We start from the raw sequence: 105526 nt of genomic DNA, 5'->3' as shown, positions 1-105526 counted from the left end.
GAAATACCATTAGCCATGATAACCACGAAAAAATCAATTCATGGTTTTCCTTTTTTTCTTCTTCGTGAGTATACCCTTCGGGCCGCAAGAGCTCCGCTAATACCTTCACGTGCGCGTAAAAGCAAGGAAATAAGGATTTAAAATTGCCAACAAAGCCAGATAACAAGTACATGGAACAAGTACATTTGGAAAATCAGAACATGTCCAGCAAGGATAAGCGTCTGCTACAAGTTGGTGTTGATGAGTTTGTTTAGAGGTTCTCTCAGTAATTTTGTTCCAAATCGTCCCTCTTGCAGGGGGTTGCAAGGTTTGCAGAGGGCGTCTGCAGACCACTCCAGAATTTTCCTTGGATTTTTCTTATTTCACGTCGTTTTTCGGTAAGTTCTTTTGAATATCGTATACTTCTGGCGACGCGATAAATCCTTTACCTTCTGTCGTGAAAGAGTTTTGCTCTCTATGATAGAGATGGGTTCGACACATTTGGGCGCGCTTCATGCACCTTTCAGCTGCCACCTGAATCTTTCAAACATTTAACGCTGTCATTGAACTTATTAACGGAGAAATGTCAAAAAAATTTGCTGCACCTTCATGTAATATCTCAAACACGAGACAGCTGTTTCATCGGGATATCCAAACACCGAGAAGAGAGTTGAAAATACGACGCGCCGCGGAGTATTTTTGACGAAATTCGGTGTTTGGATAACCGATGAAACACAGTCTCGAGTGTTCGACATATTTTCTCAATCGAAAGAAAAACGTAAGAGTAACCGGATAAGTAAAATCGTAAAAATCTATGCTAATTAAGACCGCGTATCCAAATCTCCTTCACGGTTGTGATTTTCTGTATTAACTTGATGAATTATCACCGAATTTGAGAAGTTCTACCCAACAACTCGCAGATTGCACGCGAAGATCATCCACATGTAGAGCTCTTTACTTTTCTTTCCCTCGCGGCAAGGCATACCGTTGGTTTTCCTTTTCTCCATATTTTATTGAGCCCTCCTCATCCTTGCACCCACTTTTATCCAGTTTCTAAACATTCACCCGAGCATCCTGCCCCAGAGAGTACCTCGTTCCCAGTCAGCACTTTCCCCTCGTTGAACCCCCGGACACTATGCCTAAACATGTACCCATCGCATATCTATTCCGACATACACTGTTCAAAGTGTGCACTTTGTTTAAAAAGTAGAGTTTCCGTCATCCTGTCAAGATTTTTAACATACTTCTAAAGTTTGTGAGGCCAAGTTAAGAGCCATCTCAAGTTTTCAAAAACAAGGGGCCCCCCTCCCACAATTTCTTTTTCAAAACCGTGAAAGTTACTCCCTAATAGTTTTATCACAGGGTGCATTCCTTTGGGGTGATCTGGATCAGGATCAGTGATCCAGATCACTCGGATCATAGTTCATCAAAGCAAACGATGAATCCATGATCAGAGTGGATTCATCGGTTTCTTTGATGCACCATGATCCGAGTGAACTTGAATCACTTATCCCGATCCAGATCACCCCAAAGGAATGTACCCACAGTTACATGACATTTCTGCCTTATGTCTCCTAGAGTCATAAGAACTTCAAACTCAAAGGGTTAGGTTGTTGCTATGGTAACCTTTCGACCCATGATTGTGCATTTGTTTGATGTCATCACTGTAGGATCCACTAAAATTGAGTGGTAGTGGTGATCCATCAAAGCACTGGAAAATGCTGGAAACAGTTGCAAGCTACCTTAATCAAGGTGTTAACTGCTCCTTTGTAACTGACATTTGAAAGCGTTAAGATGCTCCGGATATTTACAAACAAGAGTGTTTTTTTTATTGTGAGCAGTTACAAATCAATATATTCCTTTCTTTTCCCATTTAAATAGCTCACTCGCCAACTCTAAAAAAAAAAAAACAAACAGTAGTTTACTTTCAAGAAGGCAGGGTGAACAGTTTCTTTTCTTTTGTCAAGAAAATAAGAAACAACTATTTAATAGATACACTAAAACTTGTTAGTTTGAAAAAGCTGGTAGAAAACATCAACATCAACATCAAAGAAACCCTCAAATGAAGTGATTTTTCTGCTCTTTACACAACCTCAGCTACTGAGCAGATGTTTGTTATGGTTCAAGGTTACCAACAGAAACAGTTAAACAAATGTATCAGAAAATAGAGGAAGCAGGTCTAGAAATGGGGAATTAATTGGAATACATGGCTTAACACAGTACCTTTCTTGAAAGAAATAAAGTACATCTTGAACACAAGGCAACACTTGAGTACTTGTCAGTTAAGATCTGGGCTTATTTGTTAATTAGTGGAAATAAGGAGGTTGCTTATTGGTTTGAGAAATTAAAAACTTTAGCATTTGAAACTACCTAAATTTAACAAAATCTCAGAAGATTTTTGCTGAAAATAAGCAACAGTCTTGCTAGCTGCAACAGAAGTACCTTATACCCTAATTTTACAAAAATTTGCATCTTCATCTTAAGGTTCATTACTTATATTTACAGAGTATCAATCAACTGTTGCAACTGAACCACTGAAAGTGAAGCTTAAGCATACACTCGACCTCCATGCAAAAGAAAGCAATATGTGATTGCTCAATATCAGGAAAGGGTTATGTTAGTCAAAGCAGATTCTTACAGGGATAGGAAAATACTGGTACTGTAGCAATTAAAAGAGATAACATGGCACTGCCAATCAGTTCTGATAACTCAAATCTACAGGACTCTTTAAATGAAAGGTTGAGGAAGTTAATTTGATGTTATAAATATTTTTTTCAAAAATTCCACAAAAAAAATGGTAGTCTCAAAATGTTAATGATTGACAATTACCTAAGAGTTGCTGCATAAGGCATCGCATACAATGCAATACCCTCAATTCAGTTTTAAGCCTAAATTCAAAATTGTCTGTAATTATTACAAAAAAGCATCCTATAAACAGTTTGAAGAGTTATGTTCGGGCCTCTTGGAACAGGTACAAATTATTTGTAGCTGCAACTGCTATAATGTTCTCTTGAGGATGCCACGCAGTATGGAGTATCTTATGGCTAAAGTCCAAGCATTCTACTGTAATATCATCTTTCTTTCGTTTTCCTGTAACTGCTACACGGCGAGGCTTGAGGATCTGGCGTGGCTTGCTGAACTCTCGAGATGCCTCAAGACAGATATCTTGCTTATCATTTCTGTCAAATATGTGAAAGAAATTATTGTAGGACCCAGTCATTATAGACCTGAAAGAGAAATAAATTCAAAGAAATCAGCTGTTAGATGGAACACTAAAAATTATAAACAAAAATTTATTCCCACATCAAGTTTCAGTATCTTGAAGCACATTGTCCATCTTATCTCAATTGCTGTCAATTGCATGTTTTCTGTGTATGCACACTTTTTCATGTCACCACTATTACTTTCTTATTGCGAAAATCAATCAAAATTGAGGATCTTTGGTCACCTCAATGATGACCAAAGATCCTCTCATGCCACCTCAACTACCTGTCAACAAAGATACTGTTCACCGAGTGGTATTGCCATTTAAAGATCAAACGTCAGCCGATGCAGTGAAAAAACAACTATCTGACCTGAGCAAGAAAATCGGTCACACTCTTCAACCAGTATTCAAGAGTCGCAAAATCTGTGAAGATCTCAAGATGCGTGAACCAAAACCACCTCTAATTAATCAACAATGTGTAGTGTTCAATTACCAATGTGACCTGTGCGATGCAGAGTATGTCGGGTATACCAGCCGGCATTTGCACCAACGTATTGATGAACACAGGTTCTCCGCAATTGGAAAGCATTTAAAGAACGATCACAGCCTTTATAACATCAACGACCTTGCCAATAATTTTTCTGTCCTAAAGAAATGCCACGGAAAACTGGATTGTTTGATTTACGAAATGCTGTTTATTACAAAGAAGAAACCTAGCCTGAACATGCAATCCGATTCCATCCGTGCAAAACTATTTGTTTAAACAAATATGTTAATGAACAATCACACCTCTCACCGCATATATAACACTGTTGAACCGTTATTTTCTTGTCACTTGATAATGATGTCATGATGACATGGAAACATTGTGTAAAATTTCTATTGCTCATTTTTATTTTGAAATGTTTATCGAAATTTAATCGCATTCGCATTATTGTTATTTACTTTTAACACTTTTGTTCACTTCTTTCTCTTTCCCCACCTTTACTTTGAACTTTGCTAACAATATAAGTAAGTAATGTGGGCGTTTCAGAAAAAGAAAGAAAGGAGTGGTCACTGTGCAAATATTTGAGTCCATTCCATAGTTCGGTCACTGATTTTCATGGTACACAATAATATTATTGCTGCAATGACCTGGTCGAGAGTTCGTTTCAGTAAGTTTCAATACCCTGTTATTCTAGCACCCTTGGAAAACTATTTACAAGTACACAAGTAATACAAATTGCCTTTGCAACTTCTTTGTGAAAGTTGTAAAGGAACCAGACAAATCTAGAATTAGTTCCTTGTGTATTCAACAAGTGCTTAACACAAGAAGAAATAAAAAATACATCTTATTGAAAGGCCACCAATATGCCACGAAAATCTGGCCATAAAAATAAGGTGACTGTGCTAACTGACTGACTAAGCATTTGGTCAGACAAATGATAATAGTACTGATCAGTGTCAAACAAAGCAACTAAATTAATATATAACTAATTACATAATTAATTAATACAAAATTAATATGATGGCCACAACTGAAGGGGAACCCTAAGTGACTCTTGATCTCACGTCAAATTCTCCTTTTCTGTACAAGGAAGTGAAAAGCGATTTGCTATGAGAATCTTGCAGTCTATCAGATGTCACTTAGGGTCTTTCTCCATGCACCCCTTCAACTGTAAGGCAATGAACAATATCAACCAAATAGCTTACCCATCATTTCCATTCCAAACACATTCGAACTTGTCAAAGATGCAGTCATTTTCATACAGGGAACATAGCTTGCTTCTAAGATAGTCATGCACATTGTAAACCTCCACTGGCTTGTTTTCCATGTTTAAATCCCACACCTTGACTGTCAAGTAGTCCCGTGTCAACATGTGTCGGCCATTGTGGCTAAATCGCACATCTGATATAGATGAAATAATTTCTGAAAAAAATGATCGGGCACCAGGATCCTCTGGTTCTTCAAACACTGCAAGTAAAAATATAATGTGAACCATGATAACAACAACATAATACCTTAAGTAAAACACTATACAAGATCAACTATGACTTCGGAGCTTGGTTTAAGGGGAGGGGGCAGTCATTGGGAAAGAGTTCTTATATTTTTTCCTGCTCATCATGGTCTTTGTTCTTGCACAAATTACAACTGTAATTTCATTTTATCTCCTCTTCTGATAAAAATAACCTCAAGAATTATCATATAAGTACACTGACACAGGGTCCGAAATTAACTTTTTCAGGCAAGCGCCAACTGGCGACTGAAATTTTTCTTTCAGTCGCCATATGGAAAAATGTGGTCGCCAAAAAGTGTCAATAAAATTTTTCCTTCGCAGCAAAACACAAACCAACATTTTTGGTCGCCAGATGGAAAATTCTGCTCGCCAATATTTCTTTTAAGAATCGGAACGAAGAGAACGCATTTGGGGTCGCAATGATGGCGATTTTTTCGCTAACAATAAGATTAAATACAAACACACTGATTATTTAAACACCTACCACTGAAAACCCACGACGAACGAATCGAAAGCCGGCCATATACGCAGTTTCGTGAGACTGCCAAATGTTTCAAGTCAATTTTATACCTTCTCTTGTCTCTACCTTTTGGAGAAGAAATGTACCCGACTGAAAACTGCCATTTGGTTCTTTGCTCTATGTGCAAAACGATCTTTCCTTTCGCGTTCTGTCAAGACGATCGATGGATCGCCATGTTGAATATCGAAATCTTCCACTAATTTCTTCGCGGATGTTCCGTCTCCACTTTGTAATAAATTACGGAAAGAGTTCAGGACATCAGTCTTTGGACACCACATCACCTGAATAAATATTCCTGGCGAAAGAACGCATGTGGCCTTCTGTGCCCGCAATACGTGTGTTATGGGAAACCGTTGGAAAAACATGGCGACGAAGCTTTGCACTGATTGTAGCTGTGGAACCTTGTGGTAGAGTTATAATAACAGGAAACTCGGTTTTATACTTCGAAAGCAGCGGGAAGGTAAAAAGTAAGTGACCAATTGGCGGGCGGCTTTGAATTTTATTTTAATCGATTTGGCTGAAAATCTAAGTTTGTGTAATTATCGTGGCTTGAAATAGTTAACCGCCCACTGGCGACCAGCTGCGAAATTCTGGTCACCAGTGCAAAATTTTTAGTTGCATTGGCGACCAGGAAAGCGCAATTTCGGACCCTGTGACATCTAAACTCAATAATCAGGCATGCAAAGAAACAGACTCTTTGTAGAGGACACAATGTGACATTATTTTGGTCAGTATTCACTAAACTTCAATGTGAGACTTAAGCAAGAGAGGACTGTTTCTGTGTTGACATAGCCTCATCTAAACACAATGGGGAGTTGGGAGAATTCAAGACAGTTATGCAAAGCCGAGAAACGCTATCTTAAATATCAATTTTTCAACAGTTGATAGATATTGAGGAAATGTCATCTTCCAAGTACAAGAATAGGTTGTTTTTTTTTCTTTTTTTTTTTTTTTTTCGGTTTTTGAAGGTAACCACTGGAAAGTATTTCTTGTCATGAAAGCTTTCTTAGTGGAAAGATGACTTTTCTCGGCTAAACCTAAAATCAGAACTCGTACACATCTTTAGTAACAGACACCTACTACTAGGAAGCCTTAGATGGCACAACAAGGACGGATAATGGATGTCTACTGTAGTGTTAGAACTTACTTTTAGAATGCCTGTCACATAAGGCTGATTGCCTCATGTCACAAAGCCTAACAGTTCCTTTACTGCTACTGTACGCAAATGTACTGCATTCTATAGGGTGGAACTCAGCAGCAGTGATCACTTCTGTTAGTTCCTCCATATTGGCTGGTTTTATATCAACAATATCTGATCACACAGTTAAGCTTAAATCTGCACTAACAATGCAATAAATAAATGCTGAACTTGTGTTTGTTTCTTCTTAGATGTACTTGCGTCATTTTTGTCTGCTCGACTAATACTGACTTCTAGCATTCAATCATAGTGCATGCTACCGAGTCTCAGAAAAACTGTAGTAAGCCATCTTAAGATAGGTTACCAGAAATCCTCACTACATCTTCATGTAATGAGACAAATCATGTGCTTTGAACCTACCATTGATCACACAAGGGAAATGTTCATTAACTTTTATCCTGACATTTGTCTAACAAGTGCCATATTATGAGTTTGAAATTATGTAATGAGAAATATGCTGAAATTAAGGAAAGGTGATATTAAAAGGAGCTTCAAGGGGCGAAGTTATAAGTATTAGCCATGTATTACTCAGCAAGAAATCTTAACTCTGTAAACAAATTTCTTATATATAGATGTCTTTTCTAAAATCATTATTCTGGATAATGCAAAAAGGATACTGTAACTCTGATCATTGATCCCAAGATGCCACAAGTTTATCCTCAAATCATCTGCTGACAAGTATGTTTCGTCATCACTATTTAAGGATATAGAATTGATATGGTATGTGTGTGCATTTGCATACACTCTTCTAGGGCTAGCCTCTACAACTAGTTCAGAGGGTTTAAACACAGGAACACGTAATGTTGTTACATCTTCAGGATTTCTTGGTACCCCTTGGTCATCGCGAAGGTTGAAGTTCGATGGAGCATAGCACCTTTCAGAAATTTTCCATAATTTCACAGTTTTATCTGAAAGAAAGAGAAAATCAAATGATGTCTTTCATAAACAAATAGCACTAAATTGTTACACATGCCATTGAGTATGAAATTACCTTACTAAACAAAAAAAAGAAAAAAGGTTTAAAAAACTGATTAACATAGCTGAATTGTTGCAAAAAATAAGAAAAAAAGATCACATATAACACACATAGATGAACACTTGAAAAATATATCAAAAAAAATTATTGGTAAAAGATGATTATTAAGTATTAAATTGGTCAATGCCGTGTGATCTTGTGTTATGGAATCAAAACTAGTCAGTCAAAAAATGCTGCCTTCTTCAGTATCTGTGCTTGAAGAGACTGAGCCTGAGTCTTAGTTAATTCCAATCAGAATTGCTCTTTTTGTTAGTTGGCAGTTGGCTCCTGCAGGAAGAAATTGATTTCCAACTCTAACTTTGATGACACTACCAAATTGCAATAAGTAACAAAATGTAAACATGACCAAGCACACTGAAAGTGCTGGGAAGAATGACACAGCAATATTGAAATGATAAATGGAAATGACATCATAACATTTGAACCTGAGTGGTAATGAAAAACAACATACAGTGACATGCCACAGTGAAAAGTCAGACTCTTAGTCCGTGGTTTAGCTTTATAAATTAATATGAGCTCTACTAATACCCACAACTCCTTCATGTAGTTCACACTCACAAGCAGACATACAAAAAGCCCAGATGTGAGCCAAAGTGGCATAAGAACAATCACACGAAAAATGAAAATTTTTCTTTTCCACTGTGCTGGTTTTACCGGCATGATACAATCATAAACAAAACTTGCTGTCAGATCCCTGAGATATATTGGACACCCATCGTGCAATGGTGATCATCATGTGTATCTCAAGGATTGTGCTTGCATATATTGCTTCATACTTGCACTAACCAAAAGTGTGAACATCATTACCACTAGTCTCAAGCCATAAGCAAGGAGTATGTGTAAGGCTCCTTGACTCATTCTGTCATCATTCAAAAAGACTCTTGTACAAATGTTTTGCAGGGTAGATGGTTCACAGGTGTTGACAGGTTTCTTGGTACGGTGAAGATACAAATAGTTTAGGTGATAATTCTATTGAAATTCAACACAATTCAATTGTAAACACTGTCAGATCTTGATACAACTAGAAAACATTTACCCCACGTAGTGAAGTCGTAAAGAAAACGATTGTCTGTGCCAAGACACAATATAAGAACCGAAACTACGACAATCGTCACACATACCAAACAGATCTATAAACTTTTGATCGTACATCATTTTATCAAAACGTTCTACGTACCGTGTTTTAAACGGGCATTTTTTAAGGGTTAAGTAAGACAATTAACTAATGAACTCACCATTGGTAGAAAGCAAAAAGTGCGATGCATTTCGTCGCTTTAACCATTTGATCTTATTTATCTTCTCTTCGATTTCCAAACTCTTTAAATAATCGAACTCCGGTTCGTGACTTTGAAAAGTGCTGTAAACGTTGTACTCGCCATAATGTTGAGATCCTTTCGGCTGTAATAAACATCATGCAAATAATCTATTAGATGCCATATTCGTTAGCGTCTCGAGAAATTTCAAGAAATGACCGTTGGTTCCACTCACCGCCTCTTCTTTCTGAAAGATCACAATCCGTCCTCCCTTGTCGCCGGTTGCAAGAAGCTCGCCATCATGGTTAAATTCGACAGTAGAGACTATATCAGCTGAAAATCAGAAAGATGTCAATAAGTATAACCACGTCCTAAGTAAAATGATCCAAAATGAACAAATTTAAGCTTAAAACTAAATCTGTACATGAGAACGGCTTCAATTAGCGTAACCTCTGTTAGCTTATAATTTACGGTAAATTGCCTGAAGACTTAAAGAATTTTAAAATTTTACCTTCAGTGAGGTCCTCATCTAGTGTCCCTTTTACCTGTGAAAAGCACCATTGCACTTCTCCTCCATCTTCTGCAGACAGAAAATATCCCAATGAAAATCTCTCTGGTACTACGATACTATGAGACGGAGAAGAGTTTCGTATTTTCACACTCGCAGATACTTACTTGCCATCGCATTTAATGGCAAAATATATCCAAACAACAATACATAGATATCCTAGAAGTATATTTTTCACTATGAAAACGCTAAATTGAATTATAAGGCCAGGATGGCCCTAGATTGCAACCTCACATAGGTGTTACCGAAGGAAATCCAACATGGATGCCGTTCAAGGTGAACGTGTGACGTCAAAATGAAGAAAATATGTATTCTCCAGATTTGGACATAATTTCCAAATATGGCAGAACAGCTCTTCATGCCGCCAAGCTTCAAATTTCCCACGTTGTGGAGCATTCTAAAAGAACTTTTCTTGTTGTGACTAAGACATCGTTAGCTTCTGCAAAGGAAATTCGATGTCTCGTGAACCCTTCCGCCCAAAATATACCGGCTATGTTTCTCTACAATTCCAATTGATTTTAGTGGCCAGTCCAAATGCGACGCAAAAAAGACAAGAATATAAACAGCAAACAACCCTAATCATACACTGCTTATTTTCTGAGAAATCAGAAAACGAAAAAGGTAAATTTCTATCTCATTTTCATTTCCGAAAATCTCTTGTTAATATCCCAATTTGAAAAATAATAGATACACCAATGCATATTAACCTCGAAAAAAGGAACAACTTATGGACGTCAAAGTTCAACCGCTCGCGTGAAGTGTTTTTCGCGCTGAAATTATTGGATATATAATCACTAACGTGAAATAAACGAAACAAAGAAATCAGAAGACGTCTGCATGTAGGCAATCAGGTATCAAAGATTTACCTTCATTTTCGACGAATGGTTGGGTCAGTGTTCTTTTTTTCGCGAGGGAGAAAAGAACGCCTATTTTGTCAACGTGAAGTTGATTTAAACTAACCGCCTAGAGAGATTTAGCCTTTGATAAGAACAAAGACGACATGTAAATTAGTGTTAACGACAAAAAGTTCTCCCAAAATTAAAAGCATTTTCGGTTACTGAGTAACCACAACCCAAAAATACATTTTAGCGTTCTTATATACAGGATAGAGCTTGTTAATCTTTTAACCTCTTTTAACGATGAATCTAATTTTGTTGTTGACTAGAACAAATCTAGCACTTCTTTTAGTCCTGGATTTCGTCAAAAATGCTCGACTAACGAGAAAAAATGATCCTTTTTTATTTGGTCACTCAATAAGCTGCAAGCAGCGTGTTTCTGTAACACACTGATACATATAACGTACGGAAAATAAAGTGTTCACCTTTTCGCTTTTCATCTTTTTCTTTGTGTTTGGAACCATCTCGCTTGTCGCTGTGACTATGTTTTACACTATGATGATGCCCTATATCTGCAAGAGAACAAACGATTATAGAAAATGACAAATCAATTGAATCGATCGGGAAAAGAAGGGTTTAAAAGAGATTACCGCGGTCGGGGAAAATGGAACGAGGAAAATTCCGAGAGTAACGATGAAAAACGATCTTTCCTATTGTATTTTTTTAAGAAAGAAATTTAAAAATCCCCCGGCTTTCTTTACAATTAAACCTAAGACCTCAACAATTAAAACAGCGAAATAGTAGTATCTTATTATCCATTTTATAAGCGCTGTGGGCCACAATGTTTTACAATTAATTAACGGTGTATGGTATACGAGTTAGTATTAGACCGTAGCGCCGCAAACTTGCACTTTTCTACAACTCTTTTTGTTCTGAAGCCTGTATCAGTATGATCTGCATACATTATGTAGACCTCACTGAGTGTTTTGCATTCGAGCTGATCAAAAATTCTATCATCTCATTAAACAAAGCTGCTCTTTTTCAGATTTACAGTTACACGCTTTGTTTTGTTTTCAATGAACGCAGTTTTGATATTTGAACAGTTTCTCGATTGTACTGGACTAACAATAAAAGAATAAATATTACTTGTGTTTTACTGAAAATGCTCGCTATATGCAATCATGCAAATATACGGTCGTTAACGTATGAGTTCCGAAATCTCCTTTACTGTTTACAGCATACAGTGTACTTGATCAATGTTCCTGATTAATTTAAATGCAGCGGCAAGCGGCTTTGAAATAACGAACAACACACGAGATGAAGGCAATTTGTCTTTTTCATTCCCGGATATTTCAACCTCCCTTGTATTAAATTGTCACCTTTTCCATCGTCGTTCAGGAAAGCAAACACGTGTTGTTTTCTTGACGGAAACGACTATACATTTATAATAGTCTAATGACTAATATTGCGTTGAATTTTTCCTACAACATTACTGTAACAACCTTTTATATGATGTGAATTCCATTCAGTCCATCTTAAGCTATCTTTGTGAATTTCACCATTTTGAAGTTCTCGTAAACTAGGTTATAAAGTTAAAAGGAACGGGCAGAAATAATTCTCTTTTGAATCTGTAAGATCTGTGATACTTTAATGCAAACAAAGGAAGAACTGGGTTTAAGTTGTACAACTTACACAACACTGCCGAGAAGTTGTAAACATTTTATCACTTACTGTCGCTACGCTTCATTAGAAGAATCAAGAAAACAATAAAGTTTGCTGAGTGCTATTCTGTTAATGATTGACATAAAGAATGAATAGCATTATCACCCCGATCTTTGCAATGCATGTTACGACCGTGTCAAATTTCGCACAAACGTGTTTCGCGATGAGTTTCGTTGATTGATTTGATTGAGTTAATCCTGCGTCCTTCCTATGGGTATGTCGTTGAAAAACTTTGTGAATATTTCATTGAAAAAACAAATATTATGTTTTTAGATCCCAAATCTGCTTTTCGCTACTTACGAAACGAAAGACTTTACCGTTTACCCAAGCTTTTAATCAGAACAGTAAACGTGGATAAGTTTACCATCTGCCGATGGTTGTCTATTTCGCAATCACGATTTGCTTCGTATTCCGACTCGATAAAATTTATGGTTCTTCGTTTTACGCAACATTGCGCCTAAACAAACACGCAGTCGCTAAACGCTTGACAAAATTTGGGGGTTTTAATCGAAATGCACAGCTACATGCTGCAATCACTACTGGATATCTTTCTTTACATAATTTATAAATAGCGGCATGGATAAAATCAATGATTTATTTGTTTCGTGATGTATGGCATCATCTGAAGTCTTTCAAGTTGCAGCGTGCAGCCGGATTGTTTAGACTGCCACGTCTCAGGGAAATTCACCACTAATAAAATACAATGTAAAGAAAGCTTGCCGTATTAAAATTAGAGTTTCTGTATAAAATATCTTGTTTTACAAGTACGTTATCCAACGGGTGTTATGATACCAACATGTATGTAAGATTCTTGATCGCGCGTAAGTTTCACGGGTTGTGAATTTTGATCGCATTCTCTACAAGTTCAGCTCCCTTTTAGTTCCTATCTACTGAAAAGAAAATCGTTGTATCGCTTTAATTGGTTCTCCCCATTTATGAGTGTCAAGCGAATTCGACTGTGAATTTATTAGCAGTAACAAAGCGGAGCTCTTGACCTGCTGAAAAGTAAACAACAGTAGCATTGAACACATAATTCACTATAGAACTCAAAAAATGGTGTAAACAAGAAAATGGACTTTGCTCACGGTGAAGTTTATCCTTGAGGACTTGCATGGCTGTTTAGATCATCCTTCCTCCACGGCAAGGCGAATCAATACAGTCAATAAGTTGTTGAACATACATTTGAACTGAGATCAGCTTCCTTTTGGACAAAATGAGCCGGCGGATCGCTTTGGCTGCGAGAGATCTGGGAACTGAGTTGTTCTCAGTCGACAAGAAGAAGTCAATATGGCGGCCGCGCAGGTTGGGCTGTGACCTTTATTACCGTTCCTTTATCTGTTTTGGCCCCGAATATTTGAAAGGAATAACATCCTCCGTTGCAAGAGTTATTTGTGTTATTTCTTGTCCAAACGAATGGTTTATTTATACGTTCTAGGTTCAGAGTGATGATGCTTCGAGACGAAATGTCAAAGTTTTCGTCCAAAGGGATTACTCGCGTGGAACCGCGTGTCGCTTTCAAAACAAGTTCCCACCCGAATTAGAAGGAAAGGTGGGTTTTATCAATTCCTTTTCCGCTATAGCGTTTGTTCGTAACAAAAAATCGTGGCCAAGAGATAGGGTTCCTCTTGGTGCGGTATTTTTTAAACTATTGATCGATCGATCGATCGCGCGCCTTTGCAATAATTTTTACAATCGATCATTCGTTTTGGGATTTTAATGTTAAATCCAGGCCGAGACTACAACTGTTTTGTATCCAAAGCTAATTGAGAACACGTTTTCTCTGTGTTAAGGTCGTTCTCTTGAAACTTTGTAAGGAAAACAAGGTTTAATTTTAAAGCCAATGGTTTATATGTATGAACCTGGCTAGATTACATGTATGTTTACCCACTTATGTAAACAGTGATCTTCTGAAAGAGTCTTTTAAGAAAGAAAAATTGAGGGAGCTTTCCATTAAAACAAAAAAATATGGAAACAGGGACCAATGGAAAGAGAACCATTCAACCGAAAATTCCAGAAAATTCAGGAGGAAAGTCAAATGGGACAGATATTCCCGGAACGAAATTTTCATATACTTTGCAAAGTCATCCTCTTTTCGGGAAACTGGAAAATGCTGTTCAACTTTTCACAGGATATTTTTGGAAATTCAATCTGAATTTTTTTTCTTGTATAGAATGTGCCCTTAGAATAAGAAAAGCTTTCTCTCCTATAATTTATTCTGTTGATTGTTTTCATTTTTAATTGTAACAAAGACAGTGAACATGGAAACACTTGATTACCTTTACATTTGTTAGCTATTAACCCTTTGATTGTCACAAATGAGAGCCTTGCACTATGATGCAAGCATGGTGGAGCGGTTTGGCCAGACCTGAAGTGTGGAAGTGGTAGATGCAAGTCTCATTCTGTCCACTGGTTGGTCAGTAGTTGTTTAATGGCAGAGCTTTGCTCAACCCCTCAGCCATGCTTGCAAATATCCAACTCCTTCTCAGTGACCTTCCATAGAATGGATATAGGTATATTCTGGGAGTGGTGTTTAAAAAATCAAGTTAGGAGAATTCTGTTGTAATCTTGAACCTTGAAACAATATTTTAGGGCAATAATGAACTACAACATTTGCTGTATGATTTTGAAGAATTACAGTAGCACTAACAAGTTCAAAAACCAGTTTAATGTTTGGATCAACACTGCTATGTCAGCTACTAGTTACATGTATAATCATGATGACAACCACCTGAGCATGACAAAAAAACAAGCAAGCAAATTAGTTTGAAATCAAAATCATAACCTTTGGATGAATTTTGTTTAAGTAAACTTCATTACTCTGAACCTGTGACATCCACTAACATAGTTGACTGCAGATTGATTATACATTTTGGTTGAACTCGCAAGCTACTGAAGCATGTAATTTCTAAAGGATCAACTCTGATCTAAGATATGTATTTGTTGTTTAAGCTTGAGCGTAGTCAGTTTGAGCAAACAGTGAACCACATCAATGGAATCTTTGATGAAGCTGAGAGAGTTGGTCCTCGCACATATCTTGAAGGCTGCTTGGGCTGTGTCACAGCTTATCTGATTTTCATGTGTATGCAGACTCAGTATAACAAGGTAAGATCAACATATTTAATTCATTGTTAGTTTTGACCAGTTCCCAGATGGCTTGATAGCTCAGTTGGTAGAGCACTGCACCACTATCACAGAGACCATGGGTTCAAAGATTTCCCTTTCGGGCCTGAGTTTTTTTTTTTCTCAGGCTTAAATTTCACAGCTGCTTAAGTTGTGTTTGTAACTGCAATGATCAATCATGTCTTCATATCTTTCCCTGCAGTTCAAATATATGATCTTTCATATGTTCACTTGTATTCTTAATCATCTACGGTTATATTACAAACTAACAATGTGACCAGCTCCCAGTTGGCTTGATAGCTCAGTTGGTAGAGGACTGCACTGTTATCGCAGAGGCCATGGGTTCGAGTCCCGTTCAGGCCTGAATTTTTTTTCAGGCTTAAATTTCACAACTAAATGATGAATTTACACACTCAGTGAAGTTCATTATATATAAATAATAATTTTACCATAACTGTCTAATTTATCGCACACTGATTGGCTCATTTTTATCATAAATAAGAGTACAGACTGATAAAATTTTAATTTATGCAAGCTTTCAAGTTCAACTTTCAGCTGTCAAACTGTCAACTTTTTAACCAATGAGATTTTATAGACTTTTTTATGTAGCTAATCAAAAAGCGAGAAAAGCTATTGACAATGTTCACACCATTTTGAATAAAATTCACTTATCTTTGTTTACGGCAAGTTTACGGTGTCCTTTCCCCTCATTTATTCCTGGCATTTGACCATTTTGGGGTCTTGTTATTGTAAAAAACAAATAGATATCAGTTTTTTTGTGTCTGTCCTCTTATTGATGATAAATTTTGTCATAACATTGTCAAAGTTCACTGTGAAACCACTTAAGTAAGCTCCAGATGTTTACACTATTTTCTGGCTGCTATATTGGAGGACTAAGGAGGTCCACCAACATGGTGGCTCCATACTAGGCGCTATAATTTTACGCGGAACATTTCGACAAATGTCTCAACTTTGGGACAATGCATACACCCTAAACTTGGAGAACTGTCTTCTTTATTTATCATCTATAATATCACAATTTCTTGACCTTATCCACTAAACAGTTTTTTTATTTTTTGGGGGGTGACAATGAACACACTCTATTGTTCAATTTTTAATTATTCAGTTGTCTGCATTTTGCCTTTATGATTCTCTCTATCCACTTTAGGTAAGTTTGAGAAAAATTATTACAAAAATTAGCCACACGTGAAATACGAATACCAGGTCTTCAAGGTTATGGGTAACAAACGACCCCTCTTCATTATTTAAAATCCTTGTGTTACCTCAGGAAGGGGGCGGGGGTACTTCCTCTAATGGCCTAAAACAGGGCAGGAAAAAAAATCTGAAATCCAGTTGCCCAGTGGGCCAGTACATTTCAGTTTAAAAAATTGACGTCAGTTTTTCACATGTCTGGCCTGATATTGATTATGAATTTCATCATAACATTAACAAAGTAGCTGTCACCGAGTGGTTCCGCAGTCACTTTGACAATGTTATGACGCAATTTATCATCAATAAGAGGACAGACGCATTAAAACTGACGTCAATGTTTTAAGTTTACACTCGGTGAGATGAAACTTCCTTATTTCTAAGTAATGAATTTACTCACTCAGTGAAGTTCATTATTTATAATTAATAAATTTACACTCCATGAGAGGAAACTTCACTATTTGTAAATAATGAATTTACACACGCAGTGAAGTTCATTATTTATAAATAAATAACTATTTTAGAGATGGCCTGATTTATAAATAATTGAAGTTGTTTAGTTTATTGTTTATATATAATAACTCTATTGTAAAAGATTATTTATAAATCAGGATGTACCTAGTATAATTATTTACATATCAACGGACAAGTTCTTGTGTCTTATTTATAACAAATTTTCTGGCATTTTCAATTATCTAGAAAGAGGAAAATGGCATGAATTCGGTCTAAATAATAAATTTACAAATGGCGACCCATATATCCTAGCCTGCGAACGCAGACATATTTCCGGTTGTCACTTGTCTCTGCCGAAAACAACATCTGCAAACCCAAGCCAGGAAATGATTTCTGTGACATAATGACTTTTGTTTCTCTGTGACCAATCAGATTCCATGATAGAATGAAACTCAAGTGCTCCTCGCAACAAATACTTCGCATTAGTTCTGGGGCTACTTGAGCTAAACTGTGATTGGCTTAAAATTCCTATGTGACAGAAATCGTTTCCTGTCTCGGGTTGGCAGATGTAATTTTCGGTGGAGACAAGCGACAGCGGGAAATATGTCTGCGTTCGCAGGCTACATACATGTATATCCCTTCAGGGCTGTCATTAAGAGCTGTAACCCTTAACACCTGTTACAGCTGAGTATGCTTGATTTTCCCTTGATGTTACAAGTGAAATTGCCTGTTGTTGAAAGAATTCACCCACAGAGTACTGGTAACAAGTTTGCTACAGTGTGGAGAACAAGGGTACAGGCAACTCAACATAATGACAGCCCTGTGACCCTTGACCTAATACATTACATACAAAGAATTTTGGAGGTTTAATTTCAGTTGTTTTTTCAGACACTTTTTATCTTATGTCAGACAAAAATTTCGGAGACTCTGTTCAAACATAGCTAAAATAAGTTTCTGCCTACAAAGCACAAACTAGACTGAAGCAGCATCTGTGAAAATTATACTTTTACTGCACCCTCATGGTTTCACAGATTCATGGACAAGAAAATAACACAATTTGTGTCAAGGGATTTAGATGAGAACTGTGAAGTCCTCCCCTTTCCAGTCTCTCAGCACAAATATTCGTGGAAGAAAACTTCCTTCCTTCACTATTAGCAAGTTTTTTCTGCTATTCCAGGTCACCTCCTGACAAAAGTAAAATTCAAGGGTTTAACATCTGAAAGTATTAGTCATGAGGACCCCGAATCCTTCCCTCTAACTGAAAATGTAAATATAAATTTGCTTAAGGCGAAGTCAAAAGACTTCCATTGGCTAATTATTCATTAGAAATATAATGATCAGCATGCAGGCCCAATGGAACAAAGCTATTACAGAAGGCAAAGCAAATTGGGGAAAGATATTTAGATCAGTTCGAAAAGTATTCAAGGAAAACAAGTTAAGAGAATTCCACTTCAAATTCATTCACAGAGTTGTTGTCACAAAGAAGGAACTGTTCCGATTTAACATCAAACCAGATAGCAATTGGGTTTATTATGGGGAATCAGACTCCATAGATCATACCTTTATTGAGTGCCAGTTCACAAAATCTTTTACTCAAGAAGTATTACAATGGTTTAATGTAAATAATAGCTCTAATTTAATTCTAAATGATGAAGATGTTCTCTTTGGCTTTTTCTCTGCATCAAACACACGAACAAAGAAATTGAATTATACTCTTCTCTTCTTGCACTATCATATTTATAAATGTAAGCTCCAAAATAGCTCACCACCACTACAGATCATTGATTTTATCAATAAAATAAAATACAAGTATAAAATCGAAAAGATTAATTAATGTTTTACAATGCAAAGTTCCTCTTCTTCTCCTTATTTCTCTTCCTCTATGTAGATGTTAAATAACAATAACTGAAGGGAAATACTGTAAATTAAAACACTTAGAATATATGTTAAGATTTGCAAAAAAAATAAAAGGTAACTAGTGCTAGTGTTACTGTAATTACCTATGTTGTTGTTGGTATTTTTGTAGTAATATAAGTTACTTACATGTAAAGTATTACGCTTATTTTAGTAGGACAGTTTTAATGAAAGTTATGTGTTTGCAAAAAATTTTTTTGTGTGTGTGTGTGAGCAAAAGTAATAAAAATGTGGAAAAAATAATAATATAAAAAAAACATCAAGGGGTTACAAATCTCAAGCAGTGTCTCATCTAGAGTTTGCTCCATAAAGGAAACTAAGAGCTTACTGTACTGTGAATATTTCAGACACTTAAAATTTCGGACACTTAAAAATTTCAGACAGTTTGAATTTCGGACACCTTTTGTCCGAAATTGAAATCGTCCTAATTTTTTTGCAATTATTATGGTACAATTGTTACTTCGTAACTATTATTTCATGTATGTGTTTAGTAACTATTCTATTCTTCAATATTTAGCCCTAAAAATGACTTTTTCTGCTCTATTGCAGTGTCTAAAAAGGCTAGCAGAATATATAAATGAACAGAACCAGAGTGTCTTTGTTCCAAGGGGACTGATGATTACTAACCCCATGGACAGAGGACTTCGAGTTGTATCCTTTAAGTTGCGTGCACATATAACTATAATGAACATTGCAGTTTTCAAACATATCAAAACATGGATCTCAATATAAAAGTAAAGCTTCAACCATTTTTCAATGAAAGTTTTAAATTAAAAAATTGCCATTTCCCTGGAAAATTTCTCAGTTATCCCTATATATTTCCCTGATGGAAAATGTTTTAAATTTTGAGTTGCTGCTTCTGTTCAAGGGGAAATTGTTACCAAGGTGTTAATCTTATCTTTTTTTGTCTTAGAAGGTTTATGCAGCTCCAAAATGGGACTGGGGAAGGTACTTTGTAATACTGGGCAGGGTTTAGTTTTGTAAACAATTCCTTTAGCTGAATATACATGAGAATTTGAAACTAAGCTTTATCATTATCTTATCCAAAATCCAGAAAAAATTCCCCCATGAATGTTTCAATTTTCAATAATTATTATTTTTGATATGCCATCCATGCCAGGGTTTTGAGTACAAGTACTGTAGAAGGCAGAAACAGGCAGATTTCTGCTGCTTTTTCCTGCTTGAAAATATGAGACTTTGCTTTAATAAGTAGCTGTCTATCAGACTACTGTATATCGTTAGCCAACTTATCAAAAACCCATCAAAAACTTTCTGCCTGCTATACTGTGGTTGTATACTTAATGGCTGGCTGGGAATGGCTTTATTCCACTAAGCAAAGAACTTGCCATCATGTGATTATCTTTTATTAAACCACTGGGTGAAACATAACAGGGTGATTTTTGACGCTGGCAGACTTCTGGTTCATAGTCAAGGATGCCTTGTTTCAGCAGTATATTTTCCTGAAGTTTAGATGTACGTAATTGGTGTTTATTTTCTTAGTAATGTTACAAGGTTTGTTTTGACCTGTTTTATTGTCAGTGGCAATGAATGATGTATATTTTCCTTGACGCATTTCTTCAGATTGAAATTGTGGTGGTTAACCCATTAGATCAGAGGTGACCAATGAAATGTGTCTCCAGTCCTTTGTACATAAACTGATTCAGTGTGGCACTGAATTCTGCTACTCCCAGGGACTACCAAGAGTAGCACAGAATCTGAAATAAGTCTGTTGGTTATATTCCAGCATGCCTGCTATAAAGCTCCTCATAATTAAAATATGTAGTAAGCTTTCTGTTTAAAACATATAGTTAAAAAAAACACTCTCCTTGTCAAGTCATTAATTATATATAAAGAAAATCAAATCAGACAATAATATTTATCCTAATTTGCGATTAAATATTTTGCTTTAATTTTGTTGGCCAAAATAGGTTACATCTGTGACTGTTTTTTCAGATCTTTGATACCCCTTATTCCAATTAGAATTGAAGGGCTAAGTCAAGTTGATAAGCAATATATTTCAAATGGAGAGTAGGTTCCAATTGGAAGCAATGCAGGCAATGAGCTAGTGAATGTGGACAAAATGCGAGTAAAGGGGTAACAATGGCAGCCTCCCACAAGCTGATCCCCCCTCCCCCAGCATCTGTCACACTGATCTCTCAGTGGGGAATAAATATGACAAAGAGAACTTTAATATCTGAACATAGGACCTCCCAGGAACCAAGAGGTGGTGGGTGGGGACAAACTGAGGGCAAAAAAGCAGCAATGCTACTCAAAGAGAAACCACCAGGTCAAATCTACAAGGCCATGATTCAAATGTGCATGTGCAAGGCAATCACCTGCTGGTTGAAAACAAATCTCCTTCCATATAAACTATGATTATTGGAAATCTCATTAAATTTATTCAAACTTTTTCTCCTTTAACTAAGTCTGTTAGTGAAATTCCAATATGGTCACTGTTCTCCTTATGATACGGTGTATATTAATTTACTGATAAAGTGTGGTGTCCAAAATCATCTGTTCTATATAACTTGGTAAGTAAATACAGACTGAAAAAAACTATCAATGGTAAATTTCAAAATTTAGACATTCTTTTGTATTTAGTTCTTGCGGATATAATTTCTGGATCATTTTAGCCATCAGTTGAGGGAGCATCCATTATTTAATTAATTATTTTTCATGGCTTATTCCTTGGATCATCTGGGTTTTAGTTATGAGTTGCACTGTACATATAGAATGCCAAAATATTAATTTTGTATAAGTGTTATTTTGTTTATACAAATTTGATAGAATAGTTAGCGAGTTGTGAAATTTGTATATTACTTTGCTTTTAGGAGAAAGAGAATGTGTAATGCAATAAAATTAAGTCACAGGCATTTTCAGACCCATGGGAGGTGTTATTTATACCATACTAATTGTCAGGGCTTGAAGTGTATTTGTGAATACTTTACAATATTGATACTGGCTTAAATTGTCAAGGAATATTAAATACCGTATTGAATTAGTCAAGGAATGTTGAACATTGGATTAAAACCAGGAATATTAGAGTAAGTCAAATTATTCCCACATTTTGATTGGTTTCCACTTATGGTGCTTTGGAGGACAGACCCACAGATGACATCATGGATTCTCTTTTTTGTTTCTTTACTATATAAAACAAGTAGTCTGTAGATTCCATGTTGCTATGCATCTGTGGTACATTCTTACCACATTTTAACATCATCTGTGATGTATTATTTTAGGCAACATGGAAGATATTTGTCTATTGAATACCTTTGTACATGTAAGTACCACATCAGGCAATAATCATCTTTATTCTGGCCTGAAAATAGAGATTGGTTTCTCATGGAAAATTGGATTGGTATGATGCATAGTATTTAGCTTCAACCCCAAATGATAAGCAGTGTATGTGATTTCACGATCATGCAGTCAAATCTGTATTAAGCAGACATGCTCAGGGAATGCCCCCATATCCACTTAATTATACAGTTTTCAAATTAAGACACTACAACCAAAAATATTTCTGCTAAAAAAAACAAACTCTAAGCTGTCAGTAGTGGAATGCCAAATAACTAAGAGCAACAAGGGTATAAGGAACTGTTTCTTTTTCTGCCATATTGTAGGAGCTTAATGCCTTTGATTAGAAAATACTAGTTACGTTTATTTTCTTTTGATGATTCAACTTTCATGTACTATATGGCATTTAGCAAACGCTACTGATACAAGCTAAGCTGTCAGTGAAGACGTTTTAGAAATTCAGCCCACAAACAGACAGTTGTTCAAGGTTCAAATTTACATGGGCTTGGGATGAAAGGATTGGTATGTTGATCATTGTCAGTAATTCAAGTGGAGAATTATGTAACAGCTGATCATTTTACAAGATTTAGGTCTTTTGCATGCATTGAACGTTGAAGAGTAATAAGAATGAGCCAAACAAAATGTGTAAGAAACATTTAAGATTAATTTTCCATTTGACCATAGTAGTAAATGACCTACTGTTTTTCATCATTGAAGCCGATGTACACATAATTATATGTCAGTAACAAATAAAACCAATTTTGCCAGTGTTACAGGTATTCATTCTGCATTTTGTTATATGGCTAGCTCCGTGAGCGGGCAAGATGAATCAAATCCTGCGCTGTGATTGGCTACCCGAGCGGGCAAGATGGAGCTATCTTGCCCGCTCGGGACTACCCGCCGTGTCCCGCAAGAAAAATTTCCGCGAAAACCATATAATAAATCCTTTATTGACCAAGCTTGTTCGGTCAAGATGGCTGGATATTGGCCTCGTTCTTTTTTTGCGAGTTTATGGACCTCAACTCCGTCTCGGTCCATAAACACGCAAAAAAAGAACTTGGCCAATATCCAGCCATCTTGACCTCACACTTGGTCAATAACCCATACATCTTATCCTTGCGTCCCCAACTTCCCAACTTTATTACCTTCGAAAAGCCTGAAACTCAGGGCAGCCGAATTGTCAAAGAAAAACAATTATTTTCCTTGGTAGTGTCTTAAAATGAATGCTGTCAAGGGTTAAAGTATTATAATCTCTGTTTCATTGTCAAAAAAATTTTGTTGATGTCACATATTTTTACTTAATACGTGACAACTTAAACACGGGGAAGACTCCCATATAGAAAGGACAGCAGTGCTCATTGAAAATTTGAAAAGAACCCCAAGAGGTACCAAGATCCTGTTTTGTGGGTGTGACTTGAAATGTTTTCAGTCTTTCGGCTCAATACCATAAAAGGTACTGCCAAAGCTCCTGCTGTGGACCCTTTGAGACTGAACACCCTAAGAGGTACCAAAATCGCCTTTGTAGCCCCTAAAAGGTACGACTAGCACCCCGTCCTCTCCCCCGTCCTCCTCCAACCAACCCAAGCGGGAAGCTGTGGCATTGTGACGTGCGTCTGGGGACGATAAACATGGCGGAAGTGAATTTGCATTTCTTTCTGGGCTGAAAAGCAGCACACTTGATCTTAGGTCGTTGCAATTGAGTTCACAAGGAAGCTACTTGCAAGGTTAGTTATAGCCTTTTTCTGTCAGTTTTCTTTTAAGACGTGTTTTCTTTCTGCATGAACATGGAGAGTTCTTCATGAAACAAATGTGACGGACGCTCGAGGAAGTCAGATGACCAGACATTTTAACCAACTTGTTATTGTCGTTTTGATAATAGTTTCTACTGTAGGTACACTGATATAAGCTTACAATGTGGCTTAGTAAAATTAGTGGTAATAAATCTTAATTGAGTAAAATAAACAGTTTACATGCAAACTAGCGTTCGCAGATGTTGTTATGATGTTGTTTCTCTTTCTCTTCTCTTCCTCTTTCTCGTCTGTCGTTCTCCTTGAGTTTCCGGCTGAACTGAACGTCTTTTGCTTAACCACCCCCCGCCTTTCACGTTTTTACTTCTGACTCAGAGAACCAATATGCAGTCAGCATTTCACCCTCCGTCTACATAATTTCTTAACTCCAAGTCTAGACCTGCAGTCTACGTTTAAATAGGCCCAGTTCAGACGTCGTGCTTCTGTCGTGCCGAACTAAATTCAGGAATTAAGTTTGACAAAAGCACGGCAGAAGCACGGCGTCTGAATCAAACTTTTGAATTAAGTTCGACAAGCTCTGCAGTGCTACACGACTCTGCCACAGCGGCGATTCAAACATCATGCTTCTGTCGCGCCAAACTAACTTCACAATGTGTTTTGGCGAGATTTCGTTCGCTCGGGGAGTTAGAAGGAGAATTGTTACGAGGCCTCAGTAAACCCTGGATTTGATTCAACTCTGGCACAACGTCTGAATCAGAGTTGATTTCCTGCCGTGCTACTGTCGAACCAAATTGCAATTTAGTTCAGCATGGCAGAAGCATGACATCTAAACTGAGCCTTACACTGACCGTGTATCTTTTTATGTTACCATAATGTGGTAAGTTTTTGACAGTAGATAATTGACAACTCGTCCCAAGGGAGGGTTTCACGGGTCGCAGATGCGCAAGCTACAATGTTAATCATTCAATTTCATTGTTGATAATCAAATCAATCAATCAATCAATCAATGGGAAGCATGCAAATGACTCTAATACGGGAAATTTTCTTGAAAATTTTACAGTCAGTCATTAAAACCTGACAATATAGGTGAGATTTCTCATTAGAAATCCCTTCATGTTCTGACTCCATGCATAATAAGTACATAATTTTTTATTTTCATACCAACAAGATTTATTTGCAGAATCACAGACTATGATTTTATTTTGTAAAAGCATGATGCATCAGATAGCCTTTGAGTTGCTTACACAGCTACATAAAGGCTAGCAAAATTACTGGTGTCCAAATTTTACAGAAGATGTAGACGGATTTAGGCCATTAAAGTGTTGAATTAAGAATTGAACATCAAACTTATGTTATTCAGGCCGAGCTGTTTATTTTGGATCAGACAAACGAGTTTCGTACTCGCATTTGATTGGTCTATAAACTATGGAATTGGTGGGGCTACATCACAGCTAGCTTGCACATGTGTCAGTGTCAAACTGTGAAACTATCCCTTTAATATATGGCAGCCTTTCAAATTCGGAGTTACAAACCCTTGAGTGGAAACCTATATGTATATTACAGCTGTTGTTAAGATTTGAGTCACCCATTGCAGTGGTCTTTACACCATCCTGTAGCAAACTTGTTACTTTGTGGATGAATTGTACCAACAACAGGCAATTTTGCCCATAACATCAAGGCCTCATCAAGGATTAACTCAGCCGTAACAGGTGTTATGGGTTATGGTCCTTAAGGTGGCTCAAAACAGTTTCCAGCACTTAGATTTTGATGGGTTGTTCTAACCACTCTTTATCACTTGATGCTACAATCATGGTATCAAAAAACTGCCCAATCATTGGTGAACACGTTGGTATCATTTTCGTGACACAATAGGTTATCATAGCAACAGTATGACCTCCTAAAACACCCAACACTGCAGTGATGTAGCCATTTTCAGAAAGGTTAATGTAGTCAAAGGGAATGTGACAATGGTAAGGGGGTACATAATTTATAGGTAATTGGTAAGAGGTAGAGTCTGCATATACGAGCCAAGTGGCCAAGTGGCCATCAGAACAGAGCTTGTCCCAAGTTTTTGTCATTGATATTCAGTTAGTTACGCTGATATCTCCAACTTCCCAGTACCCATTTATACAACTGAGTGGAGAGAGGTGAGGATTGAGTGTCTTGCCTAAGAACACAACTTAATGTCACAAATCAGGACTCAAAGTTCCCAGACTGCTCAATCCTGAGTGTAGCACACTAACCGTGAGTTCTGACCATGCCTCTGACTTGTTTTATGGGCAGTCAGGTGGTTTGCTGAGTGCAAACCAAGAGGAAAACAAAAATACCGGTATATATTTCTTTATTCTGCATTAAACCTTCATGAATTGCAAAGAAATAAAAAACTGCCACTACCCATAATATCTCATGCCAAACTGCCAAGTATGCTTTGACACTTCTGCAGGACAACCTTTAATTTGGCAAAACAGCAGAAAATCACACTTTCCCAAGTTCAGAGAGAACCATTTGACTGATCTAATCTTTTACCTTCTTTTTCAAAAACAGACTTGAAAAAAAACTATTGAAATGTACACTGTCAATGTGGAAGAGCAGATATCGCAGGCAAAAGAGCTATTACAAATGTCAGATTTGGGAAAGAAAGAAGAAGCAGTGAGAATATTAATTGACATTTCTAAACAAGGAAACCAGGAGGCCACAACCATTCTGGCTAAATGCCTAGCAGGTGGAGAAGGTGTCACATCAGAGAATGAAGATGAAGTAAAATGGTGTATAGAGACTTCTGAAGAGGAAAAGAGACTTCAACATGCTGTGGAAGAGATTTACCACTCCATGAAGAAAGATGGTGAAGACAAGGTTGCTCTTCAAGATATCAATGAAGCTCTGAAAAAGGCAGAAGGAAAACTTAAGGTGAGATTGAAGAATGTCGCCAGAAGCATAATAATATTTATAGCTTGTATGTGCCTGCATTTGTTCATTCTGCAACCCATGAATCCCAGAGAGGAGGGACTCCTACATGTATATAAAAAGACTGGGGAATTGCCTGTTGTCTCGCTTAGGGGTACAAATCAAGAATTCTGATCTCACTTAGGGTGTTGATGACAAAATGCCACAATTTTTAGATGTCAAAGTGTCTTTTAGGGTGCACTTCAAGCAATAATAATTTTACATGCTGTACGTTATTGCATGTTTCGCATTTCACTTAATTAGGAAAAAGAACAAGATACTGAGGGTGACATTACCAGTTCTTCAGAAACAGAAAAGAAAGACCAACAACAGATGAGACAAGAACTGGACCTTGTGAGCTTGCTGACAAATGCATTGACAGTTGGCAGACAAGATGAGTTCACTCTTGGTGAGCTGAAGGACACAGTTCTGGCATATGCTAAGGGTGACGTTCCAGAAGTTGTTACTGTGCTCAGTAAAGAAGATATGGAAAAATATGAAAAGGCTTCTCCCATAGAGAAGGTACAGTCAAACCCCAATTAAGCAGCCAGTAATTAAACAGCCATCCCCAATAGGCAGCCAGTCATCAAAGTCCTTATGGGGGCTTTTCTATTGTTTTTACCTCTATTAAGTGGCCAACCCCTTTTAAGCAGCCACTATTCATTCCTCCACGGGTGGGCCATTTAATAGGGGTTGAACGAAATATATAGTTATCTGCAAATATTTTTCACAAGTAAGTTGTGGTTTAAATTAATGTATTTAATATTTGTTTTTAGTTTGGTATTTTTTGAACCAGGTGCTTTATTATTTTTCTATGTCCTGTAGTTTATAAAGTTTTAAACCAAAACCAATTTAAACCTCATCACATGCCTTTGTAAATGTTATACATATATTGGATCATACTAAGTACATTTACATGTGGTTCATGACCAGATCAGAATAGAACACTCATGTCTCGATTTTTCCAAAAGTCAACCTTCCTTTGTTTACTGCATATTACTGACATTTATGTTTAGAATTAGTGCGTGTTACAAAAATCTCATTTTTGATTCAATAAATTATCATATGGTGTTCCATCAGTGAGAACTTGTAAGCTTTGTTTGGTTATTTGTAGCTGTCCATGGCCAGTACTGTAGATTAATCTCAGGTTTAGGTGAAGAGGATCCAGTTTGTTTTATGCTTGGGCAGTTTTATTCCAGCTTCCACCATGAACTGTTATGTTATACTCACTTACAGTGGGGCTCTTGCACGCCGGAGGCATGTGAGCAGAGACTCATTGCTTAGAAAATTTGGTAACCCATCAAGTTAAAAATTTTTTGTTTGTCACGTGATTGTCTGCACATACATTCATCCATCTGTACGTCATGTAAATCAATGTGAAATGTCACTCTGCAACAACCAGCTAGTTCCCAAGGCCTAATCATTTCCCTTAGAGATCAGGAGGGGTGGGTTTTACAATGTACATCTTTGATATTGGGCCTCCATGTTATTGGCACCTGTCAAAACAAGGTATCTGCTGGCCAGTATCATGTGACCATATAGTGGGCTCGTGTTTAGAGTGCATCCTGGTCTCATGCTTTTTGGTAGTAGGCCACTGTCCAGGTACAGGTTTTCAACTGGATCGCAGGCTCAAGCCAGGTTAACTTATTGTAACCAGGAGCTCTGCTTTTAGGCTTGGCTAAATCTATGTATTACAATCACTCAACAACATACTTCCAGACTTTTTTTTGGCATTTTATTTCTGGGTAGAGAAAAAGAATTGGAAACTCACTGACCTTTGGGAACATCAATTAGGATTTGTCAAAATTGACATTTCCTGGACTGGTTAAAGATTATACTAGCTTCTACATTATTGCCTTGTTCATTCAAGTAATTAGTTAAACATTGATTTCACTTTAGAGAAATTCAAGACATAGCTTTCAGTGATATGTTTTTGGTTTCATATGATGTTACTAGTCTTTTTACTAATATACCTTTGTCTGAAACCATTGATTTAGCTGTTAATGCAATTTTTGATAGTAACACTGAGTCGGACTTAAAACTAAGCAAATTTCAACTTAAGGAACTTTTCAAATTTGCTACAAGTCACACCCATTTTTTATTCAACGGTTGCTTTTATGATCAAGTAGATGGAGTAGCTATGGGCTCACCTCTAGCCCCTGTATTAGCCAATTTCTTTATGGGTTATTATGAAAAGCTTTGGTTAGATAATTACACCGGTCCTAGAGTACTATACTATTGCAGATATGTAGACGATATTATTTGCTGTTTTAGAAACAGTGAACATGCCAATATGTTTTTTGAATACCTCAGCATGTGCCATCCTAACATCAAGTTCACAATGGAAACAGAGGAAAAAGGTCAATTGCCATTTTCAGATGTATTGTTATCTAAGCAGAGCACTAGTGACAATCAATGTTCTTGTGTCACTTCTGTTTTTCGGAAGAAGACTTACACTGGTTTACTAACTAATTTTTTTTAGCTTTACTCCCTTTAAGTACAAATTAGGTTTAATTAAAACTCTCATAGACAGAGCCTACAAAATTAACAACACTACTCAGGGCTTTCAAAATGACATCAAAAACCTTTCTGTTATTTTGAAACGTAATTTGTTTCCAAGTTGGCTAATTGACAAGTCGGGTAAGGGTTATCTCAAAAAGATCAAAACCACAGAACAGGATGTAGATACTGCAACATCTGACACATCCAAATGCCATTTTTATAAACTACCATATATTGATTTTTATTCTACCTACACAGGGAAGAAAATTTCATCTATTATTAATAAGTATTGCAAGGATTTAATTGTGAAAGTTATATTCTCTCCTTTCAAACTTAGCAGTATGTTTAGTCCTAAAGATTTTATTCCTGAGTCTCTTAAATCATGTGTTGTGTACCAGTTTACGTGTGCGAGCTGTGGAGCTCGTTATATTGGTGAAACCAATAGGCATTTTCACACACATGTTAATGAACATCTTTTTCGGGACAAAAATTCCCATGTTTTTAAACATTTCAATTGTTCTGAGCAATGTCGAGACAATGGTGATGCCTCCAGTTTTAAAATTATTGATTTTGCTAAGACTTTCTCACAACTTAAAATCAAGGAGAGTTTTTATATTGAATGGTTGAATCCAGAACTCAACAAACAAGTTGAGCATGTCAATTTATTGTTACACTGTTAAATGTATCTATTTCAGCTCAGTGATTTTTCACTATTGTTCTTTTCAAAATTTTTATTGGTTAGTTTAAATAAGTTTGCATTTTACGTTAATTTAAATTTATAAAGGCTCATTGTATAGGCTGTTACATATATAATAATGATCTTTCTGTAAACCTTATATATTCATTATGGCTGATGATGATGTTTGAAACATTGAAACATGTTCCGAAACCTGAAAAGTGTTGTTGTGTTTTTAGAAATGATTTCACTTTAATTTTATTTTTTTTCCTTCAATTAGATCATGAAATTTCCACAGCAGTCCCTGGAATCAGCCAAACATTTCATCCTTCTGAGAATTTCAAAGAAAGGGTCAAGCTTTTTGAAATCGTTGATTCCAACATCCCAAATTCAGATGTTGCTCCTTCTGTACATCTACAGCCATATGACTGGAGACTTCCTTTGGTTCCTTGTTCCTTTGGTTATCTTCTACATCTCTTTCCTTTCTCTGGTTGTGTTTTCACTTCAAATGTTTTATGGAAGAGAAGCTTTGAGGCAGCTGAGAAGTGTTTCACAACTCATGAAAAAGTAGGCCTCTGTGTTTACAGTACACTCGACATTAACTTTTATTTGATATGCCATTTTTCTTGGATTGGACGGTGCATTTTTTTTTTATCATGACCTCTAACAAAAATATCATAATTATACCCATCTTCTGCCCTTCATGTTCTGAATCATCTCTTGCTCCCCTAGGCTGGATTTTCAGGCTCCGCTGTTTGGGAAACGAGCTTGTGCTCAAAGACTGGATGCAAGAGAGTGGTGGAAATCAAGCCTATTGCCCCCTCAATTCTCACAATAATTTGACTGAATGTAAACTCACATCAGACTTGATCATGTGGAAACCTCTTGTAAGCCGTACCATTTTTACTCTTTTTGCTTTTGACAGATTTGATCCAAGGCTTGATGGGCAAGAAGCTGAAAGGAAATTCATGTGGAAATCTGCAACTCCTTATGTTTCATTCTTCATTGTTTTGTTGGTGACAGTGGCTGTGTTGCCACTTTGTGATAAACAGTGGATACCATGTTCTGAAATGTCTTTGGTGGCTCTATTTTTCACAGGTAATGTTTTTGTTAATATTCATTTATTACAGCAGAACTTTACTAGTTGAACGGTACTCAACTGGGACATTTGAGACCAAATAAACTCCATTTGACCCTCTCATTCCAAAGAGTGACCTGACAGTAGTGGCTCATAACGTCATACACCGAATGCAAATATGGCGGACCACCTGGTCGGCACCCTGGACTAGTTGCTTGAAAGCGAGGCAAGTGAGGCATCAGTGCTTGGTTTTGACAAGGCACCCCAGAAAGGTCTTGCTTTGTCATCGATCTGGTCAATGTTGGATCTTCTCAGATTTGCCTTTTCAGTGAAAAAAAAGCACACACCCATTTTATATGACACATGATTACCTGCCCCTCTCAAACACCCACACAAATACTCTTTCTTGATGCAAGCCTCTAGTAAGCCTCTAGTAAACCTTCCAGTAAGGTTGGAGTCTTTTTTCATAATTCCATAACCAGCACAGACCCGTTTTGTAAGAGTGGGTGGCTATCCTTCAATTCCACCCCAACCAGGAGGAGTCCAGGGGCTACTCTCTGTTGGCTCTCTCTCTCTCTCGTTTGCCAAATCCAGCTTTGATAGATCTGCCAGTAGCTTGCAGCAGGCACTCAAGCTCTGCCAGCCCATGGTAGAGAACTGGTAATTCATTGTTTCTGTTTTTATTAACACATCTCATGCATGTTGCAGTTTCTTCTTTCAGAGGATTACCTTCAAAATATGATGACTATGCGTTGTACACAATTCTACTCAAACTATTGACCACTGTGTTACGCAGCTTAGAAAATGTACGAGGCTTGGGAATCCTATGCTATTCACTTTTTAGTGGTAGGTGCCTGATGTACAATGTTTGCTTGTCGGTCTTAGCTTGAAATACTTTGATCTTCGTAACTGTCTCCCTTTTGTCCTGCAGTACCCCTCCCCTATGGACTGGAATTAGACATCAGTCTCCCATCCCTTCTTCACGTGCTCATCCTCGTTCTACTAATCATCATGGCCGGCCGTCACTCTTGGCGCGGCATATATAAAGTACTTATCCCTCATTTAGTCTGCTTGCTGTGGTGGCAGTTGTTCACTGAGCTCTTCCACTTCACTTCCTGGAGCAGTCTGCTACGTGCCACGGTGGGGTGGGTCATATTTATCACCATGCTGCCCTTGTTGTTTCTCTTTACCATCGGCCTTGCTCTGGCGTATTTGCTGCAGTGGTTTATAACGCTTGATGTCGCCCTGAAGCTCGCTGTCACAGCTCTCATTGTTGCTGTATCTTCGGCACTATTCTATTACTCCAAGCTGGAAATTCTTCATGGAGAGAAACTGGAGCGAAAAAAGAAGCCGCTCGTGATTGCCGCGGGCCTGGTGGTGTTCTGCCTTTTGGTCCCTATCATTTACGTCAATTTTGTCCCCTCCACATATGGATCCCACAAGCCCCTGTCGTGGGAAGAGTATTATGAAACATGTGGGAGCAAGGCGAGTGAAGGTGATGGTGTAAACATTGCAGCGGTGCAGATAAAGTGCAGTGAATTTTATGGTGAATCGGTCAACTGGACTGGGACTGTAGCTTATGTCAAGTTAACCTCTGTGGAAAATCGTTTTCGACACCTGGTGACATTCCTGCCTGTGTTTCTAAGACCCACTATCAAGTGTCTCCTCGGTGGAGCTGAGGAAAGCAGTCTGACTGGCAGGTGAGTAAGAGACAGGATATCAATGAGCGCCTATCAAATAAATTTGTTGTTTCGGAAGCGTAGTGTCATGGCCACAGACAAGTATGCAATTTCTACAACTACTTTTGATCGTCTTCAGTACCGGTACTTTTGCGGTGCTAGATAGTAATGATGATCTTGAGGAACATGAGGACTTACCAGCAGATGATCTTTTGCTCTCGTATATTGCGCGTCCAAGTGAGAACAAACCGGCTGTAGACAACATGAAATATGGCAGGGACAGCTGGGAAGGGGTACAGTATAGGGAAATCTTTGTAGATATTGAAGTTTAGTTTCCTATTCTTACTCAGATGTGTTCCATGCGCTCTTAAGGCTGTCGCCGTCAAGGTTGTGTTAAGTTTGCACTGTGTTAGCTCAGTTTGTTTTCGGCATTAAAACGTAACTTTTGTTTCCCTGTCTGGACAGCATCAACGGGAAGCAAAACAGAAACTTTATGAATTAAACAAACTGAAAACATTCCCAAATCACTCAGTTACCTAGCGCTGGACACATGTACATGTATGCATAAAAGATCAACTCTTTTTCTCTCCCAGGGTTCCAAAAGAAAGCACTTGGTTGCCAAGACCAAAAGGACCGTGTCACTTGAGAACTTTCGACAGATACACTTTTTCTGTTGGGGTGAACATGGCGGATCCGGCGTCGCAGAACAGCGAAGTGATTCAACTGACTGTTACGCACCGTTTCTACCTCACAATGATTACATTACGAAAGGATACACAGGTTCAAGGACTATTCTTGCATTTCGTACTTATTTTTATCCCGTAAAATGCTAAATTGAAACAGCACTTCCTTTCTATAGCACCTTCAGTAATGGACCTTAATGAGCATGCAATCGAAATTCTTATGTTGCATTTTTCAAAAGCTTAAGGGAACTTTTAGATTGTATGAAAAACGAGATCACCTCTCCTAGTTTTTTCCCATTTTAGTAAACTTATCCAAATAGTGGAGGGGAGGGGGACGGGGGTCAGAAGCCCCCGCTTGCCGTACCTTTATCTCGCGACTCCTGCCCTTGTATGTCCTGCTCCCCTCGCCTGTAAATTAGGAGACTTATCCGCATCCAAGCTATTCAGTTGCGCAATTTAACTTAGAGAGTAGGCCCGTGATTTAGCCCAAGCGCGAATTGTCATTTGCTCAGAAGTCTGTTTTTTGAAAGTATTCTAACGTTTTGCATTTCTCTCACACTTCCCGCCCTCTTAGAACTCCCGCTTCCAGCCCATTCCTGTCCGGCCCCCTATTTTCCCGGCCTCCCGGCCATTGTTCCCCCTTCCACCAAAAAGTACAATCCCCAAACAGCCTGAAATGTCCTTGCCACTTAAAACCGATTGTCCATTTTGCTGACATTGTAGAAAATTATTTTATTTGCCTAAAATAGACCAGAGCAAGTTTCTTCCCCGTGAACACTTAATATACTCCTGTGGGATACTTTCCTGATTCTGCTGTAATCGTGTTATTTCAGATCACATTTCAAGGTCGCCTAGAAAGTGGTCCACCTTACGTTAGCGTCACTGCCAAGAAGCTCTTTATCGATGGTGTTAAGGTCAAATCGCGGATTGGACTTGGTCGTGAAGACATATTTGAAGGATTGCGTGACTCTGGCAGATTCATGGCTCAGTTCTTTATGACTCCTTTGGTCATTGAAAAAGAAGACGAGGAAGATGATTAAAGAGTTACTATGAAACTGAATTCAGAGACGGGAACCTCTTTCCCTTGGCATTTTAACTGAGCTCGTGGTCGTCGCTATTTCGTATGCGGAGATCTCATTTCTTATTTCTCAGATCAACACTGGTGTTGTGGAACCAGTTTCTACTCGGCAGCCATTACTTACAAGTGTCTTCTCACAACCTCTGCAGGCGTAGCTTTTTCCCCAAATATATGGGATTATTGTCGGAACAATTACAATAGTTGTACAAGTAAGTCAGCCGGAGTGTTTTACGCAGAGTTTGAAGACATTAGGTTTTTGAGAACGTTTAAGAAACGGGAAAAGTAATAAAAGAAACCAAGCTCTCGATTACGAATTTAAAAATATTTTTATTATATTAAATTTTGTACTTCACTATTATTTATTGTTGTTTTAGATCAATACGCTCAGATTTCGTAAAACTGCATTGTGTTTAGTATACGGTATCAATTTCACCCAGAATCTAAAAAGTAAGTTGATAAATATTTCCACGTTCGCAGTTTTAGTTCTTGAGTAAGTTCAAAAGGTTCGACATAACTACGCGGGGTTTAATTCCTTAATTGTTTCATTTTATTTTCGTGGTGCTAGGTAAAGGAAAACCTATAGCTTCAAAAGAAATTACCTAATCCCCCAGTCTTTGCAATCAAAATGATGTCTCCCTGATAACTTTTTCTGTCTGTTTCTCCATCTAAGACGTAAAGTGCTTCATGGTTTGTGTTTTACAAGTAGGAACAGTTCTCTAATCTAATTTATTGACTGCAAGTTGTCTTGCTATTTCCACGAAGGCTCTTGTTGGTCGACCTGCAAAGAAAAACAAGAACAATAAGCTACAATTAATGATGCAACTGAAAAAAATCCGTTACAATAAATCAACGTTTATATGTATGATCAGTTTGAGTCAATGCATGGTAACATAACAGGACTTAGAATTAACTCCTCTAAAAGAGTTTGTTATATTGTTAGTGTTGTAAGCAATGTTGATTGGTATTGTAATTTGTAAGTAGTGATAGATAGTGATGTAAGTAACTTTAGTTTTTTTTTGTAAAACCGTACATAAAGTGTAGTATTGCAATAATAATAATAATAATAATAATAATAATAATAATAATAATAATAATAATAATAACAATAATAATAATGATAATAATAAACATAACCGGACTTAGTCAAAACTGTTTCGAAGAGAAGCGCGAACGGAGAATAACTCAACGTACAGAAAAACAGGTAGAAGCCTAATATGCTTTTGGGTGTTATGTCCGGCCAAACAACAAGAATGGGAATCAGGGACGGATCTAGGAATTCCTGGAAGGGGGGTTTGTACACATTAAGAACTTTCGACGCCATGGGCATAGATGGTGAGCGCCGCAGGCGCGACCTTTCTGGGGGTCCGGGGTCATCCTCCCGATTTTACCCTCTAAAGCATTTCTGACACTTGAGAGACATAGGAAGGCATGATATAAAATCTGGAGTTTCCATTTTTACCAACCAGAAAACTGAACAAAAATAATAATGCAGTCGTGAAATGAACATATATCTTCTCTAAACTTGACCATCAGTCAATTGGTGGAAGTGAAACAACTACGGATAAAACAAATTTATTCTATTATTTTTATGATGAGTCGAAAAAGATAGCAAAAAAAAGCTGCTCAAGGAAGGGGGGGTGGCGGTTGGACCCCCCTCAACCCCTCCCCTGAATCCGCCTCTGGGAATAAGCAAACGCAAAGTACCAGAACAGCCGGTGAGAGACAACTTCCAGTGACTTGCTTCCCTCGCGTCTATGAAAATTTGTTCACAGGCTAATAAGTGATGAAAAAAGTCCTTTTTAAGTATATGTAGTTATAACGTCAGCTCAATTCCCATACACTGTAGCGTATGCACGATTATTTCTTAATTTTGGAAACTGTCCAAATTATTTGTTAATTTGGCTGTCTAAATTGGAAATAATTGGGTGACAAAATTCCTTGGAATATTACTTACTATTTATAAAATAACCGAGGTAGAACGCGCACTCTCATTGGTCGATAGGAAAGTTTGGACGAGAGTAGGTAACCACAGTTGTGACGTTCTGGATTCGCGCGTATTTTGGGGCACTTTTTTCCGTGTTTACATAGTCTTATCTAAACACTTGGGGGTGGGGGGGAATTTTTAACAGTTGTGCTAAACTTCTCCAAGCCCCCTCATGTTTAGATGAGGCTATGTAAACACGGTATGATAGATATAATGTGATATTAAGAAATAGAAAACATGTACCGTGTTTCTATCGAGTTTTAGTAGATTTCTACTAGTATACTGATGCAAATGCTGCAATCTGTTTGGCTGAGCTATACGTATACTATCAGCCATTAGAGTGCAGTGGCCGGAGGTCGTCTACGAATTGGCGACCTTTTTTTCGTTTTAACAAAGTTCTGAGGGAACATTTTGATGCAAAAGGATAAATTGATTCCTGAGAAGACTCAAAGAAAAACATTAAAGGTTTCTTGACTTTAAAAATCTTGAAATTATTGAAAAAAGTGATGAGCGCGCGCACACAACTTCAATTTCAAATGACAATTCAATCCGAGCGATCTTTCTAAGGCGCAAAGTTTAATAATATGTCGAGAAGTACTTGGAAACCGTTATTTGAAGTAAATTTCGGTTAGAATTCTACTAAAACAATTAGATTATTCGCTCTCGATTTCTATGAGGTGATAGAAATCATAGAAATCTCGAGTTCATAATCTAATTGTTAAATAGAAACGCAAGTGGAAGTTTGGGAGAACGAGAAATGCCGTGGGAACACGAGCCGCAGACGAGTGTTTCCACAGCTTTTTCGAATTCTCCCAAACTTTCACGAGTGTTTCTATAACACGATAGAAACGCGGAGAACATGTTTTCTATTTCTTTTAGAAAATACCGCGGCGAAAAAAAGGAAAACAACTTGTTAACTTCGATTATCAAAATATAAATTCTCTTTGCTCGCGCCATCATTACGTCAACAGTTCGTGCTAGTTCTGTGTTTCTATCGAGTTACAGAAACACGATTTTTAACCAATCAGCGCGAATATTTTCTCAGGACTGTTTTCTAAATGATGATATTGCTCAATCTGTATTGCGGCCAGTGGTGAAATGCAACAAGCCAACACCTTGTCAGGTTTACTTCGACTGAAAGTTTGTAAGAGTTTGAAGCGAAAACGTGAAAGACGTTTGCATAACAGAGATGAAGCAAGCGAAATTACGAGCTGATAAACAAACTAAGTGGATAATAATTGTTCAATTCTGTGAGGATATGCAGCGTGTAAGACTTAACTCTTAAGTGACTGAGTTAACTTTTGGCTTGAGACTGGAGGACGTCCGAACATAGAGACGGTAATAAGCGGCAGATTGGACAAACACGAACTGATTGTAACATATTGGTCCACATTACCTGACATGCCCTTGTTAAGATACGGAATAGCATTGGCGCTGTTGTCCATCACACCAGCGATGTCAAAATGTGCCCAGTGTTTAGCCTCGACAAACTCCTACAAAAAAAGAATTCAGTTTATGAAGAGTTTAAGTTCCTGGCGGGTCCACACCAGCCTTTAGGTTGCCGCAAACCGACCTGCCTCAACAAAAATTGTATGTATGTACGTATGTAGTTCAGGTGCTGATCACCCCTGAAGCCAATATAGAACTCTACAATGAAGGAGCTGTTATCACGAATTACGTTGAGATACTACTCAGATCTTGAGTACATATGGAGTCTAATACAGGTCTGTTTCGTAGGCTAGCATGAAGCTAGCCCACTCATCAGTTAGTTTCCATATACACGGAAGCCTACGTATGTATGTAGGAACGTTTGACTGCTTCACGTCAAAGGAGTAGTTTGACATTTCGATAATGAGTGCAAAGTACCACAAAGTAAAGAACGTTGAGTAAATTTAACACAGGCATTACTCCCCTGCAAAACAAGCTGTTTTACCAAACTGCCACGATTTCCTTTCTATTCTAAATTGTGAGAGGAACTGAGGCCTAAACAGTGCACTACACTCAGATGGACGGGTCCAATTCTAGGCTGCCTGACCGGGGACATTGTGTTGTTTTCTTGGCGAAGGGACTTCGCTCGCACAGTGCCTCTCTTCACCCAGTTTCGCGAAAATATGCTCTGATATTTGTCCGCGGACATAATCTGTTCGAATCTGTTCCGAGAAGCATAGCTCGAGGAAAAGTGTGAGCTTCAAGGAACAGATAATGTCCAAGGACAAATATCCAAGCATATTTTCGCGTCAAATGGAGGCTATTGTGTTTAGTATCCTTCAAATGTTTATGGCAACACGCCTTGTTTTAAAAATTGGGGAATGTCCAAGTGATATTCCTCAGTTTTAGCAGGGGCAAATCCAGTCACATGACGCGTTTAGACCAATGGCGCGCGAGCGAAAATATTTGATGGATTATGAAAATAAATACCAGCGATTTTATGCTGGGGGTGACTGTGCGATAGACTTGTATCCCATCCGGGGAGTGGAAATCCTTGTAGTCGCTTCATGCTAATGTAACCGGAGACAAGCGCCAACCGGCTGATAGTTTACTTTACTCGAACGCAGAGCTCTGTTTAACGTGACGTTAAAAGCCAGTTTCATTTTCCTGGCATGATGTAATATTAACACTGATCCTAGAGCAGGAACCATAATGTACGCCTAACACGCGGCTCAAACAAAGGATTTGGCCTACAATCCAATCTTGGTGGCTTTGGTAATGATTTAATCGATTTAAGGTCGTGTTCTATTGGGATCAACCGTTTCCAGCTGGTTGGGATTTTTCGTGTTGTATTGGGGTAACTGAAAACCGTTTTCGGTTGGTTTGGTTGATCAACTTTTTCAACCGGCCTCAAACCAGGTTGAAACGGTTGGAAAAGCATTTGCGTGATTATGTCGCGTGATTGTAGCTCGCGTAAGGACTATTCTCAGGAGTTACTGCGTTTCAACCTAAAACGGTTGGAAAAGTGTTCTACTGAAAAACGTCAACCATATCATGCCAACCCGGTCGCAGTTGAAACGGTTGATCCCAATAGAGCACCACCTAAGAGTTGTTACCTTGAGAAAGGCTGCTGCAGTACACGACCCAGCTGACCTTCAAACCAAAATGGGAAGTATTTGATGTCAAAAACAGCAAAAAACGTAAGCAACTACGGTCTAGTTTTAGGCTCGTGTCATTACGTTTTATTTAGTCGCGCTATTATTTAGTAGATCTCTAAATTTTTCTACCCATCTAATTCGTTACGCCTCGAATCTTCTTTCACACACTACCAATTCATTAATACATACTATAATGTCCTATTAATGACGTCATTACAACTGAGACACGCATTTGAACACGCTCCATCTTGTTGAGTTCTGTTTCTCCTCGGCGCATTAACTCCATATTGCACGTCCACTTTCCTTTCTCTCCTTCCTCGCCATCTCCGATATGCTGTTATTCTCAAGTTTCCTGTCCCCGTCTCTTCACTCCAAATCCTCTCCCTCTTTTCTTCCACGTTCTCCCTATCGCCATCTTAGACTTCACTTACCTCTTCTTGCCTGTGTTTCTTAAATCAGCAACATCGGACTCTATCTGTTCAGTGTAGTGCTTGTAAAATGGCATACGCCACATTCTCTCCCCACAGTCAAACCCGGCCTAAACATAAACCAAACAAGAAAAACAGACTAAAAACTGGATCCTGGAATCAAGAGGGAGACATCCCCTTCTAATTGTGCAAAAAGACGGGAGTGAATCATCAGGGCCAACCCTTTGACCTCCCCAAAGATTATGATCTGAAATCAGTCAAGGTAGTGCTGCATGCATGTAACAAAACAGTAGTCCTTACCTGAAAAATACAATGCCACAATGTCGGTGAGTTGGTAAAGACGCCTGCTGCTCCCTGCCCCAAGGCGATATCTATCGCTCCTGTAATATAATAAGCATTTGCAACTAGCTTAATGATTGAATTAAATTGTAAATCACTACCCGAAAAATGATAGGATGACTGACATTCGATGGGTTCGGCTTAAACTGCAAACATTCTTATTCTCACAGTTTCACCTGACAATTCAGTACACGATAAAAATACGACATCGTGAGGAGAAACAATCTCATTACAAGCTATAGAGAACCCTGAAAACATGCGACTGTAGAGTCCTGAAACAACTATCTTTTTCGATCGGAAATTCAAACTTTCAATTGACCTGGTAAGAAAAGAATCACTAAAAATAAACAACCGGAATTATTAATTGTAGCCTTAGAAGTCATCTAAGTATAACGCGATTTGGTCTGCTACGCTCGGCTGAACTGGGAAATTCCTGAGTGTAAAGAGAGCACGTTAAGAACCATGGAATAGTTACCGGTCAGTGTAGCAGCGTCGATGATGGCAAGAGGATTAAGTTTATTTGCATAACAAAGAGCGTCGGCGAGAATTAGTCTTCCCTCTGCATCTGTGTTGTCGATCTGCGAGAAAACTTTTATTAATTTTACCAATAAAAATAAGGCAGAAGAACGTGTTTAAGTCACAAAATAATAATAATAATAATAATAATAATAATAATGATAATAAATAATAATAATAATAACAGCTTGCAACAATTTCATAAAATACATCAGGAAAAAATTACAAAAAAACTTAAGCGATGACGACGGCGACCCCGAGGACAACGCCTGGTAAAAAACGAATTATATTTTACCTTCGAATTTCGCAATTGTCTAGATCATTTCAGTGCGTTTATTGGTCTCAGAACTGTTCAAGCTAAATATGTAACGCCAGCGTTCAATTTCAAATGAAAATACGAAAAATTGGCCGCCGTCGTTCGCGTTCTGCAAAACACGCAGAACTTAGTCATTTCATGTTGTTCTTGTGCAGAGGACGGCAGAGAAATGTACACAGATTTATAACGCACGTGCACAGCCATCATTAAACCTTTTGTTTCGTGACGTTCTTGTTGCCGTTGCCGTCGTGGTTTGCTAAGCTCTCTATTAATACGTCAGTGAAAACGACCTGACAGGTAGTCACTTAGTCCGTAATACAAACATAGAAAGTCTCTTTCATACTGGTTTTCACACCTTCCCAACAGCAAATGACAGGAGAATTTTACAACAAATCACGACAAGTTCACTTGGGATGTTGCCTTTCAGCTTTAAGCGCATAACGTTTCTGCCCATACAGACTGTTTTATGTTTACAATACAGCGTGCTTGTCACTAACCTCAATAGTCTTTCCATTCATTGCAGTGACGACATCTCCAGGTTTGTTAGCACTTCCAGATGGCATATTCTCGCACAGTGGCACAAGAGCCGTGACATTGATTGGCACTTTAAGCCTTGCTATGGCTTCAAAAGCTGCGCTGACTGTAGCGGCTCCACCCATGTCACCTTTCATCAGTCCCATCCCAGCTGCTGGCTTGATGCTAATACCGCCACTAAAAATACAAACAAGCAATTGATGCTATCGTAAATTTAACAAATCGAAATGTGGTTTAGCATGGTCTGTACTCTTATCGACAAAGATACGCGTTATCACAGTGGTCAAAATGTTGTGGACTCACGAGGCGCAGCTGAGTGATGACGCGTATCGTCGATAAGAGTAGACCACGCTAAACCACATTTCGCCTTGTTTTTTGCCAAAATATCAACGTCAAAGAAAATGGTTTTTCAGAGCGCGAGGTGGAAAAGGCATTGCGTGACACATTGACGCGAGTAGCGTTGTCTGGACTCTTATCGACAAGAACAAATTAGCCAATCAGATTGCGAGAATAGTAGCAATTGTGGTAAAAAACGATTTTGATTATCCCTATTTTTCTTTATATTTTGGACAGCACAAATTCCAAACTTTTTAAGTTGAACAGGATTCTCAATAAACTTTTACCAACCGTTGCATTTTTGCAGGAGACACGAACAGGGTAAAAGTAGATTGTTCTCCTCGTTGGATGGGATAACAGTGCCCTGATTGCAAGTCACCCCTACCATTTGTCCAGTTGCCAAAAGACCTTGCATGCAATTAGAAATGCAATATTATATACTCTTGGATGGGGTGCTGGTCAGACTGAAGCCAGGCAAGCTTCAGGCCCGTGATCTAGATCAACACACCAACACACTGAACACATGGCCATGGTGCCTCCCATAATCAGCTCACATTCTACAGCTAAATATTCCTCTGTAAAATCACGCATCTGGGAAAATCTACAGGTACATGTAGGTAAAGAATAAGATAATCAGTTTATATTAATAGGTGAAGTCAATTTTAGAATCACATACCTGTCAAATGTTACACCTGCAAGATAAGAAGAGCTATGAGATATCAACAAACTAAACACAATGACCAGTCAACTATCTGTCAAACACTCCATACCATACAGTCAATAATCATCTAATATCACTACCACTAATAACGTCTGTAAATATACTAATAAAAAGCTGATAAGTGGCATCAGTTGAGTGGATGACAATACTCTCTCTGCACTATCTTAGTACAAATTATAGACTGGAAGTCACTATTAACATGTCAAAGGCACATGCCACTTGATCGAGCTTACACTGACCTTTTCCTACAAAAATTAAAGGTGGTGAATTGCTTTCCTTCGCACCAGAATACTTCATTTCCAAGAATACACTTGGTTCTCTTGAGCCCTTGCCAACACTAAGAAAAGCACCCATCTTTTGCTGCTCAGCCCAACTCTGGTCTCTTGTGTTAAGAAAAGAAGAGAGACATAAAGCAGAAGACAAGGAGATTATACTTTGTGCATACAAAATATAACCTGTCATAGTGGATAGTAAAAATTAACGTGTACATGCAAAAGGCCAGAGATGGGAGAAATGATCATAGTAGGAGAGCAAAGTAATTAAAGTGCTTGAAGGCACATTCAAAGCATATATTTCACAAGAAAATGAGATCACACCCTCCAATTATCACTTGCTTTTTATGTCCTCTGTGCTCCTGAATTGTATTTATTATATAAATTATTATGAAGCTAATTTGCACAAAGAGCAATCAGTATTTAATTTATCCAGCCTGATATACCATCAGCGTGTTATCAATCAGATGCAACAGGAATGTAGAAAATGATAGTCCTATTACCACATGGAAAAACCTTATATTTTAACATTTAGCAACATATTATACGTAGAACATTGTCGTACACGGTACCTAGCAAACACTTGCACATTTTCAATATCAGAGAGCCTTTGAGTGAGTGTTTCAGCAAAAATTGTTGGTGTCATAAGGTTTGATGGAGTTTCCATAAGCTCTCTGGCAAAATTTTGTGCTCCAGATAACAATAGCCCATCTTGCCAAAGTTTACGCCAGGTATGTAAATGAGTTTTCTCCTCATTACTGCAAAAATAAGTAAACAAATTACTAAAAATAGATTAATTGTTTATTGGGCAGTAGATTTACTAGGTTAAGTCTGTGTGAACGTCAAAATGGTACATACATGTACCGCCGCCTTATCCAGGTTTCCCTGGCATTAAGTGACTAGGAATATATCAGCCCTCCCCTGGATAGGATGTTATTCAATCACAGGGAAAGCACTGTAAGAGAGAGGCACTTTTTTTCACCAAGAACACATAGTGCAGTGAACTCAGCTGGTACAGCATTGTTTCTTAACATTCGCTAAGCTTGATGCAAATTTAAATGAAAGCCATTAACCTGATACATACATGAGAGACCTTCACCCTAAATTACAGCCAGATAAGTTTTGCTTCATTTTTGCTTCATTCGACCAAATTTAAGATTTACAAAAATTTGGTTGCTTTATGGCTCTACCTGGTGAGGTTGGTGACCTAAAATTCAACCTAAATTTCTTTGGCTCGGGCAGTTTGGTTCATTTTTGGTCACTCTTTGGCTCTCTGTGCAGATTTAAGGCCTTAGTTGCACCCTATTTAGGTTCATTAGAACTATAGAATTTTGTATGGATGAGATTGCATTGTTTCAAGTCTGCAGTGCTTAGAGAAGACAGATTAAATAACAATTGAGTTAACCAGATGCATAAATTTACCTCCGTAAATTACTTTCATTTACATGCTCGTGAAGTCGAAGATCCACTTGTAATTTTTTGTCAGATTTCAGGGTGTCATAGCTGAACAGCGCAAGGCCAGCACCTTCAGCTGCCGCTGTAAAAGAAGTGCAAGATTGTAGCATATAAGTTTACCTTTTATGTTAAATTCAATGCTTATAGTAATTTGTTCCTAACAGCACTAACAGTCAATAAATAAATTTCAAGTTTCTTTTAATTTGTAATTAGTACACATTGACTTTGACACATACTCATATAATGTTAGTCAAAATATTAGCGTACAAAATACTAGACAATCCAAGTCGAGGAAATGGAAGGTGCCGCTTAATAGGGGTTCATGAGGAATTAGCATGAGCCTTCTACAAACTTCAATTTATTCAAGTACAAACAGGCTTTTATCTAATTAAGGCATGCAAATTAGACAATAAAAACGTTTGTTTGAATATTTTTATCAGTGGTCACTTTCTATTTCAGACTCTCATTTGTCACTGCCTTTCCAAACAAAGCCAAACTGTATGTATTACATTATATTTGGGAGGCCACCTAAGTTAATAGGGGAAAGGAAAATAGAAAACCCTCATTAGGATGACCAAAACATGGCCATAGCCACTTAATATACAGAGGTGGTTGGTTGATAGGGGTTTTATTTACAGTAGTTTACTGACATCAATTTCATTTAGTTTTTAAAAAAGACTATACCAAAGAGACACTATACCATAGAGTTGAAGAGTGGCTAAATGTACTATGTAACTATACAGGAGGTGATTACAACTGCAAGTTCTAAATGAGAGCTTTAAAATGTGGGGCCAAGGGGGCCTAATTATATTTAGGCATTTACAGTACATGTGTTGGAAAGGAATATACATGTACTTATTGACAGCCCCTGGTCCTCCAGGTTGGGGGTTGGGCGGCGGGCTGATAACCCGCTCCCGGAAAAAGAAACATATTACAGAAACTGAAACTAGAATTACCACTGTGCCCTATCGGGAAGCAGGGGTACAAGATGCTAACACCCGGTTGGAGCAACGTGCAAAGCAGAGAATGACACATAAACCACCGATGAAATTGCTGTCGCCAAAAGCGTGTGTGAAGATCGGGCAATGGAATGTAAGGACATTGTTTGAGACTGGTAAGTGTGCTCAGGTGATCAAGGAGATGCAAAGATATGGTATTAGTATTCTGGGAGTAAGTGAAATGAGATGGAGCTTTTGTGGGAAGTTGAGGATAGCTACAGGAGAAACTGTGCTGTACTCAGGAATGGATGAAGGTGAAAATCATGAGAGAGGAGTTGGCTTCATTCTGTCTAAAGAAACTGCACAATGCCTGCTGGAATGGCAACCAGTGTCTGAGAGGATAATCAGAGCCAGGTTCAACTCAAGGTGGCAGCAGGTCACCATATTGCAATGCTATGCCCCAACAAATGAGGCAGCAGAGGAGGTGAAGGACAATTTCTATGACCAGCTACAGATGGTTTTGGAGCAGGTGCCATGCAGAGATGTGAAGATCGTCATGGGAGATATGAATGCTAAGGTGGGGATGGACAATACAGGCAGAGAGGAGGTGATGGGTAAACATGGGGCAAGAGCTGAGATGAATGAAAATGGTGAGAGGTGGGTGGACTTCTGTTAGGCAAATGAGCTGGTAATCGGTGGAATGCTGTTCCCCCATAAGGAGTGTCACAAGAGGACATGGAGGTCTCCTGACGGTGTTATTGTGAACCAGATCGACCACCTGGCTTTTAGCAGGAGATGGAGGAGTTCACTGCCAAACGTTCGCATGTTGCGTGGGGCAGATGTTGGGTCAGACCACCATCTGTTGATGGCAAAAGTCAGGTTAAAGATTGCCAAAGTGAGAAAAGGGGAAAGTGGCCGAGTGTGTTTCGAGGTCAGCAAACTGAAAGACTTGGAGGTTAGGAACGCATTCAAGCTAGCGCTGCACAACAGATTTGAGGATCTACAGCAGTTGATGGAGGAGGGGGAGGTGCCAGTGGATGATGAATGGAGGCTTATTGAACAAGGTTATGTGAGACGTGCGAGCAGGTGCTGGGTAGGGCAAAGGCAAACAGGAAGGTGTGGATCAGCAAGGAGACTTGGGAGGTAATCAAGCAGCAAAAAGTGGCAAAAAACACCATGAACATGGCCAGAACGAGAATGCAGAAGAGAGATGCAAACAAAAGGTACCAAGAGCTTAATAGGGAGGTGAAGAGGAGGTGCAGGAGAGACAGGAGGGTGTATGTGGAATCAGAAGCTGAAAGAGCTGAGGAGGCTGGAAAGAGAGGTGATGCAAGGACTTTGTACGAAATCACCAGAAAGTTAAGTGGGAGGTTCCAGAATACATGTAAGCCAGTGAGAAACGAGGCAGGCATGTTGCTCAGGTCAGCAGAGGAGGAGATGCAACACTGGAGGGAGCACTTTCAAACAGTGCTTAACCATGAAGAGCCGCTCAACCCCCCAGAGGTGGAGCCAAATAATGAGCTTAACATCAGGACAGGTCGTATCACACGTATTGAAATCAAGAATGCTATAAAGAAGTTAAAAAATGGTAAGGCTGCAGGATGTGACAATATACCGCCAGAGGCAATTAAGGTGGGAGGGGACACATCAGAGGAGGTTCTTTTGGACCTCTGGAACAGGATATGGAGGGAGGAAAAGATACCAGAGGAGTGGAAGAAGGGTCTGATAATCAAGCTGCCCAAGAAAGGTGATCTGAGCTACTGTAAAAACTGGCGTGGCATCATGTTGCTGAACATGGCAAGTAAGGTGTTTTGCAGAGTGATCCTGGAGCGCATCAAGATCGCGCTGGATGAAAATTTAAGAAAGGAACAGACGGGTTTCCGAGCCGATCGAAGCTGTACGCATCAAATAGCAACACTGCAAATTATTGTGGAACAGAGCATCGAGTGGCAGTCCTCCTTGTATATCAACTTTATAGATTTCGAAAAGGCCTTTGATAGTATCAGCAGAGAGGTTTTGTGGAGGTTGTTGTGGCACTACGGGATGCCTGACAAGGTGGTCACCATCATCAGAGCTCTCTATGAAGGTTTTTCTGCACAAGTGGTACACAATGGACAGAGGACCCAACCATTGAATATGAGGACCGGTGTAAGACAAGGCTGCCTGCTATCTCCCCTGCTGTTTCTGGTTGCCTTCGACTGGGTGACAACGACAGCCTTTGACAGGAAGAGAGGTATTCAGTGGACCTTTACAACATCCTTAGAAGATCTTGACTTTGCCGAAGATCTGGCCCTGCTATTGCACAGAATTCAAGATATGAGGGATAAGACACGGGCCTTGGAGGTGCAAGGTGTGAAGGTATGCCTGAAGATCAATGCCACCAAGACAAAGTTGATGCGTATTGGTACCAAACATGGCCATGGTATGTTGGTTGCAGGGGGGCGGATTGAGGAAGTGGATGAGTTCACATACCTTGGGAGCATTGTAAGCAGAAGGGAAGCACTGATGAGGACATTCAGGCACGAATTGGAAAGGCTAGACAGGTATTTGCGATGCTGGGACCAATATGGCGATCCACAGCACTAACAACCAAGACCAAGCTGAGAGTCTTTGGGTCAAATGTGAAGGCAGTGCTCTTGTATGGTTCTGAAACTTGGAGGCTAACTAAGGGATTGGAGCAGAAGTTGCAAGTGTTCATCAATAAGAGCCTGAGGAACATCTTGTGGATTTGGTGGCCTAGAAAAATCAGCAACAAGGAGCTTTGGAGACAAACAGGGCAGCGACCGATAGAGCAAGAGATAAGACAAAGAGCTTGGGGCTGGATCGGCCACACGTTGAGGAGACCAGATGGACATGTAGTCAAGAGGGCACTGGAGTGGAACCCACAGGGGAAGCGAAAGAGAGGGAGACCCCAGCACACCTGGCGACATACAAGAATGGCAGAGTTGGAGAGGAAACATCTCGCGTGGAATGTGGCAAAGTGCACTGCACAAAATAGGGTTAGGTGGCGTGCTCTAGTTGAGGACCTATGTTCCATTAGGAACGAAGAGGAATAAGTAAGTAAGTATTGACTGAGTGGGCCGGGGTGGGGAGGGGGGTACTGTCATGTATGGGCTATATAGGTATGTGCTGCTGTGAAGGGTATGGTTTTCAAGCAGTTTACTCTAGAATCGTGTATATAAATCAGAGCATTTGGGTCTAGAATAGGGCATCATTTTTCATGCAACTGACCAGTTGGTTGAGGATTTTATCTAGACTAAGGAAACCAGGAATTGCCACTCAAAAATAAAAAAAAGTCAAACTGGTAAGTTTAAATTTACACAAATAAGCCTTTACAGTGTCGATAGATGGGGGGATTTGGGGAGTTCACTCTAATATAGGGTAGCAAAATTCAGCTGAACTAGCTCTGGTTTAGACCAAGGGTTCCAGGGTCCCAGCAGCACATCCCCACCCAGAAATTCCCCAGGTACCCCCCTGGGTGAGTGGGAGGGCTGGACAGGAAAATATTTGGCTCGAGGTCAGTACGTCCTGACTGAGAGTCAAATAGTTTCCCATCTGGCCCGACCTAACTCAGTAAATAAGCATTCTATCATATATTATGACCATATAGTGGTGAAAATTTTGAAAATTCTGTTTGAACCTAAATAGAAAGTGACTACATAACATCAGGCGGCTGCACGCAGGACATCTACAAAAAAAAATCCACACTAAAAAGCTTCTTATTTATTCATTCGCTTAGGAATCCGGGAAGAAACTCACAATTCATTGATTTGAAAAACATGACTGAGTTTCTCATTTCTGTTTTTCTCTAAATTAAAAGTACCCAAATTTCTTAAAATATTATTCTTTCAAATATTAACATGGGTTGTGAAAGTATGAATTGGACAAGTTACTGAGAGTCAGAAAAATCATTCAATAGCCATAAAGCTGTAATGTCTAAAAAGCCAACAGAAAGTTGATATAAAGCTGTCAAAAATATGTCAAAACCATCAAAAACTTAGCGAGCAACTAAAGTTCACTCCACACTTCACTGAGATTGTTTACTAATCTTCTTCATCTGAAGACTCAATAAAATGTCTGTGTCATTTCAAGCTATTTGTCAAACTCTCAGATCATCTTAAACAAGGGAGAACCAGTGACTGAATATTAATTACACCAACGTTGGCTCAGGCTCCAGCTACAACTGCATGGGTTTGCTGACCTTGCTGTGTAGTAATTACACCAACAGGAACAACAGAGTTTTACAGTGTATTATCTGTATGAATTGTGTGCCAACCTGAATGAACTTGTGTTTGGACTCAAAGAACACTTGATCCTGATGTACATAAGGTATGTTTGTGATTTTTCTGGCATCTCCAACTTCTCTCAGAAGAAAACAACTTCTCCTTGAAGAAAACATTCATTTCGTACTTTGTTTTCTTCACGGTGTTTTCTTGCTTTTGACCCACACGTATGATAAATTTTTTGATGCTTTTTACTGAAAGAAGTTTCTTCTCAAGACTGTTTAGTTGTTCAGTCCAAAAGTTCATTTTTTTCTTAACAGTGTTTGCTTGCTGTTGGCTTCTGATAAAGTTGTGAACTTCTGCAGTTGTAAGGAGTGTTAAAAATGTTAAATGTTAAAAAAAACGTATTGTAGGTAAGTTCATCGTAAGTATTGTAAAGTAAGTAGTTTACTGTAATTAATGTATCACAGGTAAATTTATTGTAAGTATTGTATTGTGACTAGTTTATTGTAATTATGTATTGTATGTGAGCTTTTTCAAAATAAAAAGTCAAAAACAAAAGAGTGTTGACTTTCTTTCCGTGCTTTTGGAGTAAGTTGGCGACTGAAGTAGTTCTGCATAGGACAGTTTGCCATGATGGTAAAATTCACTGTTAGAATGTTCACTTTCATTATATACTCACATTGAAGAAAAAAGAATTTTGCATTCACATCATTAACTCACATAGATTGTGCCAAACGCATCTCTAGTAGGGCTGTACGCATTTCTAGAAGGGCCGTACGCGTTTTTCCAGCCCTATCACTTTGAAGTGCACAGCCTTCATACGGAACAGGACCTTTGATCTTATGGCTTTCCAAGGAAATAGCACACGGGGCCGTACGGGTCATATGATAAGATCACTTATGTGGCAAAAATGAGTTAAAAAATTAAAAATAAAATGGGGCAAAAGTTATCTTTGTTTGGTTTTTTACCACAGTCATGGTCTGGTGGCACACTCTTGTTATGATCTAATGTTAGCATACTGTGTCTCTTCTCTCTCCCAGCAAGTCACTTACATATGGCCCCACCTACCCCCAGTGAGTAACCTTCACCTGTAAAGTTGCGATGTACATTTACTGCCCCCCAACCCTCTTTCAAAGTTTCACCATGGCAGAGGGAAGAGATATAATAATAAAAAATAATATAATAATAAAGTGTATTATCGTTTGTCTCACGATGTAGTCACTTGAGATGTAGATCGCGACGTTTCGACTGCTTACTGCTAGTCTTCTTCAGACGATAAGGTCGACTGATTGCACGGTATCATTTATATCACAAAGGTCGGCTGTGATTGGTGCATTTCGATCCTCCTATTGTTCCATTGTTCTGGCGAGTAGCTGTTCCCTCAGTGGTCTGTTGTTGTACCGTTCTCCTGTTGTTGTGTTTCTTGATCGTGGGTATCCATGCTTCAGGAATTTCAATTCCACTATCCCTGTTGATGTTGTTAGGGTGAAGTCTTATGTGAATAGCTTCCTTGACCCTACGTGTGTACCAGTGAGGATCTCGATCAATAAACTTGACCTCATTCCAGATAGGATAGTGGCCGGTCTCATGGGTGTGTTCAGAAACGGCAGAGGTCTGGGTACGGGCGAGTCAGATATCCCTGTCGTGTTCTTTGATCCTCTCCTGCATAGATCTCCCTGTTTCCCCAATGTAGACTTTGCCGCACTCACAGGGAATCCTGTAGACAACACCATCTTGTTTAGCCGGGTTGACGGTGTCCTTTGGTCGCACTAAGTGTGACCGAAGTGTCGTGTCGGACTTAAAGACGGTGCGAATGCCTTGTTGTTCTAGGCAGCGGCGGAGAGACTCCGAAACTCCTTGGACATAAGGTAAAACGGCGGTGGATTTAAATTCAGCGACAGGCTCTCTTCTTGGGGTTGTTCGTGCCTTTGTGATCTTCTGTACAAAAGAGGAGGGATATCCGTTAGAAACAAGTACAGATGACAGATGTTTCTTCTCTCCAGCGATTACTGATGGTTTGGTGACAAGACGTTTAGCCCGGTCGTACAGACACTTCACAATACCGCGCTTTACTGACTGAGGGTGGTGTGAATCATACGCTAGGTACTGATCAGTATGTGTTGGTTTCCTGTAGACACTGGTGGTAAGGCGGCCATCAGGTTCTCTGTAAACTGACGTGTCGAGAAAGGTAATCTTGTTGTTGTTCTCGATCTCCATGGTGAAACAGATTGATGGTTGTTGACTGTTCAGGTGTTCAGGACCTTGACCTTGACCTTGACCTTGTTGCAGGAAGACGTCAACTCTATCCCGATCCAGGATGGTGAAAGTATCATCTATGTAGCGTTTCCAGATCTTAGGCTTGTAAGGTGCGGACTCTATTGCTTGTTCTTCAAATATCTCCATGTAGAGATTAGCAATAACCGCGGATACAGGGCTCCCCATGGCTGTGTCGCCTCGTTGTTCGTAAATCGATCCGTTGTACTGGAAGTACGTAGATCTTAATACGAAATTCAAGAGGTCCGCGATTTGAACTGGTGTAAGTGTTGTGCGGTCAGCCAGGCCTGCGTCGTTCTCCATTTTTTGTAGCGCGGCTTGGACGGCGCCCTCGATCGGTACGTTGGTAAACAGTGACTCTACGTCAAAAGACACCATGATCTCGTGGTCCTGGATCTCTTCACTGGCGATGGTGGAGGCGAAGTCAGTTGAGTTCTTCACTGTGAAGTTCGAGTTACCTGCAAGAGGAGATAATACATTAGCCAAGAAAGCAGACAGGTCGTATGCAAAGGTGTTGACACACGACACAATTGGCCTAAGCAGTGTGTCGGCCTTGTGGATCTTCGGCAAACCATAGATCCTAGGTGGTTGTTTGTGTCAACAACAAGATCGCCTTTCTCGACACGTCAGTTTACAGAGAACCTGATGGCTGCCTTACCACCAGTGTCTACAGGAAACCAACACATACTGATCAGTACCTAGCATATGATTCACACCACCCTCAGTCAGTAAAGCGCGGTATTGTGAAGTGTCTGTACGACCGGGCTAAACGTCTCGTCACCAAACCATCAGTAATCGCTGGAGAAAAGAAACATCTGTCATCTGTACTTGTTTCTAACGGATATCCCTCCTCTTTTGTACAGAAGATCACAAAGGCACGAACAACCCCAAGAAGAGAGCCTGTCGCTGAATTTAAATCCACCGCCGTTTTACCTTATGTCCAAGGAGTTTCGGAGTCTCTCCGCCGCTGCCTAGAACAACAAGGCATTCGCACCGTCTTTAAGTCCGACACGAAACTTCGGTCACACTTAGTGCGACCAAAGGACACCGTCAACCCGGCTAAACAAGATGGTGTTGTCTACAGGATTCCCTGTGAGTACGGCAAAGTCTACATTGGGGAAACAGGGAGATCTATGCAGGAGAGGATCAAAGAACACGACAGGGATATCTGACTCGCCCGTACCCAGACCTCAGCCGTTTCTGAACACACCCACGAGACCGGCCACTATCCTATCTGGAATGAGGTCAAGTTTATTGATCGAGATCCTCACTGGTACACACGTAGGGTCAAGGAAGCTATTCACATAAGACTTCACCCTAACAACATCAACAGGGATAGTGGAATTGAAATTCCTGAAGCATGGATACCCACGATCAAGAAACACAACAACAGGAGAACGGTACAACAACAGACCACTGAGGGAACAGCTACTCGCCAGAACAATGGAACAATAGGAGGATCGAAATGCACCAATCACAGCCGTCCTTTGTGATATAAATGATACCGTGCAATCAGTCGACCTTATCGCCTGAAGAAGACTAGCAGTAAGCAGTCGAAACGTCGCGATCTACATCTCAAGTGACTACATCGTGAGACAAACGATAATACACTTTATTATTGCATCTACCACAATGAATAACAACAACCTTTTCCTCGACAATAATAATATAAATAATAAATAATAAATTTAATATTTTAAGAGGAGGTCTCCAATCACCTAGAGGTGGTTTTCAGGAGCGTTCTAAAATATACATTAAATGTCTAAAATACAGAAGTAATAAAAGCTTAAAACTTAAAACTACAACTGCACGTAAGGTTTAAAACTAGAACTAAGATTAAAAATACTACACAACTGGTACATGTAACAAACTAAAGGCTAAAAATGGTTAAGTGAAAAAAAGTAAAAGATCATGATAGATTGAGTTATTTTGTGTTCAAAAGCTGCAACTCTTTACCTTGAGGATCTGAAAATGTGTCTACTTCAACTGTCTGAACTCCACAATCCCTTAGAACCTTGACACCAACTGAAAAGAAACATCAGCCTGACAGTTGGGACATATACTTCAGAAAGAAATTTCATACCAAGTTTCAATTTTAGAAACAAAGTTTACTTCCTAGCCAGTCACAATACAGCCAATAGAATTATATTGTCATTTGATACAACAGAAAAAAATATATATATATAACCCTGATTACTATTTAGAGTGGATTTGAAACAAGAACATTAGAACCAGAACAGGAATCAGATCTTGAATTTGTTAAATATGCAAGAAATAACCTTTTCAGAGGAAACACTGGCTAACTACAATGAAAAAAAAACACTGTGTAATCAGTTTAATCTTGTTCATACACCTGTAGATACTACATGTACACGACCATGCAGGGGTGTGAAAATTTTATCTTCAAGTGCCGATGCTCTCACAAGTGAGTGTAGTGGATGAGAGATATCATGAACATGGGAAGATAAAATTCATATCCCCCAGAGGTAATGTAATCTTCCGTTTATTATAACATACACTATGGATGAAACATGCAAATTTAAGTTATCGCAATTACTTGAGGACAGGACTGTAAATGAAATCAGTATATAAATCAATATTATTAATTTATTGACAGCCATTTTACAAAACGCCTAATTATTGCTTCTCAAGAGAATGCAGTTATTTTCTGTGTTAAAAAATTTTAATGAGACCAACAACTGCATGACCTCATGCTTGAATGAAAAGCTCTGACTGATACCATTGGTTGACATGTCCATAACCAAGACATCAGCTGGTATTCTCACATGTAAAACGATAATATCTAACATCACATGACGAAGAAATCAATTTTTAAGAACAAGAAAAATCCTGGTATTTCATCAATATACCTAGATATAATAAGACAACAAAATATGAAACAGCTTATTGTGTTTCTGTTCGCGACCTGAATCAATCATTGATTGTGTATATCTTTCCAAGTTCCTGCCCAGTACCAGTTCAGGATTTCATTTTGAATTCACTCTACAACTAAATAACCACCATTGCTGTCTTGATGTAACTCTTCGTTATAAAGAAGACTAAACTTCACCTCCTGATGCTTGCCTACAGTTGCCACTACATTGACTTTCTTCACTTGTCTCAGTGTTTGATTCAATGTCTTTCTTGCCAAGACCAACAACAACAACACATGCATAATCCTAGGGTAGAAAAAGTATCAACTCAGTGACAACTTTTATTAGTATCACCCAACTAGTGGACTAATGCAAATCCTACATTTTAATTGCCTCCGCTACTAGAGGACTATTAGAAATAGCCCTCGAATAGCGAAATTGGCCCAATCGAGCGTGACACTTCCTTTTGCTTAATTTCCAAATAAATATTTCTTCAACTTGCATTTGCTAACTTTATTATTGCCTTTTCTGTCCCACTAGTTGGGTAATACTAAAAAAATTAGACCCAACACCATCAAGGGCAACAGGTCAATAGCCCATTTGGCTTCACCTCATGGGCTATTGACCTGTAGCCCTTGTGGGCTACGGGTCTAATTGAAGGGTTTTGTGCAAAAAGGGTGTATGTAGCATTTTGGGCCGATTTTTACTTTTTGCAGGATTGAGCTAATTTTTGGCAGACTGACTTGTTTTGACATGAAAAGCATCATTGTGTAATTGTTTTTCTTGATTTGCACTTCATTTTCAAGAAATAACGTATGCAAAAAAACTCAGTTTTCCGAGCGGCATCTTTTGGAGCGAATCCTTCCAAGGTGGATTTTGACACGGCGCAAACTTAACCGGTTACTTTCAACAGCTTCGACAGCACGGTTTTTTTTTAAATAGATGTTTTGATTTTTGAAAGAAGTAGAGAAATAGACCAGAAAAAAAATATATTGACCGACTTCGTATTGAACCGGTGTCACGACAAATAAACTCAAATCCGGCCCGTTCAGCGCCTATATTCGCTTGCACTAACAAAGCAACGGTAAGAGAATTGCATAATTATATGAATAATAAAACTAGCGGCAAATACTACACTTCGGTGACTTCATCATTTAGCAAAACAAAGGTTTCTTTTGTTTTTTGCTCAACAAAAGATCTCCAAAAGATACCCTTGGAAAACTGAGTTTTTTTGCATACGTTATTTCCCAAAAACGAAGTGCAAATCAACAAAAACAACTACGCAATGATGCTTTTCATGTCAAAACAGGTCAGTCTGCCAAAAATTAGCTTGATCCTGCAAAAAATAAAAATCGGCCCAAAATGCTACATATGCCCTTTTTGCACGAAACCCTTCAATTGTTACTTAATCAGTGACACAGGCTTCTTGGTAAAAAGGCAGAGCAAACCTAGCAAGAGTCAAATCTACAACCTTCCACCTGTATTTTAGCATTTTGATAAAAATTTACAAAGTGTAGTCAGTAGTAAAAAGCTCTTAACAGTACAAACCTTATCAATACCGAAGTATGTTTTTGATTTGCCAGTCTTTCCCTCAAATCCAGACCTGATACAAAAAGATTACATTCAAAAGACACATTAAGCAAACATCACACTTTCTTACACTTCCCAAGAGAGTTGCCATTTTTCATCATACAAAACAACTTTACCTCACATGTTCCACAGCAACTTCCACAAAACTTTTTAATGGGATTGACCTTATACAACTAAACAAACGTCCTTCAAAACTTTTGGTAGCAATGAATATTACAAACTACATATACATACATCTCTACCAGATTATTTACTGAAATGTGATATTTTAAGCTTTAGAGCAAACTTTACACCCATTTTTTTTTTTTTTTTTTAAAGAATTCAATAGTTCAATTTTTAATTATTCAGTCGTCTGCATTTTGCCTTTATGATTCTCTCTATCCACTTTGGGTGAATTTGAGAAAAATTATTACAAAAATTAGCCATGTGAAATATGAATACCTGGTCTTCAAGGTTATGGGTAACAAACGACCCCTCTCCATTAAAATCCTTCTGTTACCTCGGGGGGGGGGGGGGGGTACTCCCTATACTGGCCTAAAACAGGGCAGGAAAAAAAATTCTGACATCCATTTGCTCAGTGGGCCAGTACATTTCAGTTTAACTAATTGAGATCAGTTTTTCATGCATCTCTCCTGTTATTGATCATGAATTTCGTCGTAACATTGTCAAAGTAGCTGTGGATCCATGAGGCGATAGCTGAGTGCATCCACAGACTACTTTGACTACAATGTTTGACTACATCCACAGACTACAATGTTATGATGAAATTCATTGTCAATAACAGGACAGACGCATGAAAAACTGATGTCAATTTGTTTTTTACGACAACAAATTGTCAAATTACCTGCTCTCGCTCCTTGACGCATTGCATAAATTATAAATTCATATGTCTGTCCGCTTATTGACAATGAAAACTAGCCAATGAGCATGCAAGAATTTCTGCAGTTAGCGTAAAATTTCAGTTGCCCCCACTAAAAAATGTCTTGCCCAGTAGGTGTGCGGTGTTCATGCCTTATCAATTAGGTACATCATTTACTAGGTACTGTCTATAATCAGTGATAGACTGTAACAAAATGAGCTTACTGGTACTAAACTGGGTGAAAGATACTGGACTATAACACAAATGGATGTATTTCAAATTAATCCATGCTACTAAGGCTAATTGCACTTGCCCACCAGACCACCAAACTTCCATTTTGACTTGCCCAGGAGCAAAAGTTACTTGCCCCAGGCAATCAGACCTGCGTTTTTCTCCTGCCCTGCCTATATAGGGAGGCTCTGTCCAAAAGAGGTATTTTTTCGAACCGATGCACCTTATGGCTGTATCGTTTAATTTATTAAGCACTTAAGACAACATTTTCTTTCTCGCCAATTTATTTATAAATACGGGCCAGTCGTGATTTCAAGCATGTGAAAGAGGTACCTTTTTGAATTAAAGGTATATGAAAGGGATACATTTTTGGTCAAAATGGTATACAAAAGGGTAAGGTATTGGACCTTGCACTAGAGCCTCTCCATATAAAACTTTGTCGAGTAACCCCCATGGGGTGTTACAGAAACTGGAAGCACTGAAAACAATACAACCCAAACTACAGGTGTTACTGCTGAGGAATTATATGGCCAAAGTGTACTGTAGAACAGGGAGGGTTGGGACAGCCTCGTGTGTGCCTATATGAGCATACAAGATCACCACATAATATTTCTACCAGATTGAAAACCACTACAAAATTCTCTGCTCTGAGGCACAATCCCATGAAAGTCAAGTTCGTACTAACAGTTACCTTCAAAGTGGTGATGGGATTAATGCGTACATGGTTTAAGTTTAGAACAAGTGACACAAGATGAACTTTTTGGCAAATGGGAGGCTTTAACTTTCGATATGTAACGCAAAGATCAGTTTGCAGGGCTGTCACACAACACATCCACGCCAGTCACGCTACACATTGAAACATGAACCACCCAGATAAAGAAAAAAATTATGAATGAATGAATCAGAATAATATCTATAGTCAATAGCATGCGTTAGTTTCTTACAGTTTGATCATTTCTTTGAGCCTTCCTGAAGTTCTTAAGTTGAAATTTTTAGCTGCATCGGTAAAGAAATTCTCTACTTCGCATTTGTCCGTGTCATTACGGCTGTCTACATCGTACACACCGAGAACAACTCCACGATCTATGACGGCCTAAAATAAGGTAAATAGAAAAAAATAAGCTGAACAAATTGACATTCAAACTTTTAAATTCTTTTCGAAGTACTAACCTTTGAACAAAATGCCCTGACCGTGGGTGAAAAATATCTGGAAGTGCGACCAAGCAATAGAGAAACAGCCGCCATCTTGAAACTTGCAAACTGGTTTCCAGACTTCATCGGACAGGACTTTTTCAACCTTCCTGCAGCCTCTTCCAGCCTCATAAATTTCATGTGGAAAGTAAACCTACTTACCGAAAGCAATTTGATCCGTAGCTGTTATGTGTCCGACTTGATTCTTTTAAATATAAACTCGATTTGTTAAAACAGTTGGATACGTGCTCTTCTTACAGATCTTAGGTCTCGTCCACACTACGCAGGAGAAATTTGAAAACGCAACTTTATTTCTCCGGTTAAGCTGGGTTAAGCCAACCGTACACTCTGATCCGACACGAAAACGGCAGAAACGGACCTTTTCGAAATGGCAATTCCAACCGAAGGAATGTTTAAATACCGGCTTTGCGTTTTAGTGTGGACAGAAAACATTTTGAAAATGGAGCTTTTCGACGATGAACGGTGATTGTTGCGTTTTTAATTTTCTCCGACGTAGCCCAGCTGCACAACAGGCGGATTAGCGGGGCAGAGAGCGAAACGTGATACACGAGCGCGAACTTCGCGCTCGTGTGACACGTCTCGCGGTCTGCTCCCCTAAACCGCCTGATCAGCAGTCTACTCCGGCGTAGTGTGCACAGAATTGACATATGATGCGTTTTCAGAGTGAAAGCCCTGTTTTCAAATTTATCCCACGTGGTGTGGACGAGGCCTTGGAGCAACACAATCACGACGTTTTGTGGCCAACCTATTTTCTTCATGAAATGCTGTAATCTGCAGCAATCAAGTCCTAATTTCTGCAGTATAGTAAGCGAAAAATTTAAAACGTTTTATCTCAGATGTTCAATTTTCGGACACTTCTTATCGCATTTCGAATACGTTTCGGGCAAAAATTTCGGACCCCAAGTTGCTGAAGATATACCAACAGATACAGCGACAAGAGCATAACACAAGTTCTATCGACTAGAGTTCGCTCTATAGAAAGAAACTAAGAGCTTTAGAGCTACTTAGAAGTTTTACACTGTTTTGCAAATATTTCGCACGCTTAAAATTCCGGACGTTTTTATTTTCAGACACTTTTAAGTCCGAACTTAAAATCGTCCGAGTAATGTAAGTAATATATACGATTTTGTAACTATGCTTAAACATGTCTAACTCTTCGATTCTGGTGCAGAACTTGTCCTTTTCCTCTTACAGGCTTTCCAGCTTCGTGTTTGTTTTTTTCCTCTCTCGCGATCCACTTTGATTGAATTTAAGCTCTTTTTGATATGATTAATATGGCGTCTTGCACACGTCCTTGAAGTTTTGCAGGTGTCGTTTTGAAAGTTGCTCATTGTTTTTTCAATCATGTTAAGTTTGTTTAGCTTCTTCAGTAACATGATTTGAAGTCACGGTGTTGTTAAACTCGTCAGCCAGCAGGGCCGCTATAATTTCGTCCTCTTCCAAGTCTTGTACGTTCGCTTACTTCAAGGACATGAATAGCCGTGTTGCCCTGGTAGTTTCTGAGGAAGCGTTCGATATCATGCAGATTCTTCTGACATAGACTGTCTATAGTTGATTATATTTTTCCGTTTATTCGGCGTTTCTTCCAGAGTTTCAGCCATCAAAATCCGAAGCAGCCTGTGCTGATAGCAGCCTCGTGTTTCTCCATCCTCGGAGACCCAGGGGCAGTTAGTAGGGATGTCCCGACTAATTATAACGGCCCCTGGGTTTCCGAGGATGGTGTTTCCCCGGCCAGCACTTGTCAGCTCGTGGTTTCGTCATTTTCTTGGGCGCTTGATAATGACTTTTTCCTTTGTGAATTACCGTCAATTACTTTCTGAGGAAATTGATGCCATGATACGAAAACCAGAATGATGTCCTGTATTTCATTTTCTGCTTATTTTTGTTTTTCTGTGAAAGTAACGAACTTTCCCTAATCAATAAATTAACAACTTCTCGCGACATTACCCCATAGTTCAAAACTGATTTTCAAACGAAACAATAACCTGTTACTATATAACTGAGCGCGAAGGCCATACTGGAGAATATGAGCTCGAGGTCGTGCCAGTACGGACCGAGCGCGTCGTGGTCCGTACAAAAATGGCAGAGGGTCAATATTCCCCACTGAGTAGGACTTGATCAAACTACTAAGTAGTTTATATGGCACTCGGGCCATGCTTGTTTCTTGAATTTGCCGGCTTTCTAATTCGAAAACAAAAATACATGTCTTATGACCGTTCAAGAGCCGCCAAAACAGCCTCTCAACTTAACAAAAAACATTTGCTTCACTCGAATAATAATAATAATAATAATAATAATAATAATAATAATAATGATGATAATGATGATGATGATGATGATAATAATAATAAACTAATATTTTAAGAGGAGGCCTCCAATCCCCTAGAGGTGGTTTTCAGGAGGGTCCTCTAAAAAATAAAAATCTAAAATATACATTAAATGTCTAAAATACAAAAGGAATAAAAGCTAAAAGCGTGATACAATAACTAAGGTTTAAAACTAGAACTAGGACTAAAAATCTACTGCTAACAAAGGTTAAAAATAAAAACTGTTTCAGTTTGTATTTAAAAATCCTTTTTGGTATAAGTTTCTTTAGCTCACTTGGCAGTGAGGCCCAATCGGTTATTGAATATGGTTATGGAATAAAATATTTTTACCCGGATTATATTTATAATAATACACATGAAAAAATTACTCGATTCTGATTGGCTAAGAGCAGTGCAGTTCAAGTGTAACACCAGTGCAAAAAGTGTAACATCAGTGCAAAAAGCGTAACACCAGTGCAAATTACACATCAAAATTCTGGATTATGATTGACTGAAAGGTAATAGGAATTTTTCTAAGAAAATGATATCAGGTAAAATGATGACGAAAATTTTGTGTTGAAACTTTGAAAAAAGTTTTCTCAAATAAGAAAAAATGGCTCCAAGAAAGATCTTCCGGCACTTCCTCCGCGCGAATTTTTTCATGTTTATATTATTAATAAGTAATCATACGGTTTTTCTCGTTCAATTTGGAGTTAATTTGCACTTGTGAGTTTTTCAAAAAGCTGAAATTACACTCGCCGAAGCGGCTCGTGCAATTTCAGCTTTTTGAAAAACTCACTCGTGCAAATTAATTCCAAATTGAACTCGAAACCGTATGATTACCTATACTAACGTTTTCAAAAAAAAAAGCAAAATAAAAAAAAAATGAAAATAAAAAATAAATAAAAATAAAAATTAAAAAAAAAAATTAAAATAAAACAACAAAAACAAAAAAAATTTATAACGTTTTCATTAAATGGCAAATTGTTCAAATGTACCCTAAAATGTCCCCTGAAAGCCGTGTCAGAGGGGCAAAACTCACATGGTGCGCTAAAATACGAATCGAATTGAACTGAAAGTTATATTTTTGTGAATCACTTGTCTAAACCATTCATCTGAGAAAGTTTGAGGAATTTGATTTTTTTCTCGTCCAAATGACTATAGTTGATATTTACAGAGGGCGGCACTTAATTGTTCTTAAAGTATTGTTTATTATTGCTTTTGGAAGAAGAGCAAAGCTCTAACCCGATGTTGTTTGGAAATAGGGCCGTCCGGAATTAGGGAATGGGATATTTTACCGAGTCTATCCCTAGAAAGGGAACCAAATAGTTGAAAAAATGCAAAAAATGGTTACCTTTACGATTGGTTGTTGCCATGGCAACAGTCTGCAATACACTCATATGAACGAAAAAGAAACCCCAGGTGTGTTGCTAATCATCACTGCGAATGCCAGAAGCTTAAACCCAAAGGTGAAACAAATACTTTTTTCATTCTCATTTTTAGTTCTTCATCCTTCTTCAGGTATAAACTGTTAATACTATTGGGAGCCACCTTAACAGTTTTCAAAACTTATGAAAAGCGTTACAGACGTTTTCGCTCAAGAGAAGTTGTCAAAAGACATTTTTAATTCCGAAATTAGTAATTGGACCTCCTGTCGTACAATTCAGAGAGTAATTGTGCTTGTAACATTAATCGGCCTCGCGCTATACGCGCTCGTCCGATTTGAAATTACTCGCTCGATTACTCCCTGAATTGTACTCCACTCGGTCCAATAATTAACTATTATTAATTGCGCGAGTTATTTCAAAATCGGACGAGCGCGACGGTCGTTTTGAAACTAACAACACGATTACTCCTTGAATTGTGCGACACGAGGTCCAATTATTAATTAATCGTATCAATAACAAATTTCGAAATTAAAAGTCTTTTAAGTGGAAAACCTTGTACTGCCTGTCATAATTTTTAAAAACTATAGGAAACATTCAAGTGCGAATAGCGTAGGTATCCAACTACAGGTATCCAATTACAAAAAGTCTAAACTGGATACCTGTAATTGGACACCCACGTGATATCTCGCGCCGATTACGTGACAAATAGGCGCGTGGAGAACCAATCATGATCGAGAATTTTGTTATAGATATGAATTCATGATAAATAGGCACGCGGAGAACCAATCACGATAGAGAATTTTGGACATAGATATGAAGAAGTAATCTATATAGATAAATAAATAAAAAAAATAAAGCTACCCCTGGTTGATGGGTCTATTTTCTCATATATTTTTTCTGTAATCAATTTGATCGTGGACACCAGTTTGAGATATACAGTGGAACCTCCCGTAAGTGACCACCCAAAATGTCAAGCCTAGTTGGTCGCTTACGGGAGGTGGTCGTTTACGAGAACTTGGACCATATTGGGTCAAACTTTTGCCTCATTACCATATGGTAGCTGCAGACACTTATCCATGTTTTATATGTTTTATTCACATGAAAAGTCAATTTCAAGAAAAAATACGGCACTGCCCATTGAGAAATTTCCGTCTCTTGTACTATCCAGGAATGCGATGTTACAACACCTTATTATTCGATTTCCAGTCTCCCGTGGTCGCTTACGGGAGCTTAAAAGCAAAAGAAAATTTCAAACTTTAAACTCCGACAGTGGTCGCGATCGCTTACGAGAGGTGTTTACTTACAAGAGATTCTAAATACCGTAAATCTTCGAATTAGCGCCCCCTCGAATAAGCGCCCCTCCTATCGGCCGAAATTTAAAATAAGCGCCCCCCCTCGAATAAGCGCCCCCCTCCCTCCCCCCGATTTTGTGGACGAGTAATGAGACAACAAAGGATGTATAGCATTAGATATGTGGTATTAGATTTGTACATATCTTCAGTTTGTGAACACGTTTAGTGAACACGTTGCCACATTAAGTACTAACGTGGCCGCGATTTAAACTTTAGGATCAGCTTTTTACGTCAATAAACAGCAGATGATGTATTAAAAAAATGATCACGTCAGGCCACGATTTGGGAAAAATTAAATAAGCGCCCCCCCCCCCCCCTTCCCTCGAATAAACGCCCTCCGTCTTCTCCTAAATTTGAAACAAGCGCCCCGGGCGCTAATTCGAAGATTTACTGTCTCGTGATTTGACTTGGAAACTTTTGGTATTTGGGAAAACTGGGCGATAAGGAGACGTGGTCGACTCCGGAGATTCGACTGTATATCTTATAGCGTTTTGTTAGACCAAAGTTAATAGAGGGAAATGGTTATGAAATCCGGTAAAGTTCTTTGTTGTATGTTTTTGTTCTCTCTTTTGGTCTTGACCGTACACAGAATACAATAGTTGTTTACTTCTGACCGAGGAACTAACCAATAGAAGTGTGTTGGTAACGTAATTCATTCATAGTGAATGAATGCAAATCAAAAGATTGAGCACGGTCCTAGACCTTCCAACGTAAATCTCGGCTTCTGTTTTGCTCCTTTGGTGTTTGCCGGGCTTCATAACCATTCCCCTATATTAACTATAGCTAAACTCTTCAGTCTTTTTCCGCACCGTGTTCGCTTACTTCGAGTGTGTTGCCGCTTCCCAACTTGCTTTATTAGTTCCATGTCAATGTTTCGTCTGACCTGTACTATCGCGGTTTTCGTTTGCTCGGTGTTTATTCACGAGTTCGGCTGGAGAGACACATCCTACTTCATCATTGTTTCCAAGGCACTTCTCTTATCAGCTCGTGCTAATCGGCTCGTTTATAATTTCCATCCAATATTTCAGCGCTTGGTGCTCTCGTCACTTCCTTGCTCGCGCTTCAATAAGATAGCAAAACACGGTCGACTTTTTCTTTGTCAAATAAATCACTGAGGAAATTGATGCCACGATAACAAACCTAATGTCACTAATGTGAGGAGAGAAAGGAATGATATCCCGTATGTGAACCATTTCATTTAATGGTTTTCTGAACGTACTCTTTACTTCAACAACTCTCGCGACGATACTCTATGGTTCAAATACTGAATTCTAAAAGAAACAATGATAAGGATCGTCTTGTCCAGCCTTGTTTGAATGAAAGACAACCAATCATGTTATCTGCGTGGTTACTTGTTTCAAAAAAATACATTATGCTCATAACTATATTTAAGATAATTTGTTAATAAAATTGTGCGGTAATGAACATGAAATGCGCAAATAAGCATAAAATAGATTACACAAGTCAGTTATGTCCCAAGCACAGCGTTTTATTGCCTTTGAGCAATTCTACATCATTATTTCATTTATAGCTAATTAACAAACTATCAAACTAGTAATCCGCAAGCAATCAAGTTTTTGTTACATAAAAATACCAAGGTATTTCCATTCATTTACCGTCAATCTAGATCTGGCAAGTTCTCTTAAATCATCTTTTATGTTCCTTTTCATCTTTTTAAGATTGTCACATTTTCCCAGGTGATCACAAAAAACTCACAATTACTGATTTCTGATATGTCTACTCAAGTCTGCGACAGCAAAAGTTCCCCTTAAATTATGCATAAGCGTTCTTTATCTTTGGTCATTTTTCAGGATCCGACACCGTCTGTATCTATCTCTATTCCCACTTGTACAAGGCGCTGTTGATGTTGTATTTCTGATTGTAATAGTTTGCCACTGCCAGGTAGGTGTGACCTTTGTACTCAAATGTTGTCATGTCACGTGCCCCGTGTGTTGGAATCTCTTGGTACTTGATGAACTGCGCTCCAGAGGCCTGGTACACAACTGACTGAGTGTTGTGTCTCTGACTGTCACCATAGTGATTAGCCACACCCAAGAACGTTTGACCGCTGATCACAAAGGGATGCCAAGCGATGGCTCCACGAGTAGGAATGGACTGGAACAGAACAAACTTGTTGCCATCCCACTTGTAAATAAACGAGTCGGTGTTGTATTTACTTCCAGAGTAATGGTTAGCAAAGACGAGGAATGTGTGACCATTGATGTTAACAGAGTTCACTCCGTGTGCCCCGTATGTCTGAAGAGACTGCAGTTTAGCAAAGTGTCCTCCTGACGACTTGAACACAGTGGACTGAACTGAATACTGCTGTTTGGAGTTGTAATGGTTGGCAAAGGCGATAAACGTGTCATTATTTATTACAAATGCAGCACATTCCAGGGCACCTTCAGTTGGTATTTCCTGAAACTTGTTAAACTTGCCGCTACTCCACTTGTAGATCACTGACTTTATGGACCGTGTACTCATATCATGGTAGTTTGCTACTGTCAGATAGTTTTCACCATTAACTGTAAAAAATGTGACATCGCTTGCTCCTTTTGTGGGTATTTTCTGAAAGACGACAAACCGCTTTCCATTCCACTGATGCACTGCAGAGTCAAGTAGGTACGTTCCGTCGTAATGATTTGCCACGGCAAGAAAATGTTTATCAGCGATTGAAAAGTATTCAAGGCTAAAAGCACCTCTTGTTTGCAAGGTCTGATACAAATTAAATTTTCCAGTCTGTTCATTCACCTTGTAGATCATGGAGCTTGCCTTGTATTTATTAATATCGCCATGATAGTTGGCAAAAGCGAGAAACACACTTCCATTAATGGTGAAATGTTCAACATCTGCAGCTCCTCTGGTTGGTAGATCTTGAACCTTCTCAAAGAAATGTAAACCAGAGGAGCATCCTGGAAAAAAATATATTCCACTGTTAATGCACTGTTTCATACATACATGATAACATTATTTATACTCGAGTTGGTGAGGCTGATTAGGCCTCTAGCATATTATCTTATTTGTTTGAAGCTTTTATATGTCAGTTTAGTTCTTTTTACTTTTACTTTCTGTGTTATACCTGCAAACTAGCTGGATTGTCCTCACAAAAACTAAGTGTATATACACAGTAAACTTGACTTGACTTGACTTGAGCAATAGAGTACACTAATTTGCCGAGAAATAAATAATAGAAAAGTAAAATTCAGAAAGAAAGAGGGGAAAAATAGCAAAATTAGAAAAATTAGACTTAATTACAACGTAGAACTTTAAGAGTGATTCTAACATCTAAAAAATATCTTATAAATTAAAACTTAAGACTGCTGACAGCTTTGTAAAAAGATGACATTGTGTTCAAGGATATTAAGGTGTCAGAAATGCTTTTCCAAGTAATGGCCACTGAGCATCTTACTGATTAAAGCCAAAGCCAGTAATGTTAGGCTCAGGCACTCGAGGCTTGTTGATCTCTCTCAGAGTTTTGGACAGGTCTTTTAAATACTCTGTTGGGTAATTGTTTAGTACTCTAAACACGATAACTAGCATATTCTGGATACGCCAATCAACAAGGCTGTAACCATTACAGTCAGTGAGAGTAACAGTCTCAAAAGACTGGTCGTTGTATAGATAACGGAGCGCTCTTTCATGTAACCTATCCAGTTTGTTTCTTTCAACCTTCAAACAGTTATGTCATTCCGAAAGGCAATAATTAAGTCAGCCAATCAGTCAGTCAGCCAGTCCGTCAGTCAGTCAGTCAGTCAGCCAGTCAGCCAGTCAGTCAGTCGGTCAGTCAGTGAGGCAGTCAGTCAGTCAGTCAGTCAGTGAGGCAGTCAGTCAGTCAGTCAGTCAGCAAGTCAGTCAGTCAGTCAGTCCCTTAGTCAGTCGGTCAACCAATCAGTCAGTCAGTCAGTCAGTGAGACAGTCAGTCAGCCAGCCAGTCAGTCAGTCAGTCAGTCAGTTGGTCAGTCAGGCTAGCTAGTTAGCTAAAGAGCTAGTCAGTCAGCCAGTGAGTCAGTGAGTCAGTGAGTCAGTCAGTCAGTCAGCCAGTCAGTCAGTCAGCCAGTCAATCAGTCAATCAGTCAGTCAGTCAGCCAGTCAGTCTGTCAGTCAGTCAGTCAGTCAGCGAGGCAGTCATTCAGTCGGTCAGTCAGTCAGTCAGTCGGTCAGGTTAGCTTGCTAGCTAACTACAATCATGGACAAAAGTCTTGGGACAAATTTTCACTTTTGGCGCTTTTGCGTACACGCCAGGCGCAAATACAACTTCACTTGCCTAACCTTGCCCCCACCCCCCCATACAATGTTGAAAACTACTACGTGCAATTTCAACTGATTTTCAACATTGTGTTGGGTGGGGAGGGGGGACAGCAACCCATTTATAAAGGATATAGCAGCGTTTTCTTCATACTTCAGTTCTAAAACACAGATAATCCGTTACATTACATAAGTGTCCCAAGGACTTTTGTCCACGATTTGTAGCTAGTCAGTCAATCAGACAGTGAGGCAGTCAGTCAGTCAGCCAGTCAGTACGTCAGTCAGTCAGTCAGTTCGTCAGTCAGTCAGTCGGTCAGTCAGTCAGTCAGTCGGTCAGGCTAGTTAGCTAGCTAACTAGCTAGTCACTGAATCAGACAGTGAGGCAGTCAGTCAGTCAGTCAGCAAGTCAGTAAGTCAGTCAGTCAGTCAGTCAGTCAGTCAATTTATTAACAAACTAGATGTCTGGTCATCTTCGACTACAAAGGACGAACAACAACAAGTCAGTCAGTCAGTCAGTCAGTGAGGCAGTCAGTCAGTCAGCCAGCCAGCCAGTCAGTCGTCAGTCAGTCAGTCAGTCAGTCAGCCAACCAGCCAGTTAGTCAGTCAGCCAGTCAGTCAGCCAGTTATTAAAATTATGCAAATTCAAATACAATGTAACGGCGAAGTTTGGAAAGGATGCTAATGGTCCTTTTTCACTTTTTAACAATCTGAATAAAACATAATGGATATATTTTTTTAACGGACATATTTTCCGGGAAAAATGTGAATCTATCAAAATTCCCGAGTACCTTAAGAAAGTTTCATGATTAAACAGAATGTTCTCAATAGTCAACCCACCTTTGTTTCAGTTTATCTATCCGGTTATATAGTACCTTAATTGGCTGCCAGCCAGTACTCTATCTAATGTAAAAACCCAAAATCCAAATTTTCCGCCATTCATAGCGTTTTTAAACTTTCTTTGGATAGATTTCCAAAATTTTCGACAAAATGACTTATCTTTTGAAAAATATGGTCAGGTGGTTAATCCACTGACACCTAGAGATTTTTGGCAAAAACGAATCAAATTTTTAGACATTTTTAACATTTTTCAGCATGGATTTGAGCTAAATTAGTTGCAATTTACTCAGAGGCATTTGTGCAACATGGAGGCCTTTCTTATCAGTAGCATCTGGTTTTAGGACTGTTTTTTTTTAGGCCCGGCGCACAAATCACAATTTTGGACGAGAACTTTAGGTTTTCGCTTTTTTCTTTCGCCTTTCCCTTTTCTCCTTTTCTTATCTTTTTGCTGCAGTGGTTGACCTTCTTCTGGGCTTGCTTAATGAATTCCCGAATTCGCGAATTGTTCATGAATTCCTGAGAAAGCATCACATTCGTACCACAGAGTAGCCAAGTGTAAATTAGGGAAATTCTGTTCTGAGCTTTTCACTAAAATTTCTTATCATTTTGGTGACTTTGGTGCATCCTCAGGCTAAATTGACCCAATCACTCTAATCTGGGTTTCTTCGGAAAGACCTATTCCTCCTGCAGAACTTGAGTATTACTATAAGTGATGCCAATTTTGGTCAAAGGTGATGACGTCTGAAGTGGAACAAAGGCCAACACTCGTCACGGACTGCACGGACGCCAATGGCTGAACTTGTTTTCCTCTCTATAAAAGTTTTTGTAACAACTAGGATAATCAAGGCTGATACACACTATGCGACAAATCGCTGCGACACGTCGCCGCGACAGGTTGCTGCAACATATCGCCTCGTGTGACATGTGAAAATCATTTGCGCTGCGACAGAATTGCGATCTGTCGCACGAATTCAAACTGGTTTGAATTCGTGCGACATATCGCAGTGACAAAATAAGCGCAAGCAGCCTTGTCGCAGCGTGAGTACGCTTCTGCGACAAGTCGCTGCGACAAAATTTAAATCAACCAATGAGGGAGCGTCAATTATTTTCCCATGATTCCTCAGAAAACCATTCAAAATGGCGACCGAACATGTGGAACAAGATAAACAACCTGAGCATTAATTCCGAGGTTTCTTCCCCTTCAGGATGGAATGTAACAACAAGTAGAATGGTAATCGAGTTTTATAAAGAAAATAGAGTCCTGTGGGACAGAAATCGTAAAGACTATGGGAAAAATTCACTCCAGAAGTGAATAAGCCTCTCTTTCTTCTCTTCTTGACTCCCATTGTCGTGTCCAGCATTTTCTTTCGACGTGTCTATATTCTTCGTCATCTAACAGCATCATAAACAGAACTAAAAGCTTCTTTTTGTTTGCCCTTCGCTGTATTCGCTGGTCCGCCATGTTAAATTTGCAAAACTAGTTCACATTTCCCCTCTTCCAAATTCGCTTGCGTGACCGAACAAGTGTTTTGTCGCAGCGATTTGTCGCAGCAGCAGTGTAGACGAGGCGACTCGTCGCAGCGACGGAGTGAATTATCGCCGCGATGTGTCGCATAGTGTGTCTCGGCCTTTAAAGGTTGCTGTTGTTGTTGTTGTTGTTGTTGTTGTTGTTGTCGAGCACTGCTTTCTTCAGGAAAATAGTGATTTTCCTTGGGTTTTCGATACCTTTAGACCGATCTTAGCGACAAAAGCTACGAATTATTTCTGAAGAGGGTGAAATGACATAAAGAAAAACAGGACAAAATTATTCCAAGTGTCAAAATTTGTCTGCGTTTTTAAAAGACTACCAAAATAAACTCGCTCGTTTTAAAAGTGTTTTTATTAATAAACTTGATGCTGTCTAAAAGCAATATGAATTCTTTAAACAAAACGAACGATAAACTTGTCTTACCAGTTGTACAACAAGACGGTTTTCCAGAAGATGAAGAGGATGCCTACAAAGAATAAAGAAAGATTCAGTTTTACACACCACAAGGAAACTAAACATCATTTCGATCTATATTTATATTGTTATGCCCTAAATTGCAAGTAAAAGCGATAAAGAAAATAATCAACCTCATTCGCATGGTCCTCTTAATACCATTACTGGATAAATACTAACATGACGGTTTCTGTTTCACTACCTGCGTGTCACATGTTCCCGGCATTCCTTTCTGCCCCTTTTCTCCACTTGTTCCTTTTTCTCCAGTAGATCCTTTCTCACCCTCAATCAAGAATAACAATGAAAGTCAGTTAGGTCCACCAATGTACCTTTGCCATCTAAACGATTATTTTTCATTTCCAGCGCTTCGTAAGAATTTGACTTCGCTGAGCACAAAAATGATCAGCATAATTTTCAATTCTACACTAAGGGACTATGGAACTTACTTTTGTACTAAAATTACCATCCTTTTCTCTTAGTCCTGGTTCTACTAATCTAAGGGACAATGGAACTTATTTTTGCACTAAAAATACCATCCTTTCCTCTTAGTCCTGGTTCTACACTAAGGGACAATGGAACTTACTTTTGCACTAAAAATACCATCCTTTCCTCTTAGTCCTGGTTCTACACTAAGGGACAATGGAACTTACTTTTGCACTAAAAATACCATCCTTTCCTCTTAGTCCTGGTTCTACACTAAGGGACAATGGAACTTACTTTTGTACTAAAATTACCATCCTTTCGTCTTAGTCCTGGTTCTACACTAAGGGACAATGGAACTTACTTTTGCACTAAAAATACCATCCTTTCCTCTTAGTCCTGGTTCTACACTAAGGGACAATGGAACTTACTTTTGCACTAAAAATACCATCCTTTCCTCTTAGTCCTGGTTCTACACTAAGGGACAATGGAACTTACTTTTGCACTAAAAATACCATCCTTTCCTCTTAGTCCTGGTTCTACACTAAGGGACAATGGAACTTACTTTTGTACTAAAATTACCATCCTTTCGTCTTAGTCCTGGTTCTAAACTAAGGGACAATGGAACTTACTTTTGCACTAAAATTACCATCCTTTCGTCTTAGTCCTGGTTCTAAACTAAGGGACAATGAAACTTACTTTTGCACTAAAATTACCATCCTTTCCTCTTAGTCCTGGTTCTAAAGAAAAACTAAGGGACAATGGAACTTACTTTTGCACTAAAATTACCATCCTTTCGTCTTAGTCCTGGTTCTAAACTAAGGGACAATGAAACTTACTTTTGCACTAAAATTACCATCCTTTCCTCTTAGTCCTGGTTCTAAAGAAAAACTAAGGGACAATGGAACTTACTTTTGCACTAAAATTACCATCCTTTCGTCTTAGTCCTGGTTCTAAACTGAGGGACAATGAAACTCACTTTTCCACTAAAATTACCATCCTTTCCTCTTAGTCCTGGTTCTAAAGAAAAACTAAGGGACAATGGAACTTACTTTTGTACTAAAATTACCATCCTTTCCTCTTACTCCTGGTTGTCCTTTTTCGCCCTAAAAAAGACAGAAATTAATGCAATTAAGTTAACAGAATTTAGGCAACGCACACCTTATGGTAATGACGCTTTGAAAGTCCTTAGTAGGCCTTTCCACAAATATTACGTAAAATCGCCTTAGTTTGCAAAAAATCTCGAATACCCTCTAAATATCCCTTATCTTTGTTTTAAAATGAACGGATTTTGAATCATTTTCGGAAAAAATGTTTAATTTTTTTGCAGTAGAAAAAGGAGCAGAGGAAGAAGGTTCAGGTGTCTTATTGTGATCAGCATCCGTCGTTTTGGAAAATTGCGTGTACTCGTAGTGATCAGAAATAATTGGAATACATTTTTCAAGTGGGAAATCGCTGAACTCGGAAACTGAGTACTGTCTCAAGAAAATAGCGAGGTTAACACTGGGCTTCGCCAAAAAAGCTATGAATATTTCCAAATATCCCAAAATTTTCTAAATATCTTAAAGGTTTCCCGGAAACTTCTGAATATCCCCCAAAATATCCGATAATTTGTGGAAAAGCCTAAAAGTCAGTGTGAACTAAATAAGGTACTTTGAGATATTATGATTAAGGTTTTGCCGATAACATTTATAGGAATCGGATTTCTTTTTACAATTACAATGTAAAAAAAAATAAACTATTTAATACAACAAATTTTTGTAAAGAAAACAAGGATTGGTAGCCTTTATAGCTATGTTTATATGAGAAACCTTTTTAGAAAGCTGACTGTACGTATACGTTAAACTCCTTAATTAAATGAATTATTAATTCATTCCTGCATTTGGCAATGGATTAGACTTAAAGTGTAAGTTACAAGTACAGTTCACCTTGACGCCAGCATTTCCATCCTGTCCCCTCAGCCCTGTGTCACCTTTATCACCCTGGAAAAAATATCACTCAGTAACCATGGTAACGAACTGTCTTTGCTTGAAAGCGGAATGCAAGCACATGAGGCCCGCAATCAAAATTCTACATCCTGTAGGTTGTGATTTATGGCATATTTTTTGTCTCCGAGATTGGAATGAAACTCTAGTAACACAAAAAAAGTTACCAACCTTTGCTCCATTTGTCCCATCGCGTCCGTCGCGTCCTGTTCCGATTAATGATTTGTAGTAAACACATTATTTAAGATCATTTAAAAACAAGTTCACTGATATGTCTTAAATTGCACCCTTTTCTGTTCGTGGCTCGGATCGTTTTTCAATAACACTATTACTGGTTTGCCGAAAACATTTTTATTGTTTAGCGTACTGAATCCATTACCACAGGAAGATATTAAAAACTGTTTGGCTAACAATTCCGTGTAAGTTTCATTATTTGACTTTTTATTTTTTCAACCGTACCACTCTGATTATGTAATTTGTGGACCTCTCTATGAAATTGTAATTGTGTTAATATGTGTTGTGGTTATATTTAAGTAACACTTGTTTACTTTTCTTCTAGTTAGACAGGAATGTTTTTAATCGGCATACTGTAGACATGATTCGTTACAAATTTCGCAATGGATCAAAGTTATGAATATTGTCGCTTCAAATTTACTAAAAAATGGCTGCATCACCGTTTATTCCATCGCGACCATCTTTTCCTGTGTGGAAAACAAATTGCAGTTCTGTTAGTGAGAAACAAATTATTTTCAAACGTAGTCTGATTGATTCAGTAATAGGAATAAAAAGCTTTTCACGATAAAATAGCAGACTATAATTATTGAAAATCTCACCGTTTTGTCCATCTTTTCCATCTTTTCCTTTCAAAAAAAATATCAATAGATATGACCTTATAAGTAAAGTGTTCTCGTTCGCAGAATCTAAACTTAAAGAATATTTGATAATTTTGACTTACCATCTTTACTGCATACAGTTTGTGGTGCACAGCAGTTTGGTTTGATTGTCGCGCCGGTACTCTAATTAAAAGAATATTTTGGAAATAAGAAGGTAAACCTTTCTAGCAAAGTACATTAAAATATTACAGTTTAGACAAATGGAAGCAGATTTCACATGAGACAAAAACATTGCTACTCTGCAACTTTCACAAATTCTCAAATGACGAAAGGTTTACTTTTGTAATTACCCGGTTTGAAGATTTGTTCTGCGGAGTAACGGAGGAACCCAAGAAAAATACAAAAGCCAACAAAAAGAACAAGCGAAACATTGTCATTCTTGCTCATCCGCTGTAAACTGACAAACGAACTAGCCAGCTAAAGTGAAAAGAGTTTTCCGACTTTGTTTACTTATTTAGAACACGAAAATTCGACCTGGAATACCTTTTGTTTCATGGTGCTTACATCATTTGTGGAACACAATGCACAATTGACATGTTGACATCATACGCTACCTTATTCAGAAGCGATTTACATCATATTTCTCCTTACAATATTGACACTCGATAAAGAAGTCTGATGAGGAGAATAAAGGAGGAGGAGAAGGGTACATTGTTTTGACGAACCGCTAAATTCTCATCAATAGCGGTTCCCAGAGTGTATAGCAATCAGTAAACAGAATTAATTGTTTAACCTTTCGTCTGTAAAGATTTTTCATTCGATTTGTTCCACATATGTCTTAACTGTCCTCGGTTGTTCTCGCATGCGCTTTTTTGGGCAGTTTCCCAGCCCCCCTTCAAAATATAATGGTTTATTCCTAGGCGTTTAAATTTACTTACAGTTTTAATACAGTAATCTTCCACTAAGGGAGCTCAAGCAACGACGACGCCAACGCCGAGGACGATACCTAGCAAAAAATGAATTTATATTTTACAAGCGAAATTCGCAACTGTCTAGATCTGTTCGGTACACCAATGGCTCTAAAAATGTGCTCAGGCTAAATATGCAATGACCGCGTTCAATTTCAAATGGAAATAGGAAAAATTAGTCGCCGTCGTTCGCGTTCCTCAGACTACGCAGAAGTCAGTCATTTCACGTTTTTGTTTTGCAGAGGACGGTAAAGAAATGTACAAAGATTTATAACGCACGTGAACAGCTTTTGTTTTCCTCATCAAACCTTTTGTTTGGTGACGTTCTCGTTAACCCTTTGACTGCATGAAAATCCTAAGCACATGCATATGTCAGATTTTCAATTCAATTCAGTTCTTTTATTTACACTATGTAGGGCATTTAGGTACAGTTTATGGGTAAAGTAATGAAAATAGCCGCTTCTAAGCCGCAGGAATCGCGCTGGCATATTTGATGGTAGCAGTGATGCGATCTGAGGCGTTCTTAATTCGCGGCGGAGAAAGAGAGACGGGAAAATAACAAAAATAAGAGCGCCTCAGTGGCCGCAGGTTATATTTCGACTACATTGCCATACATCAAAAGCAACAGATTTTTTTCTGGGTTATTTGTGTGAGAATTGCGTAAATATAAAGTGATTTTAGCGAAGGCGAATAAAATGCGATTGTAGAATAAAACACGCTTGTCTTGGACTGACAACATTCAAACAACGATATTCTCATTTAGATCTAGTAATTCAGTGAATCGTGTACTCACGAACATTGGAGAAACTGTCAATTTCTTACTTATATCTTACCGTGAAGACTCAGTCTCTTACAAACGGAAAAAAATAAATCATGTACATTTCCAACCCTGTGAAAAAACGTCCTCTGTCCATCAGTACGTGGAAACGTGAAAATGTGCAAAAGAATTATAAATAAACGTATTGTTTGTTGAAAACGTATCCATGCCGTCTACCCATTATTCACTTAGGCCCAGTTCAGACGTCGTGCTTCTGCCGTGCCGAACTAAATTCAGGAATTAAGTTCGACAAAAGCACGGCAGAAGCACGGTGTCTGAATCAAACTTTTGAATTAAGTTCGACAAGCTCTGCCGTGCTACACGACTCTGGCACGGCAGCGATTCAAACGTCGTGCTTCTGTCGCGCCAAACTAAATTCATAAATTATGTCAATGTGTTTTGGCGAGATTTCGTTCCCTCGGGGAGTTAGGAGGAGAATTGTTACGAGGCTTCAGTAAACCCTGGATTTGATTCGACTCTGGCACGACGTCTGAATCAGAGTTGATTTCCTGCCGAGCTACAGTTGAACCAAATTGCAATTTAGTTCGGCACGGCAGAAGCACGACGTCTGAACTGGGCCTTAATTTATTATTGAAACTTTTCGGTCGGCAATGTCTGTGAAAGAAGCGTGCGTGCGAACTATTTAACACCCATGCAGCTATCACCATCGGGAAACAGAAAAGGTTCTACAACGTCTTTCAGAAAAGATCACAGTAATAGCAGTCAAATCGTGACAGTTCAAAGTGTACACTGAGTTGGTCGAAGGACAGCCTTTCACCTGGTTTCGCAGAAGAAGGCAGCAGTGATCACTGGAGAAAAGAAAATGTTACGTGGCAAATTAACAGTAAGTTTGCGTTCCTTAGAAGCTGCAAGACGATAAAATGTTCACTCCTGATAGCTAAAAAATTTTACTTTGTATAAATTGTCGAACTGACAAGGCTCGTTCGATTATGCCAGTGGCCAAAACTATCAATTTTTCTGGCAGTTTAGCAATTTCATGAAAACTTCACGGGCTTAATTATAAAAACCTTACTGAATTTTTCAACTTAGATTACCAGATGTGCATTACGTGAGCAGGTTAGATAGAATTTTGTGATCGACTCAACAATACTGTCGTCGGTTGAAAGCAATATTAAATTAAGCTTACTTTCTCACGGAGCCAGTCTTTCGATAACTGTGCGGACCTTTGAGAGCTGAAGTCTCCTGATTTAACCTATTCAGATGTGAATTCCCAACTATTTCATCAAGTTTGTCGGTACAAAAAAAGAAAAGATAGTAAATAAAGAAATGACTCCGAACAGATCTACGAGAAAATTATCTGATAATATTCTTGAAATGTTACTTTAACCATGTCAGAGAAACTGTAATTGAAATGTTAAAAGTCCTAACTATGGAAAATACGAAATTAATTCAAGAGGCAAAAGGAACAAAAAGTCGCAAAATTGAATGAATTTTCGCCAATTTGTTTCCTTAACTTTAGAACGAGAACTGACGAGATGTAGAAAGTCAAGACTGCCTTGATCTGAGTATGAATGTATTACAAATGCGACACAAACTCGGTGCCTAAATATTTCAGTAAACTCCTGCCTACTGGACTTCAGTAAAGGAAATCCGAGTAGAAAGCGGAGCATTCAGAACGTCAGTAAACCCTGGCGTGATGGACAAAATGCTCCTAAGAAACTTGGAGAACTGATTACTGAAAAAAATATTGGCACCTTTTCTTCCAAAGTTGTATTATCAAAGATCATGTCCAGGGACATGTCTGTAACATCAAGAGGATTTGGGTATCGACAGCAATGACACTTGCTTTGGATGTAGTCGAGGCTTAGCTTGGAAGCGAGGCAACTCCATGCTTGTTGTCACCTTGAAGGGTTATACTTCATCGGGAAATTCTCCAGAATGCAGGTGAGGAAACTGTATTGAAATGCACAAAATGAATATAAAGAGAAGCAGATTTTTACACATGTAGTGTTTAAGGAGTTAGACTTTCCACTGTCTTAGAAACAACTGCTGTTAATTCGCTGTTTTCAATGTTGGACGAGCAGTTCCACTTGCCATGCAGGAGATAAATTGTCTCTTGCATGGCACATGGGTTCACATGGCATGCAACAGCTGTGCATAGTCCGAGCTCTCTACGCTATGTAGAGAGCTCGGACCATGCAGAGCTGTTGTCTGACGAAACAGTTTACGTGTTAGGGAAGTTCCACCTACTTTGAACTTAGTTAAAATCGGCAATGAAATTGCTTGTTCGCAAGTGATGTAGACATGATGCTGATGCAATGTTTATAGGATAGAGCTCGCCCTTTAAAACTGAGACGGTTAGAACCAGTTAGTTGTTTTCAAAAGTAGTCAAAAGATACAAATTACTCAAATGTCACAGCGGTGGTAATAATTCCAGACAATGAGTTTCTATAGTAATTACATGAAAGTGACGGAATGGCTTAAAACTCCCTTGAATAAACTGCATTCCCTTCCGTTAATGACTGCATATTTATTTGTTTCATGTACAATGTAACAGTAGCTAACATGTAAGAAAGTTTTATGTTGATGTGAATCAAACAAGTGATACGCATCATGTAAAGTGGAAACCTGATTTCTCTTTAATGGTGTGCATGCGCATTACTGTGAAATCCTCTCTTTAATTAAACCTAAATTGCCGAGATATTATCCTGACCAGCTATGAATATTTTCATACGGAATACCGCAATTTATGAAAAAGTAGAGAACTGTTGATCACATAGTAAACAAAGACCCTTAATACATGTACCAACACGCAGTACAGATTTGTCTCTTGTTGTATAATATCTGGAATTGTGAATGTAATGCAAGGTTTTAGTTTTAGAGGGTGATTGGTGAACTTTTTCAGAGGTAGGTAAGGATTGCTATGACTTAGCAGGAGTTTCAAATTATTCATAACCTGTGTACAGCTGCCGGCTGTCCTCAAGAAAAATCAGAGGGTCGTCTGTGTGTAATGGACGACATCTGACATGATACATAGAGCAAATAATGGAAATAGCCCTCTTCACTTGGGCTTTGCATGTCCTTTGCGATGTTCACAGGTATTATAGAGAATGCTCACAGAATAATTTTGTTGCCATAAAATGAGCACTGTCTACCTCTTAATCTGGCTTTTTAACCTCCACATTCTGAGTCACAATAATAATATGTAACAAATTTCCATCAACAGATCTCTCTGAGCAGCTCTTTAGATACTTTTAAGAACAACAAATAAAATTTGAAGCACCTAGTTCAGCAATTAATGTCACACTTATCATTGAACTGCAAACGATCAATGAACCAATCAGGTTTGGGAAAATCATGTGGGCTTGGACAAAAATTATTACAGATGCCCTCCCCCTGTTTTTTCTTGAGGAGTTTGAGTTATTGAGTGTTTGAGAGATTACGGGGGAATGAAATGATTATTACAGTGATCAAGTAAAGGAAATCTTAAGATAATGAGTTTTGTTTTGAGTTAGGGCCCTGTTGCATGAGGTAATTTCTCTTGTAATTTGTGCAGCAAGTTGGTTGTGAGACCAGTCACAAATTGAAGAATAATAAATAACAGAGCCTTTATTGGCAAATTTGAGAAATCAAGGCCTATTCAACTAGGTATTAGGATTCCAAATTGTGCTCCATAAACAGTGTTGTAAGATGATTGTATAATAAAATATGAGCAATTGTGTGTGGCTTTTACCATGGAGAAAGGCAATTTAATAACTTTTCTGACAAGACTGACCTCTTGTCCAGTCAGGAAAGAAGGCTTAAAAGACCCATAGCAAAGTACATGTCAAGATAACAACATTATACATGTACAAATAGTAGGTCAGCAGTCCATTCATAGTACAGTTTCAATGGGCAGGTGTATTATTTAAAATTAATGCTATCATTTCTGTGCTGTATCTCATGAGAAACGTATTGAGTTACCTGTGACAACCCTCAATGAACATATAATCTGCAAGTTGTGCAATGGTTATCTGGTTGATGCAACAACAATCACAGAATGTTTACACACATGTAAGTATAAAATTATTATTATGTTTAAGTAATAATCCCCTAAAAAAGAGAACTCTTAGAAGAAGCAAAATTAAAGAGGTATAATTTGTTTACCTTTGGTTTGGAAACTCCAAAGCAGAAACCCTTTGAAAGTAGGGAATGCATATACAGTTGGACCTGGCTAATGCAAACTCAGTTATTGCAAGTTCCCTGTAATTTCAAATTCAAAACTATTTCCCTTTGATCTGTCCTTCAGTCATTCCCTATCCAAAGTGGCTATTTTGAACTCGGCTATTTCAAACTACAGTGAAAGCTGTTACAACACAGGCACGCTTTAAGTGTGTACCCACATTTTGTGGGTCGATTATTATTCATATATTCACGCTATTGTTCTTTCTCATTGAATATTCATAATTCACGGACCGATTACTTTCCGAACATGTGGCTGGCTACTGCACGAGCGCAAACGCTTTGATGTTAGGTGCGATATTTTTGCTTTGTGTTAGGATTTCTGCTTGATTGATTTTTTAAACCCTATTGTTGCGACATATTTTAATTTATTCGTAAGAAAGGTCTGGAAAAGCTCAAAGCATGCACGTGGAAAGGCCCCGGGAAAGGCTGAGAAATTGACATGAACGCATTGCTCGGCGTCTGACCGCAAAAACATTCTCAAACATTCTAGTGTCTGGAATGTTTTTCATCAATAAATTCGCTCCTTTTATTCATTCCAGTGTTCATTTGAATCTAAGCTACGATTTTTGACGTCTCGCTTTGTTAAAATCATACCGCTTTGATGAGTCCAAGTGAACATAAACCCATGGAACGGAAGCCCGCTCGATTATTTATAAAAAAACTCTGTCGATCGATAGCTAGCTATTGGAAGTCGGCCCGTTTTCACCGAATTAAACGTAGACATTCATAAGCAAGAAGAAAATAAAACGAGTGTGTTGGATTTTGAATTCTGTGTACCCTTTCGTTTGTCATTTACTGTTCCTTTAGATGTTTTCTTTCGTCTTTTAGCTTTTCTGGTACGAAACGATCGAGTCGAGTATAAACGTCACGGTAATGAATCAAACGCGATTTCTATTGGTCAGATCCATGTGGTTGCTGTGACGACCAACAAATCAACGCGAGTTAAGCGGAGCTGAATCGGGCGAATTTAAGTTTATTTACAAGCTTTTTTTAAGCCAAATCTCAAAATTATCAACGACATTTCATCTTTTCAGAAGTTTAGTGTCACGGCAGTATCAACAAATTGTGTGTTTCGGGTCAGCATCGCGGATCACAACAACGCGAGTTGTTAATCGAACGAATTCAAGGTGACAGCGTGTTTAAAAATCTCAGAAGTCTAAATGGCAGTTCATCCTTCCAGAAATCAAAGCACTTCAATTTTTTAATCGACTTCCATCTCGCAAACGAGACCAAATTCATTCAGACGTGACTGAAGACATGCCGCCGCGGTTCTCACTGCCGGCGACAAATTGCGTTGTAATTTGCAAAACAAAGCGGTTCTCCGGTAATACGGAACCAAAAATTTCGTTTAAACGCTCATTTTCAAGCTTGTAAAATGCATATCAATAATAAACCGATATTACCTTTGCCGCTTATGAGCGAAACGTTTTTCGGCGGAAAGAGATGAAAACACGAGGTGACATTTTTTTCGCAATCACCACGCTTCAAAGAGCAAAAGGATACGCACTTAAGGGACAATAATTAAGCCGCATTGTTGAATTCTTTTGAAATACATCCACTGAATCGCCGCCCAAAAGTCACAAGTCCTATTCATTCATCTGAGCTCAATAATTCCGAAGATACTCAGCCCTGTCATCGGAGCAAACTCGACAATAACTCGAAGCTTGCCGACAGGTAAATTAACGAGCCTTCCGTGTCAATTAGCCAGCGGTATAGCCCATTTCTGAACAACACAAATAAAGCGTGCCTGTGTTGTAATGGTATTAAGAGGCCCTGCGCCTAAGAAACGGCCGATGATTTCCGGCTAAAAAATAAAATCGGCCGATTTTTATCTCTCAAGTAGAGGTTACCGAATACTATTTAAAAATGAATTTCTTTTGTTTCAGTTTCGCTTTAAACCAAAAATATCGAGCCGCAAAGTTTTTCCGTCTGAAAGCAGCAAAATCAGGCCGAAAATAAGCCCCCGCAAAAAACTGTTTAGAAATTACTATCGCAACGCAAAATAATGAGAAAACTACACAGTGTTGAAGAAAAAGGCCTTTTAATGCAATATCATTCGATAAACATCAAAAAACTGCCGAAGCGATTAACAAATAAAGTTTCAAATATTGCATACTAAATTAGATGGAGCGTTGGAGCTGATTTTAAAATAATTATTTCTCAAAAGTTCAACGCTTTTGAAAACAATCACAGTGATGAATGAGACATTGGAGGGATACAAATCACGTTTCTGGAAAAACATTTTTCGGCCAAAGTATATTGACGTTGTACAAAGCGTTCAAAGTTACCGTTTTTACCGTTATCCTGCTACTTCGGCGAAACACTTCTCTTTTGCCAATACGGCCGTGGATAGCGTGGTAAACGCCACCTTAAACCTTGCTAGGCATTCAAAGACCGTCCTAAGTAGAAGGAAGTAGAATTAAAAGAGAAAGGAAGATGAAAAATACACAGAAAAAGAAAATAACTCGAAATTACCATCTGCTAACGAAAGTTGAATCTGGAAAATGTCGTCGCGTGACAGCGGCCATTGACGTCATTTGTATCAATAGCGGTGGAATCCAAACGAATGCACAAATAGGAAAACAATTTTTCCCGGCCAGAAAACGTTTAGTGGAACAATGTTATGTTATTTTTCACAAATGATGGTCACTCAAAAAGAAAAACTTCCCCAACCGCCACACCGTTTTGGCCACAGCGTGATCTGAGTTATGGGTCACGACTGGATCTCTTGCCGCTGACCGCCCGAAGGACATTGCAGACTCGTTTTCCCACGCTCTTGCGACCTTTACGTGACATATGACGTCACTGGCCGCTGTCACGCGACGACATTTTCCAGATTCAACTTTCGTTAGCAGATGGTAATTTCGAGTTATTTTCTTTTTCTGCGTATTTTTCATCTTCCTTTCTCTTTCAATTCTACTTCCTTCTACTCAGGATAGTCTCTGAATGCCTAGCAAGGTTTAAAGTGGCGTTTACCACGCTATCCACGGCCGTATTGGCAAAAGAGAAGTGTTTCGCCGAAGTAGCAGGATAACGGTAAACACGGTAACTTTGAACGCTTTGTACAACGTCAATATACTTTGGCCGAAAAATGTTTTTCCAGAAACGTGATTTGTATCCCTCCAATGTCTCATTCATCACTGTGATTGTTTTCAAAAGCGTTGAACTTTTGAGAAATAATTATTTTAAAATCAGCTCCAACGCTCCATCTAATTTAGTATGCAATATTTGAAACTTTATTTGTTAATCGCTTCGGCAGTTTTTTGATGTTTATCGAATGATATTGCATTAAAAGGCCTTTTTCTTCAACACTGTGTAGTTTTCTCATTATTTTGCGTTGCGATAGTAATTTCTAAACAGTTTTTTGCGGGGGCTTATTTTCGGCCTGATTTTGCTGCTTTCAGACGGAAAAACTTTGCGGCTCGATATTTTTGGTTTAAAGCGAAACTGAAACAAAAGAAATTCATTTTTAAATAGTATTCGGTAACCTCTACTTGAGAGATAAAAATCGGCCGATTTTATTTTTTAGCCGGAAATCATCGGTCGTTTCTTAGGTGCAGGGCCTCTTAAGCATCTTAGTGCCTGTGGTACAACGTAGTAAGAAGAAATTTTAAAAAATGAATCCTATTCTGGGCATGGTATAGTCCGCTTAATACAGGCTGTCTGCTCTAGAGAGGTTCAGTGATAATTGTCCCCGCATGGTTTCGGCCCAGAAGCCAAAACCTGAGGAGGCATCATTAGTACCCCCGCATATAAAGACGTAATGGTATATAATGGTAGATTTCAAAGATCCTGAAGATGGATTTTGGGATAAAAACAACTCAGAAGGTATTGTATTAAGTAATTCTGAAGTACCAGTAAATCTTGATGTTCGAGGCGAGTGTCGCTTCACTCGTGTTCAGTTGTGACTGAAATATCCTTCCGATCACCAGTTCTACCTTTGCATGTCGTTTTGTCAGATTGCTTATTTGTGTTGAGTAATCTTACGTGGCATAGAGCTCATGTCACGGCTGGGTGACTTGGTAGGAGTCCAAACGTTAATGTAAATGTTTTGCAGTGTTTTCGTTGAGGACAAAGAACCTGAGTCTAATTTGCATTTATGGAGGTGACAGTAATGCAATACTTCTGTTAATAACCTGAGTATCAGGCCTTTCTTAGCAAGAGGGTAGCATTAGGGGTAGGGGGGAATTGCAGAGAGAGGCCTTTTCTTTGCCCAGTGCTTCCTCCTCCCACCCCGCGAGTAAGAAAAGCCTGATACTCAGGCTATTCTGTTAATGTCTCAGAAAAAAATCATGACAGCAAGTTCCAGATGATTTTCTTAACTGCTATTCTGCTTTCGAGACACGTTTGCTCGTATAACAAGAAAAATGGTTTGTTTCATCACCAAATGCAAACAGTAGAGTGGTTTGACATAATATTTTGTTTCTCAATAATTTTTTAACCTTTTTTCCTAAGTTTTACTGAGTGAAATTTTTCACGGCTGTTTGGATTGGAATGAATTAAATAGAAAGTGTTGGTTTAGTTTACTTAGTTGAATGTTTGGATAATAACCATGATAAGATGCCTAAGTTATAGGAACATTATGAGTGATATAGTTTACAAAAAAAAAAATGATATAGAAGTTTTAGTTCATACAATAATGTTCAATTGTTTTCAATCAGTAGAAATAAAAGAAAGCAGGGGCAGCTTTTGTGATAACTCTTACTAGTAGTTAATTATTAAGTAAACCTGTTTGTGACACAGTGTAACACAGTGTAACACAGTGTAAGCGCAAACACTGCTCATAGCACAAATGTCCAGTCAGTCAATGCATCAATCTGGGATAATCTAGTTAGATTTAAAACGTCATCACTGAACAATGTTAAAGGTGTCTGAGCTAAGCTTTTGGAAGTAAAAAGCCCTTGAAGTGTCCACTTATTGCAGGTTTTGTGCAACAAAATGGCTTAATATTGGTGTCCGCGTCTGCTTAACAGAGGTGTCCGCTGAATGCAGGTTTAATTTACAGTAAACGTGGGAAGAAAATTTAGGGACTCAAGTTGGTGTCCACTTAATTGAGAGGGTGTCTGCGTAATATGGGGTCTGCTTAATACAGGTTTCACTGTACTTTTGGTTTCCCCTGAGAGTTCGAAATAGTGGAATTGAACTTTAATACATTATTTGACTTTCTGGAAGATAACTGTGGAGGACAACAGATACCATACATGCCAGTGTTTCAGCCAGAAAATTCTACTTGAGGGCCAAAGTGGCCCCTGAAGATAGTTTTTAGGGGCCAATTTTTTAGGAAAGGGGCCAATAAATTGAAAGCTACAGGAGGAAAAAATGCATTGGGTACCAAAGAAAATAAAGTATTTTATTAGGATCTATTATAAAAGTGTTTCTACTTGATAAAGTTTCTTTTGAGTCAGACACTAGTATGAAGGATCTGTGCATTACAAGAGAAAAATTTATAGGCATACACCATCGGTATAGTTAATGATCAAGGGTTTGCAGTGCATTATAGGGCAACTGGAAGTTTTCCGATGTGAGAGAATCAATACAGCATTGAGCAAGACAAAAGGATGGATGACTTCTTTTCTTATGTTGACTGTGTTAGAGCCAAGACCTTTCAATTTAATTTTCTACCAGGACATAATGTGTGAGAACGTAACTGTTATTGATCGTCAACACAGAGAAATGTAGTCGCCATTATGGCGACTAAACCAGAATTTTTAGTTGCAAAAGATGAAATGTTACTTGCATTGACGACCATATTGCTCACAATTTTGAGCCCTGGGATGGCTTTTAAAATACTATGCCTATGTTAAGCCTGCAAATCATTGTTTTTTGTTAGTTTGCAAGAGTTGTCTGGTGAGACACATTGAGCTTGTTAATCGATGTCCAACATGTAACAGTCTCATTCATGAATCACAGCCATTCTATAACATCAGATGGGATAGATTGTTTTAATTACTAGTAAGAGTTGTTTTCACTTGAGTGTTGAATAGTAATTGGTTTTGCATTTCTATGTTACAAATGTACATGTACGTGATTGGCTTAAAAAAACTTTTTGTTCATTGGATTGTCGTTGTCCTTTGTGAATGGTCTTGAAAACTGCTCTGGTACATGTATTACACCTGTAATAAATAGATCGTTTTCACGTGACGTCATCACTTTCTAAAATCCAAAACAAAAGAGCCACCAAAGTTTTTGTCCTCATCAGGCACAAGAGGCGGTATATTTATATCTGTTTACAATTTTACAGCTCAATAGCATGCTTCGTTTGGAATCCAGAGCATCTTGAATTTCAGGGTTATGGAGGTGCGTGACACAAGGCTATGATCGAGTTTGTCGAAAAATATATACTCATCCCATGATTTTGAGCCTTGTACGTATCCCCATTCAAAACAGTGAATAACTTATAGAGTCCATTTAATATGCATCAGAGTGTGTAATTATATATAAAGTTACAATTAGTTCATGTGCATGTAAATGTCTTATAATTTCATGTTTTGGGCAATGTTGATTTATTTTGATTCTTTTATTGCAGACTTGATAGAACCATGCAAGATATCGTTTACAAACTTCTTCCAAGGGTGGAGAGAGGTTGGTTCACAGAATGACTTGGTAATGTGTTATGTTACAATTGATGTTACCTCATCTGACCTGGAAAAAAGTAGTTCAATATTACTTTATGCTGCCAGTGGTTCAAGAATAATTTATACACTTGACATGAGATTAAATTTTGGTCAGATAAATGACTTAATTCAAACCTGCAACTAATGCTGACACGAGGATGTGAAACAATATTACAATGTAGCAAACCGATGTTATATTTGCAAGTACCAGTATCACATCACTGTGTGTATAGACATATTTATTTTAAAATTTATGGTACAAACATGTATTTTCAAAGGCATTCCTTATGTTCTTCTAGAGGAGAAGAGGAGAAAACGCAAGTTTTACAAAGACAGAGGAATTCCATATCTGGACCCTAAAGGTACCATACATTCACATATACGCTGTAACAACTGGATTCTAATGTTTAAACTTAATTCTCTTTTCTAGTTATTTTGATTGCTTAATTCTTCAGAGAGGGACTAGGAGGCTTGAATTAGCCTTTTCTTTGCCTTTTCTTTGTCTTAAACTAAAGTAGCTTGTCATTGAAATAACAGTATTTAGTCAATAGTGTCCATAAAAATTTTTGCTTTTAAAAAATTATAGATAATCGAATAATGCTTAATAAATGAGGCTCAAGTATTGAATTCATAATATTTCAATTACTGTATTTATTTACTAACTGTACTATTAATTTATTTAATTACTGTACCATTTTTACCGTTAATATGTTTTAGTCAGCCTTGTCTGTTGTGGCATCAGACTTGAAATATTTATCTGGAGGTTAAGAGATGAGCTGGTCTTAAGAGTCCCTGTCCATAAAAATGGAAAATAACTCGGCAAGAGTCGAAAATTCGATTTCGCTCATATTTTTATGGTAGATAGGCTAGGGCATGACAAAAACTACTGGATGGTTTTTTTGACAAAATATCCTTTTATTTCAACGAAATAGGCAAATTACCAAATTCCGTTAAAATCGTCATTTAACGCACCATTTTACTAAACAAGTTTGAGAGCCTCGCATGCAAAACCACATCATTCTTCCGTCTTTAAAACACTCAAATATTTTTATGCAATGTTTAAATGTGTACTGGGTTGATTTTAGTAAATGTACCGTTGTCTTTTTGGGTGCAAAATAATTAAATTTCGAAGACATGTATTTCATTTACTTAAAAGTACTTCGTGAATATAATTAATTTTCACCATGTGCGAAACCTTCAAATGGATCAAGCTTCTGGTGGTTGAATCGCAGAAGGATGGTCTACAGATTCCTGTAAAAATTTCTTTGGGCAAATGATTGTGAGCGACGTGAGAGCTTTTCAAAGTACGTTAAAAATGCAAATATTTGACGATCCGTCGTCAAATTTCAATTTACAGGTTAGACGTATATTTTAGCATGCGCCACATGACTTGACCTATGTTAAGCTGAAATAGACACAGAGCTGATAATTTCGAAATGTTCTAACCTCATTTGCTGTAAAAGGCAGGTCCAAAGCCGATTTGACGTGTTTCTCACACCATTCGTCGCACATAAAGCAGAAGTTCGCTTTTGTTTACATAACGTCCGATGTACATCGCCAACTGTCAACTTCTTTAACAGTCGAATACCATGAATCTGTGACCCTCTTTCGACACATATGATCACCACTGCATCTAAGTCAAAAAGGGCTAAGTCATTTGTAGCTAGATAGTTGCTTGCTTTGCACTACAGTACACTAAAATATTACGTTTGATCATCATGGTTTGATGGCTTGAATCCTTGCTTCCAGCGGTTCCTTCTTCGTCACGCAATGCTGTCATCCCATTTTAGGGGGTAGGGGTACGACAATTTCTATCCTAATACGTAAGGCTCCGTAAGGCTTGGAATCACTGGGAGCACACAATCATGTTGAGTAGGAAGAGATTAAATTAAGAAATGAAAAGAATGAATAATTTACCATTGTCCCTGTTGTTATCTTTTACTCGACCACCGCTACCTACCTGCCCCTGCGTAATACTGTAACGCTAAACTCATGCCTAGGTCTTTTCGCGCTATGCAATTATTTTTGGTTTAAATGTAATACACTGGGCTACCCTCGGGGAAATGGGTGGCGACCTCTTAACGGGGCTAACCGCTTAAATAGAGGTTGGTGTACCTTGAATATTTAATTTTTCACTATCGGGCTATAAATTTCCTGGTGAACATGGAGTCAATTCAAGACAATCATGATAGACGTGTGTTTGAATTATCACTCGTCATGCTCCTTCAATTTCAGACTCTTATCTCCCATCACCCTTTCCAAAACAAAGTTCTTAAATTTTGGGTGGCCGCTTAATGGGGTAAAGAAAATAATGAAACCCTTATCGGAATGACCAAATGATGGCCGCGGAGGTAACCGGTCAATAGGTGTTTTATTTACAATATTTTACTGACGATAATTTTGGACTGTATTGACAACAGTCCTCTATTTTCTGTTACATACCAATGCCTCGTCACTAAGCAAACAAAATACGCCAAATAAAATGGCATGGCCAGGGCTATTTACTCACGTAATTACTAATTAAATTTAGTCTGTTTTTCTCACGAATTAGACACGTTGTGATTTCCTATTTTTTTTTTCAGCTAGTTCTTGCTTCATTGATCTATAATTTTTTATGGCGATTTCCTTAAAATTCTAGTGAGTATAGGCAGTAGCTTTATCAGCTGTTGTCTGAAACATCAGAACGTACAACAAACGTGATTTGGACCGAGGCCACGTACACTATAGAATACGATTATATAGATATACATATATATTATTATGTATATGAAAAAACAGATGAACAATGATTAAATTGTTTCACTTATCCTGAGAGTACCTCTATACAAAATAGATCAAAATGTGCAGCATATGCCGTGACAGCATTGCATGACGAACAATAACGGCTGTAAGATTGTGCTGCGCCGACACGCCTATCAGCAATGGTCAGCAATCGATCAAACGCAATATTTTGGCGTAGCGCAAAGCAAGCAACTATCTACAAATGACTTAGCCGTTTTAGACTTAGATGCAGTGATGTTCATATGCGCAGAAAGATGATCACAGATTCATAGTATTCGACCAATAATAGGTTGACAGTAGGCGATGTACATAAGACGTTAACCTTGTGTAAACAAAAGCAAACTTCTGCTTTATGTGCGACGAATGGTGAGAGATCGACTAGAAACACGTCAAATCGGCTTTGGACCTGCCTTCTACCGCAAATAAGGTTAGAACATTTCAAAATTATCAGCTCTGTGTCTATTTCAACTTATTATAGGTCAAGTCATGTGGCGCATGCTAAAATATACGTCTAACCTGTAAATTGAAATTTGATGATGGATGGTCGAATATTTGCATTTTTAACGTACTTTGAAAAGCTCTCGCGTCGCTCACAATCATTTGCCCAAAGAAATTTTTACAGGAATCTGTAGACCATCCTTCTGCGATTCAACCACCAGAAGCTTGATCCATTTGAAGGTTTCACACATGGTGAAAATTAATTATATTCACGAAGTACTTTTAAGTGAATGAAATACATGTCTTCAAAATTTAATTATTTTGCACCCAAAAAGACAACACAACATTCCCTGAAATCAACCCAGTACACATTTAAACATTGCATAAAAATATTTGAGTGTTTTAAATACGGAAGAATGATGTGGTTTTGCATGCGAGGCTCTCAAACTTCCTTAATAAAATGGTGCGTCAAATGACGATTTTAACGGAATTTGGTAATTTGCATATTTCTTTGAAATAAAAGGATATTTTGCCAAAAAAACTATCCAGTAGTTTTTGTCATACCCTAGCCTATCTACCATATGAATATGAGCGAAATCGAATTTTCGACCCTTGCCGCGAAATTAAGAATTTGTCTGATTTTTACGGGCAGGCACTCTTAACCTTCATATTATGACAGTATTCTAAGGCAAAACACTTCACTCTTGTGGACATCATTCCACTTGGGTGTGTATGCTGTAAATAATTATGTTTATATGTGCAGTACATAACAGCCACGAGTACTCTGCCATACACTAATAGGGGACTTAAGATTTGAGTACGAGATCGAGTACGAGAATGACTTTTCAATTCTAGTTTGCAGGCTTCACATTATCACGTCACATACCCATCTCATCCCATGAGCTACCCTCTCTACCTAAAACCATTGTGACGAGTGAGGGCTCTAGAAATGTCGCTGATTTGAAAATTGGAAATCCTACTTGTACTCAGTCTCATACTTGCAGTCCAATGTAAAGGTCTCTATTATCTCTCATGTGGGGGCTCTTACTGTACACCAAAGGGCTCAAAAGAGAGGGCTGGAGGCAGTGCTTAATAGAACATCTACTGTGTGTTTGAAATGTGGAGTTCTTTGTTCAGTCCTGATAGCCCTTCAGGCCAGCACTTATTGCTGATTTTGGCTATGTGAAGCAACTAGGAGTATTTCTACTACCCATTGGACGGGAGGCTAGTCCATCACAGGGTTCTGCTCATCATATAATTTGCCAACTGGTACATTTAAACACCTGGATGGAAAGACATTTTGTTTGTCAGAGTAGGAGTCTTGCCTGAGAACACATCACAATGACCCCAGCAAGGCCTTGAACCTGGATTGCTCCTTCCTCAATCCAGAGTCCAGCATACTAATTCTTGGTCCATTACACTTCCCCGATGCTCATGTACCTAAGTCTGTGTTAAGTTCTAGTTAATCAACCATCACATGTGGCCCCCAAGGACAACAAAACCTATCAAGAAAGATAAAACAGTAACATCAAAAACAAACAAAACCACAATGATGAAAAATTACCATTGGACAGATCTCACTTCAACTTGAGACTTACTGATGAGTTTGATTCAGTTAACAAAGTTCATTCAGGTTGTATGACTGAAAAAAAAAAATTGACTTTAAAAATGTTATCTGACATGGCTGTCACTAAGGGTTGGGGGCAGGGAATTTCACCAGCTACAGTAATAGAGATGAACCCCCAGCCTGTACATGTACACAGGCCTCCAAGTTGAATTTTGCAGCAACTTGTACTGGTAAAATGGTCTCCAGATATTAAATTTTGGTTGACAGTCTACATGTATGTCCCTTTCATTTTGTTTGTTTGTTTGTTTTGAGGAATACATTATACTGCATTTCATGAAACATAAAACAGCTGACCACTCTGAACCAAACAAAATCGACCATACATTTCATGGATTTGTTATTCTAACTGTTTACCACCATGAATTAATGACAAAAACAGATGAGCAATCAAGGATCAAGAAAGTGTGAGTGCTCAGTGTCACTTCAATCCATTCTCATATGTGGTACCAAGATCATAATCAAACTGGAAGATTGTGATTCTTTAGTTTTGATACAAAGTCAATTCCAAAAGAATCTCAGCATAAGTTATTTGGCAGGAATGTCTAACTTTCAATTTCTTCACTATCAAAAACAGCTTGCCATCACCACCACCCATGGTGATGTGTGTGGTGATTTTAGTCCCCTTAACTCAATTTTACTTCGTATGGCAACCAAAACCACCGCAGCCTGGAGCCCTACTACACGTAATGAGGCACTTACTGAACCACACATGTAATATTTCTTGTTTTGAAATTGCATAACACTCCTGGATGGTGATGATGATGTTTTCCTAAATTACACCTGTCAAGAAACAAACAAACAAACAAACAAAAACAACAACAACAACAACAACAACAAAAAGACCGCTACCTTGCCCTGATACATATTAATATTTCATATAATTAATTTAATGTATTTTTGATAATTTCAGGGATGAAAATAGCAGATTAGAAATAGAGGTAAGAATATTTCCCTTTTAGAGCTATACAAACCTACTCCTTATCCCCCATCCATCTTGCCTGGTTTGTGGCAAGCTCAGTGATTATACTGTGTTCTACAAGTACGTTTTTAATGGTAAATTGTCATAAACAGACATTGACCCTTCATCATCAACTCAAAACTACTAAGGGTTAAGTCGTTGACAGTAAGAATTGTGTTGAAAAACATGCATGGTTCTAAATTTGTTGCATTTTAAGTTTGCCGCCTATTTATCCTCTCAAGTGGGACTTGATTTACAATGTCCTCATGTTTTCATGATGAAGGATTATTCTACTCGTTCAAAACTAAGGTTTCCAATTTCCTCTCAGTTTGGATGTATATGCTTGTCTGTAATGACTGTTAGACTTAAATTGGTACATAACTATGTACAACTACATGTACACGTAGATGGTGTGTTTTGTCATTATATATACACATGTACATCAGATATATGCGTTTCTCTTTGTAGCCATTACAAAATAAATTCATAAGGTTATCAACACAAATCACTATTGGACTGATTCAGAGATTTTTGGCCAGTAAGCTACATGTACACTTGGAATCTGAAAACATGGTAAGTATTAAGATGTAACTCTCAACAGTTGTTCTTTTAGCTCATCAACCAGCCTGTGCTGGGAGGCTAGATTACATGGATGTACAAAGTTAACTTGTTAATTTCCTCTGAACATTTGAATTTCTTTTAGAATAAAGCGTAAGGCTTAGTCTGCATGTGGTATAAGTCTCCCACCTTGCTGGAACTTAGCCTGTGTTCCATAACACTTTAAGCGTGTGAGAGTATTATGTTGTACTCATGTCGTAATCTGGGCGAGGGAATAGTACTGAAAAGGACTGTCTTTGGTGATTGATGTTTCAACAAACTGAATATAGGTCATTTTCACCCACTCAAATGATCCCACCAGACAAACTACTGCTACCCATGAGTTCACCATTTATCAAGTGTTTCTACTCCTCTTTCCATGGAATTACTGCTAATCAGGGTTAACAATTAAGGTAATTCAATCGAAATTGAACTCTCGATAGATTTTCTTTAAAATTTTACATGTTGGCTGCTTACAATGTTAAATAATAAAAGGGGGGGGGGGGCGTAAATATTTAAGAGCAGGAGGACCTTCAATAAACCCCATAATTCCTTAAATTATCAGCTCTCAGAAACGTTTTCATTTAAAGCATTTGCTTTACGCTTTGTGAGAGCAGAAAATAGGGACAAAGTTAAGCTAGAAATACAACAATGAATGTACATGTATTGCATCATTGTCAAGAAGCAATTTGATGTACGTTCATGATAAAGGCACCCATATTTAGTCAACAGGGATTCAATATGTTCCAAGCGTGCAGTGCTCTTGAGGTCACATTTTATCTTCTAGGAGTACTAGCTATATTCTCGCATTGTCAGTGATAATTTTATACTTAACGATTAGATTATGAAGTGGAGATTTCTATCACGTGATGTTTGTCGAGGGCGTAGCCCGAGTCAACTATCACGCATAGAAATTGAGTGTAACCCGGACACTCACTAGCTATGGATAACTTGAACTCTTAACGTAACTACACATGTCGTTGCCAGTGGTTTCTAGGATAAAGGTTACAAACATAATACATTAAGAGCGGAACCACTAATTACAACAATGGAAATAACATAGGAAATATGAATAACATAGGAAATACGAGACAAACGAAGAAAGAGGACATTACCTGACTATTTGGGAATACGGCGATCGAAACAGCATAAAGAACGTAACGTTCTTGTAACTTGTGAACTCGAGCGAAATAATTTGCGATTTACATAACCCGCGGGAAAGTCGAACTATTTATGCATAGCCGCGCGGACTGGGATTGGTTTCTACGTTGAGAGTTAATAATCTAATTGTTTTAGCATAAATCTACTAGTCGTTGAAAACTTCATCTAAATCCTCTTTACAGACACTTCGAAAATGCAACGAAGCGGCCGTCATTTTGTTAACAAGGGCACACTGCTACTCACTTTCTACAACGGAATTGATAGTGAGTAGCGTAGCCAATCAGAGAATGGTATTCGTGATGGAACTCTAGTAGATTTATACTAATCTTCAATAGAAATTGGTCTATGATCACTGTGTAGAAAGAAGGTGATTGCTGCATTCAAACTAAGTGAAAAAAATGTTAGTCCCCACTACTCATATCGAGAAGAAAACGATGATTTGTCCCTCGCAAGGCAAGCCATTTAGAAAGCCACCATTTATAACATTCTGTACATAGCATAACATTCTGCACAGTGAGGATGCTCAATGTAATACAGAGGAATCACCTTAATATAGCTTACTATATAACTTATAGATTTAGTCAAGCCTAAAAGCGGAGCTCCTGGGCCAGGTTGTTAACAGACCGATTAAGCCAACCCAGGATGAGCGAGAATTTTGAATTGAGTTTTGTAACTTTAATTTGCGGTTAGGTTTTCTGTATATTGTTTGGCCTTCTGTTTTGAGTTTGAATAATCCCAAAATACACAAAACAAAAGCAATGAGAAACATTTGTATACAAAAAAAAAATTATGCTTTGGTTAACTTTTAATCCTTGGTTAGGGTTAACCGGCTTCCGAACAACAACAAGCTAACCTCACATCAGCTTGCAATCTAATAAAAAAACCAGCACTTGGTTAGGGATTAACTTAAGAAAGACACATGACCTCGATGAGCTATAAACTTGAGCCCAGGATATGGTCACGTAATACTGGTCAGCGGATACTTTGTTTCGACAGATGTCAATTGACTATAACAGGGATGTCCAGTATCAAAGAAGGATCCTATAAACCAAGCTGCATGTCTCTGTCAACCTATTAGGTGGAGTATGGCCGCCATCTTGCAGGACTCCACCACCACCACCATCTTCGTTTTAAATATGGACCCACAAGCAATACCGCTAGCCATGATAACCGTGAGAAAACCAATTCATGGGTTTCCTTTTCTTTCCTATATGAGTATGGGGCACCGGAGCTCTGCTATGATATATATAGCTTTTTCCCAGCTGGCAATAGACGGTGATAAATGCCTTTCGTCTTCTTTTGTTTACTTTCTTAGGTTGGCATCATGTATGATAAAACAGAAATGGGAAGAGACCTAACACTGAAGTACATCAGTGACAATCTTTCACCTCAGAAGGTAAAGATATCGTGTACATTGATTTACTTCACTAGCTTTTGCTGACTATGCTTGGAAGGTGTTTGTTAAACTTTAAATTTACCTAACTCGTTGCTTATCACAACATTGACAAATCAAATGTGGTTTAGGGTGGTCTGTACCCTTATCGACAACGAGCACGCGTCTTCACAGTGGTCAAAATGTTGTGGACTCACGAGGCGCATCTAGTAGGAGTAATAGCGAAAAAATAAGGCACTGGTCAAAACTATAGGAAGATGTATGCTAAAAGCACAGCACAAGTAATGTAGAAGACTGACTCTTCATACAACCCTCAAGTTTAGTCCAACCCCTATTTTGCATACCCCCAAAAAGAAATATTTCTTACACATTCCTAACAAGTGATAAAAGTTTTGTGGGGAATTGAGGAAGATAAAAGTTGTTCTTGTTGCAAAACATGATATGAAGTCAGCATCATTTATCTCGACCGTAATTCTTCGAGAACCGCGCATTTGAGCTTTCCAGCACGAGGTAAGTACTTTGGTTATTTCTTTGGAAACACTCTCTGATTCCGTTTTCATTTCCCATAAGACTCGATCATTGAACTAAGTATCAGAAAAGTGAGGTTAAAGATCTATAGAGAATTGGTGATGGTTTATTTTTGGTGGCTTTAACGTATCGACTGTAAGCTAAAGATAATCGCAAATCACTAACCTTTAACAAAATTATTACCCAGCTTTTCGAAAAGGGAACTTGTAAATGGACAAACTATTGGTTAACATGTATCATATGGCCTTGAAATCAGCCGAGATTTATGTTGAAGTAAAAAGTTCTTGAAACCGCATTTTATATTATTTGCTTAGCAAGCAGAAATTGTCTGTAGTGAATATCATGTTTATATACCTCTAATCCAACAGTAACTTTTTGAGAAACTGTATGTAACAGGTATTCACTGTTGGCTATTCAATAGAGGAATCGTTGCTTTGCCTAATTGGTCAAAAAGGGAAAATAACTTTGATACCGGCCGGTTTCGCGCAAATCGCAAAACAACGTGCAAATCGTGTAAACACTGTATGGGTTAAAAGACTTTGCCTTACGCGTACGTGACTCTTTCTCGCGACTAACACACTAGACATTTAGTCCTATAGGTTAACATGCCAAACTAACCTATTTATTTCATTCTCTGTGAAATCCGCAGATGTTGAAGATAGTATTCTTCTTACAAATTTGAGTAAGAATTTTCTTTCTGGGGGAGTTGGGGGGGGGGTGGGGGTGGGGGAGGGGGTTGGAAAGTGACCTTCTCTACCCCCTTCCCGCGTAGTAGTGCACTGGGAGCTAAGCCGATAAGTGACAGTGCGTACATTTGAAGCATAATTAGTAACTATTTGCGATGCTTTTTTTTGATATTGATTTTGTATTTTATACCATATATTATAATAAAAAATATATATACTGAACACTGACCCATCGTTATCTATTGCTATTTCTTCTTCAGAACATCAGGGTGAAGAGAAAACGATGCAATTGAAAAAATTGAAATATGAAGTAAAGTTATAATCAATGTTTTGTAGTTGTCGTTTTATATTCTTTAACACCTACCACCCCCCTCCCCGCTCCCCTCGAAAAGTGGCTCCTTTAGCAAGCGCCCTTCTTTTGGCCAAAAATGTAAAAAGGCACCCCCCCCCCCTGCAAAATGCAATGTTGTGAATAATCTCATTATTTTACTATGATGGTACCAGTTAGCGCCTATTATTTCCAAATAAATACCTCTTACTGACGGAGTTCGAGGTCCCTACCGTAAGTTGCGGATCGGTTTTGTTTCCCCTTTCATTTATGGCCCAATGAGGAGCGCGTGGGCCATAAATTGAGTTCGACAAAAAACGAGGATCCGTAGCTTAGAATACGGACGGAGAAAACGAGGTAAAACGTGCCGATGAATTGATCGGTTATTTTTGTAAAGGTTTACATATCTGTACTCGACACTGCTCGCCCAATATGCCTGTTCGAGGGTAACCAGTATCTTTTATTTACAAAGCTACAACCTAGTACCAAACCAGCCCAAAACTTTTCGTGTTTACGAATTTTTAACATTTCCGCGGCATGCGCTACCCTCCCACACACCCAAGGCTTGGGTAAAAGTGCCGGACAGCGTTTGAAGGCCGTGATGTTACATGGAAGGCTGAACTCACGATCTGGGAAAAGATATCCCTATACAGACCGCCTACTATGTTAATAAGAGCTGAGATGTATGAAATAAAAGTCTGTATAGATAGGAAGTTCGAACGAAAACTATTAATTTTCTGTTTTCCTTCCAAAGCTACGATAAATTTTAAAAACCTCCCTCGTTATATGTTCCCAGGGCTTGTGTAAGGACTATCGACAATTTGAGCGATTTTGGTTTCAACGATCTGACACGGCTAAAGAGTGCGCTTCAGAGTATTGCACAGTGGACAACGTGGATGTAAAGCTGTGTAAGTCAACTGGGTCATTGTTCGGCTATTTCTGAATTTAACAAAGTTGGCAGCTTGATTTTCTTTGTACATTTTATTATCCGGAATTCCCCAATCTCAGTGTCTGTAAAGTCACATCTCCTGATTTAAAGCCTAGTAAAATCACCACATCTCGTTTCCCGGTGATACTAATACTCGAGGATATCGCCCAATTTGCCTTTAAAATTAGCCACGGATGGATTCCTCGTTAGATATTTTGTTCATAAGATTGACTGACAATTGAAGAAAATTTAAGACAATCAAGGTAAAGAAGAGTTACAGAAATTAATCACTTTGATCACTTCGTTCTCTTTAGAACTACCGTTTATTGAAAACCTTACCCTGAGATGAGTGACACTGCACAAAGACAGCTGACAATTCAGTTTAGCAAGTGCGGTCATTTTTGCGTTAAAAGGCCTGCGCTTGCCCGCCAAAGCTTATAAAGTTACCGTGTTAAAAAAAGTTACAGAGCTAATAAAGTTACTAATAAAATTTAGTGAGATAATTAAGTTAATGAGGAATTACTGAGGTTTTCAGTTTCGAAAGCAGCGCCCAAAGAAATTAAATTCGGGGAGGTACAAGGAAGTTGCAGTTAGGGACGGAACATTACAAAACTGATGGGTGGGAAGGGGGTTAGTGGGGGGAATTTTTCAGCTTGCAAGATTTTTTAAATTTTTTTGTCCACTTTCCCTGCAGGATTTTTCTTTTCGGGATCAAGTCCTCTGCAAGAATTTTCTTTTCTTTTCTTTCTTTTTTTTGGGGGTGGGGGACGGGAGGGAGGAGGGGAAGGGATATACCACTGTTGCAACTTTAATCGTAGTACTAGCCACTATATTCAAACAAATATCTTTTATCTTTCACACAGTCGTTTTGCTTTACTGTCAAAGTTATACACCGGAGGGAACACATATAGAGGATATTACACGGTGGCGAGAAGGTATGAATTTTATGTTCTCGTGGCAAGAACAATATCTCACTCGTTTGCTTCGCTCACTCGTGAGATATTGTTCTTGCCACCCGAACATAAAATTCATATCTTCTCACCACCGTGTAATGTTCTTTTTATTATATGGAGAAACCAATTCAACAAAAGCCAAAGGCGGGAATCGTGACTTCATTGAACGATACGACACTCACAAAGGTGACATACGGAAAATACGCCACTCGGGTCTCGGATGAAGTGGCGTGCGGAATCTACGAGTGGTTTAGTTCCCAGTAAAACACTCTTCTCCATATAATAAAACAAAGTATGTGACACATTAATTTAAGCTACCATTACCTAAAGATGGATGTCCAAAGTCTCGTAAATCTCTACTCACGTTGAAGTACGGCGGTGAAATAGTTCCAAAGCACGTAAAAATGCAATTTTATACGCGCCTTATTACCTCAATCGACTTAAAGTTTCCCCATTTCCAGCGGCGCGTCTTTTTTTTTTCAAGAAATTTACGCAGTTTAGTGCATGTAGAAGCACATAGAAATTCCGAATCTCAAAATTCAAAAAGTTGAATTCAGTTCAACTTTTTCGCGTTCGTCTGTGTTTACGCACCAATTCAACCAAGGGCATTCTTAGAATTTTTTTTCACAAGACACAGTTCGTGGATTTGGTAGCCCTTTTGTTTAAAAACGCCGTGAAAATGGGAAAACATTCAGAAGTAGAACCCCTGGTTATCTGGGAAGTTTTAAAATTTCCTGCATTTTGGAAAACCACAGACATTAACAACAACAACGCATTTGTGAAAGAAAACGCGTGGCGTGAGGTAGTGGAAGCTGTCGGTTGGTAGAAGGATTTCAGTCGACAACATCGGGCCCACAAGAAAAAGGACATGCTCAGGTGTCATCCGGAAGTAGTTGTAAAATGAATCGTGGTCATTTTAACGAATTTCTTTAACCATAGTATGGATTCACCCACTAGAAAGCGATTTTCAGAGATATCTCTTAACCAATATCTCATGAGTTATTTTCCTCTTCTCCTTCGCCTTTGTCGTAGATGAATGAGAAGAAAAAACAAGCGTAAAGTATTTACTAGATTAAACACCGCTGTCCAATAACTTACGCCGCCCTCGAATAAACGCCGCATTTTAGAGAAGAAACACTAATAAACGCCGCCCTTGAATAAACGCCGCCTCATGATGTGGTGTTTGTTCAAACCCTAACCCTGAAAGAAGCAAATGCCATGAAAACTTATTTTCCAAGCTTGTAACAATGTGTTAATATTAGTACCTTCTAAGCTCAAAGGAATACATTAAAAACAGGATAACAATATGCGCTAGTTAAACTCAAACAAAGTTTGGAAATTTGGTTTTATTGATAACAATGTTGTCAGTGCAAAGTGAATATGCTTCAATGCTCTTTCAATGCTCTTAGCGGACTATTGTTTACATGAAATAATTTGGATTTTAAATAAACGCCGCCCTCGAATAAACGCCACACTCAAATCATGAAATATTTAATGACCGCCGCGGCGTTTAATCGAGTAAATACGGTCTCTACATCTGCCGCCGGGACTTTCAGTAACTTGCCGCCATTAATTTTCCGCCAAATTGATATTCCTTTTTCACAATGGCAATGACTGAGCCTGTGATGGTTACTCAGGAAAAGAAGCTTTTCACAAGTAATTAAACCAATCGATTGGTGAATTTCTTTAAAACCTTTCCACAAAGTTTCGCTCTTACATGTTAAACTGACTGATGTAAAATTGGGGCTGACGTTAGTACTTTAAACAGCAGTTGCTTTGTTCGTTCCTAGACAAAAGTGCTTAAAAACTACTTTCCTTAAATTTCACACTCTTATAAGGGAACTTTGGTAAGTTAGATTCGAAGTGCTTAAGTTTTGGCAAGTTTTCATTAACATCGCAATATTCTAGGGTACCATTTCAACTTAAGAAAATAATTCGTTTTTTTTTTTTATCCGCTTAAAGATAAAGTGGTAGCAGCTCCCATGCTAACCCCTACATTACAAAGCCATTGGGTTTAATTAATGATTTTGAAATGCTTTATTTTCGTATTTAGAAGCAAATTAGGAAATAAGTAACTGTTTAGTTAAAAAGCAATACCTTTACAAAAAATAACAATGAAAAGTTTTTCCAACCAGACGAAAATCTAGCTTGTTTAAGTTTCTTTCTTGTCAGTGAAGGCATAGTTAACCTAAGTGTTTATTCCATTTCTTCAACAATAAAAGAAACTCCTGACGAGGAGAATGTTGGTAAAGTTAAGGGTTTTCAGCTTGCAAAGTCTACCTCTGACCAGTATTCATTACTTTTCAATTGCAACTGTTTTTACATCTTTACTACTTTTCAAGCTCTTTGGAATTAATGAGAACCACGAAAATACCAGTCTATGACTAGAATCAGTAGAATGTATTTTACACCCGTTGTATAATTTTCCTTCTTAGTTACTTACATTCTCTAAAGTTGATCTAGCTCAACAAGCATTTGTCAGTGGCCTTCGATAAAACCAGGAACATGGAACATCCCGGAACATCCCGGAACATTCCGGAACATTCCGGAACGTCGAATAATTATGATAATTATGAGAAAAATATGCAAAATTAAATTTTCAAAAATAAAATAAACAAAAATAAACTGGTATCAGTTCGAAATATGAAAATATATTTTGGGGGATAGGGGAGGGGTGGGGAGCGTTGGGTATTCCTTCAACTGACCACAATGAGTGCAGGCTCAACTTCCCCGCCAATTGCGTCACGTGGCTTTACAGGTACTCTGTCTTTCAATACAAATTTGAACGATTCGGACGATGGATGCCAGTTAATTCATTGCGTTTCCTTTGTTGCTTTGCTGATCCCTGATTTCTTCAACATCTGAGGTGTTCGTAGGTGCCTCATATACAGTTGCTTGGTGAGTCAGTAGCCATGGTATTGTCATTACTGTTCTGTCTTCATGTTGCAATTATCATCCCCAGTTTTCGCGCTCTCCGCTAAGAACGCCTGCCATTATGACCAACCAAGTGTAGATTCGGCCTTTCCGGAAGCCCGAGTAACAAGCAAGTTATTGTTATTAATAAACTGGTAGTAATTAAAGATTAGAGCAGTGCGTTCACGTGCGTACTTTAAATGTTTGGTCTACTTTGGTGGCGTTCGAATGGCTCGATAGAAAACTAAGCTTGATCGAATGCCAGATAACGATCTGCACGTGAAGTTGAACTAGCGATGATGTGGTAAAAGTGGTTTTAATTAATTAAGTATTAACTTGCGCTGGACAAAACATTTTGCCGGAAAGGTATTTGAGCTGTCACCCCGCAAGCAGAGGCTTTTCTTACGGTACATATGTTTTCATCTCAGATCGACAACACTTGACCAGCGACCCTGCAAGACAGCGCGTCACCAAATGTTGTTAAATTTTGTGTTTGTATTTGTTTACACTGTCATCAGAGCTCGAGCAGTCCGAACTAGTTTAGACAAGAAACTCAGTGCTGAAGAGTTTCTATTTCTGTCTCATTGAGAAACTATTTCTTCATGAGAAATCGAATATACGCATATCTTTGAATTGGCGTAATGAATTGAATAAAGAAATCCCACTCGTGTACCCATATTTTTCGGTCTAATTAAAGAGTTCGAACGCCACCACCTTGGTTTTCTCTGAACAACGAAATCTGGAAATAAGGGACAGTCACATGATTAAACCTGATGGCGAACGACCGGAAGGAATGGATTAGTCTTCTAAGTTGCAAGCCTTAACTCATTGCAGTCATTTTCATTTTTCTTCCTTTGTTTTGTTTTGTTTTGTTATGTTTTTGTTTTGTTTTTTTATTTTCCGAGCTGTTTCCAGTTTATTTTTGTTTAATTTAATTTTTATAATTTTAATTTTACATATTTTTCTCATAATTATTATAATTATTCGATATTCCGGGATGTTCCGGAATGTTCCATGTTCCTGGTTTTATCGACGCCCTTTGTCAGTTGCCAAATAAGTTTGAACGCGAAAACAACATTTACTCGGGTGTCGATAAAACCAGGAACATGAAACATTCCGGAACATCCCGGAACATCGAATAATTATAATAATTATGAGAAAGTATGTAAAATTAAATTTTCAAAACTTAAATTAAGCAAAAATAAACTGGTATCAGCTCGGAATATAAAAAAAATATATAAAAATAAACAAGCAAAACAAAAACATAAAAAAAAAGAAAAAAATGAAAAGGAACTAAGGCTCGCAAATTAGAAGACTAATCCATTCATTCCAGTCATTCGCAATCAGTTTAATCACGTGACTGTTCGCTATTCCCAGGTTTCGTTTCTCATAGAAAACCAAGATGATGGCGTTCGAACTCTTTAATCAGTCCGAAAAATATGGCACACGAGTATAATTTCCTTATTCAATTCATTTCGTCAATTCAAAGACATACATATACACGATTTCTCATAAAGAGATAGTTTCTCCATGAGATAGAAATAGAAACTCTTCGGCATTGAGTTTCTTGTATAAATTAGTTCGGACTGCTCGAGCTCTGATAATTTAGTAATAATAACTTGCTTGTTACTCGGGCTTCTGTTAACCGTCCATATTGGATTGAAGAGACTACCGTGACTCGCTGTGTAACATGTTAAATAGTCAGCCGTATCGAGATCCCGTCCTGTAAACATCGAAAAGTATTAAAGATCGATAAACGTTCCGTCATGGCCGTTCCCAACAATTCCGTAGAACCGGTTACAACAGTCCCTGTTGTGTTGAAAAAACAGTGCTGTAAAAGCCACATGACGCAATTTGCGGGAAAGAAGAGGAGCCCGTATTCATTGTGGTCAGTTGAATGAATACCCAACGCTCCTTACCGCTCCTGTACCGATCCTCTACCCCCCTAAAAATATCTTTTCATTTTTTGAGCTGATACCAGTTTATTTTTGCATATTTTAATTTTACATATTTTTTCATAATTATTATAAATATTATAATTATTCCATGTTCCAGGTTTTATGGACAGCTCATTTACTCTCTCCAAATCGTAACTTTTACAAACTTTAGAATTTCTGCAAATACCTTATCGATAAAGATAATAATCAAGATTATGATCAGCTACATTCATTCACCTTACTCTATCTAATGTAACTCTCACCAAAATCTGAACTAAGATCTGAGCTCAACTTGAATAATCAGGAAGTGAACAATAAATAAACAGTCAAACCAAAGACTTGGAGAATGTTATTCCTATTAACTGTCATGTTACATTTGCCTGGGAAATGAGGGAGCCAAAATATATAGTTGTTGTGATCTACAGTTATAAGTCAAAAATTTGGGTTATAGTTTTGTTTTTAAGTTTAGTACAGTTTGAGATTGGCTGAGTACTCTAACTGGCAAGAAAACGGTTTGATATTAATTTAAAGAAATTAAATTTGAGACTGCTCCAAGGTGTTCTCGTCTTTCAAAGTTGCAATTCCAATAACCTTCCGAGCAGATGGACTTAGAGGGTAGATCATAGATCGTAGAGCGTAGAGCGTAGAGCGTAGAGCGTAGAGCGTAGAGCGTAGAGCGTAGAGCGTAGAGCGTAGAGCGTAGAGCGTAGAGCGTAGAGCGTAGAGCGTAGAGCGTAGAGCGTAGAGCGTAGAGCGTAGAGCGTAGAGCGTAGAGCGTAGAGCGTAGAGCGTAGAGCGTAGAGCGTAGAGCGTAGAGCGTAGAGCGTAGAGCGTAGAGCGTAGAGCGTAGAGCGTAGAGCGTAGAGCGTAGAGCGTAGAGCGTAGAGCGTAGAGCGTAGAGCGTAGAGCGTAGAGCGTAGAGCGTAGAGCGTAGAGCGTAGAGCGTAGAGCGTAGAGCGTAGAGCGTAGAGCGTAGCGCGTGGAGTGTACATCGAAGAGCGTAGCTGGTAGACCGTAGAGAGTAGAGCGTAGATGGGCTTAGAGGGTAGATGGTAGATGGTAGAGCGTAGAGCGTAGATCTTAGAGAGTAGCTGGTAGAACGTAAAGAGTAGAGCGTAGATGAGCTTAGAGGGTAGACGGTAGATGGTAGATCGTAGAGCGTAGGCCGAAGAGAGTAGCTGATAGAATGTAGAGATCCTGTTAACAAGATTTTGCATAGATTTTTATGACCTTATTCTCCACATACAATAAACATAGAACGTAGAACGTAGCGAGTAATATGTAGATGGTAGAACATATATCGTAGCGCGTAGAGCGTAGAGGGTAAACTCAATACAAAATTCTACATTAAAAAGATTATCAAAATACTGTAAACCGTAATAACAATAAACATTCCCCCACGCGCATTAATATTTGCTACAATAACTTTAAGTCTCTACGCCCGTGCATAGATCCGTAGAGCGTAGAGCGTAGATGGTAGAGGGTA

At 38.5% G+C, this 105526-nt stretch overlaps 7 protein-coding genes and 1 long non-coding RNA gene across 10 annotated transcripts; 4 read left to right on the top strand and 4 right to left on the bottom strand.

Moving 5' to 3' along the window:
• Positions 1-1785: 1785 nt before the first annotated feature.
• On the bottom strand, positions 1786-13520 carry LOC110046828 (serine/threonine-protein phosphatase 2A 55 kDa regulatory subunit B beta isoform-like). Of its 2 annotated transcripts, XM_020752542.2 has the most exons (9): positions 13400-13520; positions 11078-11164; positions 9700-9768; positions 9424-9521; positions 9171-9333; positions 7517-7807; positions 6849-7013; positions 4877-5138; positions 1786-3206 (listed from the first exon to the last, which is right to left on the bottom strand). In XM_020752542.2, the coding sequence occupies exons 1-9, from the start codon at positions 13425-13427 to the stop codon at positions 2927-2929; spliced, it is 1443 nt and encodes a 480-aa protein (XP_020608201.1). In that variant the 5' UTR covers positions 13428-13520; the 3' UTR covers positions 1786-2926. The 2 variants fall into 2 exon arrangements, with proteins under 2 accessions (XP_020608201.1, XP_020608202.1); XM_020752543.2 differs by lacking the exons at positions 11078-11164; positions 13400-13520 and adding an exon at positions 9864-10054.
• On the top strand, positions 3435-4065 carry LOC149118100 (uncharacterized). Its single transcript, XM_089283115.1, has one exon. It carries the CDS (start codon positions 3435-3437, stop codon positions 3945-3947), a length of 513 nt encoding a protein of 170 aa, XP_089139241.1. The 3' UTR covers positions 3948-4065.
• Positions 13521-13555: 35 nt separating the features above from the next.
• LOC110046829 (golgin subfamily A member 7-like) lies at positions 13556-23083 on the top strand. The gene is made up of 5 exons (XM_020752544.2): positions 13556-13616; positions 13750-13863; positions 15264-15416; positions 19560-19661; positions 20592-23083. The coding sequence occupies exons 1-5, from the start codon at positions 13602-13604 to the stop codon at positions 20628-20630; spliced, it is 423 nt and encodes a 140-aa protein (XP_020608203.1). The 5' UTR covers positions 13556-13601; the 3' UTR covers positions 20631-23083.
• Positions 23084-23770: 687 nt separating this feature from the next.
• Positions 23771-35553, top strand: LOC110046830 (wolframin-like). 2 transcript variants are annotated; one of them, XM_020752545.2, is made up of 9 exons: positions 23771-24028; positions 26597-26959; positions 27260-27517; positions 30454-30740; positions 31099-31271; positions 31960-32097; positions 32183-32951; positions 33524-33710; positions 34447-35553. In XM_020752545.2, the coding sequence occupies exons 2-9, from the start codon at positions 26618-26620 to the stop codon at positions 34651-34653; spliced, it is 2361 nt and encodes a 786-aa protein (XP_020608204.2). In that variant the 5' UTR covers positions 23771-24028; positions 26597-26617; the 3' UTR covers positions 34654-35553. The 2 variants fall into 2 exon arrangements, with proteins under 2 accessions (XP_020608204.2, XP_089145397.1); XM_089289271.1 differs by lacking the exon at positions 23771-24028 and having other exon boundaries at positions 26823-27005.
• LOC110046831 (cytosol aminopeptidase-like) lies at positions 34999-59174 on the bottom strand. Its single transcript, XM_020752546.2, has 16 exons — positions 58840-59174; positions 58614-58762; positions 56538-56592; positions 55187-55295; positions 54073-54141; positions 44646-44760; positions 43796-43981; positions 43191-43333; positions 42907-42922; positions 41858-42071; positions 41004-41106; positions 40490-40569; positions 40193-40299; positions 39720-39756; positions 38072-38168; positions 34999-35469 (listed from the first exon to the last, which is right to left on the bottom strand). The coding sequence occupies exons 1-16, from the start codon at positions 58999-59001 to the stop codon at positions 35408-35410; spliced, it is 1704 nt and encodes a 567-aa protein (XP_020608205.2). The 5' UTR covers positions 59002-59174; the 3' UTR covers positions 34999-35407.
• A 6221-nt stretch (positions 59175-65395) lies between these two features.
• On the bottom strand, positions 65396-74849 carry LOC149118099 (uncharacterized). Its single transcript, XM_089289266.1, has 10 exons — positions 74579-74849; positions 74351-74411; positions 74229-74255; positions 74070-74096; positions 73567-73601; positions 73339-73392; positions 72463-72516; positions 71193-71273; positions 70961-71003; positions 65396-66839 (listed from the first exon to the last, which is right to left on the bottom strand). Exons 1-10 carry the CDS (start codon positions 74663-74665, stop codon positions 65764-65766), a joined length of 1545 nt encoding a protein of 514 aa, XP_089145392.1. The 5' UTR covers positions 74666-74849; the 3' UTR covers positions 65396-65763.
• Positions 74850-79903: 5054 nt separating this feature from the next.
• Positions 79904-97307, top strand: LOC149118097 (polycomb group RING finger protein 3-like; the record flags this gene model as incomplete). The annotated part of the gene is made up of 10 exons (XM_089272608.1): positions 79904-80027; positions 86029-86137; positions 86725-86780; positions 87112-87241; positions 87534-87591; positions 89869-90020; positions 92569-92596; positions 93085-93189; positions 95690-95770; positions 97242-97307. Coding segments are annotated over 10 exons (876 nt in total), but the record flags the coding sequence as incomplete, so codon positions are not given.
• LOC149118098 (uncharacterized) lies at positions 80719-83242 on the bottom strand. Its single transcript, XR_016207118.1, has 2 exons — positions 82674-83242; positions 80719-82597 (listed from the first exon to the last, which is right to left on the bottom strand). It is a non-coding gene; the product is annotated as an uncharacterized LOC149118098 (long non-coding RNA).
• Positions 97308-105526: the final 8219 nt, after the last annotated feature.

The sequence above is a fragment of the Orbicella faveolata genome, unplaced genomic scaffold (assembly GCF_042242905.1).
Source record: "Orbicella faveolata isolate gen_17 unplaced genomic scaffold, um_ofav_v1 contig_1, whole genome shotgun sequence".
Classification (NCBI taxonomy): Eukaryota; Metazoa; Cnidaria; class Anthozoa; order Scleractinia; family Merulinidae; genus Orbicella; species Orbicella faveolata.
Note: the sequence above shows the minus strand (reverse complement) of the source record. Positions and strands in the feature narration are given on the sequence as shown.

Excerpts from the sequence above, each read along its gene's own strand:
- LOC149118100 (XM_089283115.1), top strand. The coding sequence starts at position 3,435 with ATGACCAAAGATCCTCTCATGCCACCTCAACTACCTGTCAACAAAGAT.
- LOC110046828 (XM_020752542.2), bottom strand. The coding sequence starts at position 13,427 with ATGCAAGTCCTCAAGGATAAACTTCACC. Across the intron at positions 7,808-9,170 it reads CTTTTTGCTTTCTACCAATG|ATAAAACTGTGAAATTATGG; the intron begins GTGAGTTCATTA and ends TCTTTCTTTCAG. Across the intron at positions 5,139-6,848 it reads ATGTGACAGGCATTCTAAAA|TGTTTGAAGAACCAGAGGAT; the intron begins GTAAGTTCTAAC and ends TTTTACTTGCAG.
- LOC110046829 (XM_020752544.2), top strand. Across the intron at positions 13,864-15,263 it reads CACCCGAATTAGAAGGAAAG|CTTGAGCGTAGTCAGTTTGA; the intron begins GTGGGTTTTATC and ends TTGTTGTTTAAG. Across the intron at positions 19,662-20,591 it reads TGGACAGAGGACTTCGAGTT|ATTGAAATTGTGGTGGTTAA; the intron begins GTATCCTTTAAG and ends GCATTTCTTCAG.
- LOC110046830 (XM_020752545.2), top strand. The coding sequence starts at position 26,618 with ATGTACACTGTCAATGTGGAAGAGCAGATATCGCAGGCAAAAGAGCTA. Across the intron at positions 32,098-32,182 it reads ATGCTATTCACTTTTTAGTG|TACCCCTCCCCTATGGACTG; the intron begins GTAGGTGCCTGA and ends TTTGTCCTGCAG. Across the intron at positions 32,952-33,523 it reads GAAAGCAGTCTGACTGGCAG|GGTTCCAAAAGAAAGCACTT; the intron begins GTGAGTAAGAGA and ends TTTCTCTCCCAG.
- LOC110046831 (XM_020752546.2), bottom strand. The coding sequence starts at position 59,001 with ATGAAATTTATGAGGCTGGAAGAGGCTGCAGGAAGGTTGAAAAAGTCC. Across the intron at positions 55,296-56,537 it reads CATACTTCGGTATTGATAAG|GATTATGCATGTGTTGTTGT; the intron begins GTTTGTACTGTT and ends TTTCTACCCTAG. Across the intron at positions 40,570-41,003 it reads CGACGCTGCTACACTGACCG|GAGCGATAGATATCGCCTTG; the intron begins GTAACTATTCCA and ends ATTATATTACAG.
- LOC149118099 (XM_089289266.1), bottom strand. The coding sequence starts at position 74,665 with ATGACAATGTTTCGCTTGTTCTTTTTGTTGGCTTTTGTATTTTTCTTG. Across the intron at positions 73,602-74,069 it reads TGGTCGCGATGGAATAAACG|GACGCGACGGACGCGATGGG; the intron begins GTGATGCAGCCA and ends TAATCGGAACAG. Across the intron at positions 73,393-73,566 it reads ATGGGACAAATGGAGCAAAG|GGTGATAAAGGTGACACAGG; the intron begins GTTGGTAACTTT and ends TATTTTTTCCAG.